Raw genomic sequence first — 144,179 nt, forward strand, 5'->3', positions numbered from 1 at the left:
AAACAAAGGGCTCAGTGTTGTTGACATCTGACTAGGAGCGGCATCAGTGCTTAACTGCTTCCTCTCCCTCTAGAGTTATTCCCCAAAGTGGATGACCTGGCAGTTGGCAGACACGTCCACTATCCACCACCATCACCACCGACCGCCTCAAAAGCTGTGGCTTACCATGTGTCCAGAGCACAATGCAACACGAGAGGCAACAAACAGGCCAGGCACAGTGGTGTTGTATGACTTGTCTTTGTCTGCTGTGAAAGGCTGATGCTGCAGTTTCATAGCACAATGACAGAAGGCAGAAACCAAGAACCTAAAGGTAGAGCTGAAAGTGGGTGTTTTGACTGTGTTTGTATACGAGTCTGTGCCACCATGCAAAGCTCGATTACAGACAAAGGAGGCAACTGCCCCAAGACACCAGAACTCCAAGGGCCAAAAAAGCTGCAGGCTCACTGTGTGTCACCTGGTTTGTGCTAATTTAATTGATCATTAGTTTTGGGACATGAATCACCAAACCACAAATACCATCATGCCTCAAGGTAGCTTCTGCTGTCACCTGACCTAGAGGCACTCTCTTTAAGAGCCCCCCTGTGCCAACGTTTAGTTTAAAGACCTTCATCATTTCTCTTTTGTGCCTTCATGTTTCTTTTTCCAGATTTTTTTTGACATCTGATTTTATTAGATGGTAAACAGTAGGCAGGGGGGCTGACTTGAATCAGTGAGGTTGCTGTTACATTGCCAGCATCTTAGCCACCACTACTGTGTTGTCTTGGCTTGATAAACTAGGTAGTGCGCCCTTGGGCAATATTAACTATTGGACCCTACTAGACTTTCCTAAATTAATTAATGGTAAATTGATTATTTGGTTAGACACAATTTCATCGAAGAAATTGTGCTATTTGAGCACACTGTTCTATGTAATAGAACAGTGTGCTCAAATGTAATTAAAATTTTTAGGACATTTGGGCCTTGTTCAGACTACCGACCCAATTTATTTATTTATTTTTGGCATATACAGAGTGTATCCTGCTTAATTTGAGAAGGCTTGTTAGGCACAAAAAAATAAATAAATTCAAACCACATTTGTAGGTGTTTATCGGATTTCCACAGATGTGTCTCAGTCTGGACGCTTTGCTCGCTCAAATCGAATTTCAAAGTGCCTTCTGCATTTCTCACAAGGGGACACACAACAAAGACGTGAAATCCAGAGTGACAGAAGTTTTGAGCAGAATCCACAATGTGGCAGAGCACCATGGAGAAGTTTGCCTGGTGTGAGGGGGGAGTTGTACACCACGACTTGACTGTGCCATATTTGCAGGATGAAATGATGGCCCTCTATTTTTCATGCTTCCATGGTGGAAAGCCAGTGTAGCTGCGCAGTTAATGACGCCTACATTGTTATGACACCAACCCATGCAGATAGCTTGGTCATGCCTGGACACAAATCAGATCTGATTGTTTGCAAATAAAAGTGGCCTCAGACATGTCACATTAGGAGAACGACAGGTGTAAATAATGAAGTAAATGATGGCTGAATAACATGCAACTTCTTTAGTTTCAGGGTCCTGATAGGGCAGATGCCGCCGCTTTTACAGTGCTTTTGAATATGATCCCGACACTAAGGGCAACTTTTGTGTGTACATGATTTGCCATTGGATGGTATCAGCTGAGAACCGATCAAGTTGTTATTACACACTGCCGTAAAGCACCTGCCATGTCAGCCTGATAAGTGGACAATGTCACGTCACTTGAGAACACAGCCAGAAGTAACCTGTTGCGTGTGCATGATACGCCACAGCATGGCATCAAGTTGAATCGCTGCTGATAATGATGTAAAATACAGAGCACAAGGGCGCCTGTAGGGCGGTGGAAGGGGCAGTGGATGAATCCAACAAACCCTGGACTTATGCGGTAGATTGCCATTCGCTTCCCGTCTGAATGTGCCTCCTTCTCCTTATCCTAACCATCCATGCTCTTGTTACCTAATACTAACCACCCGTGCCAGAATGTGTGTTTGTTGACTTTCCGGTATTGGTTGCCATGTGCTTTTGTTGTCTGAACATAACCACGTGCTGCATCTTCCCACCATGTGCATTTCTTGATATCTGAGCAGACACAGAAGTATACCTAAAATGTAACATTTACATGCAAAGTCCACTGCAAAACAGCAGCATGACAATTTGGGAACAGAATATGTTTGTTTTAATGGAACACTTTAACAAAGGAACCCTCATTAATAACATGAGTAACACCTGTGCTTTTTCTACTAGAGCAAGTCAAATTGTCTGCTGTAAAATGGCATGGCCTATAAGGGGCCCAGCAGATCAATTTTGCCTTGGGCAGGTTGATCCGGCCCTGCCCCCCATGGTTGTCCACACCACTGAGAGGTGTCTTTGTTTAGAACAATGTGGGTCCAAAGCCATGCAAAATGCAACAAAAACACAATCGGTAGAAAACAATGTGCATCCAAAGCCATGAAAAAGACAACAATAACACAGACACAATCAAGCAGCAGAGAAAAACAAGTTTTGGAGTTTGCAATATCCCACAAACATCAACACTTTCTATAGCCTTTGTTTGTCAATGTACGTTTTTAACACGTTTGTCAATTAAATCATCTCCCAGACAGATTAAGTCACAGTACCTGTCTGCCCTCCCCGCTGGGCTCCTGCCCTCCTCTCAGCCATCCGCCGTTGCCAAGGTTTCCGTGTACGCGCTGCCTGCGCGAGCGGAGCCGCGCGATTGTCATACAGTATTGCCAGACATGGCGGCGGATCTACAACCCGAGTGGATTTCTTGTCTCCCTTCTTCCTGGAGTTATGGGGTTACTCGGGATGGACGCGTCTTCTTCATTAAGTAACTATCCCTTCACGGAAAAACGGCTTAAGTCATTTCTGCCCGTTTTTGACTCGAGCACCGTGTATTAATGAACGCATTTACCCTTCTCTCAACAGCGAAGAAGCCAAGAGTACAACCTGGCTGCATCCAGTGAGTGGCGAGGCGGTAATAACCGGACACAGAAAAACTCCAGGTAAGGTGTCACTCAGCGGCTGTCAAGTTTCTCTGTTATGTTTAACGGCTCTCGTGTCTCACGTCGTCATGTGTTGTTATTGACCATATCCCTCTAACCGATACTTCCCACACTGGCAGAGAGGGACTGTGACATCCATGCCGTGTTTCTGAATGCATGAGTGGGTTTTTTTCGTCGCTGTGAAAAGTGAGCCCTGTCATGCCCACCTCTGCCCTGCTCGTGCCACTTCCCCGTGAGCCTTATTCAGGTTTGTCAGCAAGTGAAGTTGACGAGTGAACGCTAGCTACGTGTTAACTTGTAAAACGACGACTTTAACGAACAAACAGCGGCGTGGAAATTCATAACGGAGGGATTTCATTTTATTTTTGAATAAACTAACGGTTTCTGTTGACCATATAACCTGTCTGATATGTACACTCGAGCAATTAACAGAGGCAGTCAGTCTGACAGGTATACAGCAACAGTTTTGGTTTTTTTTGCTAACAATGTTAGCCGTGAATCTACTAAATGAGCCTCCATTACCCCACCACTTCAAAAAGCCACTGACTTATCTTAAACGCGGTGTGTTACGCTGAAAAACTACATCCTTGCAATGTATCATACTGGTGACGTTATGCGACTAACTATGTAGCAGCCTCCTCTCAAGTCTCTGCAGAGCTTTCCCATTCATGTTATTGAGAGGCTGCTGCATCTCTGAAGGGCTGCAACTAGCGAGTAACCATTTTAGACCATAACACCATAAAAAAAAAGAAAGAAAAATAGTGACAAATGCCCATCAGAATTCCCCACAGCTGAAGGTCATTAGCGCTGAAACAATTAGTTGCTTAATTGATTGGTCTTTTTGAAGGATATCAGCAAATATTTCGATGATCTAGTAATGGTTTATACTTTTAAGTAAAAATGCTATTTACATTAGTTACAGCCTGCCGATGGTGAGGATTATCTTCTGTTATTCAACTAATGTGGTAGTACATTTAACATCTTTGGATTTTGGACCAATCATGAGGTCCCACAATACAATTAATTATGATACTTAAGTCACCTCAAAGCCAAAACTTTGTCAACATCCAATTTATCTAATAAGATTAACTTTTTAGTCTGTTCACCTCACTTTAATCATTTTTATTGCAGCACATTGTATGTAGAGGATGATAAGAGATATTTATTCTGTTATTCTTGGAGGCTACAAAAGTTACACTTGTAATTGAAATAATTAATAATTATGTTTAAAAAAGTCATCACTTAGAGTCTGTGCATGGATACAAAATTGACACATAAAAATATCATGATACTATGCTGCATCGATTATTAGCTCCACCCTTACCAAGCAAACAATGTGAGGACGTCACATTGAGCTTCAGGAAACTGTGAAGGGTAATTTGTTTTATTATTTTCTGCTATTTAGAAGACTAAACACAATAAGATATCTTTGGATTCCACTCTTTTCTTCCCTGACAACAACAATTCTGAAACCATTTTGGTAAAATAAAATTTAACAGCCATACTACTCATGCTGTAAAAGTGTGAAATGATCGCTGTCATTGTTGTAATGCATGGCAGAGGCTAGGTTAAACCCTTTGTAATACATAAAGAAATATATATCTTATGCATTTTCAGAGACGATGATAAATTACTGCACCTCGAAACTAAAGCTTTGCATGCTGTACAAGTTGCCTTTTTAAAGCTGGTAGTCTCAGTTTAGAATACTGCCAGAATTGCTGATATTTTGCTAACAGCTACACACACAACTGGAAATTAATTTTTCTTCACTGCTCTACAACAGTAGTGGCAGCACAGCACAACTTGTTGTGCAGGCTACTTCTTTAGAGTAGCAAGAACAACTAAATTCCAGGAAAACTGCTGTTTTATACAGATATGAAACTACTTTAAAGTTTCTCAATAAAAAGTGGTGTCAGATTGCTAAATTCACTCGCATATTCACCAATATCTGATCCAGAAATTTAGGCAGTATTGGAGGTATTGCAGATAATGATATTGGAACAGCTCTACAAAAGATTAACTGGTGGATCAAAAAATTAATCAGATTTATTCATGATGAAAATCAAGGTAGTTGCAGCCCTAAAAGTGAGTTTACAAATTGCTGAATTTTCCAAGCAACAGTCAAAAAAACCCAAAATATTTCATTAATTAATATATTTTTTAAAAAGGTGTTAATCCTCACATTTGAGCAGCTGGAACTAGCAAATGTTTGTTATGCTTACTTGAAAATTATGGAAAAAGGCTACATAGATTTTTTTTTGGTTTCAAAATCGACTTATAGCTTAGTTGACAAATTGTTGCAGCTCAGGAGGTAAACTGGGAGCTGGGAGTGCATAGCTCGAGTTAATTTAATACACACAACATGTATTTGTTTTCACGTGTTTTTTACCACCTCTCCCTCTTTCACAGACTTACCCACTGGATGGGAGGAAGGATATACTTTCGAGGGTGCACGGTGTTTTATCAAGTGAGTTTAACAACCTCTCTCCGCAAGACACACACCCATCATATCTCCAGAGCATGCACACAGTATCTGACCAGGTCATAAGAATTCAAAGCACTTTTTCTTTGCATGTCCCAATGATTGCAGAAAGCCTCAATTATAAACAGGAATTTATTTATCACAAGTTTTATCACTTAAAATGAACTCCTCCAAATGCTGGGCTACTCCGGAAAACATGCAGTGTGTTAGATGTAAATATGGCAGGGCTGTAAATTTGGAATCTTTATTCCCTTTTTCTGTTCTGTAGAAGCCTATCACAAAAGTTAATGATTACACAGGAACATTGCGCAAATGCTAGACAGACATGGGCAAAGTGTGGTTGCTGTCTTCCTGCGGACGGCTTTTATTTATTCAGCCTTACCCTACTCACAGCTGAGCCTACTTGGAGAGTTGAGCCAAAGTATAGCGTGTTCTCGTTTTCTGACAGTTAATAATGTGTCTAAAAACAGTTATCTTCATTGTTTGGGTTAACATGGTTTGCTCACAGTTTAGGATGACACTGTTTTAAGTAGGTGCTGGAAAATATTTCTGTGGTACACGCCAAGCTACGGTATTACAGGAATTTGAAAAGACTTCTTATTTAAAGTCTCCCTCCATTGATTTTGTTTGAACATCACATCCACAGTACGCTCATTTGTTGGTGCTATGTGGGCAGCAGGAAATGTGATATATCCTCCATGTCCGCCAAAGCACTTTGATTTGTTCAGTTTGTGCCCCTTTCTCTTTGAAAATAAGGATCTACATGAATTACATTACTAGTTGGCTATGTTACAAAGTCCCTGAACTACAGTACATTTTACATTCCTTTCCCTCCTCCATGCCTGATGCATGCAACTGATCAAAAGAGATCAGAAGCGCTGTCATTCAGTCAGCTCTGATTCATCATCTGTCCTCAGAATGTTTTAAATCCAAGGATATAGCTTGGAATATTTTGTTACTTTGTGTGCTGTAATGAAATACTCCTCTCACACAACGGTTTTAGATATGTTACAGGTGAATTTCTCTGTTAAAACACAAGAATGCTTCTGCATGGTTTAAGACACTACGAATTTAGGATATTATGCCCTATTATCCTCACTGAATTCTCTCTCCTTCTTTGAATTCCTCATGAATTTGAGGAGCATCATGTGGCATGTTGCCAGGCAGTCCGACTGAAAGGCAGTCATTTTATATTCCTGTATTTTATCACAGCTTCTCAGCGCAAAACAGACTTGGGGACCATATTCATCAGTTGATCACTGTGATTCTGGCACAGCCCACAGACATGGTTATGCTCTCTGTAAAACAAGTTACAAACTAATCATGTTGTCTTCTACAAAGCGTACAGACTGTGCTTTGCATGTAAAAAAAAAAGACAACCATTGGTTTTATGCATTTGCTACATGTTAGACAAAAGTTTTGTTCAATTGTTGTGTACTTAGAGGCTGTAGATGAATTTGCTTAACTGAGGATTAAAGCTGGGGTAGGCAGTTTTCTGAAAAGGGGAAAAAAACACCAGCAGAATATGAAAATGCATTCTCCACAGCCCATGGCTCCTCCGCCTTGCTTCCTGCTTTGTATTTGGAGGGTGGGCAGTTGCCTTGGGAGCAGACAACTGCAGCAGCTGTAGCAACTGGAATTCAACAGTCACGGTGCACTGGTAGCCAGCGGAAGTGCTGTGTCTAACCTGTGTAATGGCAGCAATGAAATCATGGCTGTTTGGATGCGCCGACACTGGTTGAGTTCAAGTTGCTACAGCTGCAGGTTGAGGGTCTGTCTCCACGGCTGCTCTCCCGCCAGCAAGATGGCCTGTAGTGACGGGTAGTGTGTTGGAGGACATACTGTGATTTTTGGCTTAACCTAGTTACATAAAGATAAACTTGAATTAGCTGTAGCCATCAGCCTTTGGCTCCTGTAAGCAGAGGGCTAAACTATTAGCAAATTTTTCTCTCCATCTCTGAAAGCAACTCGCCGATATTAACACGTGTTTTATTACATTTATTGTCAGACTCTCTTTTAGACTCTCTTCATGATAGGTCTGTCTACCTTTTTTGTGTTGCTTTGCAGCGTAGACAGTTGTTGCCAATGCAGCAGCAGCAACATTTTCTTGCAGGATTTTCCACCACTAAATTATGCTTCTTCTTGATCTGAAGGGATGTGTACATGCATCTGCATTCATAGAGGAGCCAGTAGGAACATCTCTTCTCTGAAGTGACCTGTGACTGGCCAAAGTCTCCTGTCACGGGTAGATTTTCAGAAGTCTAGTTTTCTCTCAAACCACTTGAATTACAATACGCTCAAAGGTTATAATGGGATTTTTGCTCAATGATGCCACAACAAAACTGCCTACTCCAGCTTTAGGAGAGTGGGGACTGTTGTAAAATATATATTGACAGTTCAGATCATGTCAGTTTTTCACAACATTATATTTTACTATGAAAGATAAACATATAATCTTATATCATCTATTGATCATGTATTAGCTCATCAGCTGACACTTTACATTTGAAGCCAATATAATATTGTGTGATTACAAACATGTAAGTCTGTCATCCTAATAGCAGTATGAAGCTTATTGATTATCTGACAAAGTAAATACAACAATGAGGTATCAGCTGATGCACAACCTTTCACCTTTAGTTTGTCTTCAAAGAAGCAGGTGAACCACATATTGAATCTTTTTGTCACCTGTAAGCACATGTAACAGTCACAAAATACAAACTGTAAACAAAAGCATGTGTTCAGCTGATTTAACTGAGCATTTTCTAAACTGCAGCCAAGCAAATACTAAAATACAGAGACAGTTGCACATCTCCTCGTTTTGACTAGTAATAGCAGAGTCACTTTGTTAAAAAATGGAGAAATGCTGAAAAAGGCATCAAACCCCCGTTTTCTCTCTATTTTGCCATTCCTGTTGTTACTCATTAGTGCTGCATGTCAATGACAAATTGTCGATGACGTTTATTTTTAACATTGCATAAAGAGAACTAACTAAAAACGAAACTGCAAGCTCCAAATTTTGAAGTGCAAATTTATGTCACATTGTCAGCTTAAAAAATACTACGTGCAGTTCCTTTTGTAATGAGCCTACAGAAAACATTACTAGGCATACAACATGCTGTTTAGCTTGATTTTGCTGTTTAATTTCAGTGAAAGCTGATGCAGATTTTGTGGGTGAAATGCAGAGAATTAGCCTACATGTGACTGCGGCTGCCACAGTCTGGCTTGTTTCTCTTTTAGTGAGATTCTCCCAGGCTGTTTACTGGCCTGGCCCATGAGAATCCTCTTTGTTGTTTTTCTTAACACAAGCTTTTAGAATTCTGGTTATGCGGCCAGCGCTGTATTCATGTGTGTCACTGAGCTGGCTGCATGCACTGATGAACAAGTATGGTCAACTCAAGGCACAAGATTAATTTGTCAGTCTTTAGTAATGGAGATGTATTCTAGATGTACTTAAACTTGAGTAACTTGGCTATGTAAAACCACACATGGTAATTTAACTGTGAGTCACTGTTTTGACATAGAGATTTGTTGACAAGTTTATGTGATAACTGTCTTGGACAGTACTTGGGATATTTTGAGGCTTTATGTGAGGCTGCCAATAAAAGCCTCTGAAAACTGTCCAAAGTAATTAGCCTGGTGAAAGCTGGACAAGTCTATGCTATATGTTTTACAGTAGGTTATCATTATGTTGTCATCAATTTAGTATTGTTAAGTGTAACTTTAGTGTCATTTTATTGTATTTTTAATGTGCATAAACAAGATTCAAATATATTAAAACAAAAGAACACCGCATTCTCATTTTTAGTTTTATAGAGACTGGGTCATTGATTCATTTCCATGACTCGGGACTTTGAGCTTGCGACAGGATCTGGCCCATTCACATGCTGCCTGTGTGGCTTGGCCATTACCATCAAGTTACACAGTGTGAGCATCAGGGAGCAGATTGTGCTGACTGTGTAGACTTTCCTCTTACAGGATGTTTTAGGGAGAATGGAAGGTGCAGGTTGTTGGTGTAATGTTGTAGACAGGAGACACAGCCCGTCACAAGATTTGATTATTTTATGGCACTGTGAGTATTGAATGAGTGAAGGTCAGCGCTGATGTTAATTGAATCGGTCATGGCTTACTGCTCTCAGGGTGAGCAGTCTCTTTTGAGTTGCTTGGGTGTTTTCATGCCAACACGGTTTTTTAGTGAGGAGAACTACAGTATTTGTCAACAGGCCAGATACTTGCTCTCACACTAAAAGAGAGAGAGATAATTAGGAGGTGTAAACCTGTAAGCTGTTAGCCTGTTTATTTTATACAAAGACAGACGTGTAACTAAAGTCAGTGTGTAAAGACTGTTTTGTGTCCAAGTCAGACAGGACGGTAAGCAGTGAAAAATGTGCATACTTTTTCAAACGACAGTTAAAATATCACCTAATATGGTGTGACGATATTAGGCTATTATACGGACAAATCTGTTTATCCACCGAAGCTGTACAGGCTGCATCCCTGCCTCTTCAGAGCATACACCACTTCATGGCAGTCTCGGTCTCCCTCTTAGTGTGCTCAATATGTAAGTGCATGTAAGTGACGCCATCACAGATCACATTCTCCAGGGAAAGTTCAACAAACTGCGTTGAAGGTGTGTTGAAGGTCTCCTCATAGATCAGATCGGAGATATGCCTCACTACATCACGGCGAAAAAGACGGCTGATAGCAGGCTTGGTGATTCCCTGGGTGTTACCACGAGGACTTAACTCTGACAACTGGTGCCTCTGCCACTCATATTCTCTGTTTAGTCACTGCTCTGTGGACTGCTTCTTAATATTATCAAGTTGTTTGGTTTGACGGACTTGAAGTGAAAAAAAGATCATTTGCGTTTTCTGTGTTTTATTGTTGTTTAGACTGTAAAAGTATTCAAAACACATGTCCACTTCTTGTTCTATATGGTCAGAGTTCTGGAATATTAGCGGCTATATTGGCTGTCAAAAGCTGTCTAGTGTAAACTCTACCATCAGTCTATTCAATGTTTTTTGTAGGGAAGTCCTGAACATAGAACATATTAAACACACACACACACACACACACACACACACACACACACACACACACACACACACACACACACAGGATCTTGTTTTAGCTTCCCATCTGCTATGGCTCATTGAGTAGAGAGTAACAGGTCACTAATAGCAGCGACCCATTAGTCCTGATATATTCAAGTTTGTAAGCCAGTGGCTTTTGGCCCTGCTCTCAACTGCTGAATCTGGCTGAATCAGAGAATACTGAACTCCATCCAGCCTTTTTGCTGCTTTGGTCCTCCAAGAGCCGAAACAATCCAAACATCAGAGTAACTGACACTTTTTCCTTTAGATTAACCTGTCTGACACTTTGTACCCTGTGTGGAGAGTTGGGAGCTGCAAGACTAACCTCCTATTGAACTACACTGTGCAAAGAGCTGCAGTTGGGCTCTCAAATGCTGAAGATGTTAAGCACAAGCTAAATACTGTGTGTTGCAAATGCTGTGTGCAGCATACTATGTGGAGAGTCAAGTCACTGGACATTTTCTTTTCATGACATTTTCTCTGTGTCCCTCTCTTGCGTCTACTTTTAAATTCCACAGCCACCCAGAGTGCAGCATTTTGATGAGACTGAGCCATCTGGCAGATTTGGGTATTTCATTTTATCTCTGTTGCACGTAATCCCACGTTTTAACCTAAGCTTTATTTTGAACAAGACGGGGACAAAATTTGGCCAATTGAACAAATGTTTTGTCAAAATGTTTTTCTGTCACTGTTTGATAATGTGGATTGTTGACCTGTGATAACCTTCCAGAAGTGTGAATCAGGAGAAATGGGTGAAGTTAGTTTGACAGGTGTAAAAGGCGTAATATTTTGGTAGGAGAGTGATGACCCTAATTACTAAATGGATTATATTTTTTGCCTCATGGAGGCAGAACGTGTTTACAGCAATTATGTTTATGAATAGACAGGTGCAGATCTCCTGCCAGTTCCCTCTCTGCTTGCTATTCTTGTCTCATTTATTCTGTCTGGAAAAGGAGGTGAACTGCTGAAGTCAGGTATAATTGATGTAGGTTACACAATGAGCTGGCTGACATCTTGTTTTGAAGGCTAATGATAGGCTCAAACCGCTGACCTTCAAAGTGCTATAGAATCGAGTCCTGCTTTACTGCTGCCCAGTTTTTAATGTTTCATTTGGTAACATTTTGTCAGTGTCCTTTGAGGGCAATTTGCCACTTCTAAGTGCTCGTCACTATAAAGTGCAACTTAAAATATAAATCTTGCACTAGTCTGCTCTGCAACCACCACTTTCATTAGGCCGTTCACTTCCACAGCTTGCATTATTCATCTCTCAGAACAGAGGAAAGCATGTCAATTGAAATTTGGCCAATTATGACAAAAATCTCTCCAGTGGATCTCTGTTTAGCTGTTGGCTCATTTTGTGCTTTGAAGGCCCACACATTGGCTGACTGCATATTTAACAGTAGGAGTATCAGGTTGCTCTTGAGTGTATCAATATTCATTTGTTGTAATTATCACTAAAAGAAAGATAATCTGCTTTTTTGATGACCGTTTTTTTTATTGATAACCTATTAGAGCCTCTGTTTGTCAGAATGACTGATGTAGCAAAAACAAATCAGAAGCCTTGCATTTACTGTGACTTATATGCAGTATAATGAGTCACATAAAGATGCTTGATCAAAACGTTCAACCCAGATAAAGCGGATGGAATTTCATGATGTTGCTATCAGAGTTTTCTCTAAAGGCAGCAAACTTGTTGGCAAATAGTAGCCCATTTACCCATTCATCAGATACAGAGCAACATTTGAACTCAAGTGAAGTTGTTTCTGGCAGCCCAGCCACCAGAGAAAAAAGTTGGCATTTGTACATTTTTGCAAACCACATATGCATTACATTTTGCATGTTGCATACAAATCATATCAACATTTATAAAGTGACATAGTATACATGACATGAGCTTACCTTGTCATCACGATATGATGGGGATGGTTGATGGCGTGACACCTGAGTGAGATGCCTGCCAAGCTCTAGACCACTGTTTGAGATCAACAAACAACAAAACTGCTTGTTTTTAAGCGAGCCAATGTTGTGTTAGCCTCCAAACAGAGGTGTTCTTCCTATTCCAATGGTTTTTCAGCCCCCAAACATGGATATTATTTAAAAGTCCTCACTGTTTTTATAGCTATTTAGCCCCCAAACGTTTGTGTTTTTTTAGTGACCTGTGGCTCTTTTTCCATTGGCTTTTTTAGCTTGAGTGTTTTTTAAGGACCTGTCATTGTGTTTCCAGTGACTTTTTTATATATATTTTTGGGGGGCATTTTTGCCTGTAATTGATAGGACAGCACAAGTGCAAAAGCGGAAGAGAGATGGGGGCGACATGCAACAAAGGGCCGAGGCCACAATCGAACCTGCGGCCACTGGGGCGAGGACACAGCCTCTATACATGGGCTGCCTGCTCTATCCACTGAGCTTTTTAGCCTCTAAAATGTCAGTGTTTTTTTTTAAACCAGTCGCTGTTTGTCCAGCAGGGATAGCGCCACAAAAAGTGGTTGTTTTTTTACTGCATTATTACATTGCTGTGTTTTCAGCAGGGATAGTGGGATAGTGCCCCCAGTACCAGGTATTTAAAGCCACAACAGAATCTAATCATAACCAAGTGGTGTCTGTGCCTAAACATAACCACAGCAATGTTAAAATGTAGTAACATATGCACTACATGGTAACGTGCAAATGTGATTTGAGCCAAAATGTACAATGCCAACATTATTTTGGAGATTGGGTTTATTTCTTTTCACCAAACTGAAAGTCCAACATTTACCCTCTTTAGGCTCTGGTTTTATTCTTTACCAACTCCTGAGGAAAACATCCATCCTTTTAGCTATTCAATTCTTTACTGTGTTCACCAGAGTCTTTTGTATGGTGCTGGTAAAATGACATAAGTAAGTTTTTAGACCATTTTTTTCTGAAAACAGCTGCCGTTTTCGTCCAAAAACATAAGTATCAGAGTGGTGAGAGTGAACCATAACAGAAAAACTGAAAAGTGTCCCTTTCATTCTACAAATTGTCATTTTTTTCATTGTTATCATAAAAATATTGATGTAAGCCACGTTAAAGAAACATTTCAAGGAACATGCTTGTTGGTTATAAATTGAAAAAGGAAACGGTTTGCCTCCAAAGCTAGCATTGTTCAAAATTCCTTACCATTCAACATACACTAAGCTGTCAGCATACTTTATGCATTGCATTTGAATAGACAGACTCCAAAAAGTGCCACCTTTCAAGCATTTTGTCCAAACCAGTATTTCTGCTTTTTCCTTGCCTCTGCTCAAGTCTCATTTCTGCAGTTCCAGACACTGCAGACACATCAGGGCATCAGTAAAATGAGGCATCTTATCAGACATCTGAAGAATGGATTAGACTTCAAGCATAGGGGATTTGTTTTCATTTTCATGAGTGACATCAGCTAAAGTGAGCAACAATCCCCAGTGCTTTGGGGCAATGTGAGGAATGAACTCACTTTGATTGTAGTCTCTGTCTATCTTGGTTTGTAGTAGTTTTATCTGTAGTTTTACCTGCAGTGTTGTACAATTTGAGAGGTGAGGTCTTGATCTTTCAGGATAAACACGACAAGAGTCCCTGTAAACCCTCCATAACTGTCAGACACACAGTAATGGCAGACTTTACCCTCTCTCCAGGCAATAATCCAAGCTTTTATCTGTGAGAAAAGCCTCATAACAGACCTGATTATGTAACTCTAAAAATCCAGTCAGTCACAGCAGTGAGAGTGTGACAGAGGTGACCAAGTGTTTGGACTTAAAACACAATTACATTCAGGCGGTATATTTAATCCTTTAATAAGTGATCACAATTCTGGCATCCATCCTTAGGCTAATTAAACTCGATCAGGTGAAATATTGACTTTACGGTAAAGGTGCCTGCTGTGGTGCAAATCAAGCGCTCCCCAGCAAAAAGAAAGCTGTGGCCATTCACAAGGGTTTGTTTAAATGACGCTGTGATATTTTCTGTTTCCATAACATGATTGCCACTGCAGTCGTGAGCACTGTCACTACATGGCTAACCCTCGGGGTATTGTATCTACACTCTCTATGTGGGGATCAGTTCTTTTATGCCATGAGCATAGAAATGACTTGTGTCTTATTAGCTGGCAGGTGTAACATTGTATATCGGGACACCTCAAGAATAGCTTTAATCAACAGTTACACGTTAAACCACCGTTGTAAATCAGTGTGCATGGTATACTGTATTCTCTCTAGAACTCAGCCAGGTCCAATCGTGGCTCCATGTATTTAATATGTGGTGCATGGGATGATTCATGTGTTAAAAAACAGCAACCACAAAACATGTCTTTACAATTCTATCCAGGATACAGAAGGAATCCAAAAATGTTTTGTGTGTCAGAACGTGTGACTGGAGTTGTGTACAAAATCATAACCATGATATTTTCAGTCAGTGGAAGTTTGTATATTAGATAAGGCAAATGGCTGGCTAGTTCCTGTTTGGCAATAGCTGACTGTTTTTACCGGTATGTGCTATGTTATTTATTTATTTCCTGTCATATCTCTGTTTTCTGTCTTTCCTTTTATTTAATTTTTATATATTGTGGCATCTGTTGTTGTTATGGGATGGGATTTTGTGGTTGTGTGTACATATTTTTGTCTTTCTGTTATGTAAAAATTTAAAAAATCAATAAGAAAATAATGAAAAATAGAAAAGGCAAATAGTTTCTTAGAAATGTTTAGACAAGCAGAAACTATACAGTATACAGTATATGTGTTATTGTCTAATAGCTTCTTTGCACATTACATCATACATTGGTGCACTGTGCAGATGGAGGGCAGGCAACTTGAGGTAAAGACGACCAACACTGCACAAATACCTTTTATTTGAGCTGTTAACGGCTGTTCCAGTCGATCAAATTGGGAATAAACGAGGGCCATTTTAGGTCCTTCAAATAGTAGGATGCAAAGGTGAGAAGTTACAAAAACTCACTCAGAAGAAACATCGGATGTGGATCAAAAACGTTCGGCTTTAGTCTGGAGGAGTGGAGTCAACTTATGTCAAACAGTAATGTTAAAGCGTTGTATGAACATAACTTGAGTTGGATGCAATTACAATGTGCTGTGACAACTTATCTGTATTTTTAGCCACGTCCCAGAGGTTTCACTATACCTCTGGAAACAGTTGACCTAGTAGTTAAAAAAAAGGAGCTTAAGTTAACTGACCGGTGTGCATCCATGTACAACTGAAATATAAGAGTTATACTCAGGCACATTAACACATCTAGTGAAAAACAAAGCAGCAGCAGTTTCAGTCATGGACCAAACTGCACACCCAACAGTTACCTCAAACACGGTCAACCCTAATTAACCTTATCCTGTGCATGGTTGCTGGGGCACATCTCACAAGTGCTCTTCTTTTTGCAATTTCCTTCAATTAAATCTGCAGCAACAGTCCTCTTTCACACATAGATTTCTCTGCCTCTCTCGGTGAGACTTTCCTGGCTGGTAGCACCTTGAAGCAAAGAGTTTTATTATAGAGTCAACAAGCGGAGCCAGTTTCTTTCATTTGTTTTGCTGGAGCTATAGCCTATCCCAGCCCTATCCCACATGCTGGGTGAGAGGAAGGGATGCACTGCACACTGGAAAGCTCACCACACAAAGACCTCATGCACACCTATGGGCTTGTATGTTGAAGGAAATTTGAGCACCTTGGCTGACAACATGCAGACTTCTATAAACAAACTTTAACTGATGAATTACAGATTAAAGTGACCTTTTTGTCTTTGGGAAATTACCACAGAGAAAAACATTGCACTCTGAGGTGTTATCTCATTGAGAATAATGGACTCTTGAGGAAATACCACTCTGTCTTGTGTCATGCCAATCTTTGAGTCTACCTAATCCATTATTATTATATGCTGATTATGTAAATGTGATATGTGATGGTAAATGCGTCTTCAGTCCTGTATGAAATAATCCTTCTGATCTTCTTAACCATAATCGTGATGCTCATATGCAACCGTATGTTAAAAAAAAAGTGTTCATTCCCACACACATGGCTAACATTAACAAATGGCACACCAGGGACAATGCTTTATTCAAACTGCAAAGCTCTGAGAGAGTGTTTACTCACCCCCTCGGCGGGGGGAGGCTCTGATGGCTGTGCCTGCTGACTCACTAACTCTGTCAATGCTCGGTACTCATGCAGCTCACTTGTGTGTGTAATGTGATTTAAGAGAGAAACCAGTGGACCTGGATCTGCTGTACATCATCCGCGTCTCTACCTCCATAACTCTTAGTTCTGAGTCTGGGTGCTGACTGGGAGACAGACAGTGAACGAGGCAGGCTCTGAGCTGCTCAGACTGCTCTCACGCGTGCAGTCTCTGTGGGGTCCCTGCCATCTGGCTAGCACTGGAAGAAAAGTGCGTGTGTGTTTTGGTGTTTGGATGCTCTGTGTGTGTGCACATATGTGTAAGAGATCCTCTGATGTCAGTGACAGCCCCAGGTGCTGATTAAGACAGTTTCTCAGTGAAAATCTACATCAGACAGTGTTATCCTGGGCTGTTGTTAATTTATTTTTGGCTGTCTGTCCGAGAGACTTGTGATGCATTTGTTGTTTCTAAATTGTGCTCACTAATATTTGCTTGTTTCTCTTTTTATCCAATGGCAAGGATTTTTTTTTTCAGGATTGGAAACTAAAGACATGGCTGCTTTTAGCAGGCTTTTTACTTTTTTAAGATACTCTTTGTCTGCTTTGGTCCCAGCTGACATCAGTGAGGAGATGATCTCTAAGTATAATCTGACAGACTTTCTTTTGTCATTTTTAGGCTGTGCACACAAGCCTCTGACAAAATGCGCCTGGTCTCAACTCTCAAACTCTGTGCAATGATTAATGCCCTGTACGTAAGAATATGTATTTAATTCCTACTGGTAAAGAACATGTTGACTGAATATAGGCCTACCTCTGGGGTTTACCATGGTAGCATGCAACCTACTGTAATTCTTTGTTTCTAAAGCCTCTTAGCTGTGTGGTGTCTTTGATTTAATGCTGATAGAGCTGTTGAACTTGAGTAATCCTTGTAGTAATCTTCAATGAGCCGTCCTTTGCTGATATTGTGCCAGGTTGAATCTGGGGACAGCTGTCTTCATAGAGACAAAGCGCACTTAAGTCCTGCCCCCACATAAGGGAAACACAATTCATTGCTCTTCACTGACTCTATATTTTGTGAAGATACCTCCTTGTCACTTGTGTCTGCTAGCAAATGACAGAAAATTGCCCAAAAGCTGCTGTGTTCTGAGATGCAAAAGGGTAAATAACCCTCAACAGAGATTATATATACTGCCAAACTAAAAACCAGAGCCTTTTAAGCAATAAGACATGAGGCAATGAGAAAACTAGGATCCTGACACTCAGTATGCCTACTGTTATGCCATGTGCAACAAGCATTGCTAATTTGGCCAGACAATCTACAGAAGTTGAAGCTAACAAAGCTATGCAATACTTGTTTTTTGATCCTTGTTCGGTTGAAGGATGATCTTACCCAGTGATTCAGTTAAAAATCTTATAGTATTTCACTTCTGGCCATTCAGTAGGATTGTTTATTAAAGACAAGAAAGGTAAGGAAACAGGACATCGAGATATACCCCTTTCATGCCAAAACTAGCACATGCGCACAGGTTTTTTTAAACACAGGGGAACTCGCTAAATATAGGCGATAGACTGCATTTCCATTGCCAGTAGCAGACCTGTGAACACACACACCGCTGAAGCAGACGAGTCTGCCTTTTTGTCAGCTTGTGTGTGTGGGTTGTTTTGTTGGTGTGTCCCTGCAATGTCATAGACAGGCCAGAGAAGAGGTAAACAGTAGACGGCAGCAGTAACAGAGGTCTCTGAAAACTTTACGGAGGTTACTTCTCTTGATATTGTTTTTGTTTTTTTTTGTTATTCACTCACTCCCAAACTTGGTGCAGAGCTTGGAGTACTTTTTGAGCTCTGCTAAAAAAAATACGCTGTTCCTCTCCTTAAGAGGAGAGGGCCAGTAATTAGTGATGCATCATTGCACCCTGCCCGTTAAGGAGCTATAATTAGCACGTTCACCTGGGTGATGTGTTCTCATTAATGCCAATTGGAGCTGGAGGCGATAAAAACCCATTTCTACTGCAGAACCATTTGACCCGGGTGTGAATGCTGATTGTACGCATTCCCATTGCATTAAAAAGCCAGTTGTTAGCGGGTGTTTGTGGGAGTGAGGCTTTAGAGCAACAATATTGAGATTGTCAGTGTAATTTCTCCTCTCTGGTAGACGTGGGGTGCTAAAATACTGTGCTAAATCTAATGTTTTCAGCTTTTGGTAGGGTTTCAGCCCTTGGTTGCAAACCCTTGTTGTTCCCCTTTGGTTGTAGTGCTGTTCAAACAGTGATGTATTGCGCTCTGTCTCTATGGGGTCATGCTGTTGCTTTACAATTATTCCACACATTGTTTTGTCTACATTTGAGAGCTTAGCATATCAGCCATGTTACAAGTCTTTGACAATGAGTCAGATGTTTTTATGTTTTGTGGATGATTTTGTTTTACTGAGCAACAGCACCTTTTATTAATTGTCCCCAAGGAGGAAAGAGCAAATGTAGCAGCATGTGACTGCCTAGACTCTAGGCAGTCACATGCTGCTACATTTGCTCTAGAGCCCAGCTACCTTTTTCACGGTGCTCCAGCTCTTTTTTTTTTGCAGCCCCCCCAACCACTTCTAGCTGAATGTCTTTGAACTTTTCAGAAAGGCGCTGGTGTTGTCACTGCCACTACTTTAGCAACCATATTGTCTGAGCTGTATATGTCCATCAAAAATAAAAAAACAAAGCAAACAACAAAAACAGAAAAGGCTGTTTGTGGCAGCAGAACAGCCAGACACTGGTAAGTGTTGTGTTTTTGTAACTGCTTTTGTCAGTGTACACGTTTTATCTTAGCTACCTAGTTAAGGTTAATGTCAAGATATTATTGTCATAGAAACAAAACTTACGCATGGCGCATCATTTAAAAAAAAAAAAAAAGTGCTGTGAGCAGTATAAAGTGTGATGGGGTGTGCCACCGCCTTTCTGCCAAAGAAAACTGCTATGTGGACACATGCTCAATTGGTACTGCTTTGCCAGCTGTTCAAGTCTCCTTCTGCATTTTCTTCCATCCAGTTCATTCACCTTTATTTTCAATCCATCCAGTTCAAAATATAAAGAGAGGGGTATGAAGTTGGAGAGGCAGGAGTGTGAACGTTTTTGCAGCATATGATCTTAAGCCATGTGTGTGAGACTCAAGCATCCTGGCACTTCTCTGCTCTCCTCTGATGTCAAATATTCTAAATACCCATCCTGTCTCACAGACTGCTTCTAGATGGCCTGTTTATTGAGGAACTTAGTATTGGTCACAACCAAAATAGTGCTCATGGTGAGATGAGGCAAAGGAAAAACAAGAGCTGATCAGTGCAGGTGGAAAGCAACTTGTAATTGCCAATGAAATTCCTTTACTTAAGTCCCATGATTCGCTGAGTGATGTTGGTGATGGATATCTCTTAAGCTCTTAAAATGGTACTCCTCCCATATCAAGCTATGACAAAGCATACACTGACTCACTCACTCAGACTTTTTCATTCTCCCTCTGTTCCTCTTGTCTGTCTACCTCAGTCCAGTGGACAGTGCATGGCCCAGTTGTTTTCCAGATGGTCTGTGATGATTAGGGAGCTTTTGGAAGCCATCACTCTGCTCAAATGTTCTACAGCTGTGAGCTTTTGGAGCATCATGTTATAACGTCCACAGAGGGCTTTGGAACAGCGTACTGTTTCCTGATACAAATTGTTACAAATTCAGCCTCTGAATTTGTCTTTATCCATATCCAAACAGGCAGATAGCACTCTAGCACATTTTTTTCTTCTACTGCTACACAGAAAGGGAATCCATACGTCTGTCTTCACAGTGATCACACCGTTATAAAAAAGCTCCCTTAATATACTTCCGCATATCTACTTTTAACCCTTCTCCAGAAGATTGAATAAAGGGTGTTGTGCTATACTGATGTACTGGTTGCAGCCAAGTTTTCAATTTAGCAGCTGCAGTAGAGGGATTAATATCATACCCTCCTGGTCCTGTGGCTTTGGCTTATTCCCTCCCTTCTCTCTCCTGGCAACAACGTCAGCTGCACCGTAGCCCCTGCAGACGACACATGTTTCACAATTGTCTCTTCTTGTCACACGTATTTCAGGCTAGACATAATGTATATTATCAGCAGGACATTGTTTCTTCCTATGACTCTTCTTTGTAATCTTCTGACAATTCTTTTCTCTTGGGCTCAGTGACAGCACAAGTGCCTTTGGCTCCTTAAGTGTGAGTCTTTGATGTTTTCTTGCTCACAAGTGGCTAGCTGCCACATATGTACATTTGATAACCTTTACCTTATCTCTAATGGTCTAATCACTTCTAGGCGAGATTAGATGCACTGGTATGCTCTTTTTTTCATGAGTCCATCTCCAGTGCTGGCACTTTTAGAAGCCATTCATGTAAAAGGTCTTTATGTAATATCATAACAGTGCAAAGGACTTCCATAGTTATTCCCAACAAACATCAACCCAAAGTGGAACTGCTTTTTACAACCACTTATCAGGTCTCTTGTATGTCTGTGCGTATGCGGTTTAGTGCAAGGCCCATCACGACTTGAGTGCACTGTAAATTCTGCTGCTAGATGGGGCACTTGACAGTTATAAATAGTACCCAGGTCATCACGACTGCTGCAAATAGTACCGAGTTCTCTGAGGTATCAGTACCATCAGATTAGACAGAGATATTTAAGGGTTATTCAAAAATGAATCTGCATCATGGCGATATCTGTGTATCCATAGTGCGCTGCATGCTAGGGATTTGACTCTTTTTCAAGGGACAGGGAGGGAAGCATAGGCAGTGGCAGTGATTGAATAATACACTGCATTTATTGCCCAACTGTTGGGTAGTGACTCTTCTGCTGTCAGGGTCCTCTCCCACGCTCTGTCCTCGGATCCGACCGCCCCTGCCTAAACAAATATTTGAACTCCATGCCAAGTCTCTCATTGAATAATGTATACCTGCTGTGATTGATATTGTACATTTGTGTTTCTCACAAGCCTAATGGCATTGCTGGAGTTACCATAGGAAGAATGTGCCATAGTGTGGTTGGAGTCACAGCAGACGTACTAAAATTGTTGTCCCTCATTACAAATTAACACAAGCTGTTTGTCTAGCAAACACAAAACCCTGGAAAAAACAAACTGCTAAATGTGCATCCCTTGATCTAAATTGGTGCCTTGGAGGCACTGCATGTTTTCTGCTTCCCGGAGTTCTAGCCGTCTGTTTGAGGTCAGGTGATTCACAGATAGCTGAAGAGAATATAACATGGCTGGGTTTGGTATATGGCCTTACCCCAATCTCTCACTATGGATGTTTGTCAGAAACCTAGTAAGCCTGTTTTTTTCTATAGCAGAGCCAACATTTTAGGAAACAGTTTGTTCATCTTGCCCCTCCTTGTTCAAAATCTACTTGTTTAGGCTGAGGAGATTTGCTAAAGCAAGTTTACTTCGTAAACAAACATGTTTTATATGTTTCTTTATATTAATTTACTACCTACCTTCCTTCATAAAACAGTCAGAAATCCTGTGCTTAAAATATTTAAATCCTGCATTGTTTACTTTGGCTTTCTTCTTGTATAGTGCATTTTCATTTTCTTTTTGTTTTTATAACAATTTATCAAACTGTTACTCCACCTTGCATTTTGTAGGAATGTGTCTCATTTTACTCGTGGCTTGTGCATGTTACATGCAACACATTCTCACACCCAACCAATTACAGATGCTTGGTCTGTGGCCCTCTGTATCAAACTGTGACACTCAGGTGCCAGTTTTCAATGTTTGTAGACTGCATGTCAATGTATGCTTGTTACATGTATGTTCAAAATAAACTTGATAAATGTATGCAGTCTCTCTCCAAAGTAATGTGAAAACATAGGTTGAAAACTTTTTACGTTTACTTCGTTCGGTTTAGGCAACATAAGCTAGTGGTTAGGTTTAGAAAAAAACATCTTGGATTACCTTAAATAAGTGTGTTGGTTAATAATGTAATGTATAATGCCATGCAACATACATGACATTCAAGTGATGTACATTGCAAGCAGGGCATGCTATATATACTAGCTCACTATTTTATCATCAAAATAACTCAGAATGAACAGCTGGCTCTTGGATGAGAGTCTGGAGTTTGTTTGACCCCTTGCGCATCAAAACGTGGACTTCATACTTCAGCAGTTGCGTTGAGCATTGAGATATGTTGCTGCCCAGTGCTTCTCATACTGCCACTAAAAGGTGCCTCAGTACTAGGGATGGGCGATATGGACATAAAATAATATCGCAATACATCAGGGTATTTTTGCGATGATATTAATCTTTACAACATGAAACGGAGAATATTTTATTATAAATTTCAAAGATATACACTTGCAACAAAATAAGTTTTAAAGTTGTATATGTGACTGTTATGTGACAATAACTGTTGCTCGTTCATATACATATACATAATTTTTTTGAGGTGCCGTGACCATCACGTAGGTTTACATTAGGACAGGCTTATAACAAAATTACCTGATGACACTGATTCCTGTGTGCACACGGTGAGAGACGAGAAGGAGAAATGCTGTGCTGCTGCCGCTGTGCTGCTCGGAGCTGCTGACAGTTTACTCAGCGATAAGTCACAAAAAGAGTTTGACAAGTCCAGGGCTGATCATAAAAGATTCAGGATGCCCAGGCCACTGATTTTACACTGCTCCTGTCTAGTAGCAACTTTGCTTTCAGCCATGCTTGTTGCTGCCGTGCATAACGGTGTGACGCAATTATGTCAACAAGTCGAAATATTGCCATTATAGCAATATGAATTTTTCTTTTCCTATTAAAAGTTACACCAGTATTATCATGGACAATATGATATGGCACACCCCCACTCAGTACATCAGTATCTGATGTGGAGGGTAAGTGTTGGTAGGAGAATGTCAGATGCCATGATACAAACAACATAGGTTCGTACTTATCAAAACATCTCTCTACCTTGCCAGTAGTGGTTTAAAACCTCATTGGCTACCTTTAAAGAGTAGGTGCAATAAAGTGATCTGTTGTCTTCACACTGCATATCAGCTCTGTGCAGCTTGCTTTCAGTTTCACTTAGAGGGTGTGTGAGAGTGTGAGAGATGATGCCACAGTAGAATGAGCTGACAGGGGCTTCATAACTGTAGTAATGGTTGCACCACATAGCGATCCATCAGTCTAATCATCTGTCAGGCCTCTGCAATATGTTTCTGCAGCAGGAAGGATGAATGTCTCTGGAAGTCAAGACTCTGGTTTAAATATCAGCACTACTTGCTCAAGGATAAATGCAGCCTTCCCACTTCTGTGCTGCTATTCACAAACTGATGTGTGCAGGCATTCCTCCTCCTCTCGGGATAAAAGGAAGCCTGCTGCTTCTCACAGCAAGACCTCTGCTGGTGGCTCGGATAAATACACCCTCAACTTCAACAGTGATGTTATGATTGCCATGTCTCTGCCTCTGTGCTTCTTGAGTAAGGTAGTGGGATTTAGCTGAGAGCGTTTCAAGACATCTTCCCTGTGTGACAGCTTTATTACTGCCTGCCACTGGACTGATGATGGTCCTTATTGAGTGTGTGTGTGGGTGGCATGGTGTGTGTGTGTGTGTATGTAGGGGTGGGAAGCATAGCTGGTATAAATGTCACAGTGGTAAAGAGATGAGCCATGATATTTGTCACATCGCATAAAATGATGTCAACATCAGTGTAACTCACTGTGTGTTAAAGGTACAGATATAATACATTTGATGTTTTTTCTTGGACGGAAAACAAGCAATTGCATTTAATCTGCAACCATTTTGATAAATAATTGATTGTTTCAGTCATTTTAAAGGCAGAAATGCCATTTTTGTAATGGTTCCAGGTTCCCAAATGGGATAATTTGCTACTTCACTTGTTTTTACTTCATAGTAAATGGAATATTTTTAGGTTTTGGACTGACAAATCATAACATTTGATGAAGGCACCTATACATGAAATGGTTAATTAATATTAGAGAAAATAATCATTGATTGTGAAAACAATTGTGCCCTAGCTTTGATTTAACACTCAATGCAAAAAGCAGCACGTCCATGACTGAGGGTAAATTATCCTTATTAAAACTTTACTGCCACATAGTTTTTTTCTTTGACTAAAAAAAATGAGACCAATGAATGCTATACAAATACTCAATTTTAGATGATGACAGACTGTTGCTTTACACACTGAAAACTGATCAGGAATCAGTAAGGGAATCATCAAAAAATCTGACAGGTTAGCAGAATGGATAATGACTTTGGTATCAAATAAATCTTTTCAATTCACATTTCCAAATTCCCAATATATACAGTATATTGTGATATACATTGTAGTGTATATGTCTCTGAATACTTACATCCAGGGTTTTTGTTATTGTTTTGTTATTGTTGATTGGTGGTCGTGGATTTGGGGACCCCTTCATAAATATTGAGTATGGATCCTTTTGATGTAAGTTGTACTATTTGCTTGTGTTTTGGTAGGTCTTCATGTACCCACAATAGATGCTGTTTTATTTCTGTATCAAATTATCTTATAGCCAGTTGGTCTCTTGAATGTCTTGATTCCACAGTACCCAGAATAAAATAAAAGACTTCACCTTTAATTTCGTTAGGCTCGGTTTTATAAACTGGTGATGTCATTCTCTCTCAAAGTAACACTTCTACTCTTTAGTGAGAGTCTGTGTAGGAAGCTTCATAAATAACTTTCAGGTCTCTGAGTATTTTTAGTCCCAGTCAGACCTGATGTGCATGATTTAATGTGTCATTTTCAAATGCTTGATGAATGCAGGCCCTGGTCCTTGATGCTACAGACTTGCATCTGTTTGTTTAAAGAAGCTGAAACCTTCCACAAATCTATGAGAAGTTTCTGTGTAGTGATTTGGAACAAGCTGTAAGTGGACTGTAAGATCTTGTGAGCTGTTAGATTCGCCTCTCTGCTTATTTGTTTTCATTGTTTATTTATGGAGGAGGGAGGCTCATTAGTCATTCAGTGTGACAGTGTAAATGTGTACACAAGAAGTTTGCTCTTTGCCAAGAATGAAAGCACAGCTGAGGCTGGCTCACAGCCAAACTTGAAATTGGCTTTACCCTACCTGCAGTCAAAATGGCAGTGTTCTTATAAACGTGTTCTTGCCAGGACAGTGCCTGACAGGAATTGTTGTATTCTTTTGGCAGATTGCTCATACATCTTTAAGCTCCCAGCAACATCTTTAAATAATGCGGAATATAGATTGATTTTTTTTACTGTGTTAAAGTGTGACTATTCAACTTGATAATGCTCCACAAAAAAAAAGTCAAAAGGAAGAGAGGGAGAACAGGTGGCTAAAAGCAAATCAAATAAATCTCACACTCTAGTGATACAGATGTGAAATGGAAATGCTTGTTATGGGTGCTCAGTTAAAGTCCTGTTCATTTTTTTGTGTAGACAGTGTTAGGTTACTGGCAGTTGGAGCATTTGGTTGGTTTAGTTGGGCATTAAACTCTCCCAGTAGAATCATGAGTACAAGAGATGAGTAACTCTTTTAGAAAATATTTGGTTCTCCAAAATGTGTCTCCAAAGTAGCATTTTGCCAAAATGCATCGGGGATGTCAAACATACAGCCTCCGTGCTAAAACTGGCCTGCCAAAGGGTCCAACTCCGCCAGCCAGAAGACTTTGCACACCTAATATTGAGGCTTTGTAAAGTCTCAGGCTCGAGACACACAAAGCTGAAGGTCGGCCTATGGTCGTTGTTGCGCCGTCCCTGAGTGTCTGTCGACCTAGTATTTGTGGAATGTCCTGCACCGCTGGCACTAGTCAGCCCTCGTTGGCTTTTTTGCAAATCCATCATATTGAATGCTGAAAGTAATCACATTGAAAGTAATCAGTGAAAGTGAAAGTAATCACATTGATTGGCAGTTAAAATAACAATTAATCATTTTATAGATTGTGCTGTCAAAATATATGCAATATGTTACTGTGAACTTTGAGAACAAAAATGCATTTGTTATTGTTTGAAATAAGCAAAGTTTTAATTTTTTTTTTCAAATAACAATTGATTAATCAATCATTAATTTTACCGATTAATTGATTAAAGGAAGTGCTAACAATTTGCAACCCTAATCTGTGTAGTAAAAGGATGGAGGTTTGAGTATTTACTTCTTAACTCTAAAAAAAAAGGTGGAAATTTCTGAGGTGTTGTTGTTTATAAGTAATTATACAAGAGTTTTACTGGTCTGGCTCACTTGAGATCAAAATGGGCTGTATGAGGCAAATGAACTAAAATGATTTTGTGACCCCTGAGATATGTAGAAACTAAAATTCAGTTACTGGTGTAACTAGCAGTTTCCAGCTTTTAAAATAATTTCACTTCTGAATTATGGGTCAATTTTGGATGAAGTCAGCAACTACTGGTACTGATTCAACTTGCTAAATTTTCTTCCTTGGAGCCAGCCATTCACCAAAGTAACACACAGACCTATTTGACATGCTCGACAGAATGTTGATTGGGCAAGACATCTGGAGCCAGGCCAGGCAATATCTGTTAGAGACACAGACACTGATATCTGTGTACCTCGCTGGTCATGTGTCTTGTTGTCCTGATGATGACCACAGCTCGCCTGAAATCTGTTTCAACAAACCTGGGTAGAGGCACTGTGGTGTTGTCTAAGGCATTTCAGATTTTAGATGGTGCGTGACTTAAAAGCACCACCAATACAACATTGTAACTCATGCACTCTGTCTCATATTGTTCCTCTTGAAGCATTTAGCGGTCGTTAGGTAAAGCCCTGCAGCCACATTGAGCCAGAAGGTTGTTGATTATGTTCCAGCAATGTTAACAGAGCTATCCTTGTAATGAGGTACTAATAGACCCATGTTGAGAGCTTTCCTCAGGGAAAGATTAGAGAGGTATGTGTAAATTAGCTTTATATTCTTATACTCCCACCTCTCATTGAAACACTGCACACAAACTGACAAAATAAACCTCAGCTCAATGCAGTATGGTTATGGGCATTAGCGTGTGTTGCTAAAGCTAATTTTTAAAGGAAATTGTGAATTAATTATTGGCATAAATGTAATAGATCAGGGCTTCCCATTTCCAACCTCCATCACACTCATATTGCCTTCCTCCAAAGACAGAATTAACAGTCTTAAGGTGTACAAGGGCTCATTTCCCTCTTGGATGAATTTAGTGGTGATGTGACATCACTAATAACTAACACAAGAAGAGATTAGTGTGTCTACTGAGAGAAGAGCAGACGTGCAGCTTGGTCACTGCCAGGGAAAAAGCATGTGGGCAACAGTCGAACAGAGATGAAGCATTACAATAAATCTTCAACAGACTTTCTCTCACAAATTAGATAGTGGGCGTTTTTGGACTGGAGTTAATTTTTTATGGTTTTAGGAACCCCCCTTATTTGTTGTGTCCATACCACAAGAACTAGGAAGGCTCGTAGTTCTTAGAACAGTGTTTTGAGAGACTTTTTCAGCTCCCGTTTCAAAGTAGATACTCTCCAATCAAGAGGAACTATGAGTAAAGTAATGTGCAGAAATTGGTCCAGGCCTCCCGAAGTGTAGGTTGATTGATTGAACATAGCCAATTCAGCACTGGCAACAGCTATTTAAAAAAAAAACATGTTATCTGTGTAAACCATAAATGTATAAAGAGAACTGGATACAGCGTTGGAGGCATGGCCTTGTTCATTCCTTTAAGTTGCTTGGTGGCAGATGAAGCCAAAAAAGACTTTTTATTCGGGCTATGAAATTACCTTGACCTTCCCTGTTGTGGGAGCAGGGAGCAAGCGCGCCAGAGACTTTTGCTGGCTGAGCGTCTTACATCTGCCAGCCAAGCAGCTAATTTTTCAGTTTTCACTGCCTGCTAACATGCATGGGGATAAAAGATGTTTAATCATGCTGCTCTTCTTGACTTTTGCATGTTATTGGACCAAATGGAGCAACTCCCGATAGTGAAAAGAGTTATTTCTCTGGGGTTTCCACTGATTAACAGATGTCTTTTTTACAATGTAAGTCTTTGGGAAAAAGGCTTTTTTGGCCCCATGGCGTCACCTGGCAAACCTGGACATTATAATCCCAAGTTTGGCCTCTATGTAAAATTGGTTTTAAAGCCTAAGTGCTGTTCTTGGAGACTTGGTGTGAACAACAGACTTTACAAAACACAAACAGCTGGTAGCACAAACACGGACATTGAAAGAAATCACTGACAAATTGACCGACAGTGGGATCCAAGTTTATTGAGTGTATATGTGACGGTGCAAATAAAAGACAATTTCGACGTTAAAGCGAAAGTGACGTTGCTACACCAACCGCTAGTCTGCTGACAGCGTGTCATTTCAGCGTTCCTATAGACCAGGGTGTCCAATCTGTTTTTAATTAGGGGCCAGATTAGGTAATGTGAAAAAACCTTGGGGCCAGCTGTTTATCTCATCACAGGCATTTTTTAAAAAAGTCACGTACAAATGACGTCAATGCAACAGTTTCATCTTCAGGTGAAAAAGTATTCAACTTTTCACCGCCTCTTAAAGCAAAAGTGGCATCCCTCCTGGCAACTTTATGCGTACTAGAGCCTGACCGATATGGAATTTTTGAGACCAGTACCGATTATATACCAATTACTGTTTTGATATGGTGATTTTTTAAGCTGGAATGAAAATAGATAATTTCTACGTGGATTGTGCACTGATTTTGCACCGATATGACTATGCCAAAGTACTCAGAAGGCTGCTTTCTTTAACAACTTATATTCAACAGTTTACTTAGTGAATATAACACACAAACAATAATAAAGAATAAATAAAAATAAAAATCAGTACTGAGAAAAAAAACCCTTGAGGGCATGTAGCTCTCGGGGGAACTCCCCACTGGGCAGTTGTTATCAGGGTGTCCCCAGAACTGTTTGGTCTGAAAACACCCAGTATTAATGCTGCACAGTGTTATTATGGAGTGTCACAAATGTGTTCAAACCAGTGACATGCTACCAGCATTATTTCCCTCCTATCACAAATTCTGTTGCTCCCTTTGTGGTTCTCATGCAACTTTAACAGTCACCACCCATATCAGGAGTGCAATATGCATGAAGATATTGAATCATACAGTATTGCTCAAGTTAATCAAACATTCTTATAATGCAACTAGTATCTAGTATCAGTGCTGTGCTGACAGACTGATTGTTCCTGTTAATGTGGTATACCTACGTGTTTCTGTAGCTCATATAGTTTGCATTTAGGTGCAGTATTGTTTTACACCAAAGCAGTGGATATTTTAACAGATATTTGCAAGCTTTTGTGGAACACAGGCTTTGCAAAACTGTTTTCTCTATACCACAAGAGATTTTCTTTTGTTCATCTAATGTGACCTAACAAGGTATGGCATTTCTTTTTCCTTTCACTGAGTTGAGGGGGCTGCTTTTTATTTGTTTTGTTTTTTATAGAAAGCATGCTGTTTTGTTTCATAAAGATCGCAAGTGTTTCAAGATTCCTTGTAGGTTTTGTGCTTACGTTTTAAATGGTTTTCTCATGCTTTGGACCTTTAAGTGGATTTCAATTACCACCTTGTTTTACAATAAGTCTTGTTTATACAGAGGGGGAAAACAATCAGGGTCTGTTGGGAACAGGTTCATGCTCTGCCTGCTGACTTTGTCCCCTTTCCATCTCACTCTCTTCAAGAACAACCTGATGCTGTGATTAAGGGACACTGCTGCTCAGACAGACGTTATTTTGTCCTGAGATAATCTGCCTTTACCTTATTTAGAACTACGCTGAAGATAATTCTGATTATCCATGAGTCATGGAAGTCTGCTAATCCTGTTAACATGTGTTTTGTATATGGAAAAGGCCTATGTCACAGCTCCTGAAGGTATTTGGCATGAGGTGCTGTGAGGCAAGGGTTTCCCTGGGTCTACTGCAGTACTCTAATCAACTAATGAATAGAGAAGGGGACCGAAATCTGACTTAAAATGGGCTTGAATACACTTTTGATGTGTCCTTTTTACTGACATTGTAATTCACTGCAAAAAGAATAGTGAAGGTATTTTGTGTTGATGTTTGTTTATTCCTCTATTTTTCCTGCAAGACATGTTTGACTTTGAGAGGATGATGGCTGCTGGCTTGGCTTTCATCTCCTGTCTGAAGTATGACCCCTTGTTCTTTTAAAAAACTGTCAGTGGCACAGGAAACTGGAGTTCATCCCTCAATTTTGCTTACTTAAGGTTTAATCCGTGCCCAAACTGCTGAAGGTGCCAGTCAAGGATGGGACAATATAGGCTTTTTAATTGAGGATGGGGATGAAAAAGACTTACAATAAGATCATGGTGAATTTCTATTACTAGGATTATTGTGAATATCGTGCCCAGCAGCACCCAAAGACACTGCTGTGCAACCAACAATAAAAGAGACTGCAAAACAGCCTGCATATATACCAACTTCAAAAGATGCCAGATGTAAATCAAGCATTGGCATATTTCATATCTGAAGATATGATGTCATTTCAAATAGATGAAAAGCCTGTTTTTTCAAAGATGGTTTGTTTTTCCACAAAAAGAGATGTTCACTAAAAAGATCTGTGTCCTACCTTTGTTTCTTTGTTCGTTTATTTAGATCATTATTATCATATTATTATTATTCCTTTTATACCATTTTAAGAGTTTCTGGAATTTTTTGATTATTTTCAGGATAATATTGTGAATTATTTGCAATTGTTTGGCCAGGATAATGGTGACATGAAATTTTCATATTGTCCCATGCCTACTGTTAGCTCTTAACTTAACTATTTTGTAAAATGAAACCATTAACAAGAAAGCGGTTATGAATGTTCATTGGATTTCAACCAATCCTTTAACTTTAATTAAAACCTAAATAGCTGTTGCTAAGCTTTTGCTCATGACCATCACTGACCGCTCAAGACTAGCAGAAGCTACTTGACAATATAAATACATATTTTTCTCAAGTGGAAGATATTTTTATAGTAAAACAATAACAAAAAAAGGCAAGAAGATTTAAGTTGATATGTATAGCATGGTAAAAAACAAAAAACACTAGACTTAGTAGACTGTCTCAGATTGAGATAGATAGGGAACCCAGAGGCTGCAAGCCATTTGGTCTTTACACACTGGAAACTTGGCAGCACTTCCTGTCTCTTTATTTGTGATATTGATGTACAATATATCAGGGCACGGCTGAAGCCTGGAGAGCTACATCGGTGTTTCAGAGTGACTTTCTGTTGTTTATAGATTTGTTTTTTGGGCTTTACTTGACACTTACCTCCCACTGAAATAATGTTGTTTTCCAGCTGAGTGGGATGCAGTTAGAATACAATCCAAGACCTTGAAATCTAAGACCATTTTTCTCTCCCCAAACAAGGTGGCGTGTCCCAATGCTTTATAAAGCAAGCAGATGTCTAATGGCTTTATGTGGTTGCAAGAAGGATTGTGACACTGGTTACTTTGGTCTTTTCTCTACACGACATTTTTGAATGTCTGTCTGTCGTGGGACAGTGACCCCTCTTATTGAAGCTGGGTATCGTTTAAATTACAATACCAATACAATTAACAGTATTCTTAAAGTGATACCAGTACCAGTATAGTACTTCTTTTGATACAGTTTTGTCCCCAGTTCATTTGGTACCCATCGTGTAAATGGTCACATCTAGCTGGGTGAATGGCCACCATACAATACACACACCATGCAATGACTGTCTGTGAGCACAACAATGAAAATTGCCTGTTTTTCAGATTTGGATACAAAAAAGACTGAATGCAGTGTAATTCTCCTTTCTACTGGTAGTGAGCAATACACTGGAGGGTAGTGACAGTTCAGTTCATTTCAAACATGCATATCTTACTGGTCAAAATGTCTGCATTTTGGGTATGACTTTAGTATTTAATTATTCAAAAATGCTGCAGTAAAACTTGAAATAATCACAGATGTACTTGGGGCTCTAATAAACAAGAGTATTATGGGGTTTGCTGATACCAACATGATTTGATTTTTAAATTGAATTTCTAAAATATGCCCATGTAGAGATGAACAGGATATTGTTTTGACTTGATCATTGAATAATCAAAATGCTCTCCCATTTTATTCAACCTTCATGACCATTAAAGTATAGATTATTGAGTTTACAAGGTGATTATGAGGTGCACCTGAATGTATCATGAGGTCCCTGACTGTGAGCGACAAATTTGCCTCTGACACAGGCAGTTTTTTTTCTGTTGCATAATTATTTTTGTACCAACATTAACCCACTGTTGCGGATAGCCTTTGGAAATTTACTGACCAAACAGAAAATCTACTCATATTTGGCACTTGGTGGTGCCAATGTCAGACCCTGATTGAATATAGCGCTTAACTGGAGAAGTTTGCATACTACGTGATACTGGGTTGTTCTAGCTGATACCTTAAAGGTGTGACGTATACAGCCCTACCTGCTATGTTGCTCTGAGGTTTATCCCATGTTACATGATGTGATTGTTATGTCTGACTGTGTGGATAACTTTAGGGGGTAAAGCCAGAGAGACCACAGTGGCAATTCAGACATCTATTTGTGCTGACCTTAACATTAGTGTCAGAAATAAGGCCAGGGATGGAGGCAGCCAAAAATGATAGCTTGTATCACGTTTCATGACCTTGTGAGGAGTTGACTGACCCTGCTGGACCCTGGAATTGATCAGCCGATTGACTCTGTATTAAGCAATTTGAGGTGAACCAGGCATGAGATGTTTCTAGTGTCCTTTTGAAGGTTATCAGGGCACAGAATGACTGAGAGGAGACCTCTGCAGACCTGTGACTCAAAAGAAGGGCCACATGTTAAAATTGGCCTTGGGGACCCCACAGTAGCAGGTTCAGGTACCTGCGGGTGAAAATGAAGTGATACTACTTGCATGTGAGGTGGAGAGAAAGTGGAAGAATGAGTTGATGTTATTTGGAGGTCCTCATGAAAGCATTTTTTTTTTTTACAGTGCTGGGGTTGTGTGTGTTCGTGAGACTGATTGTCGATGTGACATTTCCTGTTTTATTTTCCTCCAGCGCCGCCATTAGCAGAATGAGTTGCACATCTATGCGTGCAGCGGAGAGATGAAAGGCACTTTGATCTGAATTATTTTGAGGTTTCCTCATTGGATTGAAGATATTTTCAAAAATTAAATGTAGGCTATACTTTGATCAAGGTTTAGTTTTTGACATTGTCTGATTGAGTTTTAAGCATTTGTCTATTCTTTGATCTAAATAATTTCTGTGCCTCAGTGGGAGTTAAATATGCATGAAGGAATGATTGTTTTAAAAAAATGAAAATAAAACCTCCTCATGGGTTCATGTCAGAGGCCATGTATGTTACCTGTAGATTGTCCTCTTGTCTGATGCAAACAAAAGCATTCTTAATACTCTACTTTTAAATACTTTTTTGATTTGCTTTGCATTTGACCAGGCAAAATGACAAGATAAGTCAGCATGTTTTCATATGTGTTTGACACTTACATACATACTTATTTACTGTCATAATTTATAAATGTAATCACTATCTGCATATTTCATGTCTTGTTTTACTCTAGTTTGTGTATTTGACAAAAATAATAATGAAACATGAGGTTTTTGCATTCAATGATCGCATTAGTGTGGACTCTCATCGCTTAAAGTAAGCAAGACGCTGATGTTGGATATTTGCATGTTAGGAAAAAGGTAGTTGACAGCAAAAAACGGGTCATTTCTGCTTTGGATTTGTGTCTGTCTACCCATAAGCCTTCTCCTCTAAACATAGACAAGTCTTAACAGTCAAGCAGCTGTGCTTGCAAATCTCCTTCTCTGTGATTTCTTTGATGAATATGCATAGATTTACTGAGATCATCCAAGGCCTCCTGTTGGGGCTAATTGTTTATGCCTGCATGCATCCCTTTGCTCATCTCTTGAAAGGGCTTTTCTTTGTATCCCTTTCCAGCTGCAGGGGTAGCTGACTGTGCTGTTGAAAGTGAGAAATAAGCATTGAGATTAAGACCAGACGTCAGCCTACATACTATTAGTGATTTTTGCTAACCATGTGTAATTGCTGATTTTGCCCAGCAGAGGGCCTCAATGTAGCATGACATAAATTCTAACATGACAGTGAGAATAAGGAGGTCTGTGTTGAATTTGTGTTTGATTCATTGGAGACTCCATTTCTTTCCAAATGTAACATTTCATCTCACATATTACACTAGCATTATTTAAGCATTACTATCAAGTATTGGTACAAGTAAACTTGTTTTCATATTAGAATTGGAATCGGAAGAGTTATTACCAAGTAGGTTTTCACTGATAAGCAATCTGCTTTGGTCTTTGGTGCATATATCGCACAAACACATGAGGAGAAAATAAAAATAAAGGCAAAGTACTACAACAGTCAAAAACATACATATTAATAGAAGCCTTACAATATGAATATGAAAAAGATACTATGACATAACACGACTTAGCAAATATGTACAATATAGGTGTTTCAGAGTGAGAAAGCTGTACATTTTTGTGCAGGACATGCAAAAAATATTTATCAGGAGATGTTTAAAAGTTCACAGCATAGTAGCTTCTATATCTATTTTTTGTGGTTGCACTCACTAAGTAAACAGCAGCCATTTCTCTCTAAGTTGCACTGTTCCAACAGATCTTCTGTATTCTTATTGGAGTCACGTGATTATGTTGTTAAATTTAATATTGAGGCATATTATCTGTACTGTTGTGTAACTGATGACTGTAGCCATTTGAGGGCAGTGTTGGATTTTGGCCATGGCATCCATAATCTCTACAGACATTGTAATGACAATTCAAAACTTTACTCCCTTTGAAATATATGTCTTTTACAGTGTGTGTAAATGAAAAATGAATTTATGTGTGAGGGGTTTTTGGTACCTGTTGGACAATGACGCGGACTCTTACTAATAGCACATTTTCTGCTTTTCTTTTTCTCTCATTCTTTGCCCCCACTTTGTGTGCTTGTTGCATCATCAATCCAGGTAAGTGCTACTTAAGTGCGTGTTTCACTTAAAGAATAAAAAGCCTTGCCTCTGTCAAGAGTAGGAGGATGACTGGGTTCATTTCACCTTGAGGTGTTCACAGTAGAGTTTGGTGTGTCCAACAGGGAACATTTCTTCCGACTGTCTTGCCATTCCCCGCTTCTCACACCGTTGCCAACTCTATTTTTATGGAATTATTACTGTAGAAACAGTTTGTTGAATCCTTTTTTGCACGTCTGTGTAGTTTCACCTTCCCTGAAGGAAAAGTGGGCTGCATTTGTCCTTTGGTTTATATTTTGTTTTGTCAGCTAGGTTGAAACCCCCTTTCCTGTCGTTCCGAGTAATTCCCTCCCTTCTTATAATCTATGTGCTTGGCGAGAAGTTGATGTATTGCCTTTGTGACCCCTTATAACTCTCCACCTGACACATGCAGCTGTTGGTCAGACGACTGCAGCCAGGAGGAGGCTGCAGCAGAGAAATTTACAATAGATTTTCATGGAGCTCGTTTATATGAAACAATATCATCCCTATACAGTAATCATGAAAAAGCTGGACCTGACTGCTTGGTTGTAGGCGTGTTGAGCTGTAAAGCAGAAGGATTTAAACCCAGACAGAAGTAGCTTGTTGTTCTTTTTCTCTGAGGATTTGAGTAATGCAGCTGCACCTACAAAAACAGCAGTGGGTGACCTAAGAGGAGACACTCCCTGTAAAAGTGATATAAATTTGGCCTCTTTCTCTGATGAGTCTGTTTTATAGAGCAAATACAATTGTGTGAAATACTTTGTTGTTCAGCTTGTCTCTGAGATGATGTCCTCCAAATTTAAAGCTTAACTTCATGCTGTAAAGTCAGAATTAGACTTTGCTGATCTGGAGGAAGAATATGAGCATAGATGACAAGAGGGAAGATTCATGAACGTGCCATGCTCGTGTTGGATTGAGTCACTGACTCAGTTGACTGCCCAGCACTGAAAACTGTCCTCAATTTGTCAGCTGTGCCTTCCTCTGCACACGCCCAGCCCTTGTTTTAGAGTGGCATTGATTGCCCCCATTTCAAATGTGGATTAACAGGGTGTTATAATGGAGTGTCAAATCAGGATGTGGGAAAGCTCAGTGCAGACATGCCGGTAGTTTTGGATGCACTTAGGCCCTGCACTCTTATTTTATTTATTAGCTGTACTCACAAGTTAATCTGCACCTTGAACTAAAAATAGCCAACTGTGCTGATGAGGTTCATATACAGCAGTAGTCTGTGCACGTTTTTGAAACTGGTTATCAAACAGAAATAGCCAAATATTTGAAATGCTATGAAACTGTGATTGCACATGACTCAATGTGAGTGTGGAGCAATCATGTCCCGTGTCAGTGTTTTTCAGCTTCACTACTGCTTCTCTGTGTACATCTGTAGGCTTGGATTAGGGTGGCTGACAAGACAGCATTCAGGTTGGAGTTTTGGAGCTGTAGCCAATCCATTTCTTCAAGGATTCAGCAGTCAGCGTGACGTCTGGTTTGTCTGTTGTTGTGTCTGCACAGAAGTTTGTTCTTCTGTCGGGTTTCGTGTACAGAACTGCTGTCTTCTGTACTTTTATCACTTGCTGATCTTTTTGCAGTACCATTTTAGTATGTTTACCTGCTACTAACAGAGTAGTAGTGTATGTTTCTAATGGTTCTAATGGTTGTAGTATTTTCAATTCAGTAGTCTGTTATGTCTGTTTAAACTTTGAAAGCCTAATCAGGGACCGGGGTTGCAAATTAGCTGTGGCTTGAAACCTATATGCATGGCCTCTACTTTGTATTTTTTATGAAGCAATGTTTCATGCATTTGTCCCTGTCAAATAAATACGTAAATAAATAAGTAAATACATGCACATAAAAGGTAACCATAAGACAGGTCACTGAAAGGTCGAACTGATTAGGTAACTTAATATGTTGTTTATTAACCCCTTAAGACCTGAGTTAATTGGTCTGGTTTATTTTAGGAACATAAGAAAAAGGCAATGAGCAACTTTGCAAGAAATGATCTAAGAAATTAATGAAAGTTATAGGAAAATGTCCTGAAAATTATCAAAACGCAGAAGACATTTCTAAACAGTGCACTAAAGTATGTTCCTGAAAACACTTAAACATTAGTATTTATTCAGCGCTGCCTAGTTTGGCAGTTTGAGAGCAGTGATTGTTATGATTGACAGCTTGATGGAAACCCCTCCGCTCTGATTGGTTGTTTATGGTGCTCCACGGTCGATTCCAGCAAATACCATCACAGACAGGAAGAGGAGATGATCTGTCACCTGTATATATTTCAATTTATAGGGACAGTTTCAGCAAATATGACACAAGATTATTTTCATAAAAGCTACCGACTGTAGCTTTAAGGCACTCCTACCCCACATGACTGAAACTGTAGACAAGAACAGGAATATGTGGTCTTCATAATGTTTGTTTAGTCATCTGCTGTTTGCTTTCCTGCAGCCTGAAGCTGATAATATTTGACAAGCACGCAATAAAAGTTTTTTTGCTTGCTCCCTGAAAGCTGGTCTGGTTAAAAAAAAATAAATAAAAAAAAAAAGAGCCTTGTGAAAATTATGATTGCAATCAACAAATGTACATGTAACTGTGAGGTAATGCTCATGCTGTAGTAAATATCATCCTGGATGATTACAAGCACTGTGTCTTTTAGTTATGAAAACAAAACAACAGTGTTTACTCCACTAATCTCCCTACTTTCAATTTTCAACGCGAATAACTTTCTGAAGTCGTACATTTACATGAACTTCCTGTGGCTCTCGCTTTCCCTCTTTGTCTCTATAAGTATCTTGTTCTGTCACTCTAGTGGCTGACCCACTTCTGCTGGTCATCTTTTTTATAATCAGTTGGACCGATGTCTGAGTGAGGCAGTGCTGCCCCATCTCTCTGCTCACGCTAGCAGCTATCTTTGCCTGGGGACTAGAGGAACTAGAGCTTAACAGATCCTTTATTGCATTTCACTGCAGCGTCAGTTAAGTGCTGCCGTTCTCTAAATCTCTCTGTCGATCTGGAATTAAAGTCTTTTTCCTTCAGCTGCAGTTGCGGTTTTGGCTTTTCCTCCAACTACAGTATGTCCATACCTCTGCCTGTAAAAGTTCTGGATGATGGACAGATCAATAACGCCCATCACCATGGGTGGTATTATTTGTTTGTGGCTGTGGTTGATGAGATTGGATTTTTTCTCCAATATTGAGGGCACACACACACACTCCTCTCTGTCACACGCTCTCTGTCAGTGTGACACACACACTCACTCGCTGCAAAGAAACTTTCCATGACATTATTGGTTTTATCAGAAGTAGGCCAAAGCAGAAGCCGGGCCCTCTGGCAGGCCTACTGAGCATGCTCAGCACTGCTGAAGGCTCTGTAGTGGATCAAAACCTCATTCTACTACCACCACATTTCTCTGTCTCTTTTTGTGTGTCTGCTACAGCAGAGGCTCATTGAGCTAAACAAAGAGTCCAGACCCCATGAACAAAGACAAAGACAAAGAAAAGCAAAAAATCCTCATATTTGAGATGCCAAACAGTGTAATGTAGTATGTAATGTTGCTTGTAAAATTACTTAATAGTATACTAGGCAGGATTTTTCGAATAAACAATGTATAGACTCATGCAGAATCCCTCTCAATCATCACTTACAACCTGGGACTCTGTCCTCTGCCTGTATTTTCTTCTTTTGCTTCTTATTTTCTGTCTGGACATTTGTGGGTGTGTACCCCCACAACGCTCAGGTGAGGTTGGAGCTTTAGAAAAAGGTAGCAGCCAGGTGCCAGGCCATAAGCAGCAGGCATCTAGGAGGAAGCTAAAAAAAAAATTAAAAACAAACAAACAATGCCCCCCAAGACTGTATCTGGGGTTGGTTTTTATTTTTTGCTGGGGAGCATGTTTACAAACAGTCCTGACAATCCTGCATTGTATACCTTTCAGCATTGAATTGGCTATCTAAACATTTGCAGATTCATTATCTAATGGTTCCCGCTCTTTTTTATTCATAACCAAGGCAAAACTAACTCAGTGGTTTAGTATGCAGGAAATGTTAGTTACTGCTTGATTAAACGCTCACCAACTAAAGTGTTAATGAGAGCCAACCCCAGATTCACTCTAGTTTTGGAATGAGCTTTGTCCACTTAGCATTTTGCATTGCTATGTTTGCCTTTATTCAGCACTATGTCTGCAATTTTTATAGCTTCCTCTTGAATGCATGCTGCTTATGATTTGGCATGTGGTTGCTACCTTTTAATTAGTCCTGACCTCACCTGTATGCTGTGCCTAGGAATGCTCTGAGCACAGCAAAATAAGAAGAAACTAAGAAAATACAGGCAGAGGGCAGAGTCTTTGCACATAAACACACCACCACACACTTCTAGTGGGTCTTAAATGTGAGGGATTACTTTTGTATGAGTCACTCTACTGTTTTTTAGGAGAATCCTGTGTAGTATGCCTTTACTAAAGACAAATTTAGTTTGCAAGTTGGTTTCGTCTTCCTTGTTGAGTGGATAGGTGGAAGATGAGAGCTGATGATGATGAGAGAGTGAAAGAGACAGAATGAGGGGCAAGTTTAAATAGCCTGGCAAACCCAGGTCAATAATATCAGGACAGGTGACCCCTCCCATCACAACGTGGTGAAAATACAAGGACAAAACACAGACAATAGACGGAGAAGCGTGGTCAAAAGGCTGTAACAGTCTAAAATACTGAAAGCATACACTATGTAGTAAAACAATCATTTTTGGTAAACTGTATTTTGTCCTGTACTGCACAAACAAGTTTATCAATGAACCATTCTATAATGCAAGGAAATCATATAATACATGCATTGTCTGTCGTCAGTCAAGGCACAATGTGCAAGTTAGATTATTATCATTTTTCTTAAACATGGGTTAAGACTCAAAATGCAACTTTAGAATTCCACTTCAAACCTCAATAGGAAAAGCAAAATGTTTCTTTTACGATTTAACACTTACTTTTGTCTTTTCTATGATATTTCAGGAATTGTTCCCCCCCATTCCCAATTTTTTTTTTTTTTTTTTTTCAGCTGTGAGTAGCTCCTCCATTTCCTCTGTGCATTACGTTCAAAAATCAAGCATTAATTGAGTATACACACTGCATACTCAAAACTTGCTTAGAGGCATTATGGAACTGGGGCACAGTGAGTATCTCTTCACAGTTGTCTTCTTTTTTATGTTTAAGAGCTTTGTTGAAATAAATACAGTAAATTTGTTGCTGTAGCATGCATAAACGTGTGCTAAAGAGCATATCAAGAAGAAACAATTACAGTAATAACAGCACAGAGAGAAGTATAAGCTCCAGTGACGTATTTTCAATCTCTCTGTCACTCCATCAGGCCTCTACAGTAGCTATTGCCTCTGACTCTCACTCTCTCAACTAATGTCCCAATGTGTAGGTGCACCTGTTGAAGCGATTCTGGGGCTGTGACCAACTAATTCAAAAGAAATTCTTTACCATTTCAGTTCTTTGTTCCCATTCAGATGCATTTAAGCAATTAGCTTGGTTTCAAATAACTTGGTGTCATAAAACTTGAGCCTTTTTATTGTGGGGTGATCGTGCTGTTGTGATCACAGAACAATTGTGTTGAATAGACAGTTTTCACTCCATTCTTTAGCAATGAAGGAGGTTGAAAAAGGAGCCCATGGAGGCAGTAAATTGTCCCCTTGGTTGTGATAAATGTAGATGTGATGCAGATCTGAAGTCATTCCCTGAGAAGATAAAGTTTTGATTGTTTAGAGGATCAATGTTATAAAGTGAAAGCATACATAACTAATCTTTTATTTCTTTTTTATGCAGACACACAGTTCCCGGGGTCCGTAGTCGATTACATTCACAGCATAAAGTTCGTCTCTGCTCTATTGCTGCACTATACTGTATATTGTAAATATTTGTGCGGCAGAAGCATATTCTGCATCTGAAGGCTGTTCTCCATAATCAATCCGAAGCTGCAGCATGATCTCAGGAGGGGAATGAGCTGACAGAAGGGGCGATGATACATGCTGCGCTCTGTCTCTCCATTGCTGTATAATCATCAGTTTTGTAGTTGCTCCCCGTGTTTGTGGATGGGGTGTTGGTGTTATTGGCTCTATCAAATCAGCACCACGGCCTACATTATCCACTCCCAGCAGGCTCATTACACCCAAAGACAAGAGTTGATACATTCATTAGGCTCACAATGAACTGTGTGCATCTTTTTATGTGTCCTCTGTGGAAGCTAGAAGTGAGTGAGGCCTGACTTATAACAATTCTCTGCTAGCATTTACCGGCAAGAAGTGTGAGAGGATTTGAAAGGGTCTGTGTAGTTTTACTAGTGTGTTTTACCTCTGTGAATAAGAGGCCATGGTTTGTCGTGCATTCAGTTCAGAGTTATTTTTGTATTACGTTGTTTACATAGACTGTATGTTGTTGTGCCACACACAGCTATGTCTTCAGCTAACCGTGTGATGAATTTTACCATCCTTTCATTAGATGATTTGATGTCGAAGGCCTTGATTTTCTTATTATGCTCTGCAACTCAGTTCATTATTGAACAATGTATGTCTACTGTGGCTATAGTAAACCACCATAATATTCTCATACACCCATTTCATATGAGAGAAATGCATATCTTCTGAACTGGTCTACTGAAAATATTATCAACCCACGTTTGACCCACTTACCGTTTTCACAGGTTAATCTCCTGTCATACTGTTCACAGTCTTGAGTCTGCTGTTGTAATTCTGCATACATTACAGCAAACCCACAGTAATAGCACATTTTTATATTTGCTTCGATTGATTCATACCATGCTTGAGTATGGTTGTCCCTCACCCTGCACTCCCCCGCTGCTCAGCTTTTAGTAAAGTTGTTCTATATGCATGTACACTTGCGTCATCATCTACATGACATTTTTGTTGTGCTACAAACTAGAAAAGGGCACTGCAGAAAGCCATTGCTGACCCAGGGACCTTCATCACCAGGGTCCAGCAGGAGAAGTTCTGCTCTTGGCCAAAGAAGGAGCCGCTGCTGTCGGGCTCCGAGCTCTCTGGAGCTCCCACTGGAGGTTAAAGGCCTTAGCAAAGCTGGATCTGGTTCTGTCTACAGTATATCTGCTATCTGATATAGAGGCATCAGTATTAAATTGATACTGTTTCATAACTGGTTCAAATCTCCTTGTAGTTACATCAAATAGCAGTCCACTTTGTGTTTTGGACACAGTACATATGAACCGTGCTGAAGCCCACCTTTTCAAGTGGACTTGAGATCAGCGTACCATGCCTGGTATGGTTCACAGTGTTCACAATAATCAAACAAACTGGACTTTGGGTGCAAGTGTGCTCAGATCTGGGCCTGGGTCCCTAAAGTGAAAGCCTTCTTACACACAGAACTTCATGAATACTACCAAGTAACTTTGCCTCTGCATGCTTATGCTCTCTTGCTCTCTGTTGGTTCTCAGGTAGACATTTCTTAAATGTCAACAACAAAATCCCCATATCTGATTGAAATACCTGTCCACCAAAACTCAGTAATCTCCAACCCGCATTCAACCCATGATGTCTGTTGATGCGTCATCAGGGTGGGTGGTACATGTTAACCCACTCAGATGAATGGCAGACTCAGATCTATCTTGCATCACTTCATTTATCTGAAAGCGGCATGAGATGACATCTGTAAGAGACTTTGCAGACACTGTGTCTCTGTGCCAGTTTGGGAGCAAAAGTAAGAAGGTAATTTCCAGTGTAATTGCAGCTATAGTGTTGTCATGCACATCTCCTCTTATATTCATATCCAGAGGCATTTTTTAATCTTTCTCTGCTAGCCCCAGAGCCTACCATTTATAACTTGATCAGATTCCAACAACTTTTGTAAGTTTTATACAGGACCCAGTTTAACATACTTATCTCATCATTCTGCAAAACTGAAGCCCCACAGATTGATGCTGTGCTTACCCAAAGGTTTTTGTGTTTATCCTGAGCGGTTCAGCTATAAATTATTCATAAACAAATAATTACCTCTGTGTTTGGTTGCCTCAGTGTTGTAAACACAAAGCCGACAGGCCGATGCTGTCAGCTTTATGATCTGACATGTAAAGCATCTATGAATATTTCTTGGACAACTGGAGTTGGGGGCCTCTGTACCCTTTGCTGATACTGAATTTAATGGAAAAAGAAAGTCAAGCCTCTCAGCGAGCAAGCAGTCATGAGTTGGCTGAGTTGTGCTGAAGGGGGCTGGGCTGGCTGAGGGCTCATGCTAGAGCTCATCGCTATTGGTGTTTTGACTTGCAAACTTTGGAATTTGTGACTATCAGTGTTGCCAAAGCTCACAAAGCAGCCTGAGCAGTGAAGCGGGTCTATCTGACCCCTCTGTTCTCCTTTGACCTTCTGTGATGTCACTCAGCAGGGTCATTGTGCTTGAAAACACTGAGGGTTCACTGATTTGCAGGCCTAATGTACCTCCCACTCTTTTACTTCATCTGAGTGACTCTTAACATCTTGGTGTAATCTCAGGACTGCACATTGCCTGTGCCTCCAGTTAGCATGTCTGCTCTTGTACTCTTGTATGAGACAGATCCTAGAAACAGCCCATTGATTTTCAATGTGTCATTAGCACAGTGATTTTTGGCCTGCTTGCATAATTATGGTCAGTGGGGTGTTGTAATTCACAAGAGGATTCAGCTCTCCTAAACTTCCTGGCAGCCTGTGGGGCTGTGAGTTTGACTTCCTCATCGATTGGTCCATTTTGTTAGCCTCTGCAAAGTTAGCCACATTCCTTTTGATCTTTTTTTCTAATTAGTCTTTTCTTGAGTGTGCTCATGTAAACACCCTTTTCTTTCATTAGATTTCTCCCCCAAAAAAAGGCATTGCAAGAGGGTCATGCATAAAACGGTTAAGAGCAGTTACTCATCTGCCTTTAATATCTTTACATTCTGTAAATTGTGAAGGACATTTAAAAATTAACCAAGAGTTATCCAGGCTGACCTTTTCATTCAGTACAGTGATACAAAGTGGTCACAGTTGTTTTGGGCATTTTGAGTGAAATACTTTCAGTTCATTATCAGATGCAAAGTCTTTCATCTCTGTAGTCAAGGCAGACAATAAAACCTGTCTTGTGCTAAGATTTCTCAATTCCCAACAACCTTTTCTCCTTGGCAAAGTTGCAAACGGCTCAAGAGGTTTCTTTCTCCTGCTCTGTTCTTTGGGAATCATGTTAGAGAGCATCAATCATGGCTGGTATCTTCCCTGGAGCATGACATGCCAGTCATAAATTAGCTAGACGTCCTTTGAATGTATTTCTAGATATTAAGTATTTCATTCCAGAATTCACTTAACAAATAAAAAAAATGCTACATTTGCATGCATGTGATTCCACAGCTCAAGCAGAAGTTAATATTCAATGCAGGGTTTTCCACACATCCATTTATTTGTGGCGGCCCACCACAATGTAAGCGTTTACAGCCACATATTGATTTCTATTTTTGGAGCAGGACTGTTAATTAGAAGCAGTAGATTATATATACTGTTCAGTTACACAGAGCACTGCACTCTCTGAGTGCACAGCTTACTTTGGGCACAGATAGAGCAGCAGAGTGCCAGGCGCAGTGAAAGTGACAGTTAACTGGTCATTAATTCATACAGAAAAGGAACTCTCTATTCATGTCTCAAGGATGTTGCAATGTTGCAATTGCAACAAGTAAGGCAAATCACCCCAACTTTACTGCAACTTTGACTTTTTAAAATGGGTGAAATCTCATTTCATTGCAGAGCTGCAGGCAGCCTATTGATTCACTCAGACCCACCTTGACCCTCCCTCTCTCTGTCTATCATGAGACAGCTGCTGCTCCTGTAAGAGTCACAAATAGTGATAAAAACACACACACATAGTGATGGAGTCACACGCACAGTGGCAGGGATAATTGTTAGCATCACATAGCCACCACTACCCAACGTTTATTAATGGGTTTAACGACGAGTCACGCTGATTCGGTTTCAGGAGGAACCATTTAACAGCTCAGTGTCAGATGTTAGCTTGTGCTAACAGGCCAGAGAGAGCAGGACAGCAGCTCACGGAGAAGGTCCATCAGCACTGCTTTGAACAGCAGCAGTAGCAGATCGTGAGCAATCAGCTGTTGATGCCCCCTTCCCATCATAAATAGATTCTAATTCTGTGGGAAACACTGAATGCTCATAATAATAGGCTCAGTATCTGAGACAGCATTGCAGTTACTTTGGTCATGTTCAATTGCTCCTGCATTTTTGTTGCAAAAAAAAAACCCTAAAAATTCTCAATATACAACGTATTTTTTTCAAAATTGGCCCAAAAATCAGGCATTTCAGGTAGCAACAATCACAAAGACAACCTACGAAAACCGAAATGTTTGCTGTCATTCACCTCTGCAGCAGCTGCTCCTCTAATCCATCACTCCAATCAAAATCTGATCATCTGATCAATTTTCTACCCTTTATCTTAAACCCAACAAACTGCTGCAGAAGAAAACAAAATATCATGAGGAGTTCCACCTGCGCTGTGTTCGTGACCACGCACAAAACTCCATCTACAACCACACATAGGTTCTAATTCTGTGGGACACACTGCGTTGTATATTTGACCTCTGCAAAGGCTTCTGCTTAGAGAAATAAAGTCATTTCCAGGTCATTGATGTCACTGGGGTGACTAGATCTTAGTCTTGTGTCTATTGATAATGACCGCTCAGGCACCCAGGAGTCTGTTGTTGTTTTTCAGCTCCATTTGACACACTCAGCTAATTATTGGAGCAGAAGACACCCCCTTTCCCTATACACTCACACACCAATGCATCAAGAGGGTGGCCATTTCAGCCCATCTTCTCACTGGCTCCCTGAAGACTAGCTGTAACGGAAGTGTTTATGCATGCAGTATTCGCTCACTATTGCTCAGTTGGAACAGAGGCCCCTGCAGAGGGCTGGCAAACGCTCTGATTCTGGCTGTCTTCTTCACCATCAACCTCAGGCTACTGTTGCCTGCAGCCTCTGTACCTGCGACTGTTTAGAACACTGGCATTTAATAAACCTGCATCTCAGTGACAAAGGAGAGAGCGTGGGAGTGTAGGTGGAAGAGGAGAAGAGCCGGAGACGAGAGCGAGTGGGCAGGTAGGAGAGGATCCTCTGAGAGTGGATAAACATGTGAACACTTAGCGATTCCCTCTCCCTTCCTGTCTCTCTGTGACTCTGTGTGGGCAGTTAATGAGTCTGAAAGCTTCTCCTCGGCATCTGTCAGCTGAGAACCGGATGAAGCCTCTGGTGCAAACTGTAGCTGAAAAGAAATGCTCTATTGCTCATTGATAATTGGTACAATGCACAGTACAGGAGAAAGCTTTTTTTTTTTTTAAATGTCGTTTTACTTCTCAGCTGCATCCATCGACTACACTGTGGGTTTGGTTATCTGTACTGTACTGCACTGGACACTTTTTCAGACTCACAAGAATATTGTGCAATTTGAGACATGAAACAATACTATAGCAGTACATTAATGAGCACAGCATACATACCTCAGCTATTCACACTTTGGAATGATGAAATTTTGTGCATTAAATAGTTTATTTTCTACCCTTTTGTTGTATACAAGGGGCCAGAACACAAAATGACTCTTAACTATAAAGTCAAAACAAACCGCAGTCTAAAAACATAGCATAAAGATGACTCATCTCCAACCTAAACAAAGACTGAACATTAAAAGCGGTTCAAAGGTAGCACTGTATGTTGCAGCAGGGCTATTGTTTTGGATGGTATTGTTGCTGCTGCTATTGTTCCAGTCTCTGTATCTACCTTCACACACGGTGCATCGTTACTTTACACGGCCTTCAGCTTTGACGTCCAGACAGGACTCCTCTGTGATAACATCAACACATCTGAGGCTGCCCACCATGTTATCCCCACTCTGTCATAAAACTTATGGTGTGTGGTCATAAAATGGAGTGTAGTTAAGTTTTGGGTTGAGATGAAACAGAGTTTGTTTGACCTTGGTTTGGTCATACACCCCTCCTTAAACAAATTCTTGGAACAGTAGTTCCCACTCCCACTGAATGCCTGATGAGCTGGTGTAAGGACTATATTTTTTCCGCTATTAAGCCTAAGCTTTGCATGATTCCTAATTTATAAAAAGGAAGTTACAACAAATAGCCTACAGTTGTAATCAGAACAAATGTTGCTGGGTTGATTGTGACTGATTTCTCAAGAACTTTTGGTCTCTCCACAAGATGTTTTTAGCCATGAGGCACAAAAATGTAAAACACCTTGAGCAATTTAAGTTAACACATCTGTCATTTCGAACCCAGCTTTAAGACATATGCTTGGGGAAATGCAGGGAGGCTTGGTGGCTGTGATGGTGACATTTACTTTTTAATCACCCAGCAGACGCCCTCAGACTGAATGAGTGAGCAGTGAGGAGCATTGTCAAGAATACTCTGATAAAACCCTCAGTGTTGCAAGGATTAAACCTGTGAAACGGATGTGCTTTGCAACCACCCTGTCCTGTTTTTTATAATAATGTCAAGGGCTTGACAGTGGAAAGAACCTTCTTTACAACACTAGACTGTTGTTAGATGTGGACGCTGACAGCAATTATTGATTCAGTTATCCTGGAATAAAAAAAACATGATCTCCTGTGGCAACACACAGCTCATACACAGATGGCTAAACAGCTTGCCTCGACTTTCCCCTCTGACACCTTTTTTTGTGGGTGTTGGAGCACAAGCTCCTTATTCGCCACAGATTCATCTTTCATGGATCGGGTCACTAAATATCATATCACATATCCTCTAGATACTCATTCCCCTCTCTGCCTGCTTTCTCTTGGGGTATGGATCCATAGTGTGCCCCAGGTGGTGGCCATGTCCCCTGGCTCCAAGCCCCAGCATGGGAGGCCCTCCCTGGAGGACCAAGGATAGCTGAAGGAGTGAATGTTTTAGTGTACACCCCTTCACCCGCTTTATAATGGAGGCATGATGCATTATTTATGAAAAAGCGCTGGTCAAGGTAGTTCACATATTACTGATGGTGTTAATATTTTCAATGCCTCTTTGCTGATTTAAACCCATAAAAATTCATGAGGTGTTTGTATTTCATTTGTTAAAACTATGATTGATTCTGAAAGCCACAATATATTCTTAAAGGAGCACTGTTTAAAGTTTAGGTGGATTTAGTGGCATCTAGCAGTGATGATTGCAGATTGCAACCAGCTGACACTTCTCGCAGTTTGATTTCCTTCAGGGTTTATTGTTCACGGGGTTTTAATGTGAGCTGAATTATTCAGAGAGGTCTTCTTCTCTCCAAAACAAACAGATCAGTTGATAATAACTGATAAAAACACTAAATGTAGAAATTTCGTGTTACAAATCAGTGTTTCTCCGATGCTGTTCGGCATGTCGGAGAGGGGCCGCTAGCGCAGCACCTGCTAATGTGTGTATGCTTGTTTTCACTTTTCACTTCAACTTAAGATCCAGATGTTCAGGAGATATTTAGAAGGAGCCAAATTATCAGCAGAGGTCTCTTCCTCTCCAAAATAAACGGACATGGTGATTTAAGCCATTAGAAACACTAAATAAAGCAGTTTCATATTAAAAATCAGGGTTTTTCTGATGCTTTCGTCACAGAAATGCTGCTAATTAAAGCGGTCAATGTGAAAATGCAAATGGCTCTTTTAAGGGAGCGGGTCCATGTAGATATAAACGACTCATTCCAACAAAAACACAACAGTTCTAATATTCAGGTGATTATACGCAAAGGCAACATACTTATTGTATTATATTTTATTTCTTCCAATATTTTCCCCCAAAATCCCACACACTGGACTGTTAAGAAATGTTAAAGTATCACTTAAAAGAGAGAACGGGAAGAGAAAAGCAGCCACTAAGAGCGTATTGACTGTCTCTGGGTGTCTTCCTGCACCATTGACTACACCCAGCAGGCTGATGAGTGGAGGAGCTGTTTGGCTTCTAGGTTGGGGCCGAGGTCATTGTCCGGGCTTTCATGTCTTCAATGGCTGCAGGCTCCCTGCTGAACCTACTTGATATTCAGTTCTTTCTCTCACTTCATCCTATTCAAACTAACAAGCTTCAGCCATATAGCAAAGCTCCAGCAACGTGAGTGGGCACAAATGGAAACCAAGCTGAATGTACAGTAAGTCCTCGAACTGTGGTCACAATGTTTTGCAACAAATTCAGCTCTATCAGGATGATTCAAAATACTTTCATGATGAGTCTTTTAGAAACCCAGCGCAGCCTAAGTTCATTTTTCAACACACCCCCTTTGTCAGGACTTGCTCAAGAATGAGTAAAGAGGGAGGTGTGGCTACCCACATGTAGATGCCAAAAATAACAGCTCAGAGAGGAAATCAGCTTAAATTCATATATGTATTATATCATTGACCTGCCTGGATACAGCCCCAAATAAACAATGAAACAACTTTAAATTTGGGATATGGTGTCACCTCAGTTTTTCCATGCGGTTTTGTTATAAAGCCTTTAGCTGGAGTGTCACATATTTTTCCATACATTTCTTTTCCACATGTGGAGGAGGTTAGAAGTTTGTAAATTGCCTGTTAACCCTTTGAAACCAGGGCAAATTGGCTTGATGTCTTAAAAAAACATGTAAAGAGGGCAATGATCAAATTAGTAAAAAAAAAAATAAAAATAAAATATATATTTATATATATATATATTTATATATAATAAATACAATAAATTAATTAAATAATAATTAATTTTTAAAAAATAAAATAAAGGAGCCAATCTGCAAAAAAATGCTTAAGAATTAGAATAATTCCGTAACATAATTTTAAATATATAATTATGATATGCTATTAAAACAGGTTTTCCCTGGCCGTTTTCCCTATTAAAAAAAATCAAAATCTACTAATTTCTTGCAATTTGTCGAATATTTTATTGGTCATTGCATTTTTCCCCCATGTATTTGAAATAAATCAAACTGCTTAGGCTTTAAAGGTTTAAATAGTTCTGAAAGGCATGTGAAAGCAGCACAAGAAAAGTGATATCGCTCCAGGTTTCAAAGGGTTAAGAAAAACTCCTGCGTGGCTATTGAAGAGGAAAGTAGTTTTTTTTATGTCACCACGACACCATCACCACACTGTAGACGCTCCCGGTCTGTGTGCGTGTGTCCGTCTCTCTGTTCGCTCGGTTTGTTAAGTGTGCTGGGAGGGAATAACAAAAGCGCCTCTGGACACCTTGCATTCTTTACATCCGGACCGTGACATCATCGCCTCTCGGGTTTCAGTGGCTCTACTACAGACGCACGCGGCGCAGCAGTCAGCGCGAGTGCTTCTGCCCCGCGAGCACAGCAGCAGCAGCAGCAGCAGCGGACTGAGCGCACTTCACAACACAAAGTAACAAGAAAGTCTCGCGTCGTTACGTCTGAGGTTCACATTTGGATAAAACGGTGACTTGTTTTTCTTCACGCGCGACTGCCTGGACATTCATGGAAGCTTTTCATTGTAAGTAAAAAAACAAAACAAAACAAAAACTGCAGTGCTGTCGACGTGTGCGACATACATTACATACATTGAGCCGGATTCGCTGTTAACGCGATAATGATAGATGTGTTTGGGGTGTTTTATTGTGCTGACGGTGACGGTTGATGCTATCAAAAGGATATTAGGATGGATGCAGCTCTGTGATTGTCTTGTGTGTTGCAGTAATAATCAGCTCCTGCCAGGCTCCCAGTCAGCGTTTTGTTCCTCACATGGCTCTATGTGCAAACAGACCCTTTTGCACTGGACACCACCAAGCATTAATGCCGTATTCTGTTAGGCTTTTGTCAAAGCACCTCTGTGTTGTCAAGTTAGGAGATTCCCTATAGTTGGAGTTCACTTAGTAGCATAAAAACGTGGACATTATAGGTGATATATTATGTAATTAATTTATTTTATTTGTTAAATAATCATTGCTCTACATCATTGTAAAAAAAAAAAAATATGCATGTCGGCAAAACAGCACCTCTTTCCCTACTTTACTTTGGACCTGCAATGCCAAAAGGAAATTGCAAGTCCTGTATTAAATTTTTGTCTTTCATAGCTTTCAAAACTCATATTCTGTTGGTCAGTTAAAGCCGAGCCCCAGGAGCTTGGAGTGACTGTTCACAATAGTGAAAGCATACCCCTGGAGGGAAAATACCTCTGACATTCTCTTTTTTTCCCCTGAATTTCATTGCAGTCTGATGTTGATGCAAATTTATCCTTGATCAGAAAAGAGAGCATGTCCCGCAGATTTTAATACACTGTTTTGCACTTAAAGCAAACAGTATTTTCATTTCCATTTCTCTGAAGTGTTGGCCAACACTTGCTATAAGAGGTCCTGACTGTAATGGACTGTATTCCATTACTTAGCATCAAATGATATTTTCTATTCGTGTCAGCGGTGAACTGCACTGTTGTTCTGGATGATCTTTAAAAGGTTTCATCTGTTAATCACAGTCAGTTAAGCCATAATCATAGCATTGCCCACTGTCTCTCCCGCAGTGACCCAGACTATGCTTAGCAATGTGCATTTTGATGTATTTGCTTTTTTGATCTTGTGGCGCCAGAAACAGACAGGAAGCAGTTGAACCTGTTTCTCATGATCCAGTAGGATGTGTTTTAACGGTGTCTTATTTTGTTGAACTTTGAAAGCCTCAGACCATGCAGAAACATCATCCTTAAAGCAAGCCGCTACATTTGTGTCTGCATATGAAAAAATGGGAAATCTGAAAACCATTTTAGTCCGTCATGTTTCAATTTCTGTCTGGGCTTGTTGTCAAGAACCAGTCCTCATGGTCTGATCATTTGACTACTAAGTGCATCCACTTAGTGCACACAGCACAGTTGTTTAAACTGTCTAATTGAAACCCTTATATTTATTGAACGTCCCACACATAGCACAGTGGGGTTTACCATGTGTGTAGTGTTGCTATCACTCTACAAAGATTAGGATGACACAGAAAGAATGGCTATGTTGTCCTTATAACTTATTCACTTTCCCCATGAGCTCATTCAGTGAATATTTCTCTGTATGTTTAGTGTTTCCTGCAGATTTGGGAACCCTGATGTTTCAGCAGTGTTTCCTACAGACAGAATTTATTTGTGGTGTTCAGCAGGGCGCTCCTTCATCAAACACTTCAGTTGACTTCAAAAATCATTGCAGTTGCAAACCAACATCTTTTTTTAAAGAAGTAATTGTCCCAATGTGTGATTACACATCAAATGATTACACCTCTCCTGCAGACCTTTTAGACAGTGTAGTAGGTGGATATGCTGTAAAGTGTAAGAAGTATTCAGTAATATTAGATGGAGCAAATTTTATTAGATGGGCTATCAAAACAAACTGTATAATGTAGGCACTGATATCATTAAAGAGCATGTCAGCAGTAATGGAGACGTACAGATGCTCTGTTATTGGCCACTGGTCCAGCCCTAGCACTCACCGAGCAACAGACATCAAGGGGAGAGGAGGGCGGAGCCGCAATTGATCTCAGGCTTTAAGTCATGGGTGATAAATCAGCAAGATGGTAAAAACTGCAGAGAGATGTCCACTCCCATATTCAGCCAATTTGCTGTTTGTATTTTTCCTGAAATATGGAGAAAGTGAATGTAAGAAGAAGTTGCCCTCCAATATGTGTTTGGTTTCTCAGTGGATTGCTAAATTATTAATTTGAATTTTACGTGTTTATGGATGTTGTGAAAAACTTTATGCAGGGGCACGACATTAGCATACATGGGTATAGCATTTTTTTAATAGAATTTGTTTTGAATTTTTAATGCTTGCCAGTTACTTTGCCTCTTTAGTGGAAAGGGGAATGAAGATCTGAAAGCAATTGTTACTTCCCACTTTGTCTTTAATGTCTGAAACCTTTTTACACATTTAAAAAAAATTTAAGTCAACAGCACACAAGCCTGCGATTTCCCAGCTTCTCACCCATCTATTTCTTTAAGGAGATGACCTTGATAGGAAGAGTCTGATTACTATTTTGGGTGCTTCTGCTCTTTGTTTCTGCAGCGGACCTACATAGCTACACAGCAAAGATGTGATTGTCTGTCACATTAAAACACAAAGATCTTTTTTTTTTTCTTTTTTTTTTTTTGCTTCAGTACTTTTGACAGACGGCAGCCTTTGGGTTTCCTCTAATATCTGCCATGAAAGCCGCGTTGAATGCTAGCCCGCTGTTGTCTTTAATGAAACCTGAAATTGAACGTTGAATGGTTAACAAGGGGAGTTTTACAGACACCGAAAGTGAAGATAGAAACTTAAGATGTGTAATTGATGTAATGTTTGGAATTTCTGTTTCATAAATAGACGCTTTAGGGAACCAATCCTTGTGTCTGATGAGAAACAGTTGTGTCATGTTGGTCTGTAGTCAGAGGGTCAAGGTAAAGCTTAATTTTACACAACTACAACTTGCGATTTAACTCCCCCAATCTCCTCCATAAATGCAAAATTTTACTTCTTTCAATCAGTGTGGGTTTTTTTTTCCTTGAGAAGGCAGCTTGTTTCCATGGCTCTGAAATATTCTTGAGTCGGCTGCTCAGCTGTGTCACCTTGACACACTTTGCACACAGTCACAGCTGCTTTGAGGGGGCTGCTAATTGAATTGTTTGTGGGAGAAAAATCTGATTTGTAGCCCGAATGAGCAGCTGTTTTCTGTGGTTAAGTAAAGAGGTCTAAGGTGAAACTCAAGGCTTAATAGGCACACACAGCTGACGCTGCTGGCTGTGTTCTCCGTAACGATTGTGGTGTGATGCAAGTTCTCCACAACATTGCCTCAAATATATGTACCCAAATTAGTTAAGGACACTACAGAAGTCCAGGTATTGCCGTTTTGTGACAGCACATTGCTTCATGCTGCAGCACTGCATTTCATGTGGCCTCTCGGGGACTGCAAAGCCCCTGTTTTGTCTTTTTTGTCTTTTCTCTTGCTGCCCCCCCACATGCCCACTCACAAACTGCCTATTCTGCTTATTCAGCTCAGCTTTTGTGAGGCGGGCTATTCATACCCCCAGTCAATGTCCATGTGGTATTAAGAAGTTCCAATGCAGCCAACTCTTTTTTTTCATGCTAGTTAAGAATACTCACCTGATAATGTGAAGCTTTATTCATTCAGTAGTCACTAGCCTTGCCCAACGCTGTGTCCAAGTTCCTTCCTGTGTAATAGGATTAGATTTATGGGCATTAACAAGAGAATTAATTATCGCTGAAAGGCTCTGTTTGGTGATTTGGAGTTGGATTTGTTTAAGGGACCAAGAAGTTTTCCTGCTGAACTCTTGTCGACTTTTCCTGCGATTTACTGGCATTTAAGAAGTAACCTCAAACTGTGTGTGATCTTGACACTGATGGATCAAGCAAAGAGTTCCTCTTAAATGTCATCTAAAAGTCACATGTGTAAATGCAGAGAGCCATGCAGAGTAAAATGTGCTAACATGGATACGGGCTGAAGGAGCCAGAGCTGAAATATGTGCCATGCACTCTGGTTTAAATGAGCTGGTATGATTTCACTTGCTCAGCACTGCGAGGATCAGGGTGTGATCATGTTGGGCAATGTGTGCTGAAATCTTCTCACTTCAGCTACTGTGAGGGCTGTGATCAAAGCATCTGCTGCATTGAGTATCTGTCATTAGATCATATCCTTAGGAAATGAGGCTGGATTGCTTGATTGCTCTGACTTACACTGTTCACTTCTATAGGATGCCCAGTCACTCACTAAATGTCTTCAAGCAGCTTGAAGGGCATTCAGTGAAAAATAATTAGGACAAATTTGCTGTGGTAAGGCAGTATTTATTCATTGGAGTTGTGAGGACATCCATGGAGGCATGCCCGTCTTTGCTTGAGGTTTCCCCGAAGCAGAACTTAAACTTTGTAGCAGCATGACTTGTCATGCAGATAAGAGGATCCTGTAACCTAAAACATGCTGGGACTGTGAAATGTTTTTATCTACAGCAGCAACAAATGAAAGCCTTTACACACCGGGGTTTGACAAATAAATGACACAAACATGAGAAATACTCACCTGCGAATATTTCACATCATATCTATTGATACCAACAGCGATGTGAATTTGTGACAGTTGCAACACTTGTTTAATGAAAGATTTTGATATGGATAGATTTGCCAGTGCTGTATCTACAGCCCCTTTTACACTGCCCTTCCAAGGTGGGAATATCGCGCTGTTATGCCACCTCGCAGTTCTGTATATAAGGTACAATGCGGAATGGGGGGACAGAGTTGTCTCGCCTTTGAGCTATCATGACTGGTAGTAGCAGTGCCGAAACAGTCTCTGTATCAACAGGACCATGGCAGGGTGGGCGTGACTTCTGATGACATGTTATATTTGTGACATACCAGGGTAGACTTAAAAAGCAGCTAATAGCATTTAGCAGCTAGTGAGGTTAGGGAGCTCTATCCTCCAAGCAGAGGAAGAGATCAGCCACCATATAACAGAGTAAATGATTGTTATTGCCATGTTATGCCATTGTTTATGTCACTAGAAGCCTTTTGCTTCTGCGATGTTGTCGTTTGTTTGTTTGCAAAACTGCAAGAGAGGCATAAAGTAGAGGCTCTGTAGCAGCCCTGTAGCACAATCTCTGTGTAAAAAGGGCTAAAGTCTGATCCCCCATCACAAAGTGTTTTCACGCTGCTATGGGTGGTTAGCGTTAGAGATAAGGTTTGGTTCAGGTTGAGGTAGACAGAAATACACCATCTGAGAAACAGTCTTTCATAAAGTCAGTGATGTGAATTTGCAACGTCTACAGGGATTCTCTTGACCCAGGCAGTGTCTGACAATTTGTCTGAGGTAAGTTGTTGTATAGCCTAAGATACTGTAAGCTATGCTATTGAGTTTTTTTTTTAGCGAAATGCTGAGTGAAATTGAGTTAATTCTCATAAACAGTTACACAGTGTTTATGTCTAGTTCTATTAGGAAAGGTAAGAATGGATCTGGGATCAGTTGCCTTTATCAAGCTTGAAAGGAGTAATCAAGTATGCCATCTTGGTTAAGACAATCAAGCTGCCGTTTATACGGGTATGCACAGAGTGAGTGGTTGATGCCTTTATTTGTGGTGCGTTAATTCAGAAAATCGACCTCATTAAAAAAGCGTTGCTTTTTTGCGGCGTTCTCATGACAAAAAAAGAAAGTTAGAAACAGTATGTTATGCAAAGTGTGCAAAGTAATTGCAGACCTTCAGAGTTAAGAAAATTACCCCAAATTAAGTCAGTTTCCTCAACACTGCACAAAATACACAGTGGTCAAATAGTTATAAATGGATGTAATTTAGACTCTCAAATCAACAGACATGAATTGAAATCTTCCTCCTTTTATTCCCCATTCAAAACAGTGTAGCGCCTCTTCCATTTGCATGTTTCCTATCAGAGTGTTGAAGTTGGAGATTTTTTTTAAAAAAGCTTTTATTCATTAACTCCCCCGTATCCAAATTAGCTCCAGCAGTTCAGATTCTTTATGATGACTGAAATTGGTTCTAGTTTTTAACACAACACAGTGTGAGGGAATCCCCTCCGGTTTACACTGTCACTCCACACTGAAAAAATTGACCAAATAACCACACATACTTTTTTTTCCCCTTCTATCCTCTATTTGGCCTCTAAAAAGTTAGGCTGTAATTATGTTTTGTTACCCCCACAGTCACTCTTTAGGGGTTGTCCGATGACATGACTCAATGGCATTTTCTCCCCCTCATCTAGTTTTACTCCTCTGTACTTTTAAATATGGAAAGATGTTGAGGGAGAGGTGGCTCTTTCACCATAATTTATCAACTTTGTCTTTGTGTCTAATGAACATCAGACTGCTGAATGAACATCAGAGACCATTTCTCTGTGAAAGTGGTCCAACATAGCACTAAATTGCTGTTTTTGGCTTCAGAGATGACACGAATAATGTAGAATGCTAAACCAAACGTTTGGCCCCACCCCACTTCTTTAGAAATGTATAAAACAAAGATATAAATTCCAGGTTTAAAAGAATTACATAATGGATCTACCAGTGAGCCCGTCCCAAACTCTGGTGTTAAAACCTAAGGATAACTTGTCAAAACTCACAAAGACCTTTCCCCTTCTCCCTAATGTAAAGCTCTTTTTTGGAGCCTCTGCTGTTTGTGGTTAAGCTGTAGTGGAAGGGGAGTGAGGGATCAAAAGACCCACCTAGAACAATAAAAGCTAAGCCTGTGGAGTGTTGACCCCCAGCCCTTAAGCTCTTCATTACTGAGGCTCACTGCTAATTATTGTGGACAGGACAGTCCTGACTTGTCAAGCCCTCCTCACTACAGGGTGGTCAGCTCTTACTGCAATCTTCCTCACTTCTGTAAATCTGAGGTCAAGAGCCAAGGAACCTCCCGGCACCCTTCAGCCCAACCCACCCAATAAACCAACATCTCCCTCTGGAAAACAAGAAATCTTAAACGAAGAGAATGCAATGTTTTTGCCCTCTATTTCAGTAAAAATGCTACCATATGCTCCCTTTACGGTACAGCCCCGGATTTTATGCTGACTTAATCTTGACCACAGACCACATCCTCCTGAGCATGTGTGACCATTACAAATGGTGTTGTAAACTAAGAATGGCTGGCAGAGGTATTTTGAAAAACATATTCACTTAAAAAAAGAGATTTGATTTCAAGCTGGTAGCTGTGCAGCATCAGTTGAGTTAGATGTAACAATGCCTGCTGTAATCAACTTTGATTACATTATCATCCAGTGACGTTTCAGAGGGCCCTTATGTTGTGTGAGACAAGGCAACCAACCCACATATCCTGTCAATAGTTGTTCTGCAGTATAATCCCGTCATATTTGCAATCAGCTGTTGATGCCATGTGGAGGCAGTGAAAGAGATTTTTGAATAATATCTATATCTGCAATGTGGGATGCCTTCATCCTTTTTCTCAGCATCGTTAAGCCTGTCACATGCTAAATGTCACTACTGTGTAATTTGAATTGGATAACAAAATATCTTGAAGAGTAGTTCAAAAGAGGACAGCCATGGTCTACTTCTGTAGGCTGTCCAAAAGGAGATTTTTCTAACCGTACAGGAAAACATGTATTGCTGTTACTCATCCTGTCTATTTTGGCCTCCACACAACCACAGCCATTATGTTGCTTCATAGCCCCCATGTTTTCCACTGAGGTTTAAGAACTCCCTGTCAGATCATACCACATGGATCATGTTTAGGACCTTCTCAAATACCTTCCGCCCATATAGGTATACAGACTCTTTGATGTCACACAACCCTCTCTTAAAAACACTGACCCTTGCACATGTGTCAGTCAACGCATCTGCATAAACTTTCCTAACGTCAGGAGTGCCATTTAATTTTATAGATACGACCTTAAAAACCTTGCTCAACTTTTGAAGGTGACATTTTAAAGAATAGCTCTGAAGATCTTTATTTAGCCAATATGATTTACATCTTCTGTATTTCAGGTTCATCAGCTTGTTGCTTGCAGATATATAAAAGTTCGGTTGACTGAAGCCAAAAAATGAACTTTACTTAAAATTACTTTTAGCTGACATTTGATTGATTTTTATTGGGGAAATTACCCTGACACTTTGTCGGCCCTCTACACAGGTCAGTGGGCGGGGTGAGCTTTGGTACTCGAAAGCTGGTCGGCTTTCAGGATCAGGATTCATGAGGCAGAGTCATTAAACAAATATCAAGTAGTACAGTGCTCCACAAAGTACATTTCCAAATTATCGTGATACCACATCAGCTGGAATATCTTGTTTGACTCAGAATCCCATCAAAAACAGGTGTTGCTAATGAGGGTTGTCTTTTAACCGTGGTGTTTTGGGCCAGTGCCAAGTTCCAGTATCAAGTTCCTTTGGCTAATATTTTAGCAAACACCTGCTAGTAACAGAGAGAGAAACTGAGCAACATGAGCATGAGTCCTCTTTTAGTATAAGCACGGCCTCTTTAAAACGGGAATGTTTGCCGTTATTCAGCCTCACCATGTTGTATAAAAGGTATAAACATGAAATGGGGGTGCAAAAATTGTCTTGCAGTCAAGTTGAAGCAGAGGTGGAGCCAATTTTACATCTGTGTAAAAAATGTGAGCCTATAGGAGTAAGAGTTTTGATTACATATTATGTGTGCAACCCACTGCCAAGACATTTAAAAAGCAGCTAGCAGCAGCAGTTAGCAGCTAACTCAAAGAAGAGGAGCAACCGAAAATTCACGAAAATTGGGAAGACAGTGAGGTCCAGGGGTGGAAGATGTGATCAGCTGCCATATAACAGGGATGGTAAATGATTGTTATTGCCATGTTGTGCCATTGTTTATTAGAAAACGCTGCTTGATGTGTATGTTATCTGTCACAGTAGAGGCCAATGTCTCTTTTGGTTTTGAAATGTTTGCATGCTATCTAAAACCAAACACTCTGTCACATTGTTTGGTTTTGTGTTAAAACAACACAAAAAAAGCACAGCCAGTGTTGCAAAGGGTCTTTGTCTTTGCATGATTGTGATATCTCTGTGTAAAAAGGCTCATAGACTGAATAGGGTCAGTCACTCTGTTTACTGCAAATCTTCTTTGTAGTTCCCCAAAGGCTTGGTTTGATCTGCCTGCTTCTGAGAAAAATGTTTTGGTCTTTTTTGGCTAGCTGCAGTATTTGTTTTGTCTGGTTTTACTTTTCCATTTTTAATTTTGAAAATAATGTATTAGTGTGCTGTCAACACACGTGCTTACAGTTCTGTGCCATTATTTTCAGCCATTGGAACCTAACTGCATGGACTGCAAAACCAAAACAACAAGCTGAAAGCAGCTGAAAACTGAGTGGGTGTTGATTCTCCATGCATATGGCAATATTATTAATCCATCCATAAGTTATTTGATTCCGTGTTAATACAAAAATATATTGCTTGTTTGGAAATGTAATGAAAATGTGTTTTTTAGTAACATTAAAAGTATGCATATGAGCAGATCCCCTTTTGCAAAGTAGGTTGCATTTCATTTCACACCAGGAAACATAATACATCACACCACTTCATTGCAGTAAAGGCAGTATAACTATATGGGGTTTTCTAATGGTGGACAGTTCTTTATGGACACATTTGCATTCACTCTAGAGATAATACCAAAGTAGACACAGTGGAGGGATTTGCTGGAATTGGATCATTATTTTTTAACATCCTAGGAGGTATCAAACACTTTGCTTTCCTCTAATGAAAAGGCATGCCATTGCCAATTAATAGGTTAGCAAAAAGCACCCCTGTATTTTAAAGCTCTTTTCTTTTTAGCCATGGCTGAAGTACCACATGAAAGCAAACTTGCGGTGCGTGCATTAGGAGTATGAAAGCTAAAAGATTATCAGGTCTTTAATAGTTTAGATCTGATTATTAAACTCCATCCACAGTGTTGCATAACATCATTCATTCATCCCACTACAGTGTAGATTAATATCGATCCAGACTTTCTTTTTTTCTTTAAATCTGCAGCCAGTCTATGTGCAGAACAGTATAGGCATGTGTGAGGGGATACCAAAGAAAAATGGTGCCGTTGGTCTGCCCCAAGACCGCACAGAGTGCTCTGCTGCCAACAGTGCCTCCAGTAATTATAGACCAGAGCTGTGGAGACTGTTGCTCTCCAGGCTAAACTGAAACTAAACCCCCCATTTCATTCTTGGTATTCGCTCTTTTCAGTACAAGTACCCCGTGTTTAAAAACTGTTATTTTTGGGCTGCAGCTTGACTCTCTGTTGTTTATAGTTCAGCCTGACTGAGTTGAAATATAGAATAACTGTCCAGTGAAGGCAGTAGTAGCTTTGAAGAGTACTATTGACACTGCAGTTCATGCAACTTATATTATCTAATGTCGTGTTTAATAATTACTGCTGTCAGTATATTTGATTAATATATCGATAACATACTCTCCACTGCTGCTGAACTTTCCATTGCTGCAAGTCACTGACAGTGTAATCTAATAACCATTGATTTTCCATCTCTAAACGGGAGGTTATGAAATATGAAGCTTATGTACTGGACGCGGATTCTGAATTTAGCAGCCTAGTCATAATACCTATGATGATGTTGAAACCTGAACTTGATTCAGAATTCACTACTAATAGTGAGGAACACTGAAGCTTGTCATGATTACTGGGTAGTTTACTGAGACTTCAGCCCCCAGGCCATCCAGATAGCACACAACACTGACCAGACTCTACTTTACTGGAAAGCTGCTGTTGTTGTTGTGAAGGCCGGAGTCCTTGAACGACTCCTCTCCAAACACTGTGTGGTCTGTGTCCTGGTGCTCTAATCATGTTAGGGTGGAAGTGACTGTGGGCTGCTGTAATTAGCCAACAGGACGAGTAGGTAGCATCTTCTGTACCTCTGTCATTAGATGCTGTGTGTAACATGGCCTGCTGGAGCCTGTAGATTTAGGTCATTTTATTTTTTTTGTTTAGGGTGAAATGGACTTTAGTTATTTCAAATTTAGCACTAATCTACCTCTAAACTGTTCTTTTCTCCTCTTTTGTTTTGTCTTGTGTTTTGTTTGTTGTTTCAAGAAGGAAATAGGTTTTATTTTTGCTGTGGGCCCTTTTGTGCCATCTTTCTGCTTTTGTTTGGGGGCTTTACTTTGTTTTGTCTTGGGGTATTTAAGCTGTTGTTTGGTGTGCCATGTAGGCTTGTCAAGATCCTTTTTGATGATAAGACACTGGAATTGGAATATGAAAAATATTTAACATTAAAAGATGTAATAATGTTAATATATTCAAGAATAAAAATACTTTGACATTTTCAAAATACAAATACCAAATTCGGCCAAGAAAAACAAAACCAAGTGATATGTCCAGACTTTTTGGTTGGTTGCCAGAGGTTGGTAAGCTATTGATAATCAGACATGTTCTTTCTGTGGTGCTTTATTTTTCTTTGGACTCCTGTAAATACGTGGGGCTGGGAAGAAAAAAAAAGTAGAAATCGCTGCACCCAACTCTCATAGTTTCTGTTTATTCTGGCATTATTTTGGCTATCATATTGATTGTTAGGGAATATTGAGGGCAGCAATATGCTTAGAGTCATATCCACATATCATATGTAAAGGCGCTATCATAATCATCCAGACCAGCCTGGTGTCATGCTTGTTCTGGTGTCTCACTTACCCAGTGTACAGTATGTTTGGATGGACGAGTTTCGAGTTTGGACCAGTTTTTGATTGATGGATTTCTCCTTTGGCACAGCTTGATAATATTATTTCCATATTGTGTAGCTGTTCTGTCTCCACTCAGTATTCTGCTCAGCCAATACAAACGTTACCTCAGCTGCTCTCATGTTTTGCAGGTGAAGAGTTCTCTTAAGCCTTTACAGCTGGAGTTCTTTGAAAACATGTTTGGGTTTGCAGGGCGAAAAGCAGAATATCAATTTTTAAAGATAGAAAGATGTTTTTGTGATGTTTTCTAACATTGATCACTCTTATTTTTCTCCCTTTTCCTACCCTCTCCCTATTCTCAATAGTCATAATGAGCGGAAGGTGACCTGCAAGCATCCTGTCTCAAACTTACCCTCCCAAGACAACTGCATCTTTGTCGTCAACGAACAGTAAGTCTCTTGTTTTGCTTTTAGAATGCCACTGGGTAGCATTTTTGAGCACTACAGTATGCTGTTGCAACCCCTTATGTGTAGGCTACATTGCACAAGTCTGCACCCTGCCATCCTCCATTTGCAGCTCTGCCCTCTTAGTTCAAAGCCTCTTTTACCCAGTGCTTCTTCATTTATTTATGTTCGTAAACAGATTCCTAAGAAATAACCTCCTGAAAGGAAATGTCACTTCTGAGATACTTCTTAGATCCTCAAATTATTTAAGGGGTTTCATTTATTGCATAACTTCTGTGCCATTACCATCGATTGATATAAGGGCTGACACAAAAAAGCCATTGTATCATGTAGACATCAGTTAGTGGGAATGCAGTGATTCACAGTTGTGCCTAATTTTGACCTGTGCAAGAGTTCATGGCCTTTTCAGTTGTCATAAGTCCAAAGACATGTCCCTTAACAATGTTACATCCATGTGATCATCCACACTGCTCCCAGCACAACAATAATCACATGTCTGCCCACATGACTGGATCAGAGGCCAGTCATCTTGAACTTTCACTTCGAGGAGAACGACTCTACGAATCTGTCAGACTACGCTTAGTCAGTTTCTTTCCATCTCAGGAGTCATCAGTACTCCCACTTTGGCCTCCTTCACAGAATCGCACTGAAATTTACTTCCCTTTTCCAATCGTAACTGTTCTAAATATATATCTGCTAGACTGCTATCATCACAACCCACACCATGACACTGGCCTCATCTACCACCAAATCCAATTTGGCTTAAAGCTACAGCTGGTAACTTTTATATAGCTGACATTAAAAACTTCATGTCATATTTGCTCGAACTGTTACTGTATACATACAGTGATGCATGAGACAGATAATCTGTGGAAAGAATAATGTTCCTTCTCCTCCTCATACGGCTTCTAATAGAATTCACTGGAATCTGCCACAACTGATAGAAAACAACCAATCAGAGCCGAGGAATCTTTAACCCAGCTGTTAATCATTCCAGTCAGTATTCGTGAACTGCCGTCAATCTAGGCAGCGCTGATCAAATATGAATCAAGATTCTGTTACCGCACTGTTTTTCTCTTTCTAAAATGAGAAAGTTTGTGACTTCGCCGCCATGTTTGAAACAGTCCAACAAAGCACCACCCAACAGCTGGAGCAATCTTTCTGATTTAACAGCCAATCAGTACACTGAAATATGCTTCTGACCATTTGAGGTAAGATATAGGCAAATACAGTAACAGAATCTTGATTCATATTTAATCAGCGCTGCCTAGTTTGACAGTTTGTTTGCTATTCACTAGCAGTGATCGACATGATTGACAGCTGCTTTAGACACTCCTTGGCCCTGATTGGTTATTTCCTTTAACCATGGTAGATTCATGGATTAATTACTGAACAGGCCCTCAGGATGCAGGCCCAGCAGCCCAAAATGCCCTCTGGCAAAATGTTACTCAAATTAACATGTACTGACCGGAAAGAGACTCAAAAGGATTACAAAGGGACACAAAACAACCAAATGAATAAATAAAATTACCTCAGAGAGACCCAAATGACTACATAAAGACACAAAACAACCACAAGAAAACACAAAATGACCACAAAGAGACACAAACCACAAAAAGATGTGTAAAAACTTCATAATCCACCCATGGGTATATTCTACAAAAATGCCACCAGAAGCACTACGAGAACGATGAGGAACATGTTTTTTTTTCACAGGCCATCCATCTAATGTACCAATGTGTAGATGTAATGACAGTTTCAGAAAATGTGAAAAAAAGTTATGAAAGTCACTGACTGAAGATTTAATGTTGCATAACTTGTATCAGCTCCACTCAGTTTCTCAATTCCCTCAGAAACCTCCTGTCATAGCTGATTCACTATCATGTTATATTATTGCACTGAAGTGACGTCATCACAACTGGTGTCACTTATTTTATTGAGCAATGAAGGCTGATTCAAATATGATCTGCTTCAAGGCATGAAATTTTACTCCCATGTGGGAAATTATGGCCTTAGTCCAATATCTAGTGGAGCAGGAATTCCCTGATGGCCCAGCATGGGCACGAGTTTCATCTTTTTTCAATATGTGGCTAAGAAATTAAAATCCTGGTTTTACTAGAATATGATATATTGAGCTGTTTTGTCTCACCGAGCTCTTATGAGCGGCATTTTGTTCAGCAGAGATGGAATAATTGGAAAATGGTTGTGAAGACTCCTGTTGTGCCAGAACTGTCACACTGCACTCTCTTGACACATTCCTCCCCTCACTGTGTTACTCTCACATATCTGCTGTTTTTCACTCTGAGAGGCTCAACATGCCGCTGCGAGATGATATCTAATTTAGCAATTAGTGTTTGTCGGTGTAAAATAATCTGCAAAATGAAAATCAGATGTGCTAGAGGTCAACTTTAGGAAGGCAACATCGAAGTGATAAACCTCACTGCTTGATTTATTGTTATTTTTAAGTTTATTACAGTGCATCTCATCCACCAGTTGGCTCTGTTTTAGCAAAAGTAATAAAAGGGGAAATCTTCACCCTGGACGAGTAATAAAAGGCAAAGACGGATTTAAGCTGCCACAGGGATAAAGAGGCCAGGCTGGAAATCACTGCCTAATCTGCTCTGCACTTTGAGTAAACCCAAAACACGGAATTTGTTTTAAATTCGATCACTATCATCATCAGTGTCTAGTAGAACATATAAAAAACATAAATGCAACCCAATTTCACACATGTATAGCATGAGTAATACAAACACACAACGCTTTAAAGGAAATATGAATATTTAACATGAAGAAAACAGTAGTTTTAAGTTAACATTAGTCTCTGCCCTGAGACTGCAATTGCATAGGAAAAATGCTCTGCCATGATGTGTGAAACTTATTTACACATCCATGATGAATTGCGTAATCATGAGAGGGTGGGCCAGCCTTCAGTGGAGAGGCAACATATAACAGGCTAAAAGAGAGGCAAAAGTACTGGAGCTGTACCACACGGTGTTGAGGATAGTTGATTATGCTCAATCCTCTGCTCAGTAAAAAATTAATGTACTCCATCCTTAAAATGCTTTGATGCAGATAAACAAAACTTCTTTGACCTTGAACACAGCCAGAAGAGATGAATCAGTGATGCCTGGGTCTCTTTGCCCTTGTCACAATTATTGTTGACTCCACTTCAAGGTTCAGTCTGTCAGTTTAGTTTTGTGAAAGTGGAGTCGCAGCCCACGGTTGGGTAAATGCATGGCAGGAACACACAGAGCAAATGCCACTGTGTTGTTATTTAGAGACTAATTTAAGCTATTACTCGTACAATAAGCTCTCCTAATCTGCTTATGGGTTATAAACATTCTATATTTTATCCATCACTCATACTTAACTGTACACTCTCAGGTATGCTGTGATGTGTGAGTTACTGCTCAAGTCGCAGCTGAGGTCCCGACTTTGACAAGTGGCTTCACCCACCTCTGTGAATGCCACAACATTCTGCTGTCAATACTGTACACGTCTGGGCCTATTTTTAGTGGGCCACATGGCCATGTGCAAGCTGACAGGAGGTATTTGTAGAGCTCACATAGCACGCATATTCGCTAAAACATGATCTGACCATGTCTATAATGTATTACCTATTTCTTTTCAAATGCAATTCAGGTCAGGTAATTTGGCAAAATAGAGTACTGTAAGACTCAACCATATAGTTTATACTGTGGTAGCTTTCCTATATTATGTGTCTGCATGTATTAATAAGACCATTAAGTCAATGATTAAAATCAGTTAGCAGGACTGCATTTTATCTTAATGTTGCGTTTTTGTTAATGATGTGACAAATATTCAGAGCTATAAAGTTTTAAATTCACTAGATGTTTTTTTTTTTGTATTTATAAACGCTTTCTCACTTAATGTACAATAAAATGTGCAATTATTATAATATACATAAACAGTAGGATATACATTTGCAAGTACTACAATAGAAGATTTTATCCACAACACCCACTCCTAATTGCAGTCAGTCCATGGAGGCTGTAGGTGAAAAGACAGCATAGCAGGATAAATATAATCAGTCTCCTCTCGGAGTAGGGATGGGCATTCTAAGTGATTTCCATATTTTAGTACTTGCATTAAATTATTATTGAGTACACAAATATTTACACACAAAAAAGAATGTCAGAGTAGGATCTGTAATGAACACCCTAGCAAAAATGCAGATAAGGGTAAGGGTTAGCCTAACTCTCTGCGCTGCGCAGACTATAGAGATTAGCTGTGATACTCAAGTTTAATATTACAGAGATAGCACTGCACATAAATGTTGTTGAAATATTTCCAAACATCCTGCCTGTGATGTTAGATGAAGTGATGTCTGACTGAAAATGTTGAATATTATGTGTAGCTGCACAGATCTTACACTGTATATAAAGATGGACGAGGCATCTCCACTTACTCTTACTGCACAAAAATAAAGCCAAAATATCCCGGATACAGCAAGTCTGGGCTGTAGTGATATCTGTGGTATTGAGTCCCTGCCTATACACCCATACGACCAATTATGAGCCGTGTTATTGATTGAGTGCACACCGATTGGCACACACAGTTAGCAATCCTTATGTCACACCCCCTTTTTATAGCATCAAATAACTAACTGAATGATATTAGAAAAACAAACACTTTAACAAACAGCAGTATGATTTAAACTAGAAGGTAGAAGGTAGATTTATTAGTAATTTTTTAAACAAAATTTAGAAAACTAAATAATGACCATCTTCACTGACAGAAATCATCTTTCACTTTTGGGGAGTTGTCATGTTGTCCATCTTTGTTATACAGTCTATATCTATGTCAGGTACGGTCACATTTAGAGATCCAGTACAAAACAACACAGTGTACTGCCTATAGGCAGGGAGTCTTCAAAGCCCCTCATTGGTCAAAAATTCTGAACTTTCATTCTCAAAAATATTTGTCTTTCCTCTGTTTTGTAGTGTGAATTGTGGAAAATTGTGTCACCCAGCGTTTAGCAGGTAATGCACTGTTAGGTGCAGATGGACAACTATGTGTTCTCCACCTTTGTTTTTCATGTAAAACACTTGAACATGTCTGTTAATAATCCTTGTTGTTGCACACTAACAACACACTGTGGGTGCTTTGAATGGTGTTTTGCCTGATGACCTGTTGCATTTGCATTCCAAAGTCTTGCAAGGTGCACTTTACTGTCTGAACTGCTTGTTGTGTTCATTTAAACCTTAATGAAAAACTAACCACTGGGAGATCATTACTCACTTTTTTCAGAGCGGAGGGTCAAGCTGTGCATCCTTACTGAAAGCTGAGCTTTTGGAAAAAATCTTTTGTTTCCCCTCCATTCAGATCACTGTTGGTTTCCCAGAAAGCATGAAATCTGCTCATTGTTTGATCACAGAGTCCTAACAAAAGGTTTTTGATAGGCGCAAAAGCATCAGAAAGTGTGATCATTGTGCACTTTATGGTACACAGCTCAGTTGAGTGTTTGTTTTGACAAACTGTCAAAAACCTTGACTTTGTGAACAGCCCTTAATGCTCTGTCCCTTATACAGGATACGCGCAAGAGTCTGGGTGATATAAAAAAAAAATCAACATCATGATATATTTTTTTACAGATGTACTTGATATCAACAAACTGAAATACATTAAAAACGACCAAAAAAAAAAGGAAAGAAAAATAAGTATGGCTGTCAGCATTAATCATGATGTGATTATGGTCCGTAATTAACAGGTTATTTTTTTAAAATTGTGTTCATTGCTGGCCGACATTCCTTACTTTAAGAGGCTGTACCATTTTAAAGCTAAAGTGATGATACTGGCACCTAAGGAAACCAGTGGCAACAACCATGTCATGCCAGCTTCTCACTAAGGGGTCAGAGTAGCACTCCAAAGTTAGGCTAGATTTTGGAGAAGTAAAAACGATGGTTCTGTGAGTACCCATGAATCTCCCCTTTACAGACATGCCCACTTTATGCTGGTCCCAAGCAGCTTTTTACAGTCACTTGATTCTTAATCAAGTAAATCGGGTAAGAATTGCTTCACCTAGTCAATATGGACTTCAAAACTGTTTTGTAATGCAAAATAATGGAATTCAAATCATGTGATTTAAAAAAAGCCATTCATCATATATAGTCACTATAGAAATTCTGCAATTAATTGCGATTTTAAAAATTAATCATTTGACAGCCCTAAAAATAACATATTTTGTACAGTACAAAATTATTTTAGGTACCATCGGGGCTATAGGACAAGTGGATGTCTGTTTAACATAATCTACTGAACAATATAGTTTGAAGTATGCTTGGATCAAACTTATAAAGAACAGCACCATGAGTCAAATGAGGTTGGTGAATAATGTCAGTACATTTTTGGTTTATCACCCAGCTCTCTGCTACTCTGTGTCTCTGAACCTTCTTGAGCTGCGTATGCTTGCCTTGTCTTCTAGTCTTTTGTTGGTGAAAAAGATAAAAGGTCAGGTTCACTGCACAACAAAAGTGTTTGAAAGCACCCCTTATTTCTTTAGAAATGCTGTGTGGTCATTTTAAAATGCACCCTCAGCCGCTCAGTTCAGTGTTTCCCCCCAGTGTGCTTAGAGCGCCAAGCTTCAGTGGCAGTGTAATCCCTCCTCACTCTTTTTGCACACACAGACTCACACAGGCACACTAAATCCATGCAGGACCAGGCAGTGCTGTGGCACTTTAATATATACGGGTTAGCCATGATATGTGGGGCTGTGTGTTGGTCCTGTGACAGACATGCAACCTGTCCACAGTGCTTCTTTGCTGATAGATCTTCGGGAAAACCTGCGCTTTATTGCTTGCATGTAAACTAAGCCAAATTTCACCCAATTAAAATCCCTTTTCTTGGCTTTACAGGTCTAGTAATTAAATGGTTTTTTGGGGGGCCCTCTCAGGCTTCGATTTGAGATTTATTGACTTTGCTGTAGTCATTTAGCTGTGGTAAACACAAAGATGGTTGTTGTTTAGCTCTGGTATTTTGCTACAACTATCACTGTGTTCATATATCACAGTGATATCCACTGTGAGCTAGTGCTGTCTGGAATCAAGCACCAACCTAAACAAGTAAATAGTAATTTAAAGCGAGACACAGACACTTAAAATAGCCTGTTGTGGAATTTCATGCTCAAATTTTAGAGAAGGCAGATTCGAGAAATGTTTCATTTTGAAATATAGATGTCAGTGGTCTCCATCCGGTGTTTGCATTGTATTTACTGTAAGGGGTGGAGAAAAACTGGAGAGGCCCAGATTTTGAATGCTTTGAAGAAGGAGCTTTGGGTATTCGTATTAGCACAGGAGGATTTATTTTATTAATAAAATTTGCAATTGGGATTGAAGCAAGCCAACAATGTGCAAATGGAAACTAGTGCTGAAGCAATCTGTCAGCTATCAATTGATGAAAGAATCTGCAACTGTTTTGATAATTGGTTAATTGTTTAAGTTGTTCTTCAAGCACAAATGCAAAAAATATCCTAGTTTTCTCCAACCTAGTTGCAGCTTGTCAGTTGTTGGATTTTCTACTTTTGCATGCCATAGTAAACAGAATATCTTTGTGTTTTTGATAAAAAAAAAATTTTCTCCTGATGTTATCATTTTGTATTTGAACATAAGGTGTGATTCTATCCACTTGTTTTCACGCACATTTTAGGTTGAAACGCCAAAAAAAAAAAAAAATTATTGCAAAAAAGTTTTTATGCTGCGGAGGAGGTGGACAAGTTGGTGTATCAATAAAAGTTTAATGCAACTAAGTGCAATGGAAACGGATTCTGTGAAAAAATGATGACATTTCATAACTGCACAGGCCTATGCCGGCAACCTTTGTCGACTCTGGATGGCTTTTAAATTTTTATGCACACATGCAGCGTTCAAATGGGATCATGTTTATAGTGTTCACGAGAAGTGACCTTATCATGACCTTGTAAGTGGAAAATTTCAGAGAACAGGAGCGAATGGAAAAATGTATAAATGCACATTTTAATGTGCTGATTTTTTAAGAAAAAAAAGTTTGCACTACATTTGGATGGGAACCCAATAATGACTAAGAATTTTTTTTTTTTTTGCAATGTAGCTTTTCCCTTTATAATCTAATTTTTACCACAGGGAAAAATGTTGATGAACATTCTTTTATTAACATTTGAATACCCATATACAATGTCTGTTGTTGTGCTTAAGATATTTGAAGTTATTCTTGAGGACTGTAAAGCAGCATCATTTCTCCTATTGTTCTCTATCTGCCTGTAGACACAGGCCAGCTTTTACACTAAAACAGCCAATTTAACTCCCCCTATGTTTTTAATTTCCCTGCTTGCAAATTGATTATCAGTCTCTGAGTAATTATCAACAAAACCCCTACGCACACAAACACACTGTAGCTCAGGGACTGGAAGTGGTTTGTTGGGCAAATTAAGCGTCAAAAACATCTTCTTTGCAAAAAGTCAGTCCACCCTCTCCATTCCTTCCAGCCTTTGTTTTCATGATGGCAGGTTGACACAGCATTGATTACAGTCCACTTGCAATTTTGCCTGTCACTGGAAGTGCTGAAAATTCTCAGAGCTCATTTTCTCGATCGAGATCATTAGATGGAGAAGACGGCAAATCTCAGTGGCCACTCACCCTTCTGTACAAGCAGCTATCTCAGAGTAGTGACTCGAAAACTGTGTGCACTTCAACTCGAGAGAGCATTAGTCACCCACTCGTCCACCCCATGATTTCCTTGATGAGTCACCTCTGCACAAAAAGCCTCTTATATATTCAGTCACATAAGACAGCCAGTCAGCTCTGATGATAAGAAAACTTTTCTTTCTTGTATGAAATTCTCTTATTGACTTAAAAATCATCAGATCTCAAGTACATAATGGTTAGAAGTTGCTGCTTCCTGCAGCTCAGCCTTCCCTTGTAACAAAGCATGTAACTTTTCTTCTCAATACAGGTAAGACAGAGTCAGTCTGTGATTGTCTTTTTGTCTTTGGTAGTATCAGACCTGTCACTGTGCTGCTCGGGAATGAACCTCCTGTGTGTGTTGCCTGCTGTTGTGAGCCGAGCTGATGTTATCCCCTGTGATCCCTTTTCGTGTTTGTGCAACTTCAGTGTAACAGCATGGAGTCTGAAATGTTAAACCGTTTCTAAATTGACTCTTGACTTACCTTTTTTGGAGTGTCAGTAGTCTTGTCTTTGTGTCTAACAGATGGATGAATTGAGCAATTGATCTAGGTGGCACAGATGGATTGAAAGTGAATAGAGATGATGCATGATTATTGATTATCAAATGAGGGCCTCATTTACCCTGAATGGTACCGTATAATCTAAAGTCTGTGAATGTTAGGTCATTTATCAAATGGGCAGGTTAGATGGGGGAGTTTGCAGTGCAGGGTTGGCAGTTTCTGTCCTTACTCAGTGACCTGAAACCTCGATATCAGAGAGATAACATTTTTTCACTGCTGCAGAATTTCTGCTCTACTCTGTCTTGTTCCCTCCAGACCACAACATTGTTCCCTTCTTATAGAATGTAGGACATCTCCATGGGCCAGAGACAACTTATTTCACAAGGTGTTCTGTCCTATGGCAAATGTATTGAACTCAGTGTGCTTTCAACTTTCGCTTTCAAAATGTTTTGTCTTCTAGAGGCATCCTGACCTGATTCACTGTTGCAACTGCTGCATTTCAATATGTCAGGCAGACTTTGCCAACCATTTAAAGCTGTTCGACAACTGGGAATGTATCTGCAGTGACATGGTGGGAGTAATTGGCTTGATTCATAGGCCCATGTTGAGATCTCATTATAACTGAGAGTTTGAGCTTCAGAAGGATGAGGGGAACAGATAATACAGTCTGCTTCCTCCTATTCTCCTTTTCTTCATTCTTTTTTTTATCTGAGGCCAGTAGACATAAATCGGGAGTCAATATGTCTGACTGATGATCTGCCTATATGCTCTTGGCATGCTTTGTGTCTTTTATTTAGATCTGCATCCAAAGCGCCGGCGAATGAAAAGAAAGAACGGCCACTAAGCACCATGAGTGAGGCCTCCAACTACACAGGCGGCTCGGACTATGCCGCAAACCCCAGCAGCCCAGCGGGAAGAGTGAGTGACACACACGAAGACAGGATAATCATGCATGTCTGTTAAGTTAGAAAAATAATGGAAAACCAGTCCAGAAATCTAAAAGTCTAGACTTTTTTGTGTGGATTGACCTCACTCTGCTATTTACATACTGTATTTCTAGCCATCAAGACCCTCCAAGAAAATTCACAACTTCGGGAAGAGATCCAACTCCATCAGGAGGAATCCCAGTGCCCCAGTAATCAAGAGAAACTGGCTTTATAAACAGGTGAGCAAGATTAACAGACTTTAGGGTGCAGAGTTGGTAACTTGGTGTAATTTTCAGTATTATTCAGTTGAGACTGATATGTTGCAACACCGATTGGATGGATTGCCACCATGAAACCCAGCACATGTATTCACGTCCACTTAAAGATGATATTTAATATTTTGTTGATCCCCTGATTTTTCATCTAATGGCCACCCTCAGGTCAAATTTTTAACTCATAATTTCTAACCAAATACCTGCAGACTCCACTATATTCCGTGTCTAGTGCTAATTAGCTAATGTTAGCGTGCTAATTGACCCTGCTTAGGACTGCTCGTTTGTGATGATCCCTCAAGCTGTCAGAGCAAGCATGGAACTCACCCTGTAACTAACTTCACTCCGCAAAGAAATATTTTTTGATTTTGGTTGAAATAAAAAAGCGATTTCACAGAGAAATACACAGATGGGGTCTACAATACATGTTTGAAGGATATATCCAGGATGTCAACCTCAATCAATAGCAAAAATATGTTAAAAAGATAAAATTAGAAGCTAAAGCCTAAAATACAGATCACAGTGCAAAAGTGAACCACCACAGCTGTCACATAACAGCTTCAGTCCCCTGTGAGAAAAGGCTGTTTGGCAGCAAGGTAAAGCAGTTTTCTAAGTACAGCTTACACTTAAACTGATATTAATTTCATTAGGTTGCCATTTTTTAGGCCGCTAAAAACTAACCAATGTAGGCAGTTTTTGCTCAGTGCTATTTCTGCGTTTACGACATTAGCTTAAAAGAAAACATTAACCTAAAGTAAATTAGTAATAATACAGCGACCTCATTATAACAATTAATTATCAGTTCATTATACATTGTATGTTTGTAAGTTCATTGATATTTAGACACAAGAATATTTGAAAAAAATTATCAATTTAGCGTAGAGGAGGAGGTGATCTTGTGAATGCAAACTTTATACAACTTTCCTCCTTTTTGATATAGAACAAAGTTAAGGTCTTTCTCTTTCATTACAGTTTGCAGCAACAATCTTAAGCACAAAGAGAGCTTTTTGATGTCTTACAGGGTCTCAGCATTTCTTTGTCCAGTTGCTCAGCCCAGTGCGACAGTGTTGAAATACCAATCCCTCATCACCGCTCCCTGGTTACTTACAGGAGGGTGAAAAGGGGGTGCTTGAGGCAGCTCTTTGCCAGACAGGACTCTCTCATGCTTCCTAAGTGGGAGACTCATTTAGTTTTGATTGCAGCCTCCCGGCGCAGTCTTGTGAACACATGATGACTCCTTTGGTACAGCTGCCAGCTGCTATTTCTTTGGGGACCTCAATCAGGGTGACGTAGATCAAGCAAAAAGACTCACAAATCTGCTACCCTGAATAAAAGCTGGATTTGCACTTTTATTTCCCTGCCTCATTGAAACCTGGAAGCTATTGAAGTCCTTGGCTGAGGAAAAGCTGCAGCCCTTCACTTGATCCATTGGGAGAACAGAATGCCACAGTGATTGATGTGATGGTGAAAGCCTCGGTTTTCTCTCCCCGCCTGAACTGCGCAAGATCTGACAGAACTTTTGATAAAGTTTATTCATGAACACATTGTAAAGTAAGCAGTTAAGACCTTGATTGAACAGAGGAAAGGTGATGAATTAATGGATGCAAAAAGGTTTAAACCTGTTTTTTTTTTTCTTATGTGCCTCTATTATGAACACGCTGAGCAGCATCTGGTATTGTAACATTTTGATACTAATGTGTTAAACATGCTGGTTCATGGAGATGAATTTCCATTTAAAGTAAACTGCAGCCCACATGCCATTTGACCATAATGACAGAGTTGTTGAGGTCCCTCCTCCGACTTTTGTCTCCGTGTGGAATCCACGATTAAGGCTTTGCACAAGTTTTCCAATAAAGCGTTTGGGGGAGTTAATACCCTTTTCCTCACCCTTCATCCTTTTCGAGCAGCAGCCTGGAAACCCCTTTGATCACAGTGTTGTGATACCAAAGAACAACTTAAGCAAAGGAAGTTTATTTTTGTTGCCTGCTGAACAACATACTGCCTTTTGAAAGACAAAGTTGTTTATTTGGTTGTAATTATATCCACAGAGGAGTACTGTTTTTATTATGTTTATTCCATACCAGAAATCAAATAAAGTGCACTTATGCCTTTTCAGGCCAGTTATATGTAGCATTTGAGGGGCAGAAATTTGGATTACAAAGTGGATGATTTCCATACTGTCTCCATTAAAGAATGTATTTACTATTTATTACTATTTACTATTTATTTACAAAATACAAAAACAAGTCAGTTGAGGCATTTTAGACAACAATGTGCACAACTGCATGCATGAAAAGACAAAATGGGAAAGACAAATTGATATGTTGATATGACACCCCTTGCTCCTACCTCTTAACCCATACCCCTCTGTTTTGCATGTTCAGGTCCAGGGGTAGGGTGTCCCAGTTCTTGTTGAGATGGAGGGGTATGGCAAAGTGTTTGGGCTACATTGCCCTCAAAATGGAGGATTTTCAGAGGCACACTCCAAAGTAGGAGAAATCAACAGAAAGATGGCTGCACAAGTAAAAAAGAAACCAGCAAATGCATTTTCTTTGGATATAAAGATTGAAAAAAATTGTGATGGCATATGATGCCCAAAATTGAACTTAAGTCCAACTGGGATATGACCTTACTTATTACTGTTTCTCTAATATCAGTGCAGACCGGAATGGTAGATGTGCAGGTTGCTAACGTTAGCCTTCTATATTCATCAGATAAGTGGCAAATGTCAATAATAGTACTAATAAGGTCATATTTTGCCATAGTTGTCATTTATTTGTGGCGGCCAGCCACCATGAAAAGATTTTCTTTATTTGGAGCTGGACTGTTCATTAGGTTCGCTGTCAAAATATATTTACACCATTCCGTTATTAATTTCACCACACTCTCGAAAGCGCAGAGCGTACTCTGGGCACAGATGGAGCAGCAGAAGGTCAGGCTCATTGAAGTGAAAGTGACCATTTATTCTATGGGGTTTTAAGTTTGCATTCACTGGCAGCAGCTGCTCCTCTCATCCATCAATCTGATCAGCTCTGTACGGATCAACAGATCAATTATCCAGCCCGATGAGTCAAACTGATGCTGAGGAAAAAAGGAGCTCATGGAGAGGTCCACCTGTGCTGTGTTCATGGACCTACAAAAACCTTAGAATTTAGAGAGAGGATACAAAATGGTACAAAGGAACACACATACACTCCAGTTCTGTGGGTAACACTGACATTTGTTTACCTAAACCCCATCAACAACTAGTAATTATGTATCAGGGTGATGAAGGGTTATCCTATTTCATGGGACAATATTTCAACCACTACCCCATCCAACTCTCGAAGGCCAAAGGAGTACTCGAAAAACAAGTAGTAGGGGTAAAAATAAGAAATGGGATTGTGCCTTAATGATATGGATATGGTTCAACTAATTACATTCAAGGAGCTGAGTGGACCACAGCAAGTAATTTTTCTTTGTCATTTCACAGTCAAGTAATTCCCACTAGTTTGTGGAATAACTGCTCCCTGTTCCTCTGGTGTGTTTTCAGGACAGCACAGGGATGAAGCTGTGGAAGAAGAGGTGGTTTGTGCTGTCTGACCTGTGCCTCTTCTACTATAGAGGTGAGTCCTGTCCTCTCAGCTGCCAACATACTTCATTAGTATTGTGCTGATTAAAACAAAGCCGGGTTTCCATTAGTAGTTCAAAAGCTGTTTTGACCTTCGGAGCAACAAGCCGCGATCTTGGCAGTGGTTAATATATCTGGATCCAGGTCCCTGTGGTAAGCAGCCTGTCAGGACCAACTGAGCTGGCATATTAAATGAAATGGCTCTCCTGTCGTCTGATTTGTCATTTGATAGATCGTTTTTTCCCCCCAAGCAAAGCCAGGGCTTTAAATAAGGCTTGGATGCAGACATAATGCTGATAGATAAAGCATAGCAGCAAATTGGATTTCACACTAATGTTAAGTCACAAAACAACTTTCCAGAGATGATGGTGTTTTCCTGCAGTGGTTGCATGCTAGCATAACTCTTGGATTCAGTTCCTTCTTGCCAACATTTAAAGATCCCCTTTTAATTCCACATCAGAGGGACTACTGTTATTTTATCACTGTGATCATCCTTTTGATATGTGTGGTATTAACATGGTTCTGTAATTTACTGAAGACAAGCCATAATTTATAACCAAGAAATGAAAATGTGTATTTTATGAAGTAGAAACCCGAACAACTTAGTTTAATCTACTCTTTTATTTAAATTGACCCTAATACCTTAATTATAGTCATAATCTTAGTCATGTTTTTTTCATGAGAAGCTTATTTTGGCTTTAAAAGAATTTACAGTTTAATTGTTTTCTATTCAGTTATTAAAATGCAGCTGTCCTTTATAAACCTTCCTTTTTGCTAATATTGCACATTAGGAAAATATTTGCAAGTGTTTGATTTTTTTTTTATATGCTATTGACTGAGCTGCTGTTTACTGGGCATCTCATGCAGGACTAATGTTCACATCAAATATTGACACAGCTGTGTCCAGAGAACATTAGAGAGCTTCCTTATCGAAAACAAAAAAAGGAATAAATACTGTGAATCAATGAGGCCATAAGGTAATAGTAGCCTAGGCCTACTGTTGGGCTGCAGCTACAGAGAAAAATAAATCTTGCCTGGCACACGTCCACATATCCCAGTGCCCCCTGCTCACTTGATGCGGATACAGTCATCATTTCTGCTGATCGGGATGACATCTAGTCTGTGTTATTTCTGGTGTCTGCCAGTCCTGTCCCCTTCTTTCCGCCCACTGACTGATAAAAGCCACAGACAGCAGCAGACCCAAAGGCTTTATCCAGATGGACATGTTGAGAAATCCACCCATCAGCAGAGAGTGGGCAGTGAGGTCATGAACCGGGCTGCCCCTCTACTAAGCTCAACTGCTATTTGCTGCAGTTATCAGACTATTATTGCGAGCTCAGGAGACCCCACAACGTTAGCTTATGCTCTGCAGAGTCCTCTGTGCAGAGACACTAGGCTTGATGAATAAATACATATGGGGCCAGTGGACTGCAGGTACAGCTGATACTGGCGAATAGATCAATCCATCAACCCTTCAGTAATGGAGCCAAAGCTCAAACAGCTGCGGGGCAAACAGCTCCACCTCTTAACTAGCATAGGCAGACAAGAGTTCAGCCACCACTTATTCCCCCACATATTACTTACCGTTCACCTTGTTCATCCCAGTTATCACCAGTGTGTGCTAGGAAACTTTGACTTTTACATAACAGCCCCAGTCAACATGCACACACAAATGTACACACATACCAAGCAGACAAAGTACATATGGGACTGCAGCAGTCACTTCCCTGATACATTTTGTTTTCCTGCACTGTTTTGGGTAAGCAACGCAGATTGCTTATAACAAATTAGGAGGTTAAGCAATTCTCTGCTTAAAACTCGGGACTCAATCTAATCCCCCCTGTGGAGAGTGCTCCATTGTCAATGTGGAGCCCTGTCTGCTAACTTAATGAGGATTAGAGCGGCCTAGTTGCAAAGGACGTTGAATCAATGCTCATCTTTTCCACTGATTGGACTCTGCTCGTCTGACCAACACACTCCTCCTTTAGTTTTTATCTTGCAATCCACTGGGTTTGTCAAATACAAATTAGTGTTCCACACAAGACTTTAGTGTAATATCATAGAGAGCTTGACGGTGACTGTCAAAAAAAACCCTCCAAAGCTTTCTGTTGACTTATTTTTTCTCTGCAGATGAAAAAGAGGAGGGGATACTTGGCAGCATCCTCCTACCAAGCTTCCGTGTTTCAATGCTGTCAGTGGATGATCACATTAACCGAAAATATGCCTTCAAGGTCAGTGCATGTTTTCATTCCTGTCAAACTTTGTTAGAGTTCACATTTTATGGTTGAGTAAATTTTGAGGAAAAAATGAAGTATTCGTATTATTGAAAATCCATATATATATATATATTTTAACCATTTTAGATCATAGATGGCCATACAGTGCACCTATTTGCAATATATGCAAAAAAAATCCATTCATGTTTTCTTTCTGTAAAATAAAATATCATTTGCACCAACCAATTTTAACCAATACAATCATGACATCCACCCATCAATCAATCTTTTAACTTTTAGCCGCACAGAGATAAGATCAACTTAGCAAGGTCGGAACAGCATGCTACGTTAGTTTGTCTTTGTTTCCCCCAAATACCGTGGTTAGAGGTGTAACTTTACATGGGGCATACGATGAACTTTGTCTCCCTCTCCCTGAGGGATTCTACCATCCCATTTGCATGATGCTATGTTCACACTATGAGAGACTCTGTGACATTGTGATCAGCTACATTATTTTCACTGAAAACAATTTTTAGCCTGTTACTGTTTCCTCTTGGAGTGAAATCACTGCGTTAGGGTACAGTCACAGGTCAGTGACTATAGCATGCCGAGGGGATATTCATGTGACCATGCCCTTACACCCTCTTGACCTCAATGAGACGACACACCCACTTTTCAGAAAACAAAACAAATTTCTCGCCACATCACATCCCGCCTGCCTATCCTGTCTTTCTGAGAAGTATGCCACAATATTGAAGCTAGACACTCTCCAAATGCCATTTCATCTCGACTTTAAAGCTCTTATAAAATGAGATGATTAAAGCTGAATGTGCAAACTTCCCAAAAGTTACTTTCGATCACTGGTATACAATTTGAAAGTTAGAAATCAGTTCTTTGCCCTGATATTCCCACAGTGTTAACAGCATATGTCACTGTTAGGTTTTCTTTGCTTTGAACATGTTTCGTCTTTGCTTAAAAAAATAATTGACTGACAGTGAAGTCATGCAAGTTATTTTAAAAACTTATACTGCACACTGCTCATGCTTAAAAAGCAAATGAAGTACTTGCAGACAGTCTGTGCTGGCTTCTGCTCTTGGTGTACTACTAAAGCATTGCAATACTAGTTCTCTCAGAAACCCCAAGTTACAGGGTAACAGGCATACTTTATGGAATCGCAGTGGTGTGTACAGTATTTGACTGTGGGTCCTTCATAAACCCTAAGAGACAACAAAGTTGTTCTGCCAAGTACAGCCAAACACAGACGCCCAGGAGTCTGCTCAAGGTCTCTCCAACCACACGGCCCACTCCTTTTCCAACTTAGACTCAGCCTGAACGAGGGAGAGTTGAGGTAGGGAGAGAAACACGAGAGCAGGGCACAACCTCTTCAGTTTACAGTGATTGGCTTAGGAATGGGATGACTTTTTGACTGCATATTTTTCATTTGAAATATTTCCTGTCTCTTGTTGTTGTGGCCTAAATGACCATGTCATTAAAAGTTCCTTATTTCTCAAGATTATTCCGAAGTAATTGGAGCAACAACAGTGTTTTGGTTTTTTTTCAGACATTGGTAAACAGGATATTGAGGTTGTTCACTAAACATTTTGTTTTTCTCTTTCTGTGTCTGGCTTTAACAATATACGGGTTTGTTCACTGCAAGGGAACAGAGAAGCTACGCAACAATGTGTCTGCCATACATCGAATTGAGCGGTGAGTCCTACAGTATTGTGGCAGATTTACTGCCTTAATCTCGTGGTATGCATGAAACTCAGGTCACTCATCATTATGTGGATGGAGCAGATGCCCACAGCCAGATGTATTTCACAAATCATGTAGCTTTTATTTTTAAACCACTATTTGCTACAACATGTGACATGCATTAAAGTTACTGTTGCCTCACCAAGTGTCTCAACAGCTCTTCACTCTTCTTATGTAGTTATTAACCTACAAAGGCAATTAACCTTTATTTGGGGTTAAAGTGCTAAAAATCCCAGTTGACTTGATGCTTTTCTCTTCTCTCTTTCAGGTAACTTTCTCTGTGTGTCACTTTTCCTGTCCATTGTCAAAACAGGCGACACATCCCAACATGCGGACATACTATTTTTGCACTGACACAGCCAAAGAGATGGAGTCTTGGATGAAAGTAATGACAGATGCTGCACTTGTGCATTCAGAGCCCGTCAAAAGGTTTGTAAAAGGATCACTGGTACAGTCATTTTTACTGAAAACCTGAATTTGATTTGAGGTTGGGAGATTACAGGATGGCTGCAAAATATATTGTTTTTTGTTGTCATCATAATATCAATTCTTGCGGTTAACACATTGCTTAAACAGCAATATTTCACTTTAAATATATTACCAATGTATTGATTTACATTCTGTCAGTATTTCTGTGTTGTCTGGTTTACGCCTTGCTATTAACTCTGTGGACAATTAGATAGGGCCCTCACCATTAAGCATTATCTGATTGGTCAGAATCTGCACTGCTGCGAGTGAGTTTTTTTAGACTAGTCTTGTCATACTGTTAATGTGGTTGAAGGAGTTAAGTGTGAAAAGATGAGTGCAGAGAAAATTGTGAATGCCAGAAAGTAACTCGTGACTTAAAGAAAACACCACATCAGCTGTCACACTACATTTTGGATACAGGAGACACAACATGGCACAAGCAAAGGCACTGTATGAGTCTGAGTCAAGAACCTAGTACACATTAATATCTGTTCATTAATGGTTCACTGATTATGAAATGTTTAAAATAACAATTTGGCTGATAGCTGATACTGACACTGATTACTTTTCTTTTGTTGTTATTTATTTCTCCTTTTGTGCCAAGGAAGAAACTTTCATTATAAAAAAAAATTCAACAGTTTTGAAGTCATTCAGCTCTTCATTACATTACCTTTGAATGAGCACTAATCCAGTCATGCACATTTGTGAAACAACTTTGAAAACAGTCTTCTTTTACACATTTTTTTAAATGACTTCTTCAGAAGCTTTTATATAATATATAATATATCACAATTCTCTTTCTGATATCCTTTTTATATTGCTGTAAAACCATCAACAAATTCTCCTTCAAACCACTATATTTCTTTGTGAGTTGTATTTATATATACTGAGTATAAGGTGTTGTTTCAAAATGTGCAAAATTGATGTGACACAGCAGAAAAACATCAACATCTTATTTGCCAATAGGCCAGTGGCAGTCAACAAGGCAAATATTGGCAGTCATGTGAGGCTTTTAAATCAGTTCATCCCCACTGTTTATTCATTACAAATAATATCGTTATCACGATATTCAACAATTTAATTGCCAATTTTTCTCACCCTGCAGGCCTACTTTACAGTGGGTTGTTTTGAGAAAAATACATTCAAAAATGACATTTTAGGACAGTTTTTTAAAACAAGTACAAGTGTCTTGGTTCATTTCTCCATCCCAATTTTTCTTTTTCAGCATTTGTACTGTTAGCAAGTGCTTTTAAATCCCTCTCTTAAGCCTGTTAAGTTCTTAAGCAACAGTTCACTACCCGCCTTTGACATTTTTGGCCCGTGGGTTTGTTAAAAAAGCTGTGACGGTCTTTACTGTTTTGTAACTGTTTTTTCTGTTGAAGTTTATTACAGAGTAACATACACACGAATGCCATGTGCATGTGGGCATGCAGTCCTTGTGAATGCATGTCGCAGGTTGTTAGGGGGATGTTGTGCACAGCTGCGCCGGCTGATGAGGATCACTGAGTCACCAGGATCGGGTTTTTTCCTTCTTTTTTTAAACTGTGTTAAATGTCTGTCATTTGGCAGCCCGCCTGTCTAATGCCCTCCTTTTACATGGGTGAGCAGAGGCGTAATGGTAAAGTGCTTTGTAATTACACAGAGCAGTAGTGCCTGAAATCTAAATAGGACAGTGTGTTGCTGTTATAAGGCTATCTAGTATAACAGCATTGTAATATCTATCTGGACTAAAGGCTATCCTAATTTCGAAGTATCTCGTGTATTCTATGGACAGTATAACATTTTATCACATCTTTTCGTATTTTAAACTTGTGGTGAAAAAGCTGAAATCCTTGTACGTTAAGTCCTTTCCCCGTAAGTGTTTCTTTAATCTTTTTAAAAGAGTAAATGCACACAGACCTTCCACAGGGCTAAATGTGCGCTCTGCTGGGTTGGTGGAGCCCCAGATGGCTGGAGAAGACATTACGTGACTAGTGCTGCTATTTAAAAGAATACAAGTGGAAACCCTGAAGGAATGCCTTTTCTACTGCCCTCCTATTGCTAACCCAGTGAGCCATGCTGCTAAAGGGAATTTGCCAAACTTTGAAGCTGTGACCTTGAGTCTGTCGAAGGCCAAGGAGTAGTGGTGTCAGTTACCTCTGGAAACCTCCCTAAGGACCACATTGCTGTATATATAGGTCTTCTAGAGAGGAGGCAAAAAGGGAACTGCAGATGGATTACTGTAGTCTGAGCAGCACCTTTGTGACATGCTCCAGAAGAGGCAGTGTTTTATTGGTGTTATCTGGTTTCCTTTTACGTGCCTGGCCTCCTCTGGCAGCTGGAAGAGGCATTGTGCACCTTCACCCATTTTCTTTGCACTTTCTTTTTGTTTCGGAGCTGCCCCTGTTAGCAGAGTTCACAAAGGCAGCGCATTAGGTCTGCAGTATATTTTATTCGTACTTTATTCAACGTCTCAAACACCTTTTCCTGGTGATCAATGACACAGATGAGTGTCCCAGCTGCAAATTTAGTCTGATGCAGTTATCATTTCTCCATCTCTGCACAGGTGTTCTCATGTATCTTGACTGCCTTTGGCTTGCACAGGGTCAAGGATCTTTTCTCTGCAAATCCCCTTTAGATAATTTTGTGATATTTCAGGGTAGTTTGGCAATGATGATACTCTTGACAATATGACAAAATACTGAAACAATGTTGTATTGTTAATTTTAAGAACATGCATGGCAATACATTGCTATTATTTTGTATGTCAGCACATTACAGTTTGCCCTCAGATATATAGTGAAAAGTAAAATTATCCTGTTTTTTGTTTTTAAATAACAACAGTAACTTAGACTGAGGTTCAGATTCTTAAACAGTGCCACAAAACACCATCAACTGCAAATTTCACATCTGACACACATCTAACACAAACAGACAAACATAATTGACAAAGAGACTTCTGAACTTGTCTAACACAATTAAATAAATATATTTGATATCTTGTGAATGTGATATCTCAAGAAGACCTTGAGAGACTCAATTTTGACAAACTCAAGTGAACTCAAGCATGAACCAATTAGTTCTTGGTGATCAAAGGTCAAGGTCACAGTGACCTTGTATGTCTCTTATTCTTGTATTCTTGTTTCTTCAAATTTGACACAAATGTTCACTAAGACTCAAGGATGAACTGGTTAGATTTTGGTGTTCAAAGGTGAGTCATCAGTCTTATTCTTGTGAGCACGATATCTCAAAGTCACTTGAAGGGAATTTCTTCACATTTGGCACAAACATTCGAGTAGACTCAGGGATGCACTGATTGGATTTTAGTGGTCAAAGGTCAGTGATCTTAAATTTCTCTTATTGTGAACGCAACTTTGGCACAAACGTTTAAGTAGACTCAAGGATATATTGATTAGATTTTGGTGGTCAAGGTCACAGAGACCTCATAAAACATGTTTTTGACCATAACTCATGAACCTTGGGTGCCCACGTTGAAACTGTACTGATTGTGTAGATTTTCTTTTCTGCGGGGAGGAAGATGTGTGTGAAGCATCCATGTTTTCACAGACATGGATGTAAACTGTCAGTGCAACTTGTTCAATGCGCAGAGGCATACAATCGCATGGCGGTATTTCTAGGTTTGGCAGGATGTGATTTTACAATGATCGTCCCATAGTTGCATTACATTTTTTATCAAGCTTCAGTGAAAGTCGTTAAGCAAGTCGCTAATAAGGTCCGAAATGTCGGGGGTTGTTCATGAAACACTGGGGACACCCAGGCCTAATGACGCCGCTGATTCCACACTACTAACTGACATTATGTCAACAAGTCGGAATATTGGCGTTAGCATGATATGTTTTTTTTTTTTTATCATATTCAAATTTATACTGGTTTAATCATCATCAACAATATCATATGTCATACCCCTATTTCTCGTTATTATCCTAATTCCTCGTCTTTGTCTTCATCAGGTTGGACAGGCTAAAAGTGGAGCAGTGTGGACCACAAGAGATCAACCATGTGGCCAACCACAGACTGCCACTCACACAGCCTGAAATCCAGAACAATGAACTCAACTGTGAGGCTGACCGTGAGCGCACTGCAGCAGTCACCTCCACCACAGCAGAGGAAGAGAGGAAGCAGCGAGACGCCGAACGCTACGGCTTTCAGAAGGATGGGGAAGAGCGTGAGCGCCCACTCACCAAGATCAACAGTATCAAGCTGCAGCCAGCCCAGGCAGCAGCCATCAAGGCTAACATCACCTCACCGCAGACTCCGACAGAAATGGACGGCTTACACCGCAGCCCTCAGGTCAATGGATCTGGTGAGCAGTGTCCAGCTGATGGGACTGGAGTCCCTCCTCAGCGAAGTCCCACCCATGAGCCAGACCGCGCCCTGAGTAGGACCAGCTCTATGCAGCAACTAGAACAGTGGGTCCGCACACAAAGAGGACGCAACCAGGATGATGACACCAGGAGGTTGGTTTAATTATATGACCTTTCACAGTTAACAAAAACAAAACTGCATAATAAGAAAATATGCCAGCACAAGTTGTTTTTTAGGTTATTGCACAAGAGTACAATCTTGTCCTACTTCGACAACAAGAAGTGGAACTTGGTATAATCTAGAAATGCTGATTCAACTGCGTTTTGAGACAGGAGGGATTCTCTTTAAGCATCTGAGTGCCCACATACAGTACATATGCAGACTCTGATTTTCCAAAGCTTCTTAGTCCCATTTCTCCAAAGCTGTGTTGTTTAAAGCCAGAGGATTCACACGCTCCTCACCATGATTTAAACACTTTGATATTACACTGTTGAGTGTGCGAGTAAGTAGAACTGGGGATAAACAATAGCTGAGCAGAGCTGTTAGCCAGAGTTACTGCCTGGCCGCCGCTGACCCTGCTGTGAGAGTCCCATTTTTAATTGGTTGAGATTAAACTTGCTCTCTCACTGTGTCTGCCTGCTTGTCTGCCCGTCTGTCAGTGTGTCTGTCTCTCCATCTGTTTGTCGCCTGGCTGGTGCTCATGTTTGACGCAGCCTTGCCTCTGTACGTTTATTTAAAAAATGGACATTCTTGCTTTGAGCAATGCATACATTTAAAAAGGTTATCATGGATAAAACCACAACAAGGTCATTGCTGTTCATTTCGGTGGTGGCCCTGAGTGATAAGCGTGTAAACGCCCTCTTCATTCTCTCGCCATTCAACTCTTTAGCAGTCTGTTTGTCATTACATGCATGTCCTCCAGAATGATGTTTAGTTTCCATGTAGTCACAAGCCTTTTTTTAATGCTTCTGGGTTTTACAGACCAGTGAGCGTTCCAGCCACGATCTGTCAGGGAGTCTTAATAGGAAGCTCTCTCGATGCCAGCTGCACTGACTTTGAACTCACTGGAACTTACTAAGTGGAGCTTTTCGAAGCTTTGTTGTCACTGGAAAGGTCTAATTTGTCCTGTGGGAGTTCTTGGAAATAAATGCCCGGTTTGAATCCATATGGAAGACTAGACTCGAGGTGGTTTACAGCTACAAAGGTTTAAAAAGGCAAATCAGAAACTTTTCCTGATTTGCTGTTTCATAACATGACATTTCTTTGATGAGTGAGGCAGCCAGCAAGTTATAATTGGATGTTTTTGTTTGGTGTTATTTAAAATAAAAAAGTGCAATCAAAGTCTTAATGACTATCAACAACTTCTCTACTTTGAACCTGCCATGTAGAGCCTAGAGTTGAAGAATTATTAAATTGTTTTACCTCCTTTAAAGGCTGATGGTCCTAATAAAAATATATAGATATGAAATAAGGTAGATTGGACAGACTCCAACAACATGTAAAATTAGTATCCCAGGTGTTATTAATTCAGAAATATTGCTACAAAATTATTTGACTTTGACTAAACGGTAGTCAAAGAGTATGTTTGTGTTGTTCAAGTGAATGAGATCTGTTCTTTTTGTTCTTTCTTCCCAGCATTACGTCATACCAGACGCTGCCAAGAAACATGCCAAGCCATCGGGTACCCTATATGCCTCATTATGGCGATGGCTATTGCAGTATGCCCAGAAATAGCATGGCCCAGCGGGACAGCATCTGCAGCATATCGCCATCGTTGTATGACCAGGCCCTGGGTCCCTCGTCGGTTGACAAGCGCCGCTCCATGCGCGACGACACCATGTGGCAGTTATTTGAGTGGCAGCAAAGACAGGCCTACGCCAGGCCGGCGGGGCTCTACAGCAATATGGCCAGTCCCAAAACCATGATCAACCTGTCAGAGCACGCTGCACCAAGCCACTCCATCCCCCCATCGCCCTCCCACGGCTCCCTGTCTATGTACGGTGGCTACTCTCCGATGCGTTCCTACAACATGAACAGTGCTCGTACCGAGGTGTCCTCTCCCATTTATAGAGGAGACATGAGCATCGACAGACGGCACAGGCCACCAATCAACAAGGTCAGTTAGTTAGTTATTTGCTCTGATATTATCCATCCCGGGTTTAAATTGGAGGTGAGTTATGCTCCCAGCATTAAGAATGGCATTTAAAAAAATAAACAACAACATCTCTTTCCACGGTCAGTGTCAAAAAATGCTGCCAACAGTTTCCATTAGAACTACCTTTTACTGTAGAAATCGTCTTTCTAAAAATTGATGAAAGAATGTAGAATGCAACAAAAAAGGCAAATAGATCAAGGACATGCAAACACATTTTGAGTTGGCGTCCACTTTCTCCGGCGATTCTGTTTACAAACAATATCAGACAATTGCTGCATAGCTTTAAAAGTTTACTGACTAGCCTTTAGAGTGTTGGAGTTACCAAAGGTCAAAAATAAATTCAAGTTTCCCTCCATCAATTCATTTTTAATATTTTGTGGAGAACAAACAAAAATCCACCAAACTTTATTTGGTATTGACAGGAATCTCAGATGCATATCACAATAATTTGGCTTTTTTTTTAATGGCTAAAGCCCAATAACGAAATGTTTCTTTGTATTTGGTCTAACATTGTGACAGTAAATGATTATTTGAATTCACAGCGTAAAATTATGTTTTATTTTTAACTCACTGTCCTGCAGTATGCCTACCCACCTGATAGGAGGTCTATGCCTGCAGGGATCCCAGTCCAGACTATCACTGCCCAGTCTCTCCAAGGCAAAACAGTAAGTCCTCATCCATGTTTTTCCCTTCTGTGCTCATCCGCATCTTCTAACTGAATTCCTGTAATACACCACCCAGTAATTTCACGCCTGAATAAGTGTGTAGAGCACACGCTTATTCATTTGGGTTTAATTGGACTTCTTTGAAAGACAAGGCTATTTTTATAACTCCACCTACCCTCCCTCTCCCTCTCTCTGTCCTTCATTCCCTTCCAAGAAGACATTGTGACAGAATCTTTAGAGACAGATTTAGGCAGAACTCAAATGTATGTTCCAAGCGGTAGGATTTTAGGGTATGTTCACTTCAGGAGCTCCTTTGACTCGCTTCACATCAGTGGAGACTTAAAAACCCTGTCAGTCACAACTCTCTAAGCCAGATCAGGAATTTATGTCGACGCTGTGCACAGTGCTATGTCCTCATGGAGCTGCTAAGGCGTGAACTGGATTCTGTAATAAATGCTAAACTGCTCCTCTGTCTTGAGCGGACGTGTAGAATTTGCATGCTGCTGACAGCAATTGCACCTTGGATATCTCATGCTCCTGAGCCGCATGAAAAAAAACTCAACAGATATAACAACTGTTCACCTATTGGGAGCCTGATACCTCTAAATCTCCTGTCCTGGTGTGTTCTCTCCTTTCCTCTCCCACTCCCCTTGCGGTGTGTCCCTGTTTCATTGTGGCTGTGTTTCCCTCCCTTCCTCCCTCCCTTGCAGCCTGAGGAACTGACTCTGCTGCTGATAAAGCTGCGGCGGCAGCAGGCAGAGCTAAACAGTATCCGGGAGCACACTGTAGCACAGCTTATGCAACTTAACATGGATGGCGACAACCCAAAGGTCAGGCCCCCAGAGATGCCCCTGCAGGCTTGTGTGTTAGCGTGTGGTGTGTATGCCATCTTTAACCACCTCCATTATCCATCTCGATCTAGAGGATTATTTATTTATTTATTTATTTTTTGCTCATTTAAGGTGAAAAGGAGCCACAGTGGGCATTTTCTCCATAAAGGTCTTTACTTTGGCTTGAAGTTGTCTGTTTCAGGGATCAGCTATCTTGCTTTCAGTTTTTCCAGAGTTGTGTGAAATATCTGCAAACAAAAATACTCCTATTTTGGAACAAGCATCCGACTTTATATAGTTCATCAGATAATTACATTTGATATGTTTCTAATTGGGCTAGCCAGTTGATTGAGTCATTTTACTTCCCTAAACAGTCCAGACAGATGTTAGCCGGAAATGAAACTTAAAGCCATTGGCGAGCTTAAAGAGTGACTGGCTAAGGAGGTTAAGGCCACTGGCATACGTGAATGTTAATTCAGGATTTTTGCATTTTAAGTCTCTTCCAAGACGTCAGAAGACAGATTTGAATGTTCCTGATGTAGGTCAGACCAGCCCGAGGTGAAGAACGGTCGTATAAAAGGGATTAAGGTTTATAATTGCTTTTGCACTGATTTTTACCAACCGCTCAACAATTTATTTGAAGTCTCCTTGTACTAGTATAGACAAAGATTGTTGCCTTACCTTGCATAGTTTAATGGATTTAGTATCAAGATATTTATACCCAATTTAAAGGGCGGGTCTATCTGTGTTCTTTTTGGGGATTTTCAAATAAAAATGCTCACTCAGCCGGTAGCTCAAATCAGTGACATTAGAGCAGCAAGCGCTGATAGTAATAATGATAACTGAAATGGTTTATTTGGATTTTTTGAAGTGGGACTGTAGCAGTTATTTATCTGTAGTCACTGTAATATTTTCAAGCCACCAGACTCCTATGACAGAAACAGTAATTTTAACATGTGGAGTAGCTGGTGTACCACTGCCTGATCTGTTAGCATTCAGATACAAACTAATGTGGTGTCCACAGCAGTAAATTGCTTAGCTTCCATGCCAGGTAGGAGGATGAAGAAACATGGCTAAATTGGAAGACTGATAAAGACACTATTCTCAAACAAGGCTTGGCTCAGTCACAAAGGTTTACATTAGAAGGGCTGTGGGGGTTACAGTGAACACACGAGCCACCAAGCCCCTAAATTTGGTGGCTGAAGTACATTTTCAACGGCCCTAGAATAAAATTATATGGAAAAGTAAAACCAACAGAAAAAGTAATTAATGTTTAAAGCTTAACACAGCCTTCTGAAACTGTTACCAAAAAAAGGTAACAGATTCAGGAATCAGAAATTATATGATCTGTTCAGGGATAGACACTAATATTTTTAAGCACCAGCCCCACGGACCAACAAGCCCCTAAATTTGGTGGCCACAGATTATTTATTTATTTATTTTTTTGGATTATTTTTCAAGGCTTTTGCCTTTTGCCTTATTAGAGGATAGGGCAAAAGGCAAAAGCTTGAGGAATAATTGAACTTTGAATACATAAAGCACGTGACTGGGAAGCTACAGAACATAAAATCATCACAAAAACGAAAATATATAAATAATGGATTTGCCCTTTAAGTGATGTAATTTAAGTATTATTTTACCCTCAGCCTAATGCTTTCTTTGTCTGTACATGGCTATTTGGTCATTATGGAGCTCTGGTCTTTAATGTCCCATAGTACACTCATTCTGTCACTTTATATAGCACACCTGCTGCCTGACCTTATTTCTTCACCTTGACTTGTTCTGCCTCCCTTTCTGTCCGGTTCTCTTTGGGTACACTGTACTTCACATGACATACTTGTGTGTTTGTGTGAGTAAGAGAGAGCGAGAGAGAGAGAGTGACTGTCACGTCCTTTTCTTTTGTCTCACTCTGCTGTTGCCTTTTATTTCTTCTCCTTTTTGCTGCTGACGTTAGAACGACATTCTCTCCCATCACCTCCAAAGGAACCTCATGTATTTGGACAATCAGGTGGGGTAATGCATGACCGCATGGCCCTGTCTCCTCCTGTTATGAACTGAACTCATTTAATGCTTTGCTGTTCTTATTATGTTCATTAGTGCTGTCTGCTGAAAGAAATACTGTGATTTTTTGTTTGATGCCTAGCTATTAATTTATTTAATATTCATATTTATAAGCACAATGGCATAGCATGGACCGGTGTCACACACCACAGCTAATACACCCTAGCTAGATTGCAACACCTTTCTCTACATAGGTCTATTCATTCATTTATTGGTCTGAATATGTACCCTAAACTCATTGTCAGTTATACTAACTGGGCATCTGGAAATTACTTTACTCTGTATAGATGGAGATGTGGACAAGCTTGAAGTCTTCCACATACAGTGCATACTGAGAAGTGCCTGCAAAGAAATTTCTCTGTTTTGTATCACAAGTGCTTTGAGAGTTTAAGTAATTACAAATATGCGATATATTACACACAGAGGCACAACAACACATTTCTGATCGTAAATATAGAGAAGATAATTTTATAATTAAATGCGCTAGCCTCAGGTTTGTGTAACTATTGAGAATTATGTAATTTTGCTCTTCACTCTGAAACTCAAGTGATGAAGCTTCACATTCACTATCAACCGCCACAATAGTGTTGCTATTTTTGTATCATTACAATACATCAGAGTTTAACAGCAGCGTTCAATGGCTAATTAGTAAGCCTTTCAGAGCTTTGTGCAACAGTAGGTGCGTTTACATGGACCCTAATGTTCCATTAAATATTCAGAATAAAAATGCTGTGTCTAACCACCTCAGTCAGAAGAGACAGACCAGGGGCTGCGAGAGGTGGTTTATATCTTTGATAATTGGTTCAAGAGAAACATAAATGCCTTATAACAATGTAAATGCTTAATGCTTAAAAGTCTCTGTTTTTGGATAAATATATTCTTTCTGTAGGTGTTTGCTCCATGTGGTGGCAACATTAGATGACAGGTGGTGCAGCAGCAAGAGCTGTTTCTTAGAGCCTCTCTCTGATTTTTGACATAGAGTTGTTCTAATATTAAAAAGATAATTAGTGCTACGTTTTTCTGTTAGTAACCTTAAACAGTAGCCTTTTGAAATGTGATGATTGTAATCATAACAATTGTCTGTTGGTACCAATAGCAGTCTGCGTACGAGATATTTAGGGAACATTGATAAACTGTTGTATCTACCTATCGTCTGCATGTGAGATGATTAGGGGACATCTGTAGTTTGTAGCCACAGAAAATGACCTGGGTTATACATTTCTTACTAAATTGTATTAACTAGTGGAACCACTTCTTCCCATCTATACTATGATACTATATGTTTTAATTGAATTTTAAAATTAAAAAAAAAATCTTTGTTAAACCCTGTTACATTTCAATGCAGATATTAGACACTTTAGAGCAAGCAGAACCATTATGCACCAAAAAGTTTTATTCTAATGAAATGCTTTGGGGCATGTAAACACACATCTTACTGGATTATTTGATTTAGCATCCATGTAAACAGATAAGTTTGAATCTATAATCAGAATGATTTTAATCAGATTAAAGAAATACTGTCCATGTAACCGCAGCTAGTGTCTTCCTGATCCTGTTTGTAAGCGTCTCTTACTGCTTCTCGTTGCCATCGTTTGTTTGAGTCTGCTTCATGAGAGACAGCGAGCAAGGTGTAACAATAATGTCGGTGTAGTCTCTTAAGTGAAGCACTGCTATAAACTGACACTTGCTATATCGCTCCTCTCCACACTGGACTAGATGAAGGAAAATGAGCCTTTAATCGCCATGACTCACACTTTGATTGAGAACTCTGCCCCAAGGCCTCAACTTTACCAGCAAGTAAGGCCAGCCAAAGGCTTTGCTCCACCTCATCCTCACCAGTCGCTGTTGTTCTTTTGGTCTGTTTTGCAATGCTCCTCCTCCTCCGGTGTCCAAGTCCTCATAGCATCTTGAGACTAGTATCCCTGTATCGTTTGTATCGCCAGCGCCTCCTCATCCATTGCTTTTGACTGTTCTCCTCTTATTATGAGAAGTCATGCCAATATGGACATGACTTGTAGAGGGGTAGTATGGTGTGTTTGCTTCACTGTTAAGTTAAAACCCTTCCTCACTCTCTTTGTGAAGTTTGTGTGTGGGGGCTGGTTCTAATTTACTCTAGTTGCTACGTGTTTAGAAATCACTCCGCTAGCTGTGGGACTGTCCTAAATCAAAAGCTAAAGCTGTGGTTGCACCCACATCATTAGGTTAGGGAAGTGTCTAGTCTTTACTCTTCTTGCTTTGTCTCGTGCTCTAACCAGTGAAGCTTAATGTGTGATTTTTCATAACTCTTTGCAGAATGCGTTCCCTCTCATTAGCTGAGCCGCTCGCAATTGGCAGGGGGACTTTAATTAGTATGACTTAATTGTGTGTTGTCAGAAATGTCACTTCTCAGACCAATGTACTGCCACGTGCTTGATCTTACTGTGAAAAAGAATCGTAGGCTGAGTGTTTTTATGGCATAATGTAAAAGTTTATTTTGTATGATTTAGTATGTTTTCTCTAGCATATAATCACCTGAAAATAAGAATTGTTGTGATTTTGGTTCCTTAGAATGAACCATTTATAACATAGGGAGCGGGTCCTCAGAGTCTAAGATGCTGCACCGCCATGTTTCTACGGTAGGCCAGAACGGACAAAACAAACACCAGCTCTACATAGGGCAATTTGCATTTTTGTGTCAGCCACCGTAGTTAGCGGTGGCTGACAAGCAGCATTGGAGAAGCACTGATTTGTGAAGTAAAACTGCTTTATTCAGTCTTTTTAATGGCTTAAATCAACTGGTCCGCTTTTTTTTTTTTTGATAGGAAGAGACCTCTGCAGATAATTCGGCTTCCACAAAACCTTCTGAACAATGAACACTGAAATAATTCTAACAGGAAGAAGTTAAGCTAGCCGCAATCTGTAATCCACACTGCTAGATGCCACTAATTCTCCCTAAATCTCACACACTGCACCTTTAAGTGCAATTAAGTAAATCACGTTTTACTTTTATATTCCACTATTCTAAAACAAGCATCCAAGCGAAAGTAATACTCAGTTTACAGTTAATATAGAGTCATAAAGTTAAGGCCTTAATTGATATGAAAAGGTCTTAAAACAAAAGTCTTAAAAATGCTGACACATGGGAAGTAGGTAGTTTTATGTATTGTCAATTTTTAAAGTAATTGGTATTATTGGTTTGTTTTCTTTTAATAATTTACTGAAGCCACTCGCATGAATGTTACACAAAAGAGGATAGTAGAGACAACAACACTTATATTTTGATTCCAGCCAGGACACTCAGGGCATAGGATCCACTGTCTGTTAGCTCGCTGTCACAGTTCTCTGGACAACATGGGAAAGTTCAAATTCAAGGAAAATTGGCCATTCCACTAAGATTTTGTGGCATGGCTAAAACCGGTACAAGGCAATGCTTAAGAGGCTCTGTGTATTTTATGTAAAAATGTCTTTGAAGCTCTGCACAATGGGATCAAGGCAGTGGAATCCCACATGCAGAGAAAGAAACAAAATCAGCAAGAAAACTCGCCAACAAACTCCAAGTATATTTCCCAGTTCTGCTGTACCCTTGTCTCTCCCACAAATCCAAAAAGTCTAGTTTTATGTTCATGGTTCATGTGTTTTTCTTTTCACCTCAATTTTAGTATTCGTAACATTGGTCCTAAAAATAATTCCCGGTGGCATTTAAAGCATTTTAAATCTAATTGCCTAAAGCTGTAGGAACCCTGTGCTTCAATTATTTGATGTTTGGATTTAGTGATCTAAGACTGAGTACACTTGAGCATCAGCTGTGGAATAGACTTTATACCTAATATGATGAGTGGGGGATGATGAAGATGAAGGCAGATGTTTTGTAGGTAAACTCTCTTCCTTTTTACCTGTCTGCATTTCTATCCCTCTCACCCCCTCTCGTTATTCTGCTGGTGGAAAGGATAAAGAGGGCCGGCTTGTGTGTGACGATGGCTATGACATCACTTTGCCACTTTTGTGACCACCTCTTGAGGTGTAAAAGTGCTGCTGAAGACCGCCTACCCTCACCCCCACCCCTACCCATTCATTGGCATACCGGCCCGGCAACAGCTGCATTCCCACCTGTTCAGCTGCCAGAAGTCTGTCTCCCTCCTCCCCCTCCCCATGTCACTCGTAATCCACACCACACAACACCACAGTGAAGCCCCTCGCGCTGTGGGGGAATCTGCATGTTCTGTGTGGAATGCCATGTGGTTCTCAGCTCCCACCTGCTTTAACTGTACTGTGTGGTTCAGCTGAGGAAAAAGGTGTTGAGAAAAATGTGTGTGAAAGAGTGCAGGTGTGAGTGTGGAAAACTGGTGTACAGTGGAGTCTTAAAATATTTGGACAGTGAGTCATGTTGCATTGTTTTGGCTCTGTAGACCAGCACATTAGATGTGAAATTAGATTTGAATGTCCATGAAGTTCAAAGTTCCGACTCTTAGCTTTAAGGTTAATTCAGTATAATGAACTTCAACATACTGAATGATCAAGGCAGACAACAGATATGTGATGTGAAATGCAATATGATCATGTGTTTGACTTGCTAAAGACCAGACTTCAAGCGAAAAGCCACGCAACAAGCAAGACGGAAAAAAAGGCTGCAGCGCAGGCCTGGCGCTGAGTCTGCTGATGTCTGTAGGTTGTAGACAAGTCAGTGATTGAATGCAAATGTTTTGAAACGATTTTAGGGGGGTATATTGACAGAAATGATTTCTAATATAAGTATATAATATAAGTATGTTTTCTTTAGTGTATAGTCACGTGAAAATAAGAATCGTTGTGTATTTGTTACTGCTGTTTATATCTGATTTGTAATGTGAAACTGCTTTATTTAGTGTTTTTTTTCCCAGTTTTAACCACTTGGTCCACGTTTTTTTTTTAGAAAGTAACACTGAAGGAATTCTACCTGGATGCCACTAAATCCTACACACTTCTCCTTTAAGTAATACTGCATATTCATAATACTTATAAGGATGTAAATGAAAGCTAAAAGTTGGCGCTTTAACCTTGTAAGGACTATGCAATTTTATATCCTTTGTGTGAGCACCAAAACAACACAAAAATGTGTCACTGTCCTAATATTTATGGACTGCACATGTTTAGATGAGAGGAGCGGATGAATGCTGAAGCATTATGTGATGAACTGATTTTCTGGAAACATGGGATCCAATGCAGTTTAAATTATTTATTTCCAGTATAAACACTATGAATTTTTGGTTCTCTTAAAGAAGTAGATGAGTCATATAAATACAAGTGGAGAGAAGGGCATGTTTTACTGTTAATACTTGCTCTTGCTAGATGTTGTAATACGATGAACATAGGTGTTGTAATAGTATTAACAAGTGTAGATATGACTGCAGTGCAGTTTCACACTAGACTGCCTTTGTATATTAGCCTGGATTTAAGTTACTACATGCTGTATATAATTGCCCTGAGCACTACAACTGTAAGTTAAAAAGTCCCTAAGAATATGCGTGGTTATGTCGCTATATCTTAAAATAATACTGCAGTAAGCACAACCTCAGTCGACCACAGCTACCGGACAGGCAGAGTCCTCGGAGCGATTAGCTGCAGAGCATGTGCTGTTGGTGAACGCAGTCTACAGTATGGGCTGACTCTAGAGTTTAGTAAGCAAGATTGTTTTAACAGGCTTCCCCTTTATTTCCAATAAAACCACTGCGTCGTGCTGATGGAGGCAAACAATTGCGGGTGATGAAACGCGAGGCACCAGAATCACCAGAGAAGAGAGTGTTTAGGCTGGCTGCTCTCCCACTCTCGGTTTGCTAACTTAGATTGTCTGATTCAGTGAAATATGAGTTTCTACCCAAGGACAAATCCTGCGGCTCAGTGAGAGAGCCTTGCATGACACTGCATTAGATCTCCAGATTCTAATGTGTATGTGCATGTTTGGTGTCTCTGCCTAATGTTGTGTCTGTCCTCACAGTTGAGTCCAGAAGGCTACAGGGAGCACCCTTATACATGCATGCCAGAGGAGGTGGATATTGATGTAAGTTCAGTTTTCCACTTTCCATAACATAATGCTCCATCAGACTACACAAGATGGGTCACAGCTCTTTATTATTTCTCCTCAGACCAAACTTAGCAGGTTGTGTGAGCAGGATAAAGTGGTGAGGACACAGGAGGACAAACTTCAGCAGCTGTACAGAGAGAAGGTGAGTAAACACATACATCTGTCATCATTGCACTCTCACACACAAAACACTGTTTGGAATGCTTACAGAGGCGTGGTGCCAAGTGGAAAAAAGTAAACAACAAGAATATACAGTTTACACTGATTAAATTATGAGAGCAGCTTGAGTTAAGTTTATATGCACAATGTTGAGAAAGAGACAAAACAGAAGTCTGTTACAATGCTCAACAGCAGAGCTATTGTAATCAACTTCAGAGGTCTCTGGCTTTCAAGGCTTTAATCGACATGACACGTTTAATGTAGTATCTGTCAGTGGGCTATAATGTTGTACTGGTTGAGAAAAAGATCAAGTTAGAAGTACACTGCAAGAACAATAATGTATTGTGCTTACTTATCATATCTTACTCAACACTGGAGTCACTTAAGCCAAGCTTAGATTACAGGGGTTGTAGGCCAGTTTAAGGAGGAGAGATCTGGTGTCGGACATCTGAACCGGTGTTCAGCTCAGATTCTCTGGTACCATGAGAGGTTTACAGATTGTTTGATATGAAGGATTTAGAATCTGGATGATTACGGTTAGGGTTACGTCAGCAAGAAGCAGCTGATGGTGTTGCCAAACAACTTGAAACATTCTAGCCCTTGAGGCTAATGATAGCTAGCATAGTACCGTTAACAGACATTCAAAGTGACAGCTATAATATCATCTCCAGTTCTCGCTGTTAACCGTGTCTCCCCAACCATTTTCTCGTCCAGACTTATTTAGCTTTCTGCCTATGTTTTTCTCAGTGCAAAGCGTTTTTAACATTACAGCAAGTAGTCACACCACGCTAGTCTCCGTTTTGTTTACATCTGCCTCCACATGAGATCATGTGAGGTGGTGCATTCATCTGGCACATTTATCTGAATAATAATATGTAAACTATCCTGTAGTGTGTGATCACACTATTATTATGTAGATCTTGAAGTGTGTGCATGTTTGAGATTGCAAAAAAGAACAACTGTGAAGTTTCTCCCTATGTGTGAGATGCAACTCTGTTTTAAAATAAGTTAGGTTTTTAAAACTCCTGCAGTCTGAGCCCGACTTTATCAAATAGTCACAGTAAATTTCTAACATGAATGTTTTTTATTTGTTTCATACCATGAATGAATGAAGTGTAAACACAGCATTATTTGTAGTCCATTTGGACCTCAGTGCCCATTAAAATAAATAAATAAACCACAATATATTAAATTATGTTCTGAAATGACTGACTTATTGATTTATCAGCTGGCAGACAACAAATTGACAGTTTTGGTTATGGAGTAAAATATGAAGCAGTGCCAAGCAATGGCTGGTCTGAATTAGAGATTTTTTGCTTTTTTTGTGTTTGGCTCTGAAAAGGGGTCTGATGGGCATTTGTTGCTATTATTATTGTACATAAAAATCACTTGATTAATTAGAAAAAATAACTTATGGTTTTACCACTAAAGAACATAAGTTATTTAATACTTTTACAAGAAGTTTGGCAAAACAAGGTCACGGGTCGGATAAGTTGGAGAGGCTGAAATCATGTATTATCAATGAAGTTCGCTGAATTATTTTATTTATTTCTTTATTTATTTTAATATAACCCATATTTAACTAGGCAAGTCCTATTGAGATTAATAATCTCATTTTCAAGGGCAACCTGGCCAAGACAGCAGCATAAGAAAAGTTACGATAACCACAATAAAAACACAAGAGTATATACAGTAACATGTAGAAATATTAATGACAAGCACCAGCCAATACATTCATCCTTGTTCTAATGAGAGCTTTAAAATCAGGCAGAGAGACCAGTTCTCTTAGTTTCAAATCTTTTTGAAGGCTATTCCAAGTGAGGGGAGCAATGCACATAAATTAAAGGTTATGGTGATAAATGCTTGTGCTAATGTGCTGTATGTTCATTTTTATATGCTGTGTGTTCCTTCAGCACACCCTGGAGACAGCGTTGCTTTCTGCCAGCCAGGAGATAGAGATGGGCTCTGATAACCCTGCTGCCATCCAGAGTGTCATCCAGCAGAGAGACTTACTCCAGAGCGGCCTGCTCAGCACCTGCAGAGAGCTCTCCAGAATCTCAGCTGTGAGTCATACAGCACATTTACGCGCACTCATGCTAGACACTTTGTCTTCATGATTGCCAGTTAGATTAGAACGTTGTTTTTTTTTTAACATTGTCATTCACAAAATGTTTCTCTCCTAAACTAGGAGTTGGAGCGATCGTGGAGGGAGTATGACAAGTTGGAAGGAGATGTGACTCTGGCTAAGAACAACCTCCTGGAGCAGCTTGAAGCACTGGGAAGCCCTCAGGTAGGATAATTCTTGAGACCGAAGCTGCGGCACTTTAATCTCGCACCGCTTGTGCTGTCTAACACTGGCATGGCATAATAGTCAGACTTTGGTTGGGGTATATACACAGCAAAGCTTCAAAGAAAGCTGAAAATGTGGCAGATTCCCTTGAACACCTTGTCATCCTTTTTGTAGACACTTCTTTGACTTTGTGGAAAAAGTAAAGAAGATTTCTGTGCTCCAGCGCCCTCAGCTGCAGTGAGGAGGGAGGTAACTGAGAGATCAAAGCAACATAGTGTGTGATTGATGACTGTAGCGATGATAGAGCAGGTCTTAATTAAGTCTGTCTTTTATCTTGTCCTTCATCACGGGAGAAGTGCAGAGACAGAGAGAGAGTGTTCTAACTGTTATTCCTGGTTGAGCTTGAGTCAGAGTCTATGTTAATTCAGAGTAGAGAAGTCAGAGAGCCTGCAGGGAGCCTGGACATCCTCTTCTTAAGTGCCCTTCACTCACAGACAAACCTGTCATCAGGAGACAATTACACATCATTCTGTCTTTCTCGCTCTTTTGCTTGTCCCTGGGTCCAGAACGCCAAGTTAATCTGTAGGTAACATTTGGTGATTTGTCTATGTTTTCTGTGCACACCCAGACAGAGCCTCCAAGCCAGCAGCACGTCCGCATCCAGAAAGAACTTTGGAGGATCCAAGATGTGATGGAGGCACTCAGTAAACATAAAGCTCAGAGGAATGCTGATGGTGTGAACTTGTATGGGCCCAAGAGCAACTTCAGCAAGCACAAAAATGAGGTGAGGCACCACTGACAGCAAGCACACCTGGTCATACAGTTCTCTAGCACTGAAACAGTTAATCGATCAATTAATCAATACATTTCTCAAGAAAAAAATGCTTGAAGACAATTCTGATAATGATTGTGCTTCAAGCAAAAATGCCAAACATTTGCTGGTTCCAGTTTCTCAAATGTGGTGATTTGTTTCCTTTCTCTTTTTAAAATCATTGTAAATTGGAAATCTTTAGGTTTTGGACTTTTGGAGTGAAATGTTATCATACTGTCAGTGATCTGTCTGTTACAGTTTGTTCTGGTGACACCTGTCCATCCCTTGCCTCTCTGAGGCTGTGTGCCACAAGGTGGCAGGGTTTGGCATATATATAAACTAACAAATAATAAACCTTGGTGACTCCAAGCCGCTCTTATCTTACATCAGTAGCCATCAGTCCAGCACTACTGACGCTGCGGCAGTTTGACCACATGTGACAGGCTCAGAGGTATAATAGCAAGATGTCGAGAAAGTCAGGTATCTGTTTGTTAGTTTCAAAATTGGATTGGTGAAGAAGATCCCCACAAAGCTGAGTGCCATATATGTCAAAGTAAACTTATATCCTATCACAAATCTCCAAGTTTGGCATATTACTTGATAACTGTAAGTAATAGCTCAGCTGACTTGCAAAGTGTTCTTTATGTCTAGCTATTATTGCTAATATATTGCAACCCACATGATTACAAAATGGTTTATAGTTACAAGATTTTAGGGGCATCGACTGAAACCTGATGAAATGATGCTTCAGTAACAACAGATAACATGCATCTTTGTAGCTCTGATGCCAAAAAAAGGTATTTAGGCCAGCCCTAAGTCATTAACTTTGTATTTTTAGCTTCATACAATGTCACAATTAATAATAATAATCCTGATCAGTATTTTGGCTTCTCGATACTGATCAAAATAATTGTGATTATCATTTTTGGCTATAATCTTGTAGCCCTGGGACCCAGTCAAGTGACCACCTGTGGGACTGTGGGACTCACTTCTTTAAAAATCTTTCATCCTCACTGATCATTGAAATATTCTGTAGTTGCAGCCTTCACTTCTCTTTACATTCAGATGTCCTGTAGTTGTGTAGATGATGATTAACTGAAGCTGAGAGCTCAAACTGCCAGCTCCACTCATGGACAGTATGAGTGGTGGTGAGTGAACATAACAGCAGCACCTGGAGCTCTCTCTGGCTCATCAGCTGGTTCGCCCACCCTGTGGGACAGAACTACATTGTAACAGATGGCGGTTGCCCTGAGTGTACGCGGTGGCGCCATGTGTCACTTTGCTTCCTGTCCTGTCATGCCATGTATAATCCCCAGGAGGAGGACTCAGTACCCCCGCGGCCACCCCTACCCCAGTCCTATGAGCCCAACCCCCCCAACGTGCCCCCTTTGCCCTCTCATGCTGGTGTGCGCCCTTCATCGCTCCACAGGCCGGAGGACAGGAAGGCCAATCACAGAAATGGCACGCACAGCGTAAGCTTGTTGACTCGTTGACCTCATTGGTTGACCCTGCCCTCCTCTGTGTCATCGCACATCATTGCTCGCTGTGATGGTTTTCACTTTGGTTTTGATGGACATCTCATGTCTTTTGGATTCTTTTTTGGTTGGATCCCCTTATTGACTTAATGCCATACTTTCATCATCTTTTTTTTATTTTTACAATTATAGGATTGAGCCTCACTTGTGTGTCCTTTTTCTGTTTTTAATTGAGTTGCCTTTTTGTCATCCTTTTTGTGTCTCTTTCTGTGTGTTGAAAAATGTTGCTGTATTTTGTTGTGTTCTGTCCTTGGTTGCAAACTTAGCTGTGTCTGAGTGCTGCCACCTTTTTCTTTGGCTGTAAAAGAGTGTGTAATACTCAGATAACATGGAGAGTTTTTCTTCAAGCTGTACTGTATATATTTATGTTCTAAGATTACCCAGTGTGTAAAAGCATCATTTTGTAGAAAAGGTATATCCGTTTTCCACTGTCTTTGAAGTCATTCTGTTAGGGCCCTGACACACCAAACCAATGGTCGGCCATCAGTCAATGTTTGGCCATGTGTAAGCATCTATTGCTTTATTTTTTGTGGTGTGTCCCGCACTCTTGGCACTATTAAATTCAGCCTGTTAAATTCAGCTCAGTGCACAAGAGGAGAAATAGACTACGTCAAGAGGATGTGAGATCAAACAACTTGTTATATTAGTGGGATTATTGTTATTATCCATTAAGCTCTTTAGCAAAAATGGTTCAAAATAGTTTGCGGTAATGTTCGGTAGCGCCAAGTAAATTATTATTTGTTACCTCAACATCAGGTTGTGTTGTTAATGTGTTAACTGGCTAACTAACGTCTTGAAACCTTCATCTCAGTCTTCCAGTGTCTCTTTTTGAATGATGGGTACAGACTACCGCTGCTTGCTGGTATGGGGCAATATTTACTCTCACACAGGCAAAGAATGTACTGTACCAGCTGGTTGGCTGTTGTCTTTGCAGTGTCTTTAAGTGTAACTCTTTGGCAGAGACACATTCAACATGCAGCAACCCAACAGTCGGCCTTTGTCACCACTATTCCCGAAATCGGTTTGGTGTGTTTTGGCCTCGAGAGAAAATGTTACTTTTTTTCAAATGTTTCGTGTCTCATTTTGGAGCAAAACCTTCAGTGACCATAAATCAATGTGTATGTGTGTTGAACTTGCTATTTCTTCCTTTCTGGCAGGGCCCAGACTACAGGCTGTATAAGAGTGAACCAGAGCTCACCACAGTGGCCGAAGTGGATGAGAGCAACGGAGAGGACAGATCTGAACACCCATCTGATAGAGAGCATCCTGGAAACAAAGGTACATTACGCCAAGTAATAGGATGATGTGCCTGTACTGGTTCCACAGATTTCAGCTGGTCACCTGGAAAAGTGTGAGAACCATTTTCCAACCACATAATGTAAAAAAAGATTATCTTGTAGAGATGAAGTTTCACACTGAAAAATGCTTCATTAATAATACTTTGATAATAAACAGAGTGTCTTCATATGTGTTACACATATGTGCGTGTGTAAACATATGTGTTAATATATGGAGGTAGCGGTTATATTGAGTCACATTTACTGAAACCAATAAAAGATATCAGTACGTAAAGCTTGCAAGCATTGTGTGATCGTTAGGCAAGCCAAACTCTTGCATGAAAACACAAAGACCTGCCCTTATGCAGGTGACCCAGTGGAAAGATGATCTTAGATATTCCCTTCACTTAGGTTTCAAAATTCACAGTCACCCTCAAACAGAACAGTGAAAGACAGCAAATAAGTCTCAAAAGAGCCTAGAGACCAGAGTTTCTGTCTGACAGTATCCACGAACATGAGGTCTGCATTAGATTGAGGACGGATCAGAATGCTGTTGTGTGCGTTTCCACACCTCTCTCAAGGCTGTTCGAAAGACGTTCTCTTCGATCCCATGGGATGTTAGTGGGTATAAGTGGGTTTTTTGTGCATTGGGAATGCGGCTTAACTGAGTTACATTTGATGGCACTAGAAATAAAAGGACAATATCCACTGAGGTGCTCTTTTATTGTGCTGTTTCTTGTAGCACAATAAAAGAGCACCTGTGGTACTTCATGTACAAGTATTAGAGTATGCAACACTCTATTGTATATCAGCCACCATCAAATTGAGTGTACCTTAAAGTTTTTTGAAGGCAAGGAATATTAATTACAAATACTTATTAAGTATTTGTTTATTGTGTTTTATTACTGACATTTTTGTTCTATGTTAGTGTGCCAGCTACTAAGTCTTTCAGCAACTGCAGACCAGGTTTCACTGCTCATGTGTTGTACCCCAATGATATGACATCATTTGGGACCATGACTTCTCCTCTTTTGACCCTCCTTGATATCTCTTACACCCTCAAAAAGGGTGTCACCACACCCTGGTTGGCCCAGAGGCGAAATGCACCAAGAACACTGCACAACCAGTGATCAAAATAACTCTCCAAATTCAACTCGGGGAATTGTGACATCCAGTTAAAATGAAATGAAGAAAGGGGAATGACAGCAAGTACTAAAGATAAGGGACCGCTACAATATCACTGTCTTATAGCTGCAGTTTCCCTAATAAATTATCCATTTTGTTGATCAGTTGTCTGATGACATTATTACTGTATGACCTAATAAACTTGTCTCTGGCACTGACAGTTACCATGGCATTTAAACAGGCATCACTCTGACACAGAGCATAAATACAAGGTGATGCTTTTTTCTAGAGCATTAAGCTAGGTCAGTATATCACCAAGTAAATCTCAAGGCAACCATTATTCTGTGCACAGTGGTTTCCATGGATACAGTGGCATTTACCCAGAGCCATCTGTCTGGATTTAATTTACACCATATAAATCACAACAATGTTCAGGTTTGTGTATCAGTGCTGGGATAACTTAATTAGTCTATTAATTATTCTCTGTGAAAAGGCGCCTCGGAATTTCCAAAAAAGCAAATTGGCCTAAATTTGGTGAGACAGCTTGCACAGTGTACTGCAGGTGTTCTGCAGTTGAGCGATTACACTGTAGCGCCTCACTTGTTCCACACTACCACACAATCAATAGTAGCAACCTGCCAATGCTACAAATGCTGCAGGAAACACTATAAATGTTAATGTTAAAGTGGATTTAAGACATTCCCAGAATTAAACTTGAAGGTCTCACTGGCCTGAAACTTAAGAAAATACTTGAGCTGATGGGAAAATTGTCATACCTTTAAGTACGGGCTCATGAATTTTCTGTGTTGACACATACACACTGTATTTAAACATAATACAAACTCGGTTCATAGAACAGTATTTTTTCTTTTTCTTTGTTGTTGTCCATATTGTATTACAGCAAATGCTCTGTCATTGAACCTGGTGGATTACTGACCTCTTATCTTTTCAACCTTCCAGGGGGGACCTATCCAGTCGGCATTGTCCCACCCAGAACCAAATCTCCAGTGCCTGAGTCTTCCTCCATAGCTTCATATGTCACCTTAAGGAAGGGCAAGAGGCCAGACCCCAGGACGGTGAGTCTAAAGCCCCTTTCCCACCGGACAAAAAAAAATCCACTAACATCTACTAACATGGCTTTTGTCTTCAGTGGGAAAGGTTACTATCGGCATACATTTCCAGGACAAATGACTTTACAGTAGTGACGGCCATTTATCGCCTCCAGCTGCGATCGGCAATGATAAAAACACGACTTGCTAATTTGTACCCCTTTTTCGGCATCATGCAGTGATGCACTGCCACAAATTTCGTCCGTCTTTTTCTAAGAAGTGCTAAAACATAATTCCAATTTAGTCTGCACAAGTTTAAAAGAGAGATTGAATCAGCAACAGATTTAATTCCTTTTAAAGTATCCACATTTTCACGGGCATCCATGCTGCTTTCTACTATTTAAAAATTAGTTTTACAGCCCATATATTCATCTACTGCAGTCTCTAGCCATGCACACAGCTCTGGTTTACTGGCTAAGGAAAGGGAGTCCATTTCCTATTTGTAACAAATTTTTCCCCCATGTAAAAAAAACCTGCATATATGTGCTAGTTTTGCTGGTAAACCTATTAGACCACTGGATGCTGCCAGATATTGCCATCAGTTGTCAGATGCTATATTTAACATGTAAAAATGACTTAACTCTCTAGCACTTATTTTCTTGTGTGGCTAACCAGACCCCGTTTCTTAGCAGCACAACAATAATCATAATGATTGCTTTTTGCTCTTTTGTGTTCTTGTTTTCTTGTTCTCTTATCATTGTAAACCTCCTGTGGGCAACTGGCCACCATTTAATTTTCTTGAATTGTGTTTTCTTTCCTCTTAATTATTTTATTTAGTTTATTTAAAGTCATATCCGAAACAAAACAAACAAACACACACACACACACACACACACACACACACACACACACACACACAGAGGCAGGTAACTAAACAGACACTGACATAAGAAAGGCAGTTATTTGGTTACAATAATGTGGTGGGCTTAAGTGCATGGCAACAATTGCAGACAAAATTATCAGAAACAGGTCGATTTTTGATTGCTCCTTCATGATACATAACCATTAAAGCTGTCAGTGCCGGGGGTCACAGCTGGCTGGTGGCCAGCAGATGTGCTGGGTCTAACCTGTGTAGATTTCTGATTGGGGTTTTCACTGGCTGGATCCATGTTGCTGTGGCCCCCAACTGGAGGTTCGTCTCTGGAGCTGTAGAAGTAGGAGCCGTAGGCAGTGAGGCAGAGGACACTGTGATCGGAGGCTCTAGCTAATGTTAGATGAATTAATGTGGACTTGATGCTGCAGCTGTGAATCTTTGACCCCATTTTGCAGAGAGCTAAACTATTACCAGCATTTTCTCTCCATCTCTTAAATGCCTGCTGATATTGAAACATTTTTTTATTGTTAAAATCTCTTTTAGATAACTCATCCTTTTTTGGCTTGATTTGCAGTGTAGGCAGTCTTTGCCAATGTCCAGTGCTCTCTCAGTCCACCTATATAACAACTTGCTCAATGTTTATAGATTTTTGCCCAATGATCCAAAATAAAACTGTCTACTCCAGCTTTAAGCTGTTAGTTGAAAGTCAACAAGTAGCAGAAGAGGCCACTCATCACATGACCAGGGTGTGACTCATGCTCCTAAAGCCAGGCTGTCATAAAATAGATGCCAAGTTTGGTTTACACAGTTTCCAGCCTCAAACACTATCAACTGAAATACACTCACCATGTCATTACTGCACCACACTGTGGGGTGTGTCCTCTTTTTGGTGTGTCAGTATGTGTTTGTGTTTGGAAAAAAAGATGAACATATAGTATAAATGAACCCATGTGAACTGTCAGCTGCACACACATGCACACATACAGTACTGCAGTCTTCCCTGCAGGCTATATAGCCTCTGGTTCTGAGAGAATGTGTCACAGTCCTTTACAGTTCAGCTGAGGCCTTTGGACACCAGCCTCTTGAACAATCTGGACAGTGGAAGCTGCGTCCTCAGGCTCTGGACTAAATCCAGATCTGCCAGCCCCTCCAGCACGCCACAAACCTGAAAGTGAACAACTTCTCTTCAGTTCACTTCACAACATCATCCTCTCCTGCTCAGACATTAACAGACCCACAGCCTCTCAGAGTACAGCCATGTGTGCCAGCAGTAGCATGTGTTTGTGTGTGTGTTTGTGTGTGTGCGCGTGTGTGTGTGTGTGTGTGTGCGTGTGCGTGTGTGTGTGCGTGCGTGCGTGCGTGCGTGCGTGCGTGCGTGCGTGTGCGTGCGTGCGTACGTGTGTGCGTGCGTGCGTGCGTGCGTGTGCAGCCTGTCAGGTTTTGGTTCTAAGAGAGTGAACATTAAAGAGCTGTTTCAGAATGTGGTTGTTGCGTCAATCCTGATTTCTTTGTTTAAAGATGCAAAACATTTTTCCAATACATTCAGTAATGCTGAAGGAGATGTGATTGTTCTACTTGGTCAAATTAACCCTTTAAAAACAAATTGGCCTGATTTCTTTCAAAAACATGGGGAGAAGGGTATGAGCAACTAAATGAAACATTGCTGAAAGATTGGCAAAAAAGTTTAAGTTACAATAAAATAACCTGAAAATAAGCCAACAGACACGAAATGATGTAATAAAAAAGACTGAAAAAATGTGCTTTTATTTTATTATTAAGATTATTAATATTAATTTAAAAGATTGTTTTCTGTAAATTTGTTCTCTTTTATGGACAATTTTCGAATAATCATCCCCTCTCTTTTAAAATTAACTTTTGGGTAAATTTCTCATCATCTTTTACTAATATCTTGCCAATCTGTAGGATATTTCTCGCCCGCTTGGTCTTTGCCTTTTTCCCCATGTTTTAGAAAGAAATCAAACCAATGTGTTCACTGCAAATGCTGCATTGAGATCTGACCAAACCACACCATGACGCCATTAAGCTACACACCCAAACTGTGGCTCTGTGTAGTAAAAATTACCATGGCGACATTTGTCTTGTTGCATGCTACAGCATTGTTAACTTCTTTTTATTTTGTGTGTTGTTTATGTTTCTGTGTCCCTCTGTGGTGTGGGTGCATGCCTGTGGTTGTCCCCTTCTGGCCTACAGGAGCGTCCACGCAGCGCGGTGGAGCAGCAGCTGTGTGCTGTGGAAAGCGGCCGGCCCAGGATGAGCGTGGAGGAGCAGCTGGAGAGGATCCGCCGCCACCAGCAGGGTGCCCTCAGGGAGAAAAAGAAAGGCCTCCACATCCGGGGAAGCAGCCAGGAGAACACGCCCTCTCGCAGTCACTCATTTACTAAAGAAAACCATTTCCGCAGCATGCAGGTATTGGACGAGCACTGCGGACACTAAAGCAGCACTTAAGTTCAGAGTAGGCTGATATAAAATCCTAGAGTTCTGTCATGTAACTCAACCACTCTGCATTATTCCCCTTTATGTCTTTTTTAGTCCCAAGTAAGGCGCAGAGATGAGGGGATAAGCAGTGACATTCAGCAGCTGGAGGCCTCACTCAGACAGCAAGAGGTGGTGAGGGAGCAGGAGACACCTGCCGAGGAGATTGCCCGTCTCAAAGAAGCCTCGCAGTCTGACCACTTAAATATGGACCGAGAGGTAAGGCACAGCAGTCCGCTGTCTTAATCATCAGGCTGAAAGGGCTAATATTATTAGAAATTATTTAAGAAATGTTTACTGAATCATGTCAGGTGTTGTAGATTTGATTCTTAAAAACTGCTACTTAAGCGTCTGCACTGGCAACAACTGTGGCTGGACACATTATGTTTTAGGATGTCTGTCCATCAATCCATCCGTCCTATTCTCATGAGTGTGATATTTCAAAAACGCCATCTAGGAATTTCTTCAAGTTTGGCACAAACATCCACCTGGACTCAGGGATAAACTGATTATATTTTTCATGGTCAAAAATCAAGGCCACTGTGATCTCTGATGCTGATAACATTTGGTGGTCTTAAGTCAAAAGTCACAATGACCCCACAAAATACAAGAATTCTTATGCTACTAATTGATGAGTGAGTACATTGTAATCTGTATTTGTATCTGTTCAACTAACTAAATGATCTATATTCCTATGAGTACTCAGAATGGGCGTATTTTTTACTGAGAGCAGGTGTGGCTCAAATCATAAGTGGGTTGGACCTGACCAGAAGCTGTTATTTAAACCCTGAAATTGATATGAGTTGTTCAGAAGTTGCTGTATTTATTATTTAGCAGAAAACTATTTATATAATTTTTTTTAAAAGCACTTTTATGTTATTTTCAGACAAATGTGTAAAAGATATAAAACAATCAAGTGATGACATTTTATATCCAAAAGGTCAACTTGACAGTGACATAATAATATTCTGCACTTTTCTGGTCATTTTTCAACGTCATAACTCAGGAACAGAAGGGGAGACATTTAGTCGGACACTGAAGTGATGACACTAATTTTGAAGATGTACTGATGGTATAGATCCTCTGTGCTGCCAGGAGGAGTTTGTGTGTGAAGCATCCGTGTTTTAGAATTCAGAGCTTCTTTGCAGCAACATCCATATTTGAGCCATTGTCAGCTGTCATGGCAACATACAAGTCTGGACAGACATAGATGTAAACTGTAACTGCAGGCGGTAATTCTAGTTTAAAACTTAAGTGGAATAATTAAAGAAATGGACACAACCACACAGTATTAGTGAAATTAAAACATCTCTTGTCCTCTTACTATCACACTCATTAAACACAGGCTTAATAACTGTGCATAAAGAAAATTATCAGGAAAATAATACATAATTTTGTCTTTTTGTCAGGGAATTTCAAAAATGATAATGATCCTATTGCTGGATGAAAAACCATGGTGCTGTGGGCCACAGTGCACTTGACACCATATCTCACTATCGAAACAACAAAAAATTATATTTGTTGACTCACATTTTTGCATAACGCTGTAGGCAGGATTTTCTTTTCAAAGGCAGGTGCGTGCCACTACACTGTTTACTAAATTATTTCCATAGGCTGCCTATGAGCCATACACTTGATTTTAACAGGCTTCTTGCTGTTTTTACAAGGGTTCATGCCCTTTCTCTGGATTACATCAATAAACTCCTTACAGCTTATGTTCCCAACTGATCTCTGCATGCTGCAGAATATCTCACATTAAGTGCTTTTTGCTCGAGGACAAAGCCTACGGTGATGCTCCATTTAGTTCTTACACACCCAAAATGTGGAACAGCCTCCCTGCGCTGATAATGATGACGAGGACCATCTGTTATTTGTTTATGAATGTCATTTTCCGATTCATATCTGCATATTTTTACCGTTGACCTTTCTAGCTTGTTTTTCTTTTAGTTGTAAAGCACAAGCACAGGCATTTAAGTTTAGAAAGAAACTTCACAACAGTTTCTCACAAACATTTTATTTGTTTTGTGCGACGTGTGCTCTATAAAGTGTTTCTTTGTGTTGTGTTTCCTCAGCTCTCTGTGCCTGACAAAGTGCTGATTCCTGAGCGTTATGTGGAGTCAGACCCTGAGGAGGCCCTGAGCCCTGAGCAGGAGGCTGATAAGCAGAGGAAAGTTGATCGTATCAAAGCCCTCATAGCCAAAAACAGGTAAACACTTCATCATGATCTGTCCGCACCAATAACGTTTTAATAGAAGCTCGGCTAACCTCTGATAATAGATGAGGATCCTCTGGACAAAGGGCTGTCTTTGCAGGGGAGCAGTGATATTTCCCAGCAGAGGTCATGCATGAAATTCTTTCTAGAAGTGAGGAATAAGTATGGGGTCATAGCAGGACATTGCCATAGATGGCTCAGAAGAGGCCACTCTGCCTGCTCTTCCCATGCAGATCAGTGACTTAGATGTGCAGAAAAGCTCTTGCTCTCATCTCCTCGCCACTGTGACATTTTATTCTAAATGTCAGCCCTGTTGAGCTGATTTAAAGGAGATAGCTCTCTGTCCCGGGGTAATTCTATTTTTCTCAAGAAATACTATGTTTACAATTACAGCTGGATATTGCATATCATAAATGTGTATGTGTGCTCCCAGCATGCAGAATGTGCTACCCAGTATGGCTCTGAGCCCAGAGGAGGACACTGAAGTAGAGGTTACCGTTCAGGAGAAAGAGAAGATGATTAATATCTCCTACGAGCTGGCAGCAGAGGCCTCCAAACGCAGCAAGCTGGTTGCAGGTACATCTCTAGAGAGCAGAGGGAGGAGGTGGTGGCTGATCAAAAGAATGCATGCGATAAAACAGAAGTCAGCATGAGCATGATCTTAAAGATCGCTACTTTCCATTGTGATTTATGAAACTGCAGCTGCTCCCATTGTGTATCATTACAGTAGTTTCCTCATTTATTCCATTGACTTGATGTGATTATTTTCTGTGATGTAAAGTGTTTTTGTTATTTTGTGTGTGCCTGCGTGTGTTCCACATGTCGCTTTGTTTCATTGCAGTGAAAAGCCCGTCGTCCTCCTCCCCACCACCCCTTCCACAGTCTCCTAACACACCCCCTCAACTCACTGACGGGTCTCACTTCATGTGTGTGTAGTAGCACCAGTAAGGGCCTTCATCAACCTGTTTTGTCCAAACTCACAATGCTAAAGTGTTCTCAGTGTTTTATTGTTGTCCGTGAGGAGAAAAAGCATGTGATGTTTAAGTATGAAGAGGGGAAACCATTGTTATGTGTGTGTATTCTGTTGTTGTAGAACCACAATTCTTTCTCACGTTGTGGTATTTCTTTCTCTTTCTAGTCTGAGTAGTCACATGATGCTGTAGGGCCAGTATTTGTTCCCATTTTACAATATTTCTTTTATAATAAGACTCAGATGACTGTCATAGACACTCAGTGGCTGCTTTAATAGAGACACAATCAAATGCAATTTATTGCACAGCTCAGCCATAAAGTCCACCTTTACAAACTTAACAATCATCAGTTTTTGTTGACATTCTCAAAATTGACTAAATCAAATCATATGGTTATTACTTAGGTAAGAGTTTAAGTTAAAATCTCTAAGATCTCCACTTTGTTCTCTTTGGCGGCACCTATGGCGATAAGCAGTAACTGCAGTGTTTGATGGCTTGAAACCAGGCTGATCGTGATGTGAGAGTTGAACCACAACCTGCACGTTCAGATAAAACTACTAAAAGATATCACCGCTCAGTCAAGTTGGGTAAAAAAAGGACAAAGTAGTGCATAACTTCTGTTTGTCTCTCTGTCAAATGCACAAACACTGCCACACTGGGTCCTTGTTGCTCTTCTTCAGTCCGGAAAATTGTGCTGTTATAATGTTTAAAATTGGCGGTTTCCACATCAGGTCGAGTTTGGATGGTTGATTAGCACATTTTTTTGGGTCAGTGATTGGAATTTATACCGGCTGATTTTATAAGCCCTGCAGCTGGCAGGCTACCACAGCATTGAAGGTGCATGTGTATGTGTGTTTCAGTGTGTAAGAGCAGGTTATTAATGACTGTGCTGTGCTTGTGATTTCTCCCAGGAATGTCTCCCTTGACACCCAGTTTGTAATACTGCAGATGCAAAGTCTTTCTTTCCTCAGTGGGCTATAGCGCACTCACTATTGCGTAACCTCATTCGGCGATAGATAGTGACTTAAGGCTGCAGTAGGTAACTTTAATAAAGCGCAACTTTTTGTCATATCTGCTCAAACTGTTTCTCAATTCACACAGCACTAAATGAGACTTATGGGAAAAATCATGCCTCTGCCCACTTTATTGCTTTTTAGTGCTCCTTAATGGCATTACCGCACATGAACAACCAATCAGAGCTGAGGGGTCTCCAATGCAGCTGTCAGTTACGACTCAAAGAAGTGCGGTCCAACCAGGCAACGCCAATCAAATGTGAATCAAGATTCTGTTAATGCCTTAATTCTTGCTTAATTTTTTTTAGAAACATTGTTTAGTGCTGTAAAATGAAAAAAATTTTGTGACCTGGCTGCCATGATGGAAACAGTCATGCCGAGACAAAACACTGCAGTGCACTGCACCATGTTTCCAGAAATGTTTGAGGCAAGAAATAGGCAAAGTTTTTGTTGTTGTTTTTAAGATTATTTTTTCAGGGTGTTTTGGCCTTTAATAGCAAGCCAGCTGGAGATGACAGGAAAGGTGTGAGAGAGGGGGGATGACATACAGCAAAGGGCTGCAGCTAGAAGTCACTCCAGCACTGCCTAGTTTGACAGTTTGAGTATATATAAAATAAGACGATGCTGACGTTTTCTTTGCACTTTTTAACTACATTTAATTGATTTTATTGGTGATCATTAAAATAACATGCCGACAAAGATAAACAGCAAAATGCCAAATAATTAGCCCCAATAATCGGCCAGGCCGATAATCTGTCGACCCTTACTATGAGCTAAATGCTTCAGCATATAAGCAGCTGTACTGGATTGCATTAGACTCTACAGGTGGCCACTGAGTGTGTAGTCAAACTAAGTGTTGTGGAAATGTTACATAACCTTTGTGTAGTAACATTTTTGGAGTGTAAATTGACCTTTGCCCCCTTCTCCCTTTCTCTCTCTGCAGCACAGGCTCTGGCCTCAGTGAAAACCTACACATGAAGGGAACAGCAGTGGAGGTGTAAAGACGCCCCTGAAGACTTCCCCGAGGACATCAGCACAAGGCCACGGCCTACAGAGAGTGAAACTGCCTGCTCTGTACGTTGGGGTGTTATCCTCTGACTTCTGTATGCTCACTGTGACGTCTTAAGCTCTTACGCCACCAACAACACTTTCTCATTTCTCTGTTGTTTCCCCTCTTTGGGGCGCCACACAACACAGCTTTGATACTGTTATTGTTGCAGTTCCATTTTCAGTTTTTACATGGTTTTTAAGTTTATTTTTCATAATTTATATGGTTTTATTAGGTTCTTGTTTGAATTTGGGTTAATGTCTCTCTGTATATATATGAGGCCAATAGACTGAGCTCTGTTTTGAGCCTAATAAGAGCCGATGAAAACATGTTTCGGACACATTTTCCATATGTTTTACCACCTCTCCTGAAAGGTTTCAACATATATCCACATCATTTTAATTCACTGAAGTCTTTTATAAGATACTAACTTTGTTTTTCAGACATAGGTTATGCGCTAACCATTCATATTTATCCATTTATTGTAAAGAACATCTATCAATGAGAGAGATGAGTTTATAAGAGATGTAGATCCCTCCATTACAAAGAAAGGAGGAGCCACTTTATTGCTGCAGACAAAGATTATTTGTAATTTTTCCTGTGTCTGGGTTGTAATTATTTAAAAACGGGATCTTCTGCAGTCCCTGTCGCATTGTTGCCGACACATATGTGAATGTTTCAATCACTCTATACTGTCTTTTTTTTATTCCTGAGAGATATATTTAAACTGAGAGAAGGAAAAATAAATCAGAGTTTGGTTCTATTTTACGACACGTTAGTTTGAGGTCTTGGAACTAAATACAATGAAAAAGATTAGCACATGTAAAAAGCAATAAAGATACGATGTTAACAGATCCAATTTTGTGTGTGTGTGTGTGTGTGTGTGTGTGTGTGTGTGTGTGTGTGTGTGTGTGCGCGTGTGTTTGTGTACAAAGTGTAATTATCAGAGGTTTACTGTGTATATAATGTACATGGTACTGCAGGATGGAAAGATGTATCCAACGTATGGTTACATAATAGATTTGATTTGCAAATGTTCATATTCCATCTGTTTTATATCATGTTAAATAAATGTTGCTGTTCTTAATAATGAGAGATTATGTTTTGGTTTTTTTTGGCAGCTAACGTTAGTAGACAAGCTGAGAATAAAGCCATAAACTTACTCACTCTTTCATCAGCTCAAGTTCAGCTTTGTCCTACAACATGAGATTTGTGTACACTAAAATATCACTCTAACATGAATCAGGACTGGATATTGAAAAGGAGCTTCATTAGAAAATAAATGTAGAATGGATGATTTGTAGGGTACAGATAAAGGTGAACATGGGATGAATTTATTAGGTCCTCAGAAAGATGGACACAACCACTCTAAAAATGTAGCTGTGGTTCCCTCTTGTGGCCATTTTGCTGCAGTAACTTTCCCCTCAGCACTTACGGTGTTCTCAGAGGTTAAACAGAGTCAGATGGACACAACGTATTCTTTCTTAGATTCAAGAAAAAAAGGATTATCCTACACAACAAAATTTAAACGAGAAATAATCTGTATTTCCAAAAAGCCAATATTATACCAGTGGAGTTAATAGTTGGATTAACTTCTTTGGCTTCCCTTAATCAATATTCATTCAAATCTAGAGGACCATATCTTTGGTACAAGCTTCTTCCATCACCACAATCAACATCTACATTATTGTTATATATTTAAAAAAAAAAACACCTTAAACAACTCTTAATTCAGCCTACAAAGATCCATAACACTTCATCGATTGCTTTGTAATGCACACACCTTTTTCACCTTTTTTAAAATTTTGTATATTTGTATCACTTTTGTAAAACTGCTTAATCTTAAACCGTTGCTCAATGATGCAGTCTTGTTTTTTTGTTGTTTTTTCTTTGTTTGTTTGTTTTTTAAGTGTAGCTTGTCCTTTTCACAAGCGTTTTTTTTTTTTTTTTGCATTCTGCACAATTCAAACCTTTCCTCTTCCTCTTGTTTTTGGACACATCGATGCGCTAAAGGTCTTATTTGCTGAGCTGGTAATTCAGCACTGGAGTGAGTTTCATATGTCGATTAATAGGCTTAAATACTTAAGAATGTAACACTTTCCACTGAGCCATCAATGAGTTATAAATGTAGATAATATGTAAAAGATTGATTTTGGTCCAGAGTCAGGTTTTGCAGAAGGGTAAATGTCCTACTGAAGAGAATAAAGGGATTTTTCACAACCTGGTAACCCAAACGTAAAATTATTATCTTTTATTAATGAGTAGCTGTAGTTTTTTTAAAATTAAAAACAATCTCCTGGTGTCATTGGCAGTGTGATGAGGAAATGAGGGGGAGGGTCTCTGCCTCCTGTGGACGCTTGTGAGGAGAACTTCCGGTGTACCTGAGCACTGATGACTGATGACTTTCACCTGTGCTCGGTGTGTGGAGGCGCACGCGGGAAGAGTGCTTTGAACTGCCGGACAGCACGTGGGAAAGTCTGAAATGTCTAGTCCGTGTCAGCCGGAAGCAAAGACAACTTAGCAGGAAAGGCTGGACGCCTCATTTAGGTAGTGAGGGACCGGGCCTTGACATGTCTTCATGAAGCGATTCACTGAGACTTTATTAAAACCTCCCGCTGTCTGAAGCGTCGGTCTGTCCTCGCCGGCCTGACGCTACACCCCCTCCTGCCCGAGATAAGTGAACCTAAAATACTTTAATGTTTAACGTTAGATGTTGTCTTGCTGTTACGTTTCTGTTGGTATGAATTAAGCATGTTTTAAAGTAGAGTTTGGTAAATTTGACACTCGGCTCGACGCTCATTTGGAGGCTGCGCTGGTGGCTGTGTGGCCCTCTGCCTCCCCCTGGTGGCCCTGACCATAAACTATATGTAAGAATATATGTATCTGCATCTTTATACAGTCTACTGTTTGCAGTGGTCCTTACTGATTGATGTTCATTATGCGGAGGGGAACCCTCAGGGCCTTCAACATATATGTATTTCAAATGTCATGTTCAATGTCTTTGATTTAATAGTGATTCTCATCTAACTGTAATTTTGCCCTCATTTTGTATGAAGTTTACTTAATAAATGAGAGGATTACTGTCCCGATGACATTTGAACAATAGTCATCCCATCAGATTTTTTGGGGCTGTTGTTGCTAGGCAGTGCAAAGGTTAGAGGTGGCTTGGTCATTGCTCAGGACTTCATCACTGCGAAAGAGCCATGGCCTTGTGTTTTTGTTTAGAAAGTAACACTTGAATGAATGATTTATAAAGGGAACCTCAAAAAATCAGCGCCCAGGGCCTTCCCGAAGGCCAAAGCTAACTTGATTGTAAATTAGCACATCATGTTCATCACTATGGCAGACAAGACTGGAATTGTGGCTTGCTTGAGAGGCGGGCTTTAGCGGAGTAGGAATTACTTATTAAAAATAAAAGACCAGTTTTGCTGGAGTTGCCTGCTTTTTTCAACTGGCATGTCATCTGCCTGGGCTAATGCTGGTTTTGTTGACCTTTCCAACCTAACTAAGTCAGCACATTGTCACCAAGATTCAGCTTCACATCTGCAAGATGCAGATGTGAGCTGTCTTCTGGGGACACCAGAGTGGCCCTACAGCTGGACGAGCATCACCAAAAAATGTTATTTAAGTAGGTGCTAACGGAGTACATGGCAATTATCTACCATTCAGTACAAGTTTGACAAGTCTCATAAAAACATATTCTGTCATCATTGTGTGGTGTTTGCTACCCTCTACTGGGTTTGACATGTGACATCTGCATATGACAGACACCTGCAGAAGTGGCAACCTCCCTGACTGTCTGCCGTTTACCCTTAGCAAAATTTTTCTTGTTATTGCTGTTTTTCGGGTGGGTCTGGCTAAATTTTGTCTGAGTTGAAGGTCCAGCTCTGTATATGATTTTTATACTGAGTTCTGTAAGTGTGCAGTGCTACTTCCTGTGCTTTGTGTGTTGTGAGCAGTGTTTCTCTTAAGTTAAGTGTGTGTGTGTGTGTGTGTGTGTGTGTGTGTGTGTGTGTGTGTGTGTGTGTGTAGGGCCGTAGGGTGAATTTCTATCCTCTTCTACTTTTTTATACTCTTGTGTGGAGAATATTCTCTTGCCTCTGACACAGGATTACAGTGGGTTAACAAAGTTGGTGACAGCTATATAACAAAGTATATCTTGTACAACTAAAGTTTATTATATATACAAAATACTTGACATTAAAAACTGAGAGTCCCAGACCTCATGACCATGGAATAACAGAAATGTAGCCTAATTTTTGCTTGGGTGCAGCACTGAAAGGGTAAATTATAAATACTGTATTTATTCTAGGTTATTTATAGTGTTGCTGCTAATGGGTCCCACATTATGCATGCTTACACTAATACATACAATACACAAGTTAGTTCATTGACATGAGGAGTGGCAACATGCGACCATGAGGAGGCTCCCCACTCAAATCCTGCTTTGGGCCCGTAAGTATCGATATATTTGGCTTTTATCCCTTCCTGTGTTTGCACCACCGTTTTGTTTTGATTCCTTCTTTTCCTGTGAAAAGTGCCCAGCCTACAGACACACACTCTCAGGTTGCAAAAGGCTGTAAAATAATGAGTACAATATCAAAAAAATAATTATGTATGGGTACCTAAGTACATTAATGCATAAATGAGTATGTGAGCTTAAATGAATAAAATAACTAAAAGAGTACAAGCATGAGTCTATGAGAATATTAAAGGAAAAACTGGAACATGTAACCAGAAATATATTGAATATAAATTAAAAATGACTTGTCTTAGCTCCCTTCATGAACAACATACAAAGAAAAATAAAGGCTTTTTTTTTAACCCTACCTAAGTCTTCACTCAGAGAGGAACCTCAGGGGTTAGTTGAGATGGTGAGGAGAGCTGAAAGCTTGGGGTTTATCCTTGACTCCTTTTCACCTCCCAAAGCTGGGTGTCTTTTTTTGGGGGGCGAAACACTGCTGCCATGTTTGTGGCACTACAAGCCAAGTGGTTTTTGGTGACAGCCACCATTTTTTCCAAAACCACACCCAAGTAGTTTGCATCATGATACAAAGCAAAAGTTACCCTTTGGGGCAGATGCCCGATCAGCAAAATAGGATGAGTAGGGATAAGATCGTGTTGGGAATTTAAAGAGTTGACTAGTGTGGCAGCTGCACTCTGTGTATGTAGATAAGATTTTAGAATGCATAAAATAACAATCAGATTTACTTGGCTGACATTTTTAAACTATAGCCCGCAGGCTCGGACTGGCCAAAGGGCAAACCTGGCAATTGCCACATTGTCTGACACACTTTGTAGGTCACACAGACTGCCACGATCAATATCAGACAAAAAAACTGCACTCAAACATTACGCTGTCATATTAACTGATAAAACACTTTCAACCAGGGCCAAATTTTGTTCCTAGTCCGATAGTTTGTAGTTTGTAAAACAGTTCAGTTCAATCAAACAGTCAACTTTCACTCCAAACCTTAAATCAGTCAACGGTTACAACAATTTTCCAAGGAACAAGGCAATTATCAGCACACACCTGACAACGTGTGGGAACCTGCTGCATTTTCATCTCCGCTCTAACACGTAAATTACTCTCTAATGTAATTGCCCATATTTTCACAGAGAAACCTTTCACTTGTGTTTTTTTATTTGCATGTTCACAGATGCAGTGATAATGCTGACTCAGGTGGTTGCTGTTTCTACAGAATACGTTTTTCCTGGGGACAAACTGCTTTTTGCATCAACAAAACAAAGACGCAATGGTTTCATATTTCAGTGAAATGGTATTCAGCTGTCCCCCATTCCTGAAGCATCGTTCCTCGCTGTTCACTTTACATGTCTTTGCTGTGGCCGTGTCTGGTTCGTATCAGGAAATGACAGCTCTCAGGTAACTGTTCAGTTAGCTAGCTTACTGTCTGTTTATGAAAACTCATTACTTCTTACCTGGGGGGGTTCCAGAAAGCAGGTTATGTTAAAACTCTGAACATGTTAACCCTGAGATGAGGGAAACTGTGTTATCTGTTTCAAAAAGAGATGTTTTCTAGAAGAAACACAGACTTTCTACCTGTCTCCTCCCACCTGAAGCAAGCTGTCAGACATGGATTGTCTGTATCTTCGCAATCCGATAGATATCAGATAGAAGCACAATTATTACGCAGTGCTTTATGTCAGGAGAGGATTTTCACCTCGATTGGATGTGCTCTCATTCCCATAAGAATATGTTAGAAAAGTACTGTTTTTCATTACACTTAATCAGTTATCTTAATAAAATTACACACATATCCAGTCTCACACACTGCCTTTCTGTTGCAACTCAAATGTTACTATTGAATTTTCATATACACATCATCACATTTTAGTCTATAAATGAGTGACTCCAATATATATAAAATAACATTTAGAAAATGAAATATAGAATGAATATATTAAAAAGTAAAATAAAACAAAACTCCAATAATGAATTGAATATAAAAAGCATCCAAAAAACTGAAATACCAACATGAAATAAAAGAAAGAAAACAAAATCAATAATCACATGTCAGTTAGCTGAATAAAAATACCATCCCCATATTCGTATGCACCATAATCTAATACACAATCATCATAATAATTCTCAGTCCCATGAAGAAAGTTAATATTGTGTTGACGGTGTGTGCTTTATATCAATATCAAATGTTCATTGACTCAGCAGGATATTTGGCGAGAGGACATATTTATGTTAAAACAGCATTCTGTTGGGGGTTTAAATTATTTCATGTTGAAATAGACACTGAATGAATATTTACTTTGTTTAACGTCAAATATGAATAAAACCAAAGTGAGGTCGGCCTACATTCATGGCTGAGGAAATTATGCCGTACCTTCCTGAATGATGTTTTTAGATTTCATTTTCAGTTGCTTCCATGTGTGTTTTCCCCCTGTGGGACTGCACCTAAATGAAAGTCTGAATTTATTCAATCCACCACTTTTTCACCTGTAGTGAAAAGTGCGGTTAAATCTTAAGTCAATGGACACGTGTCACACTTATGCATTGACACAGTCAGCGATTTTCTCGAATGCCACTTCTCTCTCCTTTGCTGCAGCTGTGTGACTTTCCTCTCTAAATATGGGCTCATATTCGCCATAGGCAGCATGAGGACCTCTAATTCCAGTGAGGCAAAGTAGCTTGATCTATTTTTCTCAGCAGTTACCATGGTGAATCGAAGTACCGGGGCTCCACTGATGATGGCTTTTTATTAAGGACATACATGCGCTAAACTCAAGGTGAATATACTCGGAGTTGACTGAACTCATTCAGATCAGCTGTTCTGTAACCGAAAACCCAGAGTTTCCCGTCTTGAAGTAAATCAACTCAGAGTTCAGGGTTAGGCTCAGTTTTTTTTAACCTCCTTTCTGGAATACCCCACTGATGCATGTCTACAAATGGTGCTATAGTCATGCAGTTGAGAAGTGAAGGCTAAAAATACAAAGTGATCATGATGATTAACCGATATTGAGTGACAGGCCACATATACTATTATAAGAGTCAAGCCGCAGGCCTTTTAAAATTGGTCCGAGGGCCAGACTTTGGACAATCCTGAGTCAGGGTTATATGGTCCCGAAACTGTCAATAGCCCACCAATACTGTAGGGCAGGTGCGGTGATAACAGCCGTCGTCTCCTGCCCCCACCCCAATTAAGTGGATCGGTCCATCGTGTGATGTCAGAAGCAGGAAATACATAAAACAAGACAGAAAAATCAGAGTAATTGGAATGTAAATACAAATAAAATGGATAAAGTTGCTAAAAACTGAAAGGTGAGGCAGAAAAAAAGGTAGGTAGATAGACAGACTTAATTGTCCACTCCAGTGGGAATTTGGCTTACTGATATGGGAACAGTGTTTTGGAATATGTTCAGACTGGTGAAGTGAACGACAAATTGTGAAATTGGTCCCAACAGGGCGTTTCAAACCATCAGTGAACGTCAGGATGATTTTGCTCAGCCATAAATACACACTCAATCACTCTGGTAATCAGACAAGACACCAAGCTGTTTGTGACACGTAAGTACTTTTTAAGCGATTACAAAAAGACTACATTTTATGTTTCTGATGCATATTAAAATAAACGAATCAGTATATATGTTGTCTGTTCTTAACCGTCTGGGATCATTATGGACATTTTTGTCCAAATGGATCATTTTTCACATTTGTTTTTGCAATCATTTTGGCTGTGTTGGTGCATATAATATGCTTTTTTGTAGGAAGTTTTTCATCTTGATACATTTTGAAATTCCAATTTAAATTTTTGTACTGGGTCTATAATACACTGTGAATAAATGTACTACCCTTTAAGGCCATTAAGGACAAAAATGTCCACTTCCAAAACCTTTCATAAAAATACTATTAAAAAAATGCTTTTCCCAAATTTTTTGGCTTGAATCTTTTTCAAAACTATCAAATGATTAAACATTGTTGGTATTTTAACCCTTTAAATGCCAGTTTGAATACATGAGGTCACTGCCATTTTTGACCAAAAAAACAAACAAAAAATGAGTTATTTTTAATATAATAAATGAGGGGAGGCTTAACTTCAGCGCAGATCAAAACTCTATCAAACATTTATTTATTTATTATAATTAAAAACCTGTTAAATCCATTGTGGACTGAAATGACATTTTCCAAAAACTGCTGTAAAAATATTTCAGAATAATATCTTTTTTCCTCAAATCTTCAGTCCTGATCAAAACTACCAAACATTCAATTACTTTCAGGATTTTAACCCTTTAACTGCCGGTTTGTTTACATGAGGTTACTGTTTTCAAATGAAAACAAATGGAAAAAAATGAAAACACACATTTATGAAACTCACAGCCATTACAGAATATAATGATGCATTCTGTAATGTCAGGATTTTATTTTGGAGGAAAGTAGTAAAATTTGTCATTTTTACATCTTAATCATTTTTCCCATCATAACCCTATGCATGAAATGCTTGTAATTTCTTGGTTTCTGCTGAATTTTGGAGCCCTGCCAGGCACCACAATAAATCTACGCAACTAATATGATGTAGGTGTGTTGGTACAGATGTCAAAGTGTGGTCTCAGCCAGGAAGTGTGTGCGTGTGTGTGTGTGTGTGTGTGTGTGTGAGTGTGTGTGTGTGTGTGTGTGTACTTGTACAGTGTGCAGAAATATTTTTACAATTTTCACCTTGCAATTTCACTTCCTCTCTCTCTCTCTTTCTCACACACGCATGCACACACATGTGCATGCACGCACACACACACGCATGCACGCACGCACGCAGGCACGCACACACATACACACACACACACACTCATCATAAGATATTATTCAATATACCCAACATGTTCTCACTCCCTACTCATCACATGGTGCCATTCTGTCAGGACTTGAGAGTCTACCTATGATGTTTTAGGTATCCTTCTGCGTCAGCTGTTCACCAGGAAGCTGTTACAGTGATGTCAACGAATGCACGTGGTGGGATGATGCAGCCTGTCACTGTGATGTCACAGCAGGCAGAAAGCAGCATGATCCTGATGTTTCCACAGTGCAGACTGTCACGGTGGTTGGGATGGGCTGGTTAGGTTTAGGCAAATGAGGCCAATGCTAAGGTGAAGAAAAAAACACATCCACAGGGGAAGCAATCTCCAAACTCACTCATGAAAGTCAGTTGTTTGTAGGCACCATCCACCTCCCCACCCATCCTATAAGCATGCTATCCTTCAGTATTTCTTTAGTATATTTGAACAGGACCGACTCTGTCCGGTCACGTTGTAAACTGACACCACCTGCGTGTGTTGAATGTGGACGTGCCTGATACCAGCATATGATAACAATGCCATCAGTTCTGAAAATAAATGGTAATTTGGTCATTTTGATCAGGACTGAAGTTGACTGAAGAGTCTAACCCCAAAATTGGGAAAAAATATTAATCTGTAATATTTTTACAGCTGTTTTTGGAAGTAGTCATTTTTGTCCCTGATATCTTTAATGCATCCTAAATTATAAGTCTGACTGCACAAAAAACTATGAATGCATCAAAATCAATGTTGTTGCTAATCTTTGATATCTTCAAAACTGTGATTTTTAAAAAGTCTCCCAGATGCCCCTTGATTGAAAGATTTAACCCCAAAAAGTGAAGAAAATATTAATCTTAACTATTTTTATAGCGGTTTTTGGAAGTGGACATTTTTGTCCTTAGTGGCTTTAACGAGTCCTAAATTTTAAATCTGACCCTGCACAAAAACTATAAATGCACAAGACAAGACTGTGATAAAAAAAAAAAAAGCCCCCAGCCTCCCCTCATTTATTGTCTTAAAAATAAGTCATTTTTGTTGTTGGTTTTTTTTTGTCAAAAATGGCAGTGACCTCATGTATTCAAACTGGCATTTAAAGGGTTTAAATACCAACAATGTTTAATCATTTGATAGTTTTGATTAGGACTGAAGTTGATTTAAAGATTCATTGGGAAAAGCATTTTTTTATATAATATTTTTATGAAAGGTTTTGGAAGTGGATATCTTTCTATCTGTCCTTAATGGCCTTCACTGTATTTTTTTAAAGTGCTCCCAGAGGGTTAATGTTAAGTGAACAATAGACTTTTTACATCTGCTTTGATACCAGGATCTGTGTTTGAGGGCAAAGGAATCCACAAATGATCACAATATTAAAATATTCTCTACAAATACTCTAAAATGCCCTTTGATGGATGATCCATTTTTAACAGTTGGGCGTGCGTGCGTGCGTGCGTGCGTGCGTGTGTGCGTAAGCTCGCTGTGTCTTGTTTAATTGGTATGTAGGCTGCAGGAGGTGCACATGCAGAATCTTGTTAGTAATGTTCTAAACTTAAACATTAACATAGATCAGAAGAACAAATGGCAGCATGTGATACTGGGATGTTTTAAGAAAAATCAGATGAGAAAAATACAACTCTTTCAACTTCCATTCAAAAATGTATTCAACTTTTAGCGACTCCTGAAAGTGGAGGGACACGTTATTTCTGTCTGTGTCGATCCTGCTGGTTGCGTGTCTAACTGTGTGACAATCCTGCGATTGTGAGGTGAACAGAGAATGCTAATGCTAAGTGATATTGCATAAATAATCAATACTGTGTGGCAGGCCACATATAATACATATTTTGTAAGACATGCTGCAGGCTGTTTAAAGTCTGTCTGTGGGCCACAATTGGACCCTGGGGCCAGAATTTGGACATGCCCAGTTTTATAGAATAACTTTATTGGGCATATTTAACTTGACTGTTCTGCTCTCTGACCTTTCATCTTTTTTTTAATGCAGATTAAACTATGGCAGAGCAACAAGCTATGATCTCTCACCTGGGTGAAGAACTGACAACAAAATGGACCTCTACAGTGATGGGTTCATTTAAAGACAACCCTGTCAAATGGGTTTTTTGGCATCATCCTTCTGTGCTTTGAGAAAATCATTGAGGCTGAGTTTTCATGCCCCTGCCAAGTTCCTATGACACGTCTTCTATCAGCTGCATATTTTATTTTTCCTGCAGTTGCAGTCTTTCTGCTCACGATGAAAATCAAAGGCTTCCACCGTAAGAGGGGTTCAAAGGAGAATGGAAGAATTGTGGCTTCCAGCATTGTCCCTGCCTTATTTTGGATCAACATTGTGCTTTGGGATGGCCAGAGCTTTGCCTGTGCAATGACACCCTGTTTAGGCAATTATGAAAAACAAGAAGATGATGACTCTCTGAAATGGTGCAAACCAGCCAACTCCACGCCATCAGAAGAGTTGGACTGTAAAAATAAGGCTAAAAATATGTTTAATCTGTCTAAGGTAAGGCACAATCTGATGTCACTCAAAGTACTGTGGTTTGTTTTGTATTTTTCAGGAAATGGTCTGAAAATATGACTTGACCTGTGGTCCATTAGTCTTTTTTCCTTAGGATAGTTCCAAACTAGGTGAAATGACCTGAAGTATCTCAGAGGCAGCCATGATAAGAGCTGGTCAAATTCACTAAATACCAGTGCTACCTTTATTATCTCATTTAGCATAGAATACACTATAATGTCCTTTATGAAAGCAAAGGAGATCGTGCCATCCCACAATTCCTTGTGGGAGCAATTAAAGTGACGCATCTTTTGGACATTTACAAAAACATGTAATGCCTGTCTTCATAAATTTAACATTTATTTTCATTGAGAAGACAACAGTATAAACAGCAATATATTAATAAGAGATATCAGATGTCATTGTAAATAAACGAAGTAAAGAAGAGGAGTCAGTAATGAAAGGGCAGAGTGTGAGCTCTGAAGAAGTTCAGCTGTTATGAGTAGTTGTATTCGTTTCTTAGGTTGTGACATGCATGTCTTGCTGCTTCTTAGCATTTCATGGTAATCCATGCTGTACTTATTGACATACAGCTGTAGTGCACTAATTTTATTCAGGAAAATTGCAATGCTGATAAGCAGCTTTAACTTGTTTGTCTTTTTCTGTTTTTCCTTTGGTCTCTGGTTTAGGGCATTGGAATGGGGCTGTTCATCGTGCTCGTTTTGGTTGTAGGAATGTATCTTCTCAGTCATGACGTCAAAGGAGAAGGGGAAGCGCCTGAGCCCACAATTAAACAGGACGTGGAGTTAGCTGACATCCTTCCCCAAGTCGCAAGTCCAGAAAGAGAGAAAAAAGAAAAAACAGACACAACTTCAGCAGTTTAGGAGACCAAAGGCTTTGGATTTGGTCTTAGAGTTATTACTGTAATGACCATTTATTAAAATAAAAAATGGATAAAGCTTATATTTTCATTAATCACATTGTCATATTGATAGAAGCAAGTCTAGCAATTAAATGACCTGTTTTGGTAAAATAAATTATTGTTTGATCTGTACCAAAATCTGCTACCAAAACATGTTGAATTCTTACTAAACCATCCGGGAGGCTACAGAATTCAGTAACCTGGAAGTGGAGAGGGGTATGTGCTATGTGTATATATTGTGTATATAAACAAGCTCTGCAGAGCAAGGATAACATCATGAGGCTTTTTACTAATGTCATTTTTATTATCGACAAAATATTGTACTTATATTTTGAACACTGTCCACTCTAACTTGAAAAATTGAAATGATATATAAATCATATTGTAAAGAAGATTAACCCTGGAATGGGTATTTATCAGTCCAGAAATTGTTTTTCACTGACTGTTGAAAAAAGCTTGAATTACAGCTCATTTTACCAATACTAAATTATGCAGATGTTGTATATCAGGCTGCAGCTAAAACCAGCCTTCTTCCTTTTTATGTACCTTATAATACACTTTGCAGATTTGTTCTTGGCTTTTCTTTTACAACTCATCATTGAACAATGTGTGAAAGTCTTAATTTGTCCTCGCCCATCATACCAAGACGGCAGTAATAGTTGCAGTTCAGTTTGAAACATATATGTATATTTCAGTCATCCTCAGTATTTAAACAGTTTATGGTGCCTTTCACCTCGAATTATTAATTGAAACAGACCCTTTTTCCTGTTCAGTCCCTAATCATGAGCTTAAAAAAAGCCTTTATGTTTAAAGCCTCTTCTGATTGGAATAATGTACCTGTACATATTTATCAGCTGTCACTGACACAATAATGTCTCTATAATTGTGTTTTAGAACTTTACATATTAACGTACCATTTCAAGCTCAGTCTGGAGTATGATCTCATGATTTTGTGTGTGTTATTACTTAACATTGATTTGTTTTTGGTGTTTGATTTTTGTCTCTTTTTTTTAAATCATTGCTGCCCTTTGTTTTTGTCATATTTGGCATTGTTTAATTATCCTGTTACTTTTGTTTTCTGTTAAATGTTATGTCTAATTGTGCTTATACTGAATTATTTTGTTGAGGACCCTAATAAAAATGATTTGATGCATCTCAAGGAGTTATTTCTAAAACAGAAAAAAAGATTCCCAGACACAAACTTAATATGAGAGAAAACAAGATGAATAGATTTTCATCAGTGTATGATGGTGTGAATCTTTCATTTATGATTTAAATAGAGGTCAGCCTTATTTTTTACATGCCGCCATAACACGAAATGCATTTTATTTTACCATTTCAACAACTTAACACGAGCAAATTCCTAATTAAAGCAAGAGCTGTAAAATTAATGCTTTATTGTATCTGTCTCATTTTGTATATTGCAAAAGAAGAAAAACTAAAGTAACCTGTACCTAGTCTTAAAAAATGTTGTGTGGTGCATTCACCATTTACTTTACACATCGGTCCTTCTGTGTGAGGACATAAAATGTCTAAAATGAAAAAAATCAAACATGAAATGACAAAATGTAACATGCAGGGTTTAACCTTTTCATGTAGGCTATGCTTTTACCAGATGATATTGAAATAAAAACATGCTAAATTACATTTGTCTTTTGTCTTTAATAATTGGAGGAATTGTTTCTAATTAATGCATTATTTTACATTTCAGTTTTCAGGAAATTCACATTTAGTTACTTAACAAGAAACCAGACAGCAGAATAATGCAAAAAGCTTTTAATCATATCAAGATAAGACTTGATCATCCACATTCATTTGTCATATAATAGTTTAGATAAACATTTCTTATCTCACTCTCCAAAACACTGAATTAAAGCAAGAGCTGATCCCATTAAACATGGTATCTGTCTCATTTTGTATATTGCAAAAGAACAAAAAGAAAAAGCTGCACGTTAATTCACTGCTTAACAGTATTGCCTCCATCTGTGGGTAGCGGATAAGGTGGTGACCACAACTCAAATTCCAGGAGAATTCATTGACTAAAACTGAAATGCCTTCCAGAAACTGTTCATGTGATCTTTGGGTCAATAATGGAAGTTAAGTGTTTAATTTAAGTCAGACCTGGAGAGACTTCAAGGAGAAAGAATCACAGAGGTTTGAGCTCCTACATGGACAGCTTCAAGTGCTAGTTTTGGATTACGGACTATATGAGATACTTATGTATAGTCAGTGTATTACATACAGTAGATCGGCATGCTCCCAGTTTGCAGAGATAGACAGGGAGCGTACCCCACAGCTCAACACAGCTACCACAACCAAAATGTATTTTAGCTACCTTAAAAAGGGCCTACCTAAAAAGCCAGTATCAGTCTAAGTGGATGCTATATTTAGAGGATTTTAACTGCTTTACCTCGCCTTGATCAAGTTCAGGGACTTAAATCTGATCTATTCTGATTTTTGAATCCGACAAATAAATTTCAAGAAGGGTATTAGGTCATCAGTGGGAACTTGAATGACTGTCCTTTCTCAGTTTATGACCCTCTACATTCCTTAGCGAAAATCAGAAGAACATAAAGGGACACTGCAGAGTTCACATTCTCTGTCCGTGTCTGTTTGGCTCGGTCCAACAGTATCCATACAGGATTTTTCGTAATGCTGTCAACTGGAGCAGCATCCCACACAAAGTTGTTGGGTTGATGTTTGATAAATCATGAATTTCATGCATCAAACCAGTTTCATTTTCCATGTCATTCACATTTAACTGTTTCCCCAACAAAAATAATTCTCCAAAGTAACCTTACAATTGAAATGCAGATGATTGTTACAAGCAACAACAAAGCAACAATGACATCAACAGAGCTGTAAACAAACCAGGACATTTTGTTGGACTGGGCCTGCAGGTGACGGGCTCCTCTATGTATATGATGACATATTCTATCCAAAACACTGCCAGGTCCAGTGGTTTCATGGGCTGATCTCTGTGCAGCCGTTAGAGCGTCTGCATGATTTCCCTGTAAGAAGAGCTGATACCAGAGCATCTGCAAAGATGCATTGGTTGAGTTATTTTTATTTTTCAAGTATTTATTAATCAACATTTAAATGTTGATTAATAAATACTTGTGAATGTAACACTTTCTAATGAGCCATCAGAGTTCTAAATGTTGATAAGGTAGTTGTCAGAAGGTAAGTGTTCTGCTGAAACAGAATAACAAGATTTTTCACAACCTGACAAAAATCTGACAAAAATCAAGCAAAAAAAAAAAAGGAACTCCACTACTTTATTCATTAATAACGTAGTGGAGTTCCTTTTTTGATTTTTATTCTTTAAATTAAAAATAGACCTCTGGTGTCATGGGCAGTGTGATGAGGAAATGAGGAGGAGGGTCTCTGCCTCCTGTGGACGCTTGTGAGGAGAACTTCCGGTGTACCTGAGCACTGATGACTGATGACTTTCACCTGTGCTCGGTGTGTGGAGGCACACGCGGGAAGAGTGCTTTGAACTGCCGGACAGCACGTGGGAAAGTCTGAAATGTCTAGTCCGTGTCAGCCGGAAGCGAAGGAGGGGAGCCGTTCCTGAGTTATATGGGAAGGCTGGACGCCTCCTTTAGGTAATGAGGGGCCGGAAAGTATTTTCAATACGTGGCTTTGCCTGTCTTCATGAAGCGGTTCACTGACACCTCAGACAAACCACACGCCACCTGAAGCTTCGGTCTGTCCTCGCCGGCCTGTCGCTGACATCCCGCCTGCAGACGCCTCCTGACACTTCACCCCCTCCTACCCGAGATAAGTGTACCTAAACTACTTTAATGTTTAATGTGATATGGTATCTGCTAAGGCTGTTCTTTCTTTGTTTACATGAAATAAGCATCTTTGAAGTAGAATATAGCAAATTTGACATGTGGCCACATTAGAGGCAACACTGGTGGCTACGTGGCCCTCTGCCTCCCTCTGGTGGTACTAGAAGTGACTCTGGCCTGCCTACAGTTTGCAGTGGTCCTGATGGATTGATGTACATTTTTATACATAGACTGACTGTATATGATTTTTATACTGTGTTGTGTAAGTATGCAGTGCTACTTGCTGTGCTGTTCTGTATTGTGTGCATTGTTTCTCTTAAGCTGTGTGTAGACTTTATCCTTTATGCTGTGTAGAGCCGTAGGGTGGCTCAGAAGTGGGGTTGGTCTTCCTGTTTTGGGGGTGTCAAGTTACTTTTTTTCATGAATTTCTATCTTCAGTTAAGATTCTGCTTATTTATACTTGCTTGGTTCTGAATGTTCTCTTGCCTCTGACACGGGACCAGAGTGGGTCAACAAAAGTGGTGGCAGCTGTGTAACAAAATATAGCTTGAACAACTGAAGTTTATCACAAAATATTTGACTTTAATAACTGAGTGTCCCAGTCCTTTATCAACGTTGAATATTGAACATATGAATGATTTATGCGTGACTCTTGTGAAGAGTGTCGTTGGACAGAATTGACATATTTATGACAGAAAAAATTGTTGATCGACACTTTTCTTTCATGAAGCACACACGGAAAATTTTCTTATGTCCTGAATGGGCATTGCCATACTTGGATCACACAATGTGATGGGTTGTGTTACTATCATCACCATGGAGAGAGTAGTTTTACTTTTAAATCCACACCAACTCTGACCTGCATTCAGTGTCTCTGCCACAGTTCTTCATTAGTTCCCTCAGTTGTTTCTTAATTCACTAATCATTCATTTTTTACTTTATGATTTTTCATTGGGAGTTACTCAAGAGATTTTGTGACATAAGTCTACAGTAAAAGGTCAGGTCAAAGAGAGATTTTACTGACCAGAATGTTTTATCTGAATACTCTGTAGGGCAGGCATGTCAAACTGGTCCACAGGGGGGCCGGTGTGGCTGCAGGTTTTTGTGCCAACCAACCAAGAGCACACAGTTTGACCAATCAACTGTCTGAAGACGGAGATCAGTTGATTAAATGAGTCAAGTCTGGTGTGCTGCTACTTGGTTGGAAACAAAACCTGCAGCCACACCGGCCCCCCTGTGGACCGGTTTGACATGCCTGCTGTAGGGGATTCAAGATGTACACTTACACGGTATTTCAAATGCAAAAAGCGAGGATTGGCAAACATAAATATAATTTAGTATTGATTGTTTTGTGATTTAATAAGCAGGAGAATGTTGTTTTGGGTCATAGTAGGGGTCAGACACACACACACACACACACACACACACACACACACACACACACACAGAACTGTTCACCCTACACCCAGTACAATAACAGACTTGGTGCAATAACTGTTGTGTTCCATGCCACCTATTTATATACATATTAAATCAGAGTGTTTATTACATATTTTAAATCTTTACTGGTATAAATGTGTATGTGGTCATCTGTATGGGTGAGGTGTGCTCAGGCCTGTGCGTGTGTGGTTATGTAGTTATGTAAGTTATGTATGTAAATATATATATATATATATATATATATATATATATTTTGTTTGATGCTGCAAACTGGACTGCTCCAACAAAATTTTATTGTATAACCTACATTGAGAACAGAGGTCTGTCTGTCTGTCTGTCTAAATGATGTAAGCAAACTTCATAGTTCTGTATCAGTAAATAACAATTTACTTTATATATGTTGAGTATTTAATTCGTAATTTCTATTGGAAAGTTTGCTGGGAAGATTCATGGTCCCCAGAGAGTCATTTAAGTGTCATCGTAAAGGCTAATATGTCATAAAAAAAGGTCAATGTGTGCACTTTTTCCATGTGTTCCTCAGTCATAAGTTCCCTAAAATGGCACTCACTCCTCAAAACTTTAAGAACCCTAAACTAATATTTTTGTATCGAAAGGCGCTGAAATGGTCAGTGTAGCTGTTATAAAAGTGTCTCCTGGGAGAAATCACTGCTGTTACCTCTTAGAGGGCTGAGTCACAGATCATGTAGACTGAAAATAACTCAGCCAGTACAAACACAGAACCAGTACAGCTGGCGTCAACCAGTACTTTAAAATACCAGAAATGTTGCCATTTTCTTGGGCAATCTTACGTTAACATTTTATTTAACCGGTACTAATTTTTCTTTCTTTCTCATTTGATCACTGCAAAAGACTTAATACAACATAATTAGTTATTTGTGATAAATGTATGTTCTCCACCATATGGCTGCCTACGCATTGTACCTCTTGGTGTTTCATATCCTTTGTTTTGGGTGAGATTCAGCCCTTTCAAATGAATGAAGTTTACAACAGACTTAAACCAGATCGAGCAGAAGGCCCCAAGAAGCACCATTTTATGGGGTTAGGGGGCAAAAGACAAATACTGTATCTATTATAATTAGGCTTAACATGTGTGATTACACTAATAATTACAATACAATTAACCCTGCTTTGGGCCCCCATAAATTTAGGGCCAGCTCAGTCTGCTTGTATTTGGCTTTTATCTACCGTTGACAAGGACTCACCCATCCTGTGTTTGTGACACTTTGCACCACCATTTTGTTCTGCTTCTTACTTTTCCTGTGAAAAGTTCCCAGCCTACAGACACACACTCTCAGGCTGCAAAAGGCTTACTCTTGAGCACAGTGTAAGTAATGTGTATCATAACGATAATAGTATATGGTTACCTTAGTACATCAACTTATGTTGGGTTTTTTAAAAATAATATTATTTTATTGTGTGAGCATGATTGTTAATACATTACATTTCATTTTCTGTATGTAACATAATAATCGTTTCTTTGAGAAATCAAATTTCATGACATAAATGTTTGAGTCACTCATTGACAAATACATTGGTAGTCATATGCAGTTGTTATCACACAAGATAAACAGAAATTCATAAATATTAAGGTAAGAATGTATATGCGGACAAACATGTCACAGGAACATTTGTAAAATATAACCAGGAATATTGAAAACAAAGTAGAATTTGTCTTAATCTGGTTTTTGTCATATCTTAAGTAGCCAACATAAGAACAAAATACTTCACTGACTCAACCTAACTCATGACTCAGTAATTAACATCAGGGATTAATTGAGCTGGTGAGGAGAAGAAAGCTAAAGAAGAAGATTTTGTTGACAATTTCAAGAGTTGTTTAGTGTGGGTTAGCTTGGGTGTCTGCCTGGTAGAGATCTACACTTTGAGTGCAAATGAATGAAATTTTAATCATATATACTTAACTGACATTTTATTAACCATCTATAACAGTAGCTCTTAAAACTGCCTAATGGTGCTGATACATTCATCGGTCAACCTCTATTCCAAACCCTTTAATTTGTCAGCAATAACAACACTTTCCAAGGAACAAGGCCCTTCCCTGCTGCACTTCCATCTCTGCTCTAACATGTAAGATATTTCTCTCATTTCTTTTGTGGCCATATTTTCACGCAGAAACCTTCCACTCACTTATGTTTTTCTTTGTATGTTAACCGATGCAGTGATGGCACTGACTCACCACGGCTGCTGTTTCTACAGGATGAGAAGACTTTCTGGACCGCAGCACAGATTCTGGATAATGTGTCAGATGGAATTAACAGGCTGCAGATGAAACTCCTCAGTATGTTGAGATTTGACCTTTCTCACAGCTCACCCAGCTTTTAAACAGGATTCTCCTCATCAAACAAAGATTACCAGTTCATCATAAAGCAGACAGAGGCAGGAGACTCTGCTGTCTGTTACTGTGGGACATGGCAGCAGTGTTTTGAAATGTCATCAGACTGGTAAAGTGAATAACAAATGTGAAAGTGAAAGTTGGTGTCTCAAAAGGATGTTTCACACCCCCGAACAAGAGTTTTAAGATTATCTAATCGAACAAGACACCAAGCTGTTTGTCGCAGGTAAGTACTTTTCAACTGAACAAAAGGGTACATCTAGTCTTCTAGTTTCTTGTTCGTGTTAAATAAATAAATAAATCAGTTTATATGTTGCTTATTGTTCAAAATATATATCGGCTTTGATACCATGATCTGTGTTTGAGGGCAAAGGAATCTGCAAATGATCACAATATTTCATATATATAAATATAGTTAATACATCAGATAATTCAAATCTATTCTACAAATACTCTAAAATGCTCTTTGATGGATGATCGATTCTTAACAGTTGGGCAACATTTGAAAGAATTTTCTAATTTATTTTTACAACTTTTGACAAGCTTTAAAATTGCAAAGGCCTATGAAATTGAAAATGATCCTTAACCAGTTTAGAAACTTAACAATACAAGTTCTGTAATTTTTTAGGTAGTAATTGTTTGTGTGCATGTGTGTGTACGTGTACGTGTGTGTGCATTGAAGATTGCCGTGTCTTGGTTAGTCAGTTTGTAGGTTGCAGAAAGTGCACATGTAGAATCATGTTAGTAATGCTTTAAACTTTAAAATCAACATGTTTGATTTCACAGATCAGAAGAACAGATGGCAACATGTTATACTGGGTTATTTTAAGAAAAACAATCACATCAAATGAGAAAAATGCAACTCTTTCATCTTCCATTCAGAAACATATTCTACTTTTAGCGACTCCTGAAAGTGGAGGGCCTCTGTGTCGACTTTCCACCTCCCTCCTGGTTTCTTTCCTTTTTAACCATTTGTTTATGAAGACACATTATTTCTGTCTGTGTAGATCTTGCTGGTTGCATGTCTACTAACTGTGTGATAATCCTGCGACCGTGAGGTGAACAGAGAAAATGCTAAGTGATCCTGTATAAATTACCAATACTGTGTGGCGGGCCACATATAATACATATTTTGTAAGACCAGCTGAAGGCCATTTAAAATATGTCTGCAGGCCACAATTGGACCCCGGAACCAGACTTGGACATGCCCAGTTTTAAAGTTTATTTACAACTTTATTAGGCATATTTAACTTTACTATTCTGCCCTCTGACATCTCTTTTTTTTCTCTTCATGCAGATTGAACTATGGCACAGCCACAGGCTATGATCTCTCAACTGAGTAGAGAATCAAAAAAAAACTGGATATCTCAAGTGAGGACGGAATTTAAACGGGGCACTCTTGCATCAAATGCTATTTTTGGCGCCATCCTTCTGGGCTTGGAGAAGTTCATTGAGAAGGAGTTTGCATGCCCCTGCGATCCTCGGATGAATGCTTGGTTTGCAGTTGCATATTTTACTATACCTGCACTTGTAGTCTTTCTGCTGATGATAAAAACCAAAGGCTTACAGTGTAAGAGGGGTCCAAAGTGTGTAAAAACTTTGGCTTCCAGCATTGTCCCTGCCCTATTTTGGGTCATCATTGTGCTTTGGGATGGCCACAGTTGGGCCTGTTGTTGGACAACCTGGTCAGGCAATTATGTAGAAATTGAAAAAGCTGCTCCTTTTAAATGGTGCAAACCAGCCAACCTCACCTCTTCACAAGAGTATGACTACAAGATGAAGACTCAGCATTGGTTTTTTGGGTCTCAGGTAAGGAACAAGCTGATGTCAATTAACGTACTATAGATTGTTGTGTAATTGTCAGGAAATTTAGCTCTGGGTTCTTGATGTTGTTGGTAGTGTATCTAATCACACAGCAGCTTTTAGCCTTTTTCTGTTGTTTGCTAGCAGATGGAAAATACAGGGAGGCACCTTCACTCCATACAAAGTCAGTGGAAAGTGCCTGATTGATTTCTCCCCTGGTGGTAGCAGGACTTAAATGCGCTCTGTCTCTATGTGTGTAACTAATAATTGTGGAAACATTTCACTAAAAACCACAAATGACGCTCAAGGAAAATTTAGACGGTCATCAAAGTCACTAGGATTCATCCTCAAGGAACCATGAATGTACAAAAGTTCATTGTTCCATGCAGTTGTTTTTAAGATATATCAGAGGTAGGCTGACTAACCCTTTACAAAATGTGTTGCATTACTGAAAACCAATTAATTTTACTTGTCTTTTTCTTTGTTTTTCCTTTGGTCTCTGGTTTAGGTTACAGGAATGGTGCTGGTCACATTGCTCATTTTGCTATATGGAGTGCATTTTGTCTACGAAAAGTACTTCAAACAGAGAGACCAAGCTACAGAAGATTATGAGTTGCAAATAAACGAAGGCAGATATGGTAATGTTTAAATTCCACTTAAATACATTTTAGAATAGTAATAAAAAAGATAAATTGAAATAACTTTGGGCTTTGGCTTTGGAAATGATAGTGGAATTATTACTGGAGAATTCATTTAAAGAAATTATGGATAAAGATAAAACAAACCTTTGATTGTCATTAATCACATTGTCATATTGATAGAAGTCTAACAATTACTTGGCCTATTTTGGTAAAATAAATTATAGTTTGATCTGTACCAAAACAAATGTATCTTGATGTGTATATATTGTGTAAAATTTATGCAGAAGGCTTTTTACTGATGATATTTTTTATTTTTGACAATAGATATTTTACCTAGATATATATTTTTTAACACTGTCCATTTTAAACTGAAAAATATTACCTGACCTTCATATGAGAAAAACTATTGTTTTCGTCATAATTTGTGATGATGTAAGTCTTTCAATTATTAATTAACTAGAGGTCAGTCTTTTTTTCTAGATGTTGCCATAACAGGAAATGCCTTTCATTTCATCTTGTCATGATCTTTTTCTGAACGTTTGATAGAATTCCTTGTTAAAACAAGAGCTGTAAACATAAAAGTTGTAATTTTGCATAGTTTCAAGCAAAAGCTGTCAAGCTAAAGTAACCTGTAAATAGTCTCAATAAATGTTTTGTGTTGCATTTACCACTGACATGACACTTTGGTCCTTCTGTGTGCAAAAAAATGTCTAAAATTAAAATCAAATCAAACATGGAATAACAATATGTCACTTTTTTTCTTTTCATGTAGGGTATGCATTTACTGTATAATAATGAAATAAACAAAAACCGGTTTCATGAAAGTTATATAGCTTTTTGTCTTTAAGACTTTTGACTTTTTTTAGGAAATCCCCATTCAGATCCTTGACAATAAACCAGACAGCATAATTTTGCAAAAAGCTTTTGATCATATTAGGATAATTTCAATAATAATTTTCACACCCATGACTCATATATTGACTTACAAATGCATTCCTAATTTTTAACTTATTAAGACCAGCCTTTATGGTAAATACACCGAAACAAAGATGGTTATATTGATCTGCCAGTTATCTCACTATCTAAAGACAGTTGCTGCAGTGGGAATGTCTTTCATACTACAAAACCTGCACTAACTGAATTAGCGATCCTATTCAGTTTTAAAAAGAAAATGTAATCAGATAGGAAAGAAGGAAAGTTGCACTAAAAGTCACTGCCAAACAGTGTTACATGTATTTGTGCATGGCAAATAAGCTGGTGAATACAACTGTGTTTCCCAGAGAATGTTGATCTTAAATTTGTAAGCTGAAATTTCTTCCAGAAACTGTTCACATGACCTCCGGTTCACCAATGGAAGTTAAGTGCGAAGTTTAACTTACAACCAGACTCCATGAAGAGGGAATCACAAAGGTTTGAGGCCTCACATAGATTGTGTAAGCCAGTTTTATTATAGGGTAAAGCCCCTTTTAGGGCAGGGCCTTGATGCTGAGGGACATTGAAAAGATTGAGTATTGAGTATTGAGTTGTCAACGGATAGTTCAGTGACTGGCTTTTCCGAGTTAATGACCGTCTGCATTCCTTAGAGAGGATGAGAAGTTAGTGTCTGTGTTTCAAAGTAAATCCAGAAACAACACATCACTGCTTAACAGTATTGCCTCCATCTGTGGGTAGCAGATAAGGTGGTGACCACAACTCAAATTCCAGGAGAATTCATTGACTAAAACTGAAATGTCTTCCAGAAACTGTTCATGTGATCTTTGGGTCAATAATGGCAGTTAAGTGTCTAATTTAAGTCAGACCTGGAGAGACTTCAAGGAGAAAAGAATCACAGAGGTTTGAGCTCCTACATGGACAGCTTAAAGTGCCTTAGTTACCTCGCCTTGATCTCTCAGGCAAGTTCAGGGACTTAAATCTGATCTATTCTGATCTTTGAATCCGACAAATAAATTTCAAGAAGGGTATTAGGTCATCAGTGGGTACTTGAATGACTGTCCTTTCTCAGTTTATGACCCTCTACATTCCTTAGAGAAGATCAGAAGAACATAGAGGGACACTGCAGAGTTCACATTCTCTGCCTGTGCCTGTTTGGCTCGGTCCAACAGTATCCATACAGTATTTTTCCTAATGTTGTCAACTGTAGCAGCATCCCACACAATGTTGATGGGTTAATGATTGATAAATCTTGAATTTCACACACCAAACCAACATTGTTTTCCATGTCATTCATGTTTAACTTTTTTGCCAACAAAAATAATTCTCCAAAGTAACCTTATAATTGAAATAAAGATCAATGTTACAAATAGCGCAGCTGACAACAAAGCAGCGATGACATCAACAGAGTTGTAAACAAACCAGGACATTTTGTTGGACTGGGCCTGCAGGTGACGGGCTCCTCTATGTCTGATGACATATTCAATCCAAAACATTGCCAGGTCCAGTGGTTTCATGGGCTGATCTCTGTGCAGCCGTGAGAGCGTCTGCATGTTTTCCCTGTAAGAAGAATTGTAAAGAGCTGACACCAGAGCATCTGCAAAGATGTGTCTGTCAAGCTCGGCAATATCCACAATCACAGCCCCTCCCTTTGCTCTGATTCTGGACAGGTTATCAGGCTGATCAAAGAATAAGGGAAGTCCAACTACAGCAACTCCATGGTAAATTGCCTCCTGAACGCTGTTTGTACCTCCGTGGGTCACAAACACTCTAGTTTTGGGATGTCCTAAAAGGTCGTTCTGTGGCAGCCAGTCGACCATTAATGTGTTGTTACCCAGGTTGGCTGGCCTTTGTCCCCTATACCTCCATATAACCTTCTGAGACAGCTGGGCAAAGGCTGCAGCTATCTCCTCAGTTACTTCCAGAGGAAGCTTCTCGACTAATGTTCCCAAGGTCATCATAATGACTCCGTGGTCTCCAGAGCTCTGGACAAACTCCTCCAGCTCTGCAGGCAGCTGCTTTGGGGGCTTGCACTGAAATCCTCCCATGTAGACTATATTTGGCATCGTTGGACGTGGAAATTCAAAGACAAAATCATTCCTCATGAGCCATATATCTGCATCCAGGAAAATGTTGAATAATCCACATCGGGACCAAAGTACTTCTCAACTACAGGTTTGTAATAAGGTTCTGTAATGGTTGACATTGTGTACATCCCAAAATGTAACTCAAAACATTCTTTATTCTTTGAGGGAAAGTCATCTTATCTGTCAACTCTGTTGCAGTGAAAGGAATGTATGACAGCGGTGAGGGGGCCATAAGGAAATGGGCTTCCCCTTGAATGGTCCATCTGACATTGAAAACAAGAGGAACTTGGAGACGACGTGCCAGCAATGTCCCTCCGCCAACTCCAGGGTCAGTCAAAACCATGTCATATTTGGCTTCATGGAAAGACCGCATCAGGTTTTCATCTTCAAACATCTGAATGACCATGTCACTCATTCCTTTATGGAGCAGAGAGAACTGATCCACAACCAGCCGCTCCATCTGTATACGAGTCCAGATTTTAGACCAGGTAGATGCATGCCTAGCTTGAAGCCGGATCTCCAGATGTCGGGACAAAAAAGCTTCAAAGTAGTTTTTTTCAAATCCTCCAGGGCTGGGAACAGTCACAGAGGTGTAGAGAGGAGACTTTTCACTGATGTACCAGCTATCGGACGCCCGAACCACAGTGACCTCGTGACCTTTGGCGTGCAGTTCTTCTATGAGTACTCTCATGTTTACCCAGTGGCTTCCGTCCAATGGAAACACAAGGATTTTGCCCCCAGATGCACTTGATAGTTGAATTAACAGTAGAGAAAAGGTGATGAGAAACAAGTGAGGCCCCTTCATACTGACACTCCTCACAGACCTTAACAAATGCACAAAAACAAATCAGTAAGAGAGTTATTCTGGTTTGCATGTTTAAGTTTACAGTTACATGATATCATGACCTCAGTTTATTTTTTAAAGATTTAAACTGAAGTAGGTAGTTTCAGTTTGTCATAATTTGGCAAAAATCCCATAATAACCTTTCAGCATATTGTAATTTAAGTAGTCTGAGAGAACAAAAGACTTTTGTATCTTCTCTCGGCTCAGTTTTCAGGCTTTAGAAAATCTAGGCCTTAATGGGAGACCTTGGTAATCACAGGTAATTTCTTCCTATTGGCTGTTCCAAAAATGCTGAATGTGAAAGAAAAAGCCTGATACAGAGTACTGCAAAGAAAGTTGATTTTCCAGCATTTGCAACAACACCCTATGCTGCTTAACAACATTAAAAAATAAATAGTTAAGAGAGTCTTACTGAGAGTCTGACAATAAACACAATAAAACACATGTCAAAATTATGAATGAATTAAGAGAAATTGATACAACATTGTGGGCGGGCACCTGTTCATTCCTATTAAAGTTGCTCAGCAGTGAATGATGCCAAAAAAAGCTTGATTTCCACAGTATGAAATTACCTTTCACCTCTCATTATCTTCCATATTATAGGGCCCATAAAGCAGGCACACTAGAGAATTACAGCTGCAGAGTGTGGCCAAACAGGGAACTTTAACTGAACAGCTAACTTGAATGGAGATGAAATTATTTAATTGTGCTGCTCTTCTCCAGACTTTTGACATGTTGTTGGACTGAATGGACCAAGTCTCAGTAGTGAAAGAAGTCATTTTACAGTGGTTGTAACATTTTTTAAAAAGATGTATCCACTGATTTACAGACGTCCATTTCCCAATTTGAGTCTATGAGAAAAAGTCTTTTTGGGCCCCATGGCATCTTCTGATGGACTCAGACGCTGTAGTCCCACATTTGATCACTATGTAACATTGGCTTCAAAGCCTGGCACTGTACCTGGGGGCTTCATTAATATCTGCGATGCTTTTAAGAGATGAAGACAAAATGTTGCTGAAAGAGAATCCCTTGAAAGAGTCCTAAAACCTGGAAATTTGTTAGCATTTAAGCAACTCCGGTTCCCTAATCTCAGAGTCAATGGGTGTTTTGAATGGGTTTTTGTTGGAAGCCTTAAATAAGGTCTTAAGCTTAAGATTTTTTCACATTTTGTTCAAGGACATATAATCTGTCCATAAATACTCCACTCACGAACTTGGAAGCTTTTATGTGTCTTTAAAACAAGTTGCTAAAACGTGCAGTGGGACAATAGAACTTCATCCAGCTGAGCCATGCAGAACATGGCTTTACAGCCACGTTGTAGTGGTGACATTAAATCATGTGGCTTGCTGAGCAAAACATGTCAGTATCATAAATATTTATTTACCACAGAGCTATTTCCCAGTTATCCAAAATCCAGTGGAAAAAATCCCATGGGCTGTTTGACGAGGAAACCAGGGCGAAGCTAACCTCTGCATCAGCCTATAGAAAAACGTCATACTTGGGACACTCTGTTGTTGAGCCTTCTGCTAACTGGGGCCAAAGGTCACATGGCTGTGACTATTAGTTCAAGCTTATGTAGCAAATGTTATGTTGAGCCCCAAATCACAGTATGGCCCCCCCTGCCCCTCTCCCTGCTGCTACAGACCACCTTGAGAGGAGAGCAGGCAGCAGCTCCAGAAAATGACGCCGAGTCAGCGGCCACAGCAACTCAATCCTGCCAGCCCAGCACAAATTCTAGTCCAAAGCAGCAGGGAGCAAGGCAGAAGGACTATGGGGTGGCTAGGTAGCTAATTCTTGTCTGCGTTGTGGTTCTTGAACAGAGAGAGATGTTTGAAAACAGATTAAATAAATCAATGTATTGAAAATAGTGGGTTTCTGTATAAAGCGCATGTATATGTTTGTGGTAATCTGGTGGGCGCTGCTTAGGACAGAGGGAAGAGAGGGAGGGCTGCAGCAGGATTGCACATTTGAAAATTTGTTGTTTTTCCTTTTCCAGATTTATGCACACGCCTGCTTTCAACTAGAATTTGGAGCACCTTCTCATGTTTCAGGTGATTTATGTAGCAGGTCCACCACATAGATATTACCCCTCTAAACTTGTCTAATTGCATCTCTTACATAACAGCGTGAGACTAAAAGACACAACAATTGGTGAATAAAACTTGAAAACACAAGTTATACATAAGTACATTTATTTCTGTTAGATTTTACACATACACAACTACCAAGACTTGCACAGACACATTTCAGCAGAACATACAGTTGCTGTTTTACTTTTCATGTGAACTTTTGATTAAGACTTACCCAAATCCACATGCTGGAATGTCAATCCTACTTTAAAAATGTCAGTTCAGTGGCAGTATTATAGTTATTCAATCAGATGGCAGGCTTTGAGCACAGTTGGAGAGAAAGCATGGTGAATGCACCTCCTAGTCCGTCCTTCTAAGTCATGACGAGTTAACGTGTGGTTATGTAATGTAATTCGACCAGCTCTGTTGTAAAGGAAGGTGTGGATAGGAACCTGTTGTACTGCAACAAGTTCAGAAGTAGAAAACATTTGTGTGTTGTGCCATCTAGTGTCAAGTCAGTGTATGTTAAATTGATCATGAATGTTAATTGAACAAAGCAGCGCTATAAACCTGTTTTTTATTTTTCACAGCTGCTGCACCCATTGTCTATTTTACAAAAGCACAGAGCCATAAAATCATACTTATCAGATAAAACTTTTATTTAATGCATTTTGGGGGAAAGAGAGAGGGGATGAGCTATAGCAAAGGGTCAAGGGTTGGTAACCTTTGTACATGTCGCGCCCACTCTACCAGGTGAGACATTTGGCTCCCCAGATTGCAACCTCTTCAAACAAATTTACTCTCTACCCCTTGTCACAGGTTGCATATGTCTACAGTTGAAGGTCAGCTTGAAAGTGTACAATTTATGCAGTGATGCAAATGCTAAAAAA

At 39.7% G+C, this 144,179-nt stretch overlaps 1 protein-coding gene, 2 long non-coding RNA genes and 1 pseudogene across 18 annotated transcripts; 3 read left to right on the plus strand and 1 right to left on the minus strand.

Annotated features, from left to right (window-relative positions):
* The first annotated feature begins 2,694 nt into the window (after window positions 1-2,694).
* On the plus strand, window positions 2,695-115,683 carry LOC121950808 (pleckstrin homology domain-containing family A member 5-like). 14 transcript variants are annotated; one of them, XM_088080443.1, is made up of 30 exons: window positions 2,695-2,847; window positions 2,946-3,022; window positions 5,432-5,489; window positions 63,152-63,235; window positions 68,218-68,256; window positions 73,229-73,349; window positions 73,492-73,596; window positions 77,162-77,234; window positions 79,370-79,470; window positions 81,524-81,639; window positions 85,629-86,135; window positions 87,619-88,099; window positions 88,720-88,803; window positions 89,514-89,633; window positions 91,588-91,641; window positions 93,411-93,491; window positions 97,645-97,707; window positions 97,793-97,873; window positions 99,804-99,953; window positions 100,079-100,180; window positions 100,809-100,964; window positions 102,308-102,463; window positions 103,684-103,804; window positions 105,889-106,004; window positions 109,063-109,278; window positions 109,402-109,563; window positions 111,417-111,550; window positions 111,990-112,132; window positions 112,398-112,500; window positions 114,484-115,683. In XM_088080443.1, the coding sequence occupies exons 1-29, from the start codon at window positions 2,756-2,758 to the stop codon at window positions 112,490-112,492; spliced, it is 3,888 nt and encodes a 1,295-aa protein (XP_087936569.1). In that variant the 5' UTR covers window positions 2,695-2,755; the 3' UTR covers window positions 112,493-112,500; window positions 114,484-115,683. The 14 variants fall into 14 exon arrangements, with proteins under 14 accessions (XP_087936569.1, XP_087936571.1, XP_087936574.1 ...); XM_088080445.1 differs by lacking the exon at window positions 112,398-112,500; XM_088080448.1 differs by lacking the exon at window positions 102,308-102,463.
* Window positions 115,684-116,925: 1,242 nt separating this feature from the next.
* LOC121949722 (uncharacterized) lies at window positions 116,926-127,425 on the plus strand. 2 transcript variants are annotated; one of them, XR_015777064.1, is made up of 4 exons: window positions 116,926-120,472; window positions 122,524-122,626; window positions 125,882-126,391; window positions 127,075-127,425. It is a non-coding gene; the product is annotated as an uncharacterized LOC121949722 (long non-coding RNA). The 2 variants fall into 2 exon arrangements; XR_006106290.2 differs by having other exon boundaries at window positions 116,926-122,626.
* A 7,342-nt stretch (window positions 127,426-134,767) lies between these two features.
* On the plus strand, window positions 134,768-138,187 carry LOC148189221 (uncharacterized). Of its 2 annotated transcripts, XR_015777076.1 has the most exons (3): window positions 134,774-135,141; window positions 136,213-136,724; window positions 137,227-138,104. It is a non-coding gene; the product is annotated as an uncharacterized LOC148189221 (long non-coding RNA). The 2 variants fall into 2 exon arrangements; XR_015777075.1 differs by having other exon boundaries at window positions 134,768-135,141; window positions 136,213-138,187.
* A 1,015-nt stretch (window positions 138,188-139,202) lies between these two features.
* Window positions 139,203-142,064, minus strand: LOC148189222 (UDP-glucuronosyltransferase 2A1 pseudogene; annotated as a pseudogene).
* Window positions 142,065-144,179: the final 2,115 nt, after the last annotated feature.

Source organism: Plectropomus leopardus, chromosome 7 (assembly GCF_026936395.1).
Source record: "Plectropomus leopardus strain MGB_pleo_1.0 chromosome 7, ASM2693639v1, whole genome shotgun sequence".
NCBI lineage: Eukaryota > Metazoa > Chordata > Actinopteri > Perciformes > Serranidae > Plectropomus > Plectropomus leopardus.

Excerpts from the sequence above, each read along its gene's own strand:
- LOC121950808 (XM_088080443.1), top strand. The coding sequence starts at position 2,756 with ATGGCGGCGGATCTACAACCCGAGTGGATTTCTTGTCTCCCTTCTTCC. Across the intron at positions 73,597-77,161 it reads GAAACTGGCTTTATAAACAG|GACAGCACAGGGATGAAGCT; the intron begins GTGAGCAAGATT and ends GTGTGTTTTCAG. Across the intron at positions 100,965-102,307 it reads TCAGCAAGCACAAAAATGAG|GAGGAGGACTCAGTACCCCC; the intron begins GTGAGGCACCAC and ends TATAATCCCCAG.